Raw genomic sequence first — 141,471 nt, forward strand, 5'->3', positions numbered from 1 at the left:
GAGAATAAAAGAGTGTGGATTTGGATTGGTAGGGAAGTGGGGAGAATGCTTGAGGAGCTGGAGGGGAAGAAATGGGAAACCACAATCAGAATATTAAAAAATATTTTTTTCAAAAGAAAGAAAAGCAAGACTGAGGGTATAGTTCAATGGTAGAACACTGGCCTAGCATGCTCAAGGACCTGACTTTCATTCCAAGTACAGAAAACAATAAACAAACAAAGGGAAAAAGAATAATTGAACAATGAAATATCATTTCTGCCTTACCAACAACCACAACCACAAACATAACCATGAGAAAACTCTAGAAAATCTAAAATTTAAGGTTATTAAGACAATCACTGAATGCAATCTTTGGAAATTTTCATGTGATGAAAAAAAAAGAAACAAACAAAACACACACACACAAAAAAAAACCTTTTCCAGACTGAGAGAGATTGACAAGAGAAGAAAATTGTAAATGCAAAGCTTGATTCTGAATAATTCTGAATTTGACTCCTCTGTGATTAAGATTCAGATGATCACTCTCTGCAAAACCTTGGTTGGGAGATGATGTTTATATGTGTTCATTACAGGAATTACAGTGTGCATTCCTTGGTTTGGGAGAGTACTTTGTGTTCACAGAGAAGAATGTATTTGCTTCTATGGAAAACTGAAATATTTGAGAGTCCTGTATTTGCAACTTACTCCTGAGTGGTTAGAAAAGGCCACTGTACTTTAGCTTTCCCGTAAGTCCGAGAAAACACAAAATGAGAGGAAGAATAAGGTACAATTTTGCCAGGGAAGATAGATGAGCTATGATCAAGAGAAAAGTAAGAGTGATTATTTGGGTCATGGAGAAAATAAGAGAGGAACATTGCAGGGTTTCTAAAGGGATGGATGTTCATATTGGGCAATCGGTCACTCCCTGGAAGCTGGCTGCTTTAGAACAATGATCTTGATCAGGTGGGAGAATGGGAGATAATGAGTTAAGGGAAGAAAAGTCTCTTCTGACTCTGGTGTTCTTTCTTCTCTGAAAAGACACAGTAACAAGGTCACCAGAAAAAGAGAAGAAGTGAGGTTCTTTTCAGAGTGGAGCTGTGACATGTGTGACAGGAAGGGGACCAGGAACAGAACAGGTTCTCAATACCAGCCTGTTACAAAAGAGACCCCCTCCCCACACCTCACAAAACCCACAGTTCTATCTGGCAGAATCATGGGACATCAGAATAGTAAGGTCAACATAATTAGCTGCAACCTGATGTCACAGACCCAGCCTCGTTTTCATGGTACTGACATATCTGCCCATGAATGGAATGCATACAGAATGGCTCATCCCAATGAATGAAGTCTTCTTCAGCATGAAGACTCCTGTAGCCCACGGTCATATGTCCCATTTGATTTTCTTTATCGCTGTGCCTGCTTCACTCCGTACAGTGTACTAAATAAACTTGTCTTCCTTTTGGAATAAAGAGGTCTAAAGGGTCAGTTCTTCCACCGATCTACCAAAATCCTCTGCTAGAAACATGGAACACTGAGCACAACATCCTATTCTGTTTTCTGGCAGTGATTAAGATGAGACAATGGCCTTAACATATTTAAATTTTGATTATATTATGTAAGATAATTTCTTTTCCCTTAGGAAGCAGACACTGATATATTTAGGAATGAGGAACACAATGTCTTTTACTCTAATATGATTTAGATGTCAGCTGCTGAGGCAAATGGAGCAAAATGTAAACAACTTGTGGATCTGGGAAAAGGCTGTGCTGGGGTCTCTTGTGTTACACCTGCAACATTTCCATATGGTTGAAATTTTGTTTAAACATGCAAGCAAATATTGAATGAAACCTCACAAGAATGTGGAGAAAGGACATCCTTACACATTGTTGGGGGCGGGGAGTAAAGTGATGTATGTAATCATAAATCAGTGTGAAGTTTCCTCAAACAATAAAAACAAACCCATATGACTCAGTTTCATCATCTGGGTATATCTCGGAAAGAATATAAGTCAACATACTCCAGAAATAGTTGCAAGTCTGCTGCAGTCCTCACAATAACCAAGATATAGAATCAGTCTGGAAATCCATCTACAGTAGAATGAAAAAAATATGATACTTAATGCCATGGAATTTCACTTATGTATTAACAATGAGGTTATGACATTTGTATGAAAATGGGTGGAGCTGGAGATTATTATGCTAAGTGAAATAAAGCATATCCAGGAAGAGAAATAGAATGTTGTTTCTCATACATGAAATTATTAGTTTTAAAGTTGTGTATTGTGTATCTCATATACAAAACCAGTTTTAATGTGTGTGTGTGTGTGTGTGTGTGTGTGTGTATGTATGTGCAGGCCATGAAAGTAGAAACGAGACAATAAGAGGGGATAAAGGTATCTAATATACACAGAGAGGATGAAGACAAAGAAGAAAGGGAGGTAGATAGAAAAGGGATATGGAAGGGATTTGTAATACCCCCAAAGACAAATAGTGGATTTTTTCTCTCTTATATGTGGTTGTTAGCTTTTAAGCTTTTGGTATGAGTGATACAATCTAAACAATTGCAGAGCTTAGGTACCTAGTAAGAGACAGATGGGAGGAAAGAATCTACTAAGGAATGGAGAATAGAACATAGTGTTACTAAGAGATAAGCGGGGAGGAACTAGAAATGGAAGATTAAATTAGGAAGGGGACAGGAGAACAGGGTAAAGGAATGAATATTGGGAGGGACAGCTAGCATTAAAGATGTTTGGAAAAAGCATATTGAAATCTACAACTACGGAAGTTCCCTAAAATATACGTATATGAAAGGAATTTAAGTGGGGTCAGAAAAACAACTTGGGAGACAGTGTCCCAACTAGACAGCTTATGCTACTAAGAAAAGCCAGTAATTGGCTATGTCTTACTGAGTCATTGAATCCCCATGGACCCTCCAAACATCACAGACTTTTGCCAAGGCTAGTGGTTGCTGTCCATAGCCTGCTGCCACCACCCTGTTGTGAAGACAACACTTATGTCATCAAACATAGAGAAGTCAAGCTGGTGCCCAACTAGAAGCTTCACTTCTATTGACTGGGGTTGTAGAAGAGGCTCTGCACATTGCCAGGGGAAACAGGTAAGCATCAATATCATTCAGCTACAAAACCTGCAACCCACAGTTACACATACCTGCAAGATCTACTGTTGTAATGTGGCATAGATGTTATGGGAATAACCAAGCATGTTTTAAATTGAACTTATGGCCCACTTCATTAGATGGAACCCATATGATGTGGGACAATGGTCTGTATTCTGTCAATTATATTTTAAATAAACCCTGATTAGGCAGTAGCCAAGCAGGAAGTATAGGGGGACCAACCAGAAAGAAGTAGAGGTGGGTCAATGAGGACAGGAGAATTCTGGGAAGAGGAAAGCTTGGTCTGCGGTCCGTGACCCAGCCACAGAAGAAGCAAGATGTAACTGCCCTGCAGAATAAGGTACTGAGCCACGTGGCTAACACAGATAAGAATAATGGACTAATATAAGTTATAAGAGTTAATAAGGGGCTGGAGAGATGGTTCAGCGGTTAAGAGCATTGTCTGCTCTTCCAAAGGTCCTGAGTTCAATTCCCAGCAACCACATGGTGGCTCACAACCATCTGTAATAAGGTCTGGTGCCTCTTCTGGCCTGCAGGTACACACACAGACAGAACATTGTATACATAATAAATAAATATTTTTTTTAAAAAAGAGTTAATAAGAAGCCTGAGCTAATGGGTCAGTCAGTTTATAACTAATATAGACCTCTGTGTGATTTCTTTGGGACTTAACGACTACAAGAACCAGGAAAGACAAAAAACTCAGTCAACAGCCATACCTGAAACTGATAAAGAGACTAAAAAGCTGAGGCCTAGATCCTAGGAGAAAACCTTCTAGTATTATCGTGCTAAAGTAACACATCAATAAAATGACTTCTAGTGATATGCTGGTATACTCATAGATTGGTGCCTTGCTCAGCCCTCATCAAGGAATCTTCTTTTTGTAGTAGATGGTATTAACACAGAAACCTACAACTGAACAACATGCAGAGAATGAGTGATTTTGAAGCACTCAACTCAAACTTCATTAACCTCTACTGAACAAGGTTATGGAAGATACTCTGCACGTCATCAGGGAGACAAGTAATCAACAACATTTAACTCAGCTATAAAGCCTGCAACCTATAACAGCACATACCTGCAAGACTTACTGGTGCAATGCAGCACAGATGGGATGTCCTAAATGGAATGTCTTTATCAAACCCCTTCCCTCAAAGTTTAGGGATCCATGCAGAAGAGGAGGTGGAAAGATTGTAAGAGACAGAGGAGATAGGTGACTCCAAGGAAACAATGTCTTCCAGACCCAACAGGGCTGATGCACATATGAGCTCACAAATACTGTGGTATTAGGAAATAGGGTCCTAGAATAGAGAGGGGGAAGTGGACACTGGCTCTTACCACTAAGAAGCTCTCTGCAATTGATATTGACTGGCAAAAGGAAAATCAGTTTTCTCTAATGGAATGTCTCTTGTCACTGGGTATATCAACAACACTTTAAAGTAGGGCCCATGACTAGAGGTAGTTAGACAACACAAAGCAAACTTCATGTTTTTTTGTTCATTGTGTCTTTTGTTGTTGTTGTTATTATCTTGAGATTTTTTTGAGCAAGGTATATAGAGATATAGATAGATAGATAGATAGATAGATAGATAGATAGATAGATAGATAGATAGATGATAGATGATAGATAGCAGGTAGAGAAAGAATGCAAAGTTGTTTGGGTGGAGAGATGGAAGGATTTAGGAAGAGTTGGCAAATGAGAAACGTTATCAAAATATAATGAACAAAAATTTCAATTGACAAAGAACAATGTTAATGCTTTATGTATAAAAATGTCACCTTTTCCCTATGGTGGGATGCCTTGCTCAGCCTTGATGCAGGGGGGAGGGGCTTGGTCCTGACTTAACTTAATGTGCCAGGCTTTATTGACTCTTTATGGAAGGCCTTGCCCTCTCAGGGAAGTGGATTGTTTGGGGGTAGGTCAGAGAGAGGTGGAAAGGGAAGAATAGGATGAAGAGGAAGATGGGAAACTGGTTGGTATATAAAATGAAAAACAAAATTTATAAAGTCACAATAAACCTTTTTATGCTACCTAAGAGTTAATTAAAAAAGAAAAATATGTTGGAGGAGCTCTATCTAATGCTGACATTGTCTCTGTCACATGCCAAGAGCTGATACAAATATGTAAAAGGAGAAAGGCATAGATCTTGGAGATAAATGAAAATGAACTTAAGAAGTTATGTATTTGCTTCACATAACTTTTAAAGTATTAAGGGCTAAACAAAGTGTCAAGGGCAGTATGAACTGAAGATAAAATTGAATTGAGAGGTTATTGGATTGAAAACAAAATGTAAAACAGGATTTAGATAAAACTCAGAAATTCCTTATTTTGACTTCCATTGGGATGTTGTGGAGATTTAAGAACATTTAATTGTACTGGATGGAAACCGATGCCATAGTTGAGGTGACTGTTTATTATGATCTCTCTGTGTGTGTACTAAATATGAGCCATTCTAGCATTATGAAAGTTATAAAAAATTAAATTTATATCAAGATAACTCTGAGATGGTTTAATGTTTAAAAGTATGCACTGCACATCCAGAGGACCTGAGTGTTTGGATGGAACTTTCCATACCAGGTCCTTCCCATGGGAGTTGCCTCAGCCCAGACTCCACCTCCAAGAAAGCCCACCAAACAATTACCCCCTCCTCAGAGATGCTCAAGATCTCTCCCACAGGTTGTTTAAACTGCCCCCCAGGGAACAAACACATGGTCTTTCCAGTCTTCCTTTTCTCTCTCCATGGTTTTCCCTTCCTTTCCCTTCTCTGTGGTTATCTGGTCTTCCTTTCTGTCTCCATCTCTGGGGAACCTGAAAGGCCACCGGGGAGTGCTGGCATCCATTAAACCTGGGCTTTTTCTAATTTGATTTGATTTGGTCTGATTCTGATTATTGAATTGCGAAGAGGTTTGTTGGGCTGTAAAAACTTTACATCTGGGGGTTCCACTGAGATGGAGCTGTTTTTTACCCACTGGCTCAGAGCTACATGTTGGAAAATGCCCTTCTCACCTGCACCTGCTCTCTGCTAGGCTAAGATTGGCTTCGTCTGGGTAAGTTCCTCTTTTCCAAGTCATTGCCCCTAAGGCCCAAAGCCTCATACATTTGTCGGGAAGTTACCGGTTTGTGCCAGGTGCCCTACCCTACTAGGAGGGGCAAGACAGCCCTTGCCCCTGTGGGGCTCCTTCGGGTAGGAGATGTCCTTCTAAGGAGTTCTCCACACCTCTCTGTTTTCGACTCAAAAGTCTATCACGGTGGATGCATTGTGCTAGGCTTTGAGTCCTAAGTCTCAGCATAGACTTGGAAGATGGGCACCTGCAATTTGAAGATGGATCCTCAAATACCCTTGGGCTGCTTCATACAAAAAATGCTTTTAAATTGGGGCTATTTAACACCGTACATCCTTTAATGCCTAACATAAAACAAATAAGCCCCCATATCCCATGGTTTCTGGATGCTATGCTCCCTTTCTCCCTCCCCAATATCTGTTCCCACTGGTCTCACTGTTTTGCTATACAATGGGTCCATTTCTCCTGTCCTTCCACTCTAAAACTGTATGGGTGTCCTGTCCTTATGTTTCTGTTCTCCCTTACAGCATCTGCTAATCTGGTCCTTAATGGAACCACCTGTGTGCTTCCCTTGCTTCTGCTGCCTACACCAGGATTTTAAGTTGGTCAGTTGACACAAGTTCTTAAAAAAAGTTTTGTTTGCCTGTCTGTTAAAATAATGTGGCCACACTGTTCTTGTTTTATGTGTGTGTATTGTGTATGTGTGTTTATTTCCATAGTATGCTTGTTTTTTTATGTTTTACATGTATGTGCACATGTTTTAAGATCTTTAAAACTTGTAACTCCAAATTACAACAGCTCAAAAAAATACAAAGATCTGAGTAGTCATCATTTTGACCTCAGCACAGTCTTTGGTAAGGGTACCCATGTGTGGTGGACCCGCCAAGGATATATTCCATCTACAGTATTCTTTGACTTATTAAAATATTCTTTTTAATCTTCTTGCCTCTACTAGCATTGGTAAGCTGTAACTGATTGGGTAAACTATATGTATAAATGTAATTTATGTATAATTTAAATATACCTAACAGGTAATGATACCCTGATTCTCAAGTGCCTTTACAGATCTGAGAGTATGGCATTTAACGAAAGAGCTTCTAACACAGAGATACACTAGCTCCTGCAGCATCCTATAGCTCCTCCAAAAAATACATGGTCACAGAAGACCTTCCACCTTGAGACTTGCCTTTGGGTATGACAAAGCAAAAAGTGGCCTTCCACCTCATCAGCTTCCTGGACATTACACTGGGGGATGGTTTTATCCTGCTAAGACAGACTTAATCCTCTCCCCACAGGAACAAAAGCCTCTTGGACTCAGCAGCTAAGTGCAAGCACTGCTACTTAGACTGGTGTTTGCCAAAGACTACTATGGAGAGATTTGGGATTGCCTGTGTAGCAAAAAAAAAAAAAAAAAGCTGTCTCATTTCTGCTCATTTATCCCTCTCAGATCCATCTAATGGCATTTATTGACTTAAGGTACTGGTAACTCATTACTTCATTTGTTAAGTTTCCTGCTAAAAATACAGACAGGTGTGCCTCTTTCACAGGCTTAACACTTTTCAGGTCTTCAGAGATCCAGAGTTCCCAACTCCCTTTAATTGTCTTGTAAAATGTTCCTGTTCCGGCTGTCTTACAGACACCTGCAGGTTCCTGAAAAAGTTCTGCTGTTTTATCAAGAATCTTGTCTGGTAAAAACCAACAGTCTCCAGAACCTATTTTAACCCCACCCATTTTCAAGCATATTTTACAGATCACTCCTGCTATCTGGGCCAAGACCAACTTACAAAGGGCCCTCCAGTTAATGCCAGCACCTACACCAACTCCTGGGGCTTCACCATTGGGCACCATCTCTCCTGTACAATCAGGGAAGTTCTCTGTCCCATTCTTTCTAGAAGTTAATGACTCTTCCCATGGCTAGCCCCATTCATAGGGCCAGTAATAACAATATACTAGCCACCTGCCTTCTCATCTCCCTCAAGGAACAGATGCCTGAGGTCTCCTGGATGGCAGTAAACCAGATGCCTTTCCAGTCACACCTCCTGCTGAGCGTGAATCCAGGGACTCCCAACTCTTCCCTCTCCCACATTGCCCCATTCATGCAGGAAGTAGCCAGACTTAAGCTGGTGCCCCCTATATCCAAAGAGTCTGGCATGTTTGGTTGGAAGTGTCACCCCAGCACCCTGGCACCTCTATATTCAAGGAGTCTGGAATGTTTGGATGGAACTTTCCATCTCAGGCCCCTCCCCTGAAAGTTGCCTCAGTCTAGACTCCCCTTCTGAGAAAACCTGCCAAATGGTGACCCCACCACAGAGATGCTCAAGAACACTCCCACAGGCTGTTTAAACTGCTTCCCAGAGAAAAAACACATAGTGTTTCTCGTCTTCCTTTCCCCTCACTGTGGTTTCCTGGTCTTCCTTCCTATCTCCATCCCTGGGGGGCCTGGAAGGCCACCTGGGATTCCTGGCATCCATTAAACCTAGGCTTTTTCTAATTCAGTTTGATTTGGTCTGATTTGGATTTTTGCATCAGCAGAGAGGTTTGTTGGGCTGTAAACACTTTACTGAGTTCAGTTTTCAATACACACAATGGGAGCACACATTATCAGAAGGTCCAGTTCCAGAAGATCCTGTGCCTTTGACCTCTGTAGGCACACACACTCATGTTCACATATCCATACGCAGACATTTATGTGATTAAAAAATAAAAACCAAATTTTAAAAAATAAACATACATCAAATCTTTCTATTACTTCTTGCGTGAAAGAACAATGAACATAGCTTGAAAGGAAACATTAAAACATCACTCTTGGAAGGATCTTGTGGGATCTATTTTTGTACTAATTAGGGTTGTCTAGACTAACCGAACTTATAGAATGGATCTCTATCTATATATAGAAAGAGGATTTATTAGAATGACTTACAGGCTGCAGTCCAGCTAGTCCAACAATGGCTGACTGTGAACAGGAAGTCCAGGAATCCAGTAGTTACTCAGTACAGAAGGTCAGATTTCTCAGCTGATCTTCAGTGTACATTGGAATCCAGAAGAAGTAGGCTCTAATTCCAGTGGAGGAATGGACTTGCTAGCAAGCTGAGGGCAAGCAGACAAAGTCAAAGCTTCTCTTGTCCATGTCCTTATATAGGTTTACAGCAGAAGGTGTGGTCCCAGTTAGAGGCATATGTCATCCCCCCTCAAGATCAAGATGAAAAGCCTGTGTCTTCCTACCTCAAATTATGGGTTAGAACTGTATCTTCCTACTTCACATCAAACAAAAACCCCTCACAGATGCTCCCTCCAGTTTTAGATTTTACTTAATTCCAGATGAAGTTCAGTTGATAACCAAGAACAGCCATGACAATTGTGCAGAGGAACTTGCATCAGCCAAAGAGAGTTGGCATTGTGAGAGCATGGAGAACTTTAGGTGCCAGGAATTTGATTAACACATTTAAAGTCTCTTGGGAGACTAAAAATTAGGATTCAGAATATGATTTTCTAAGAAAAATCAATCCAGCTGAGATCGAACTAATTTCATAAGTGTCTTCTTCTTTGGAAATAACATGTCAATGAGTGCACTGTCTTCTGAAGAGAAAATCCATGGACCAATATACCTGACATCTTCAGCCAAGTTCTGAATGAAGGGAAGAGAGTGCGCCTGGGAAGCAAGCTCTGGGGATCCCAAAGCATCAACACCCAAGGCAACTAAAAATCCTCCTTTTTAATAAAATCCCCTGACATCTATTTGGAATCTCACTCTTCTGGTTCTCTGGTTCTCTGGAGATGTTTAGGGAAATGTGAAGAAAGGAGACCCAGGAGGGCAGGAGAGACAACAGGCTTCCTCCTGAGATTTCCTTCCTGATCTCTGAACTCATAGACTCTTTCCCTTCTGTTAGCACTGCTTTCAGAGCCTGGGAACAATCGAGCATGTTGTGTTATACACTACTCTTTCTGGAAGTTGAGCTACTATCTGGATCTTGAGAGAGGTGAGCAACCGTAAGGTTTATCCTTAAGGAGGTCTGAAGAATTTTTTATTTCATTGTTTTTGTTGTTTTTGCAGATGTGGTTGGAAAAGATCTAACATGTGTTGAGAATGCCATATAGTCTTCTTAGTATGTTCTAGTCCAAGTTGATTCTGTGCTCATTCTTGGTCAAGACCTGAAATGAGACATCGCAGAAATGTTTGCTTGGCTCAATCCCTAACATCACAGCTTTACAGATTAGTCCCTACGTTCATCTCCTATCCTGCATTCTCCATCCTTAGATTACTTAGACAGATATAATAATCACAGATTTTTAAAGAAGTTGCTTAATGCTTCCCTAGTATTTTAGAATTGTATTTCCAGTACTCAGGAGGAGCAGTTTTAGAGTTTTCTTCAGGGAGTGGATTCAAGTTGTAGATTCAGAAAGAATTCCCATTGTATCACAGGTTTACTGAGATTTATAAAATAGATACAATTTCTAATATACACCAATACTTTTTATAATAAATTCTTTCCACTTTTAAATGTTTCTATTTCCTATATTATTGGACACATAATCTTCATAACCAAAATATTGGCTGCATAAACTTTTCATTAGTCTTTTTCAGTGTTATTTTCTTGGTAGGTTAATCCATTCAAACCTTCCCCCTTTTCTTCTTCTCAACTTTCATCATTTTCTACTGTCATATTAGTTTGTTTTTTCATTGATCTTCTAGAAATTCCTGAATGTCTTCTCTTTGCTACAAACCCACACTGAAGATAATTTTAAGATATCAATTACTGAACAGGTACTGTGCTGTCCTAAGTGCTTCAATAGATTAGCTCATTTAATCCTTACAATATTTCTTTGACAGTAGTCCCACTGTTACAAAACTGATGTGTGGGACTAAAAGTTGGAAAGAGTAAACATGTTTCTCAGAGTTACAAAGTTACTTGGGTGTTATATTTGGGGATTGACATAGGTAATTGATTGAAGAGCTGATGATTTTGGACTCTAGGCAACAAGAAAATACAGAGATTTCAGGAGTGATAGCTATACAGAAGCACACATGACTTGCTAATACCTTGCCTACCTCTAAGCTTTGACAGTAGATGCATTGAACACAGAGCAGAAGCAAAGGCTGGAACATCCTGCTAATGAAAACCTAACTACCTCTTGATGGAGGTGGGTCGTGTATCTTATCTGTTGCTTTTATTGGTTAACTAAAAAAAAAAAAAACTGCTTGGCCTCATAGGACAGAAAATTAGGTGGGCAGAGTAGACAGAACAGAATGCTGGGAGAAAGAAGCCGAGTCAGGCAGTCGCCATGATTCTCCCACCCTACACATCTGCAGGTTAAGATCTTCTCTGGTAAGCCACCTCATGGGCTATACAGATTATTAAAAATGGGTTAGATCAATATGTAATAGCTAGCCAATAAGAGGCTAGAACTAATGGGCCAAGCAGTATTTAAAAGAATACAGTTTCCATGTAATTATTTAGGGTAAAGCTAGCCATGCAGGCGGCCAGGTGGCGGGAAGCAGCCCACCGCTCCTCACAACAACCTCTGATCACCCCTGGCATCCCGGCCACTGCCGTTTGCCATCCCCACTGTTTCCTCAGTGGAAATTCTGAGTTGACTCTCCTCTTGTTCTTGAACCACTCTTCTCCCTTCCCAAAGATGTTCTCCTCTTGCAGTCTCATTTGGTTCCTGCAGGAAGATGTGAAGGATGATAGAGAAACTAAAGGCTTTTCACTCCAGGACACTGCATGAAGACGTCTCTCATTTTAGGTCCCACTATTTTTATGGGTAGCCCCTCTGTCCCTTTGCCAAACAGCTAAATTACATTGTACTGAGAATTATTGATTATTCAGCCAGGGAGTATTTATTGAATGCTTCCTTGAGTCTGATGTAGAAATCTTAGCATATATTTAGAAAGTTTACACTCTGACTTGGAGTGGGACTACCACAGAGGAGACAACAGTCAACATTGCCCCAAATAGCAGGAATTAAACTACAATAAGTGGTGAGCAGTAAATATTAACAACCAACTCTCAGGAAATAAGCAAGTCTTGATTTTAATATTTGTTAGTTCCTGAGATAAAAATATTTCTCCATAGATTTAAATCTAGCAAACATGAATATTCTTAATATGGAGCTGGGAAATGATGTGTGCAGCCTGCTGTGGTGAGGTGATGCAAACAGGCTCCAGCACTCCAGTGGGTGCAATCTTTATGAAAGGGATGGGGATGGGGAAATGAGTTGTTATGACAGGACTTCATGGATGTGGTGGGCAATGAGCCGAGTCCTAAAATGCTTTTATGAAACAGTTCTAAAAATTAAAAGTAGATGTATTCTAGCTTGATAGGTCTGGAATTCTCCAGTTTTAAATCCAAGAATGAGAATATAATTTTACATATGATCTAGATGTGTACTGGGAAGGGTTGGGGTATTTTTCCAAGTACTAAGGACCTAGTATCTAAAAGGGCTGCAAGAAATAAAGGACATCCCAACTAAGATTTAAAGATATGAATATAGGCACAGGTTTGGTAATGGATGTTGGACTGTCCCTATGCACTGGGGAAGATTATCTTCCTGTAGCAGAGGAGATGGTATAAAGGCACACTGACTTTCAGAGAATGATGTGGTAACCCTTTTCAATCCAGCAGAAAGGTCTTTCTCAGGTCACAAAAGCAGCACATGACTGGTATATTAGAACTCAGACACTCTGTCTCCAACGCCAGCTCTTTGTCTGAAGTCACATTGTACAAAAACACAAAGAGCTGCCCTAACCTCATGTTTTGACATCCACGAGTTTTCAAATCCAGATCCAGATTTTCCAAGTGCTATCTAATTCCAATGTTTTTTATACTACAGTGTTCCTCTCCAGTCTTACTCACTGAGAATTAATCTTGTTCAGTCAAATGAGGATATTTTTAAGTACCAAACTCTTGGGAAGTATACTGTAAAATAGTACACTATGATATGATGCAAGGGGATTGGAGTATAGTTCAGTGGTGGAGTATTTGCTTAGCATGCACAGAATCCTAAAGAGGAACAACATGCCATTTTACAATGTTGCATGACCCAACACGATGACATACAATGTAATACAACAAAGTCTAATACAGAAGACAATATATAGTTCACCAACTTTTATATTTTGATAAATTTTCAGATTTATAGGTCCTGGGACTGAACTCAGGTCCTCTGCACAAGAAACAATTGCTTTCATCTGCCAAGTCGATCTGCAGACCCTCTTGCCACTTTTATTTATATTGCTGAGAATATTTCTTTACATAGCTACATTATAATTTAGACATTTGCATTGTTTGCAGCTTTAGACTTTTAGGAAAATGACTCTTAAAACATCTAAATATAAATAACTCTTTGTGGACACATTTTTTTTTGTTTCTCTTGTGTAAATGTTCAGAAAAAAATTACTGAGTCATGGATGTTGTATAGGTTTAACTTAAGAAAAATAGCCACATTGTTCTCCAAATAGGCTACAGCACTTCACATTCCAACCATCAACATTTAAGACTTCCAGTTCTTTCACTTGGTTACCACATTGGGTGTTGTTAGGCATTTTAATTTTAGCCACTTGAGTAGGTGTGTATCTCACTGTGGTTTTATTTTGCATCTCTCCAATGGCTAATGTGGCTCAGAATCCTTTCATATAATTATTAGGACTCTTATGTAATCTTTTGTGAAATGTTTAAATATTTTGCCTATTTAAAATGTGTCTTATTATTGACTTGCAAAGTTCTTTATATATTCTGGATATAATTTCAGAGTTTTATATTGTAAATGCTTTCTACTAGGGTATGGTTTATCTCTTTGTTTTTCTAACAATGGTGAAGCTTAAGCTGTAATTTGTTCTGTTTTGATTTAAGCCTTTTGTTACTTCACTAAGAACCTTTTCCTTATTTGAGGGTCGCAAATTTTCATCTCTTATTTTTGCCTAAAATTTCTTAAAACTTTATCTTTTATACATGCCTATGATTCATTTAGAATAACTTCTGCATATGTCATGGGGTAAAATTTCAGGTTTGTTTTCCCCTCATGAGCATTTTCTTGTTCCAGGAGCAATGGAACAAGCAATTTGTTGAAAATGTATCATTGGGACACCTTAGCCCTTTAGAAAAAAATAGTTAACCATATAAATGGTCCAGTTTTGAATTCTGCATTACATTGTTCTATGTTTTCATGGGGCAGTGGACAAAAGTGTTAAATGAAGCAGGGAAAAATGAAAACAAGATGGAAAAAAAGCAAAGGGCAGCAGCACTAGCGATGGAGACGTTTTCAGAGGCATTTGAATGAACAGATTTATAAGGATAAACTTAGTCGATCCAACTTGCTAGGAATTCCAAAGTGTGATAGAAGTCTGTGTCTTAGCAGTTTTGAAAATGAATAGGGACCAATGAAGCAGTAGCCATAGAAAACGACAGATTTGGTGATTTATTGAGTCCTACTTGTCTGTATTTCTGTTTATCTCATACCAGGTGGATCCGTTTAGTAACTGATGTAGTAACTGATGGCTCCTGAAGTTTATAGCTTATTTTAAAAATTATTTGTCATTCCATAGACATATGATCTTCAGACTGAGAGTATGTTTTGTTTTCTTTGCTAGAGGATTAGGTACCTTCATCATTGCTGTTGCTTTGCAGCAGGATCTTTCAGAGCAGCTGAGGTTAGTTGTGAACGTATAATTCTTCAGCCTCTGTTATAAAGTGCTGAGATTATAGACACGATTCATGATAGGTAGTCGAATGTCTTAACATTAGGCAGGTCACTATGGATCTAGAAACTTGGGCATAATGAGGTGTAGTTTAAGCAAAGTCTACTGAATTTTATGCATAGTAGGTGTAGCTTCAGGATGCCAGCATTTGCACAGAATGATGTCATGAGATCACTGAAGAAGATACAGAAGTGGAGAATGGATGATATAAAATTTGTTCAAAATTACATAAAGTTTGTTATGATTTAATGACATACAAAAGTCAAGAGAGAAGATGAATATTTAGAAAAGTATTGTGGATAGAAATAGATATTTGAAAGAAATCAACATGGGAATAACAGAGAAAATTGAAATTGAAAGAACAGATAGAAAAAGCAAGGGCAAAGGTTGGGCCAGAAAGCAGGGATATAGTCATGGTATAGGCAGAATGAACAGATTCATGAACAGTAACTAAATAAGCACTGAGATGACAGAAACATAGGATGGTGTCATGGAAACCAAGGCTAGAGAGTGTTTCCATGCGGCAGGATCAGATGTGTCAAACCAAAAGACAAGGAAAGGAAGAAAAACAAAATCTGATTTCTTTAGCAATGGAACCTTCTCCAGTGACATCCGAACAAATGGTTTCATAAGCATTGAACACGTGATACCAACAGGCAAAGAGTTAGAGAATGAGAGAAAGGAAGTTTATTCAGCAGCTTCACGTCTTTGAGAGTGATATATCTGGCATATATTTTCTTGATGAAATCAAGCCTTTATACTCAGAATTCAGCTGTAACATTATGTGGAAAGGGTCTTGGTGGCTTTGCCACCAAACCTAGCAATCATTTTCTTCAAAGTCTGTCTTCCTCAAATGCCTCATACGGCTGACTGGTTTTGTCTATAAACATGCATCTGTATCATTTTCTCGGTATGTCCTTTATTGGTGTTAATTCTTTTTAAGAGTGCTGCCCCCTTTCACTTCCTAATATCACTATATTTTGTGAGGTGAGCATGTACTCGTAAGTCTTCTTGATAATGTTTATACACATAAAAGCCAAAGAGGCACGCAAATGTTTCTTACTTCACAGACAGATACTCTAGACGTGAACTTGATGGTCACAGAAGGGACAAGTAGGTTCACTCTCTCAGGTCAGCTATCATTATCCCTTAATTTAAGTTCAATTGCTCATGAAAGTTTCCCTTGGATGATCCTTCTTATTGCTTTTAGACACCAACAGAGCAGAATGCAGAGAAAGAACTTCACTGAAGTGACAGAATTCATCTTCCTGGGATTCTCTAGCTTTGGAAGGCATCAAATAACCCTCTTTGTGGTTTTCCTAACCATTTATATTTTAACTCTGACTGGTAATGTCATCATCGTGACGATCACACTCATGGACCATCACCTCCACACTCCCATGTACTTTTTCCTCAGCATGTTGGCAAGTTCAGAGACTGTGTACACACTAGTCATTGTCCCAAGAATGCTCTTCAGCCTGATTTTTCACAATCTTTCCATATCCTTGGCAGGTTGTGCAACCCAAATGTTCTTTTTTGTCACCTTGGCCACGAACAACTGCTTTCTGCTCACAGCCATGGGTTATGACCGTTATGTGGCCATTTGTGATCCCCTGAGATACATGGTCGTCATGAGCAAAGGAATGTGTGCCTCGTTGGTTTGTGCATCTTTGGGCACGGGTCTGGTTATGGCAGTTCTCCATGTGCCAGCCATGTTCAGTTTCCCCTTCTGTGGCACAGTGGTGGAACACTTTTTCTGTGACATATATCCAGTAATGAAACTTTCTTGTGTTGATACCACTCTCAATGAGATCATCAATTATGGTGTAAGTTCATTTGTGATTCTTGTGCCTATAGGCCTGATATTTATCTCCTATGTCCTCATCATCTCTTCCATCCTTAAAATCGCCTCCGCTGAAGGCTAGAAGAAAGCCTTTGCCACCTGTGCCTCTCATCTCACTGTGGTCATTGTTCATTATGGCTGTGCCTCCATTGCCTATCTCAAACCCAAGTCAGAAAGTTCAGTAGAAAAAGATCTTCTTCTCTCCGTGACATACACCATCATCACTCCCCTGCTTAACCCTGTTGTCTACAGCCTCAGGAACAAAGAGGTCAAGGATGCTCTATGCAGAGCTGTGGGCAGAAAAACTTCTTAATAGATTTGAAATTTTTGTCAGGACATCTTCAGCCCAATATGTCTGTTCACCAATAAGCCATGATCCATATGCTCATCAAATGTAGTGTCTATAGATAACAATGCCAGAGAGTAGAGATGCCTTTATTTTAGTGTCTCAGTGGCAGAAAACAAAATTTTGGCTCCAATATTTGGATCTTAGGTCCAAGAATCATCTTCTGTTGGATTAAGCCCACTTGTTTAAGTTCTAGATAGCTTTGGTTTGGAAACCTCTTTTGCTTTCCACTTTTCATGGACTCTCAAGCAGTCAAGACGTCTGTCTGATGTGGATGTAGAGAAGAGACAAGTGTAACATGGTAGAAAGGGGTCTAAAGAGAGTAAACTACAGGACCAACAGCTTTCATTTCGTCTTTCATGCTCAAGAAAGAAGGCCTTCATTCATATGAGTTACAATGTAGCCATTTTATAAAGGGTTTGCTTGATTCTTACTCACTGAGAGGTAAAGGTCTTTGCATAAAAAGGTCCATATTTAATTATTTAGCTATATTAACACCTTAAATATTTTCCATTTCTATGTCTATTTCTATTTTCCTATATGATCAAAGCAAAAATGCCTTATTTTCATAGGCTATGCAGTAAAGAAAACAACCTAAGGAAGCTTCTCTGTAGCGATATTTTTATTATATTTTTCATAATAACTCTTTTCAACCTATGGAAATGTTTGTTTTTAGTTTTTACCTAAGAGCTGAAATGAAACTGAAATTGATTTCTTAGATATGGGTTGTTCTGATTCCAGAGTTCAAGTTAAATGCTATTAAGTTTCATTCTTGAAGCAGACTGTGCAAACTTCATATTTCTCCAGGTATTTATATTAAAATTACCAGGATCATAATATATTATTTTTAATTCTCAATAGGGAGGACTTGGGGAATATTTTGTGTTGTAGATATTCCCACCTGAATTTGTTTATATCTACTCAGAAAAGAGCTAGAAAAATTTCCAAGAGACAAAGATGTGAAAACAACTACATTTTTCCAACTTTGTGATGCCCATGGTTACTATGTACCCAAATCAATTCCTAGTCCTTATTTTCTATTCTGACTCACAGAAATTGGGCTGAGTATCTCATAGCTGGTCTGTGGCTTTTTTTGTTCTCTAGATTGCTACATAAGAAGGTCCAGGCTGGATGTAGAGGGTCCTCTATATCATCTGTGTCAAGCCATGCCAGTACAATGGCATACTATCTGATGTCAGAGTTATTGATTAAAACCTTCTGATAGCCTCTTAGGAGTCTCAACCTGAGTTCTAAAATTACTTCAGGGTGCTTGGAGTATCAGAATGTTTTTGAGCTCTCTTAAACAATTCACTAAATTTTCTGTATAAATATGGATGTGTTTATCTGCTATATTAATCAAAAATATGTTTTAAATAATTTTCTGAGAATTTCATATGGTGTACTCCAAATTTCTCCTAGTTCCACCCCAACTCCCTATACCCCTAACTTTTCATTTATCTTTTGTTTTATTTAATGACCCATCAATTATAATTTGTGCTGTCCATATACTTCTACATGGGGACAGGCAACAGACAGAGTATAGCTAATCTGCCAGGAGTCATGTCCTTTAAGAAAATTGATTCTCTCTCTACCAAAAGCCACCAATGGTCCGTAGAGCCTCAGTTAGGGATGTCAGCTCATGGACCCTTTCCTACTTTATGCAAAAATGTTGACTTGCTATATTTTCCTGCAGGAATCCATTGCTACTGTAAGTTCATGAGTACATTGTTTTGCTCCAATCCTCCCTAACCTCTGGTTTTTACAGTCTCCCAGCCTGCTCTTTTGTGATGGTCCCTGAGCCTTATAAAGGGTGTGCGATTAGCTATCCCATTTGTTGGATAAGCGTCCCCAGACACTCATTCTCTACACTTAGATCTGTTGGAAATTTCTATGTTAATCATTATACACTGAACAAAGAAACTTCTCTGATGAGGTCCAAGGGCTACCAAAACAAGCTGTTGCCATTACTTTTGGCTGCCCATTAGACCTTGGTGGTAAGATCCTATTACGAAAAACAGCATACACATAAGTCACAGGACATGGAGCAATCAAGTAGGTACTGACCAAGAAGCTTCCTTTCTGTTGGTTAGCTCTCATACTAATGGAAGGTCCTATACAGTCTGCTGGAGGAAAAGTTATTGGCAGTTTTACCCAGTTTGGAGTGCCATTATATTTTGAAAGACATTGTAGAAATTTCCTTGGGCAAATAGGAAACAGATTTGAATTTCCTCCTTTAGAGATCATTTGTTTCCATGTGTCCTTTTGCTATTCTCAGGATGCATCCTTTGATTCATTTACTTTGCTCACAGGGTTATCACATTTTTTTTTTTTTTTGGCTAAGATGGGAGATTTCTTGGGATCAGGGGTAAACACAATCTTTATTGAGGAATTACCAATTCTTATCCTTATTCCTTAAGTGTTTGACACCACTCCTATCCTGTCCAACACTTACCAATAAGTGAACAACCAAGCAGGGTAGTTGTTCTACATGCTTTACAGACTTTAGACTCAGTACAGGAGACAGCTGGAGTGCAGCAAATGAGTGGGCAAGCCCAAGCAGCCCCAGAACCTCCCAGTTGGATGAGTCATGGACAATGAGTCATTTGGTTCTGGCTCCTATAATTTATCCACAATACCTGTATTGCTTGCTAATGTGGGGGCTATTTTCACGTCTTCATTGTTTTTTTCCTAATAATCATCCCCCCAATATCTTGGCATACTAATGTTCCTTTATCTTATTTTTCTACCCTTGTGCATTACAAATATCTCTATTCATTTAGTACCATTTTTGTTCAGTTCTTTTGTTCATCAGAAAATGCCTATAATGTTATTTATATACTCTATGTACATTTCTCAAGCACTATGTGCCAAGTAATTATCTGGTTCTGGGGCTACAATAATGAGTAATGCAGGAACCATTTTTCATGTTATTCTTAGTTCAATGGGGGAAGTCAGGCAAAGTGACAAGAAGTACAAAAACAACAACAAAACCCTGCAAAAGGCCCATGTAAGGCATTATTGTTTGGGTCAAGGGTATTCTTAAAAATAGAAGAGCAAAATGGACAAATTTATTTAGGAAGCCAGAAAAGAATTCACAAAGTAGAACTATTTCACTAACTTTGTTTGGCGTTGAGTCAGCTGATGTGTAAAGGGATGCTGAAGGGTGACCAAGAGATATGATGTGTTTAAACAGTGGCACACCAACCTGAAAAAGTCCGAGGTATTGGGAAGTCAGGTGCTTCATTCTTATCTGTTGATCCACCGTCATGCTGACTATTAGCAGAGTAAAAGCAGGTGCTTAATACATCTTCAGAAAGTTAATGATGTGAACACATTTTTAGTGTGAGGTTGTGTTCAATGATTGCCATGCGAATAGATAAGACCTATCACCTTCCTGTCCATCTTTTAGGCTTCTCTCATATAAAGTTAGCTAGAAAAAAAATGAGCAGAGTAGAGGTAACAAGCATGGAAACACACTTAAAATTGCTTTTCCCTGTTGAAGAATTGTTTACCTTATTTATCACGTGCTCACATATTTACAACATTGAATTCCTTAAAACCAGAAAAAGAATCATTATTCTGTGGGAACTGGGACTAACATTTGATCAATATGCTTGAACCCTAATCAGGAAAATATCTTTGACAAACTTACAAGCAAATATTCTTTAGCCTGCGATATAAAATCAAGGGTTGAGATACTACAAAAATGTATCTTTTAGGAAACAAAAGTTATAAAAAGATTATCATGGATCTCAAAATTTCTCTGCTATGATCTCCGCAGCAGTGATTTTGCAGCTACTCTAGAGAAAAGTTTTGCTTGTTTTTTTTTTTTTTTCATTCTCTGAAACATTAGAGGAGAAAATGACTTTAGCACACCTGACAATAAGAGGAACAAAACATTATATCGATGAGTACAGATTTCTTGGTACAAGAAAGAGAAAAGAGGGGGCAGGAAAGATGAAATTAATAAAAGACATAGAATCAGTGGGCACATGCTAAGCTTTGCTTCGAAAAAGAATTTAAAATGTGTAAAAATAACGTCAGCTTTGTTGCTGTTGCTGAGTGACAGAATGTGTGTGTTAGATCATTTGTGTGAGAGTTTAGATATTAAGGGCATTGTTGGAAGGTGTGATTTATTTGCGTTATCTCATTTAACACTGTTAGGATAGGAAGTGTCCCTTCAAAAGTCTCATGTACTGAAGCCTTGCTTTCCAGCTAGTGCTGCCGTTTGGGAAGATTATAGAAACTTTATGATGTTGGACCCAACAGGAAGAACTGTGTCACTGAGGCATCCCCTTGGGGACTGCATCTTGTCATGCCCACCCCCTTCTCACTGGCCACCATGAGATGACCAGCTTTGCTCTTCTGTGTCTTCCCTGTCACCACGTGGTGCCTCACGATATCCCACAAATGGGATAGCTAATTAATGTCACAGCAGAAAGTGGTGCCAAAGTATATTCTTCCTCCTTTAAACTGTCACTGTCAGGTGTTGGTCACAGCCGTGAAGGTCTACCACGAATATCATCTCTACTGTTTCTACGGCTCCCTTCAGTTCAAAAAGTCCCTCTATATTCATGAATTAATTTGATCCCCATAGCACTCCTGTAAGGTAATATAAACGTTCCTGCTCTGTTTCAATGTTTGGTCTGCTAAATCCACACCTGGGGATAGTTGTTTAAAGTTTCCCAATATAACACAGGCCATTAGAGGGAAGAGTAAGACTAAAACAGAAGGGAGTCTTAGTTACAGATTGGCCTATCATATACCCCATTCTTCATATTATTTTATTTATCTCTATATATGAGTGTACATAATTCAACAATTCTAATCAGAGAACAAACTATGCTTAATATATAAACTTTACTTTTCACATGTCAAAACGTCACTTCAATCAATATTGATCCTTTCTTTCTGAAACGTTGTTCCTTTCTTTGTAACAAAGTCTATTATGATCACATGGTTGAGTATTTATTATGGGCACTTGATATATTTAGTTGGAATTGAACTGAGTTTGTATCAGAGTCTTTGCTTCAATAAATGGCCCATATATTTTGCAGAATTTTATGAACTATGATTTGCAATTAAACGGATTCTGAGATTTTAATTATTTCACTTGTTATTTTCAAAAATATAACAAGTACCCTTAGGTTAAGTGTCAGGCACTAGGCTAGGTACTAAGGATGCATAGATAAATAATATTAGTGCGCTGCTTTGAGTGGCTTGCCATCTGCTTGCAACTCATTTTAATACAGGGTCATTAGCACTGCACATAGAAAGTCTAGAACTAGAAGAGAGAATGATGTGATTGTCAGCAAATTTTGTTTCTGCATATATTGGTGGGAGAAAGTTAAAGTGAATGATTTGCCCGATGCAAGCATTGTGTTAAACCCAGAAGTCCTCAAATCAAACCTACTTATAACACAAGTGCATTAGGGTAATAAACCTAGAAACACTACCATTTATAGGCAAATTTTAGTATTTAATTAGAAAATGCTCATTATGAGAACGAACAAAAAATAGTGACATACAGGAGAGAGGAAGCCATCTGTATAGAAGAACCTTTATATGATGTATGTTAGCATTTAGGAACATTAAAACATTAAGCATATATAGATAGAAGAACTTACAGGAATATCTGCCTACAGTGAGTCATAGAATTTCAGTCAAGAAATCTAGACTTGAAAATTAAATTATGTGAAATGAAAAATTTGCTAATCTACTTAACCACTTGGTAACATTGTAGAATAGAGTCAAGAAACTTGAATATAAATAAAAATACTGAATCTGAAGAACAGAAATAATGGATGAAAAAAGGAGCAGTTTTAGTGGTTTGGGCAACAAGAAAAAAAAATCTAACACCCATACACTCAGACTCTCAGGGAGAAAGGGTAGAATGTGCCATAAAAACATTCAACGATATGTTGGTTTAAAATTTACTCAAGCTAGTTAAAAATATAAATTTTAAACCCAAGAATCTCAGTGAATCCTAAGCAAGAAAAATAAAAACAATATCAAATTAATGTTTCACACACACATACACCCCAGCACTCACAATTAATAAATGAGAAGAATATAATTTAAAACCAAAGATGAAGAACCTTAAGACTTGCAAAGACTTAAATGGCACATTATATATCATGCAATGAGAGTAAATTAACTAATGATAAATAATGAAACACAGAAAACAACTGAATGATAATTTGAGCTAGACTATACATTTGTATTCAGCAAATAATATCACCAACAAAGAAAGCTAAGTAAATACACTTTCATAGCAGGGAAAAGAAAAAAAGCATATGCTTTACTAGAAACAGTAAAGAAAGTTTCTCAGGCCAAAAAAAAATGACACCAGATTCAAACTTTAGATTTACAGAGAGAAATGAAGATGGCTAGAAGTGATAACTACATGCGTAAATATGAAAAGATACATTTTAATTATATCAACTGTTTGAAAACACAACACCATAACACATTATAGCATGCTACCGCAAGCTTTATAATACAAGTAGATACGTTGTGAGAGGCTTTGTTTATCAAGAAGCAATGAAATCTTAACACCAAAGAGGACTTTTAGGAGCTGTGAAGACATATGTTAATCCATGGAGCAGCAGCAAGATGCAAGAATCTGGCTTCTCTAGGGCAGAGATGCAGTAATCATTGTAGATAGCCTTAGATCCTTTGTGGGAACTTAGGTGAAGATTTACAGTGTGTGCTTGAATCAGTGAGGTTGAATACTCCCTCAAGGACACTTGGCCTTCCTTTTGCTACAGAGGATTAGAGTCTGTGAATTACTTTAAATCTTGAAACCAACTGGGGAGCTGCAATACCCTGCTGAGTTGACTTACATCAGATAATATATAGGCATCACTTAAGGTATGATATATTCTTTGCTAACTGATTCAAGGACCCACTCTGTGGCTATTTTTTCTAGTTCCTCCTCATATAATGAGGACATATGTACCCAGTAGCTAGAAGGATAGTCAAGGTCAGTCTTGATCCTGAAGAGGTAGACCAACGACCAGAAGCATTGATGGAAAATCTCCGTACATTATATGGTAAAAAAAAAAAAAAAAAAAAATGGAAATTTGTTACTCTAAAAGAACTTGGTGGAAGCCTGTCCTTGGCACCTTGCCAGAAAGCTATTTGGGATAAGGTATGTTCTGGAGGCAGTCTGCTACAGGAAGAGATGCTGAGAAAGGTGCTTATTTACTGCTGTATGCTCTGGAGCGCTACTGAAGCTGCTAACACTGTAGGAACCTGCTGCCAAAGATGCCAGTCCATGCTAGAAAACCTGCAGATCACTCTGCAACTAAGAAGGGAAGCTCCTTTCTCATGCAGTGTCTCTGTTATGCTCAGTGATGACACGCACCACTGATGGAAAGCACAGCTCCATTTTTTCCCCCAGAGTAAGTGATGAAAAGAAATTTGAATCTGAAGCATAATGAAATGATAATTTCCAAAGAAAGGTGTAACGTCAAGAAAGTCAATTATGCATTCTTGCTCTCGGTCAAGGAAGCAGCGCTATGACTTCCTCCTTTCAAAACAGATTTTGTAATGGGAAAATATATGAATCAACTCTTATCAGATTTTGGACAATAGGCGGTAAAAATTGTGCAAGCTAGAAAGCAAAGTATGTGGCAGGGGTAAAAGAAGCTGCACAAAATAAGAGCCATAAAAAAAAAAAAACAGAAGCATTTCCCTCTCTGGTTTTTCAGAGAATGCTGAAGTGTGTATAGAGCAGGGAAGAGGATCCAAAGCTGTCAGAGAACAATTACAAGGAAATGTAAAGTCAGATAGAAATTCTCCAATGTGAACTTGGCTGAAGAATAGAGAAGGTGAACTGAACACCACAAACATCTAACTGAGATATTAGGAAGATCATACTTTGTGGGTGTGGTGACTTCAATCCTAAAAATCAAGTCTAGTGATATACCATATACAATTTAAGAAGAAAGTACAAGGGCCAGTGGTACCCACAATTACCCCACATTTATACTAGAACAAAGCTCAATTCTTTCTTTTTTAAGATGTATATAAACCTAAGCCATTCACACAGATGTGAGGTAAAACATCTCCAGTTGTCACTAAAATGAAAGGCAAAAAAAAAATGTTAAGAATGAACATGAGCATCAAGAGAAACATTATTCAAAATAGAAGAGATAAGAGATGACAGAGTTATCAGGCAAGAATGTTAAAATAATTACACTATTTTAAATATGTATACAGATTAGAAGAAGATAGGGATGGGATGAGAAGATAAAGGCAATATATGAAGGAACCAAATATAAAACAATTTAGACATCTGCACTGGAAAATTTACTGGATAAGATTAACATCAGGCTACAAGCTGCAGATGGAAAGGTCACCGAGCTTCAAGACATAATAGAAATTACCCCAAAAGGAGGAAATGGAAATAAGCTATTGAAAATAATACATAGGAGCTGAGGATATAGTTCCGTTGGTAGAGTGATTGCTTAGCATACATGAAGGCCTGGGTTCAACTCCTAGTGCTGCATCCATTGAGTGTGGTGTGCACATGTGGAATCCAAGGAGTAGGGAGGAGGAAGCAAGACAATTAGAAGTTCAAAGTCATTCTTGGCTACATGTAAGTCCCTGCCTGGAAAAATAAAACAAAACAAAAAAACAAGCATCCAAATACCTAAGACAATGAACTGGACTACTAATGGAAAAAAAAAAATCAAGCATCATGATCTCAATAATCTCCGTGAAAGAGAACAAGAGGGGTCAATTACAGTTGTAATGTTTCAGTATTAGAAGTCATAATTAAAATATGATATGCCAGTCTGTTTATTGTTATTGAAGCAAAAAGTACCTGAAACTAGGTAGGTTTTAAACAAAAGAGTTTCCCTTTACTCACAGTTCTAAAAGTCAAAGTGTATGGGGGCAATATCTGTTTGGTTTTGGCTAAGACTTTATGACAGATGACATCACAGCATGGTTCTTGGAATGAGAGAAAACATGAGGAAGAGTGAAATTACATGTTAAACAAGTTTCGAGAGACTGAGAAACTTTTTGTTTTCTGTTTTTGTTTTAAATAGAAACCCATCCTTGTGGGAACCAATTCAGATGTATGAGATTGTCACTAATTCCTTCTAAGGTTGGTACTCTATCATCTAATTACTTTCTGCTAGGTCTCACTTCTTAAAAGTTGTCCCTTTAGCTGTCATCCTCCACCATGGAGAAACAAATTTCCTGCACATGAACCCCCAAGGGGACCCTCCAGTGATATCCAAACTGTAGCACCCCAAGATGAAGTTCAGTGAAACACAAGCAAGAGAAGAACACAGTTTCACTCCTATATTCCTACACCCCAAGCCATACAAGGGATTATCAAAATGATATTGAAAAAGCCAACAACGAAAAGAAAAAAAAAATGTTTTAAAAGCTTCCAGAGGAAAAACGTAAGTTGCTCATGTTCTGGTTAGTTTTAACTGTCATTTGACAAACCTTATGCTTATCCAGGCACATCATCTCAACTGAGGAACTGCCTAGAGAAAAATTTTTGGGGAGCACGTCTAGAGGGTTTTCATAGTTATTAACTGATATAGGAAGGACCAGTCCTCTATGGTCAGCACCAATCCCTAGGCAGCTGGTCCTAAACTGTATAAGAAAAGTAGCTAGCCATGAGCCAGCCAGCCAGCATCCTCCTGCTCAATAGTTTCTCCTAACCTTTTTTTTTTTTTCCCTGTGAGTTCTCTGTTTTGGGTTAATGTGCAGCGTAGCAAGCAGGCCTGTTGTTATATAACAAACTTTTCTGTGTGACACAACACATATCCCTACTCACTCCAGACAGATCCCATGGCAGACCAAAGTATGGATACCACCAAAGTCCAACTTGATGAACCAATATGTTTTGTTGGGGTTACTTACAGAAATATGGATGACGGGTTACTTGTAGAAGCAGAAAAGACTCCAAGAGAGCTGGATTACCAAAGCCCACCAGAGCATGGGTGATAGATCCCAAAGATGGTAATCTCTGGAACACTGCACAGCTGGCAGGCATCTCAACAGGCTGAAGAATGTCCTTATCAATGGACTCACCTGCTCTAAAACCTCTTCCACGAGCTTGGTTGGTTTCGTTTTCTTCCAGGCAGCTGGTTTGATCTCATGAGTCTTCTTTGCAGCTTGGCTTGTCTGAGCCTTCATTGTGGCTTCATTCAGTTAGCCAGAGAGGGACTCCGAGTTTCCCTTGCTTGCTCTCAGGGGAGGGCCCAGTGGATTTGGTTGTTTTCAGGGACTTCCTGAAGCAATTTTGAGCTGTTTACCTTCCTGCTTAATGAGCTTCTCTGCAAGATGGAATGCTGCAATTGTAGAGGAAACTGGTACACAATACTTGCTTTCACATTCCTGCCTTAAGTTGCTGCCTTCACTTCTCTCAGTGATGGGCTGTGACCTGGAATTGTAAGCCAAACAAACCCATTTTCTCTCAAAGTTGCTTCTGGTCAAGGTATCTGTCACAGCAACAAAAACTAAACCCTAACAGTTTTTATATATTTATAAAAAGCAGTTAGACCTCCTGTTGAAGATAGTGACAAACAGAAGCAATTAGAGTATTTTTAAAGTACTAAGTGATAATGTCTGCACGCTTAGATTCTATATGCAGAAGAATATGACTCATTTATGATTTTAAGTCCAGACTGAAAATTTATTGTCTACATACCTGTATTACAATAAATATTAAAAGTCCTTCAAATGGGAGAAAAGAAATACCACACTGAAATGAGGATATACACTCAAAATATGAGTCACAGTGAAGAAAATCAGAAATTATGAATATCTAAGTTAATATCAAATACATTTGAAAATAATTTTAAAGGTCCGCCAGGATGGCTCAGCAAGTAAAGGCACTTGCAATCCAAGCAGTGCCAGCCTGAGGACATGGTTTAATCTGTAGAGTTCATGCAAAGATGGATGAAGTGGGGGCTGTAGAGATGGATCAGTGATTAAGAGCATTGCTTCCCTTCTAGAGGACTTGGGTTTGATTTCCAGCACCCATATGGCAGCTCATAGTGATTTGTAACTCCAGTCTCAAAGGATCTTATGGCTTCTTCTGACCTCTGTGGACACTGCACATACATAGTATATAGATTCCAAAGCATACAAAACGCCCATACATAAAAAATATAAATACATTAGTCTTTAAATCTGTGAAAAAAAGTGAGCTGACTCCACAGTGTTGTTATTTTATGTTCACACATATGCTATAGAATGTTTAGTCACACAGATCTCTTTTTCTCTCTCAAACACAACATATTAATAAATGAAAAGTCATTTTAAATCATCTTTAGAAACTGTGTATTGGAATTTAAGCCATGCAGAATGAAGTGTAGGAGAAGAGTGATAATATGAATAGGAATGGGGATTGGACCTCCATTGTTATAATCTGATGCTGCCTTTGAGGTGCTATAATGCTTTCTAAAGGTATGCTATGACACATTAAGAATGAGTATTATAAACCCCCGAGCATCCACTTAAAAGTAGAACAAAGAAGTACAGCTAATAAGACAATGTTGGCTGTGAGATAGAATCTTAAAACATAATTAATCCAAGACAGGAAAAGGGAAAAAATGGAACAAAGAAAAGGTGCGTAATACAACTGAATAGCAAAGTGATAGATTAGGCGCAACTGTACTAATAATTATGTTACATCTAGTTAAAATAGTGATATTGTCAGAATGAAACAAGACTATTATATACCTTTTTATAAGAACAATACTTTGAATGTATGGAAAACATAGCTTAAATGTAAGACAGAATATTATATATTGTGCTAATAATATTTTCAAGAATACTATAGATAATACACCAATATCAGATTTGTTATATTTAACTAAAGGAATATTTTCTTTTAGTTAAGTCAGACATAGGGGATATTTCACAGTGATGAAGGAGACACTCCATATCAGGAAGATAGCATTCTAAAGCAGAACACTTCTAATAACAGATCCTGAAATCTAAAATGAAGATACAGAAATATATTAATGTTGATGATCTCAGTAGTTTTCTCAAATATTTGTAAGAAGTAGAGAGAAAAAGTAAAGATAGGAAAAGCCTGAAGCACACTTTCTACAAACTTGGGGAAGATAGGGATGTATAGGAGGAGGATTTGTTTAAAACACCTTAATAAGCATGTTTGAAATTCTTCCGCAGGGAAGAGCACACCAACTGATTATTCAATACTAAGTGGTCAATCCCAAAAAGATACATATAAGTGACACTATACACTGAACAGGTTGTACTTATGTAATGATGAATTCATGAAATATATGTATATAACAATAGTTAATGAAAAAAGAGACCTTAAATTTTAAATAGAGCATAGAGATGTATGTGAGAGTTTGAAGGGAAAATAAATGAAAAAAAAATGATGTAATTATATTAATGATAATGGCACTGGGTTTTGATTCTACTACATGTACTGGCTTTTGGGGAGCCTAGTCTGTTTGGATGCACACCTTCCTAGACCTGGATGGATGGGGGAGGGCCTTGGACTTCCCACAGGGCAGGGTACACTGACTTCTCTTAGGACTGGAGAGGGAGGGGGAGTGGGGGGAATGGGAAGGAAATGGGAGGAGGGGAGGAGGTGGAATTTTTTTTTTTTTTTTTTGGTTTTTCGAGACAGAGTTTCTCTGTGGTTTTGGAGCCTGTCCTGGAACTAGCCCTTGTAGACCAGGCTGGTCTCAAACTCACAGAGATCCGCCTGCCTCTGCCTCCCAAGTGCTGGGATTAAAGACGTGCGCAACCATCGCCTGGCAAGGTGGAAATTTTTAATAAATAAAAAAATAAAAAAACTTTGATAAAGACAACTTGGTTTCAGTATGCTTATAGCTCACTCTAAGTATATTCATGACCTTTTTTGAATTACATGTGTTTATAATATCTTCTTTTTTCTGTTTTATATTATCATGTTTTCATTAATTATTTGTAACTATCATATATAAATACAATAAAATTTGATCATATTTCACCCCCCAAAAAGTCAAAGAAATAAATAGCTAATAGAAAATAACTTTAAAACAAATACACTTAAAAGTAGTTGTAGGCACAGTGTTTTCTAACATTGTATAGTATTAAGTTAGAAATCAACAACAAATAAACAGAAAAATCCCACAATGTTTACAAATTTAACAATACTTTTAAACAATTTATGGGTCAATGGCAAGTCAAAAGAATGATTGGAACGTGGCTTGGCAGAGAGGTTCATCAGACAAATGTACCTGCTACAACATCTCAGTATCTGGGTTTGGCCCTTGGGACGCACATGGTGTAAGGGGAGAAGAGACTCCTGTAAGTTTTCTTTGGACTCCACAGCTATGTGATGGCATGTACGTGCCTACATACAACACATATGTGCATACAAAATAAATACAAGGCAATAAAATGTTTTAAAAATAACATTTTGCCCCTAAAATATTTAAATAAAATATTATTTAAAAATAATATTTGAGCCAAATGGAAGTGAAAACATAAAAACTTCTGTGGTAGTTAATATATTTTTAGATGTAATTTTAGTGCTTCAAAGATTTACATTATTAAAGAATGGCCAATATTCACTTTTTTGGGATTTCATTTCAATTAAATTAAAGCCAAATTAAATAGAAGAAAATAAACATTATATGTTTGAACTGAAGTCAGTGGATAGAAATCAAATAATGTCATTCTTCTGTTCCTGCTAGGATGTCATGTCCAACTTCGATATAATAATTTTTGTTTTATCTTGTTGTATTTTCTATTGTCATGTTTGATTGTTATCACTTAGAAGAAGCATGTTCTATTCAAATGAGAGACAGAAAGGGAATGAATCTGGAGGGAAAAGGAGGTCGGGGAGGATATAGTAGGAATAGAGAGAGGGGAAATTATAGTGGGGATATACTGTATGAGAAAATAATCCATTTTCAATAAAAGAAAAATGAAGAAAAGAAAAAAATCCAAATAATGTCAGTGTAACCAAGTTATTCATTTAATGTCTCCATGTAGCTTTGGCTGACATAGAAGTTGCCATTCTCTTGCCTTAGTTTTCTCGGTAGTGGATTATAGGCATTGTGCCCCACATCTTACTTAATCAAAATCTTTTCTAAGTGTAGTAAAGTTGATAAGTTTCTAGCTAGTTGCACTAGGAAGGAAAGGAAAGAATCACTAAAGAAAGACTTGGAATGTAGATCCTGTCCATGTAAAATGATTAAGAATATTATGAAAATTATGGTCAATAAAATTAGGTACATATGAGATAGGTAAACTCTTTGAAATCATATGTGATAAAATTTAACTCAAGAAGAAACAGGAAATCTGAATTACCATGTGTTATTAAATAAATCAAATCAAATTAAAGTTATTCAAAGGAAGGCAAAGTCTTCATATACAATTTTATAGTGAATATTAAAGAGTTCCTATACGCATATATGCAAAAGCTAGTAATAAAAATCAATATGGGAGCTGCTGAGTTGGCTCTAAGGATTATGAGTGCTTGCTGTGAAACAAAAAGGGCTTGAGTTCAAACCCCCTGTATCCAACATGAAAATCAGGCAGAGCTACATGTACCTGTAACTCAAGTTGAGAGGAGGACACAGGAAGATCCTGACAGCTAGCTGACCAGTTAGAAATGATGAGCTTCATGTATAGAGAGACTCTTTAAAGATTGAGAGTGACAGAGGAAGACATCGGTCATCCTTCTCTAGCCTCTGCATACATGCACATGTGCATGTACGTACCCTCCTCCAACATACCACCACCGCTGCCACATACAAAACCAAACCAAACCATAGCAACAAAAGCACCCAACACCATATAAAACTGGTCATGTGCCACAAACTAGAAAGCTTTTTCAAATAAATAAATAGATAGATGGATATATAAATCAGTTAATGAATTCATCATGTAATAAGTAATGAAGAAAAGAAGTCAGATTATTATCTTGAAATTGATGTAGAAAAACAAGCAAAATTGAACCCTTATTCAGGAAAATCTCCTGGTCCCTAACTACAGCAGGCACCTTTTCTCAACTACCATTATAACTAAAGTGGAAGGCAATGGTTTCTCTCTCAGAACAAGAATCAGACAAATGTGTCCTTTTTACCACTTATATTTAATATTATCCTGCTTTTAACCAGTGCCATAAGGCAAGAGATATAAATTCAAGACATCAAAATTAAAACAGAGTAAACAAATAGTATTCATATAAAATCAGTTGTGTACACAACAAAGCCAAAAATGTACTAGAATTGGTACACAAATTCAGGAAGTTTATAGAATACAAGACTAATAAATATAATCAACTGTATTTCTAAATATGAACAACAAATAGCCTGAAATTAAGACAACTTAACATATTATTAAATTTCATTGTAATTATAATGATAATTTTACAAAGATTTGAAAATATCTGAATATATTATAAAATGTTGCCAAGAAAAATGAATGGGAATATGAAGAAATGAATATATATGCTATGTGTATGGTTAGAAGACTTATTCAAATATTTGGCCTTAGGAGATAATGAAAGGGCTTTATTGGTAAAGACATGTGCCAATCCTGCTGCCCCAGTTCAACTCCTGGGGTCCATGTGATGGGAGGGGAGAACCCACTGTGATAAGTTGTCCTCCAACCTCAACATGTGCACTCACACAAAACAAATAAATGTTGAAAATACTGTTATGAAGAAATAAGTCTTTTCTCTAGGTTAGTATACAAAGTCAGTCTCAATTTAAATAGCACAAACTTTTAAAAACACAAATTGAAAATCCTATTTAAAATGTACCTGGAAATACCTGGTACAACTAAGACTTTGGAATAGAAAAATGTAGGATAACCAGGCTTATTATAAATCTACACTGATCTGGACTATACGGCTGGGAAATATTAGCATACATATAAATCACTGTGATGGAATGGGGAACACAGAAGTAAATCCATGTAAATACAGTAAAGCATTTCCAAGCAACAAGGGCAGGCATTTTAATGTGAAAACTGCACTTTAAAAATTTTATATTGGCTCCCACCAAGCCGGAACATGAAGTAGGATCAAAACCCCGTGCCATTGTCTTTGGCTTCTCATCAGACCTCATTGTTCGCCATGATCATAGAGTCCGGTTTTATCCCATGCTTTTTCAGTCACAGTCCAGCTGGCCTTGGTGAGCTCCCAATAGATCAGCCCCACTGCTTGGTGGGAGCCTAGCCAGTTTGGACATTCACCTTCCTAGACGTGGACGGAGGGGGGAGGACCTTGGACTTTCCACAGGGCAGGGAACCCTGACTGCTCTTTGGGAGGGGGAGAGGAGTGGGGGGAGGGGAAGAAGGGTGGGAGGAGGGGGAGGGAAATGGGAGGCTGGGAGGAGGCAGAAACTTTTTGTTTTCCTTTTCTCAATAAAAAAATTTATATTGGGTATTTGATTTTTTTTTTACTGTAAAGTTGTCATAGTTCTTTCTGGACATCAGGTACATTAGAGACACACAAATATTTTTTTTCCTGACAGATGAGTCTTATCCCTTTTTCCATAGTGACTTTTGAGGCATAAAAGTTCTATTTATTTCTTCATTAGTCTTAAGTGTCGTATCTAAGGAATGATTGGCCTAACTGATGTCATGTGGACTTGAGTCCTCCCTAGACGGTAAGCAGACTAGTCTCCCCTCACTGAATCATGGCAGCCCTTCTGACAACAGTTCAGAAAAGAATTTTGTCTCCACACTGCCGGTTCTGCCTCATTGGTCTACACCCTACTCCTATAGTACAGCGTTTTAGTTCCTTTTACTTCCAACCTTGCTATTTACGTGTATATGTGGATTGGTGTGCATGAATTCCACTTGAGTGCAGGTGCATGGGGAGGCTGGAATTGGGATTGGGATTCTTTGGAGCATGTGTTGTAGAGGTCGTGGTGCCATCAGATATAGGTGCTGGGAACTGAACCCGGGTCTTCGGGAAGAGCATGGAATGTCCCTGGGCTATCTCTTCAGCCCAATATATAGTGCAACCCTGGTGGCTGTAGTCTTTCTTTGATTTGTAGAAAATTGTTTAAATTGGGAAAAGTCAGTCCTCCGACTTTGTTCTTTTTCACATCTTAATTGCGTTAGCTTTCTTTAAACAAAATATCACTGGCTGTGTGAACTTAACAAACAAAAAGGATAAACCTCAATTCATTCAGAAAGTTCACACACAATGCTGGGCTTTCAAAACCAACGCAGTAAACTAATACAACTGAGAAGAGACAAATCTGCAAAATGTGCTCTACTGGATGTTTCAATGATTCTGCCTCAATAATCGATGGAACAATAGGCATACATTGTTATAAATGTAGCAGAGAGTGAAAATGAAATACTAAAAGAAGCTACAGGGCTATTTTTTTGCAAGGCATCTCATTTCAAATTGGCAGAATAAATGTTAAACATTCCTTCAAATGTTCATGGAGATAAGCTGAGATAGGATGTTTTCTAATATTTAAGCAAAACTTAAACTCTTTTTATTATGATTAAAATGTCACAAAGTAAATTCTCTTATCATGGCAGAATTCAGTTACAAATCAGTAAGAGAAAGATATGCAGGAAGCATCCTAGTGTTTCAAAACCAGGTACCATACATCTAAGTAACTTTAGGGTCAAAGGAAAAAACATCAAGGAAAATTTAGTTTGAATTAAAAAAGAATGAAATATATCAAACCTTTTTGTGTTACTGTAGCAGGGCTTAAACAAACACAGTAAACTGAGTTTTTATATGAGATGAACAGGATAAGACAAGACTAGTGCTCCCTATTTTTAATCTTTAAAAGCTAGACGATGAAATAAAGTCAATGTAGGTAGACTCACACAAATTGTATGCATCAAAAGTTCGTTCCTTTTTCTTGCCAAGTAATACTGGACAGAACAGAGCTATTTCATATTTTCCAATTGGATTGTTTTTCTTTTGGTTATATTTTGAGATTATTAAAGATTTTCCCTAAGAATCTAATATAGTAACTCTTTGAATTTTCACTCAAATTACAGATCCATGTGACAATGGAAGGAACTCCAGCGTAGGAGGAGGAGGAATAAGAGAAGAAGGAGGAGGAATAGGAGGAGGAGGTAATTTCTCTGTAGCATCGCCATGACTTCAGTCACAGTTTTAAGAATGGTGGTATATTTTATTTTTAGATGTTGAAATTTTATTAGAAAAGAAGCAGAGTGTGGCAGCATGCAGGAAATATCCATTTATTGAAGTTTTTGAGCACTTTCCACGTGCTCTGGTGCTGGTACTGATAGGCCTTTATTGGTTTATTAATACTGAGATTTTTTTTAACTTGTTGATTAAATTTGAAGTATTAAAGTAAAGATTGTCCGAACTATTTCCAGAGGCAACAGCGAACGGAGTGCGTTTTCCTGGACAGGATTCCAACGGTACAGCTTATTTTATGAAACAGCAGTTCCAGCTGCTTCACATTTCATCCTGTGAAGCAGAAATTATTCGCCCTGTTGTTTTTCCTCAGCTCCCGGTTTGGGGGCAGCAGGAGATGACACTTTCCCAGAGAAGACTAGACTGGGAAAGGAGGGGTGAGCTACTGTGCTCTGGGCCCAAGCTCTGAGGTTTCACAGATCTCTATGAAAGTGGAAGATCCTGAGTAACTTTGGATTTGAACAAAGAGTCTCGGAAGCCCTGTGATGATACAGCGGGATGTGTGTGCAAACAAGGAGCTGGAGAGTCAGGTCCAGATAGTGAAGAGAAGGGTGTTCAAGTCTCTTTTGGGATGAATGACGTTGGGTAGAAAGGTCTATTTCCATGTCCACAGTCTGCATCCAGTAAACATTTAACACGCAGAGAAGAAATAGTATGGTAGTGGATGTCACTATAAGTGAGTACGAGGGAAGGGGGTTTTGGACAGCGTGTTATGGCTCTTTGGAAAAGAAAGAGAGGTTCTTACATGGCTATAATGACTCTAATGAAAGGATGGCTTGAAGGCCATGGAAGAACTGGTCATTGACAGACAGTGCGGAGATAATACGCTCTTGAAGTAGAGGTCAGGCTGTGCGTTTCTTTATATCCACCTTCATGCCCAGCAGTCCTGAAATACCTATTGAGTAGTCAACAAGCACTGGGAAGAAAGGATGAGAGAGTGGGGGCCTGAGAGGAGGGGGAGGGGTGAAGAACCTGTTGGGGAAACACTGCTCTAAGCAAGATGAAAGAGGTATGCACACAGGCCCTCAGTATCCCTTCTTATATCTGCCCAAGGCAAGAGCTCAGGGGTTCCCTCCTATGATTGAGGAGAACACGGCAGTGACAGGGAGAAGTCAAGACCTACCCCTTAGTTAAGAAACAAAGACCTCCATTTCTAGGATGAGGTAAGTATATAGCTATATCCCTCTATATTCTGGCTGTTTTCTGATATGACTGCTTTCAAATGATTCTGGATCTTCTCATTACTGGAACGTAGGCCCCTGAAGGTTGGCATGCAGGCAGTAATGGTTCCTTTTAATAATTAACTACCATTGATTTGTCAGCCAAAGGTCATCCCTTCCTATATTTGAGAACCTCAAACCCTTGGCACCTGATAATAGAAGTGAAAAATCGTTCACAAATTATTGATACGCTACAAGCCCTTGCGTGTCTCACCCTGTGTATGTAGATGCTGCAATATCTGAGCTTACTGATATATGTTCCCACTCACTGCTAAGACCCTTAGCACCTTTTCCATGTTGCTATGCTGTCCGCAGGGTGTCTTGGAGTTTGCAGAGTGGGCTACCTTGGAGAGTGTGTGATAAAAAGTGAAAAGAAACTGTTAAAAAATGATTCTGTGTTTTTCTTCCTTGACATTTTGCTGGGTAAATATTTTTTCTGCCTTTATCTTTTTTAGACACAGTTAAGAAGAGGTTCTGTTCCCTAGGGAATACTCTGATGGTTAGATGAAGTTGGTTCTACAGCTGGAGAAACCTCTGCAGAAATTTAAGTTGTTGAATTGTACCTGACTTCTTGCTCATTTGAGAGCTCCTTTTTTGGTCCTAGTGCAAGGACATGGAATTGACCTCTTTAGGTTCAGAATTGAGGATGCCTTTGAATAATGGGGTTGAAACACTGGTTCCCAAACCACTGAAGTTTTGCCTACCTAGGTGCTTGTTGGTGTTTCCTTTTGAAGCCTTCCATAGGACTTGCTTGACTCTAAGTTCATGGAGAGGTCTGGTAAGGAACCTGTACAGCAGGCATGGCTTGTGGTGGCCCATCTTAGCCTGTCCTGGGGAAGGAGTGGGGGGCACCCATGGAAACGCGTTCCATAATAATGCTTTTTTTTCTGTTTTTAACTGAAAAATTTTCGGTTAGAGTACACAATAACAGGATTCATTATAACAATGTCACACGTGTATTTCATTGTCTTTGCTCATACCCATCCCCTAAATCTTTCTTTAACCCCCTCATGTTTCCCAGTGGTCCCTTTTGTCCTCAAAATTTGTTCCTCTTTATTTTTATAAAGCCAGCTATTTGTGTAAGTAATTAACTATCTGCAATTCTGGGTCTTGAGTGTACCTAAGAAAAATCTCCAGACCTGGTATTTTTAAATCAGTACAATAGAGTTTACCTCTGAACTCTAGAGTGAAGTATTTTAATGTCACCAAGCCTTGTCCAAGTACCGAGAAACAAATGTGACTGGCATTTGAATTGCATCATTATCAGGATCTTGTCCTTTTATTTCTGAAGCTCCTTTTGTGTTGCTTGGGTTTCAAGTTGCCTGTTACATTCAGTTAATTTTTAAATGCCTTGTTGAGCCTGTGAAATGACTGCCCCCCCACCCCACAGAGGGCTTTTGTGTACAGTTATTAAGCTCTCCATTAATCAGCTCTTTATTACCCCAAGGAGCAGAGAATTAGGGAATAAACCAAAATAAATTTTGTGCATGGAAAATGATACCGCAAAATAAATCTATGCTCTACAATGCATTGCGGTGTTCTCTTCTGGGGTTGGGATGATATGTGTTTCATCATTATGAACGGATGCTGGATTTCTGTATCTGTTGAGATGATGAGACAGTTTTCCTTTCATTTCTGTAATTGTGGTGAATTAAATTGATTGATTTTAAAGTGTTAACCCCGATTTTTTTTTATTCTTGGAATAAATGCAACGTAATTGTGATGCATCACCCAGCTTCCATATTGCTGTGGTCCTTGTCAGTAGCTGCTGGGAGGTGATGCTTTGAGGAAATAAACCTGGAGGATGTCCTTCATTTTTATTCTCTGAAGAAGTTTTAAAGAGTAGTGTTTTAATGTCGAATATCTGGTCAGATGTTTCCTTTGTAGAAAGATTTTTAACAGGTAATACTTTCCCTGTTACCTATATGATGTATATTAAAGACTGGGGGGCGGGCAGCTGAAACCATAATAGTTCCCATGTCTGTCTTTTACGTACTGCACTGTTTAACTTATAAATTAGGTGCAGCAAGAGACTAACAAGGATAACTGATTATAATATAGTACAATTATAATATACTATAATAATAGTCATGTGAATGTAGTCTTCCTATCAAAATGCTATATTGTATTACAATTTCAGTTAAAAGAAAGTACCATCTGGATTCTTTGGGGGTACATCTGCATTCTTGGCATTATTAATCCTCTTGTTTTGGAACAATTATTAACTATGATAAGAGAAACATGGGCATAAGCATGGGTATACCCCAGCAGTTCATGGCTACTATGTGACTGCTAAGGGGATAACATACACAGTGTAGATATACCTTACAAAGGATGGGTGGGATTGGGTAGGGGAGTGTGGGATTCCAGCATCTACTCAGAAAGGGGCTCATTCTGAAACATGTGAATTGTTTCTTACTGGCAATTCTCGGCCAATGGTTTTGATCACAGGAAGTGAGAAAGTCCGGGGTGTGGGGAGATCACTGAAAACATTTGCTGTCGTTAGTATAAGATTATTCAGATTTGGGGGGTTTTGCTTGGTTTTGTGAGTTCTGTGTTTTAGGTTTAAATTTTAAAGTATTACTGCAAAGTTACCCGAGTACCTTAGGATTTTTCAGCTCTATAAGGGTCCAGTGCTGAAAAGATAATACAGCAGGCCAAGGTGTTTGCTGTGCAAGCACGGAGTCCTGAGTTTGATCCCTGAAGCTTATACAAGGTGGAAGGGAAGAAGCAGCCCCACATAGTAGTCCTTTGACCTCCACACGTGTTTCCTGGCCCACGAGCCTTTCCCCGTACATGCATGCACAATCCTCCTTATTGTGCACGATCTCCCCTATCACTCCTGCACATATAAACATCTCTGTCATGCATGCACATGGAAGCACACATATACATTAAAAAATAAAGATTCAGAAGTCAGGCAGTGGTGGTGCATGCCTTTAACCTCAGCACTTGGGAGGCAGAGGCAGGCAGATCTCTGTGAATTTGAGACAAGCCTAGTCTACAAGAGCTAGTCCAAGGACAGGTTCCAAAGTTATGGAGAAACCATGCCTCAAAAAAAATAATAAATAAAGATTCAGATGTGTTTCTTGTGTTGTGTATTTATTTTATTATTTCTTTAGGTTTCTGTTGCTATTTTCTCTTTGTCAATTTATAGGTAACTTATAGGATCCAATTTCTTTTTTGTTTTATTTTTTAAAAGAAAAAACTGTATTTTTATTTTACATACCAATCCCAGTTCCCACTCCCTCTCCTCCTTTCATTCCCTCCATCAACCCCCCACTCCACCTCGCATCCACTCCTCAGAAAGGGTAAGGCACATTGCTTTGGGGAAGGTCCAAGGCCCTCTTACTATATCTAGATTGAGCAAGGTATCCATCCAAAGAGAATAGGTTCCAAAAAAGCCAGTACAAGCAGTGGGGCTAAATCCTGGTGCCACTGCCAGTGCCCTCCCCCTCCCCCCAGCCAGTTTACTCCAGCCATATAACTGTCACCCACATTCAGAGGGACTAGTTTGGACCTATGCTGGTTCCTTCCCTGTCCAGCTGGAGTTGGTGAGCTCCCATCAGCTCAGGCAAACTGTTTCCGTGGGTGTACGCATCAAGGTCTTGACGTCTTTGCTCATATTCTCACTTCTCCCACTCTTTATAAATCCACATTAGCTGATTTTAGTTTGTTTTCATAACATTTATCTAAGGCTTTAAATTTTCTTATAATCCTAGCTGAACTACATATGATGACTTTTATATGCCCTGTGTTTATGGTCATTCAAATAAGTAAATTTCCATTTTCCATTGAGATAATACATTTCTAGAGGCTGGAGAGGAGTCTCAGCAGTTATGAGCACTTACTCTCTTGCAGAAGACCTGAGTTTGTTTCCCAGAACTTACACTTGGTGGTTCCCAAACAACTGTATCTCCAACAGCAAGGCATCTGACACCTCTTCTAGTCTCCATAGGCATGGTACTCAAAAGTGCATACTACATACAGTTGCACACACACACACACACACATACACTTAACAATAAAGAAAAAAATCTAAAAATAAGGTTTGAGTTATTTAGACCAATAGCCAATGAAAATGTCTCCTTCAAGCCCAGAATGACCACATCAGCTTTTTTTCCCTCCTGATTTTCATTGATAATCAAATGAACTCCTCTTGTTGCCCCCATTGCAGTAGTTGGAATAAAGAAAGGCACTCAGTTTCTATTAGTAGGAGGAAAAGACTATTAAAAGGTCAATATGGTAAATTTAAAACATAATGCTAAATTCCTTTGAATGAAACTTTAAAGGAATATCTTCAAATTATCCTTTAGCAGCTTTATAGTATAATATATTTTTAATGTACTAAATCAGTAATGAGAATAGTTTTCATTAAAATACATTTATTAGTTGTTACTGTTACAAGGAACAGTATGGAAGGTTTTGGAGAGAGGAAAGGGAAATGAGAGGTAATGCAATTACATTATAATTTCAAAAAAATAAGAGAAATATTTTTCATGATAAATACATTTAATTGACAAAATAAAAAAATGTTGCATTGCCTACCTTTATCATTTTTATTACAAATGCATGGCCAGAAGCAACTAAAGAAAGGCCTGCTTATTTTGACTCACATTTCAAGGGTCTATCATGGTAGTGGAGGACAGATGGCAGGAACCAGAGGCATGTGGTTGCATCATGTTCACAGTCAGGAAGCAGAGAAAGATGGACACTTGTGTCTGCTTGCTTTTTTCTTTATGTCCGGCCTGGGACCCCGGCCCATGGGATGGTGCTACCCACATTTAAGATATGTCTTCTCACCACAGTTAAGCCAGTCTAAAAACTCCTTCACACATATGCTCAGAAGTTTGTTTCCTATGTGATTCTAGATCCTTCCAAGCATACAACAAAGATCATGGCAAATGGGATTTTTTTTCTACTCATTAAAAAAGAAGCTATATTTCACTACTCTAGGGAGCCTCTTCCAGGAATGAAGAAGGCCTCCCTTAAAGAGTTTTGTAGGTAGTGGTTGATTTGTTCTTCTCTCCCTTTCTTTCTTTCTTTCTTTCTTTCTTTCTTTCTTTCTTTCTTTCTTTCTTTCTTCCTTCCTTCCTTCCTTCCTTCCTCCCTCCCTCCCTCCCTCCCTCCCTCCCTCCCTTCTTCCCTCCCTCCTTCCCTTCATCCCTCCCTCCCTATTTTCCTACCTTCCTCCCTCTTTTCCTCCTTCCCTTTTTCCTCCCTCCCTCCATCTCCTCAATTATCTTCCTTTCTCCCATCCCTCCCTTATTTCTATTTTATTTTTTTTCTGCTTTTTGAAGACAAAGTTGCATTCTGTAATCTAGACTGTTCTGGAGTTCACTATGTATCCTCTTAGACCCAACTTGCTGAAAACCTCCTACCTCAGCCTTCCCAGCTCTGGGACTGATGTATCATAACACCCAGCCATCTTGCCCCTCTTCTAATCCTTATTTCAGTGGTTCTTGGAAGGAAGCATTGAATACACTGTCCATGGAGAAAAGTCTTCCCTGGGAATAGGGAATATAAATAAGGAAAGACTGTATATCAGAACTCCAATCATGAAAAGGACTTGGAATATCAGGACAACACCATTCTGTCCAAGGAAACACTGGTGTAAACAATGATTTCTCCTTCAGTTCAGCCAATTCTGCCTAGTTGGGAGGAAAAATGTGTCTCATATTTGATTTCATTCTTATCCTTTTTTTAATAGAACCAACTGTCAGTAATTTTTATTACTTTTAATATAATTTGACAACAGGGAGAAGCTGGACCTCAGCTGTTCTCAGAGGATAATGAAACAGAATCAGCAATCCACACTCACATTTGTTTTTTGGTTTTACCACTACAAGCTCCTCCGTTTAAGAACCAAAGTGACTGGACAGAGAGGCCAAGAAGCCAAGTGACCTAAATTTCTAAGAAATAAGGAGAACCAAAGCCCTGCTGTGGCAAGTGATGATGTCTTTGAGACACTGGATGAAATCATAGTTGAGAGGTGGCTGCGTGCAGAGGAGGACAAGAGGCTAGGGAACAGTGCAATGGTTTGGGTTTAATTAAAAAAAAAAACGAAACTCATTCAAGTATGTGTTGTGCCCCTCCACTTCTTATCAGTCTCCTTTGTTCTGGTAGACAGTTTTTTCTTTCATGTCATATATACCTCATAATTCTTTGTATCTATATAAAATAGGAATCACAAATAAGCAAAAACATCTGTTATCTATCTGTTTGAAACTCTCTTGATTCACTTAATGTGGTCATCTTCAATTGCAATAAAATTTTGCAAATGACAGCTTAATTGTTCTTTATGACTAAATCTCTCTCTCTCTCTCTTTCTCTCCACCCCCCTCTCTCTCTCTCTCACACACACACACACACACACACACACAGAGAGAGAGAGAGACAGAGAGAGACAGAGAGAGAGAGAGAAACACAGAAATTCTACTTATGCATTTTTTTTTGTTTGTTGGATTCCTAGGTCGGTTCCATAGCTTAGCTATTATAAATACGGCTACAATAAACATTGATGTGAAATTAGCTCTGTTATTTTTAACAAGGAGACCCTCAAGTCAATATCCTTGAATGATGTAGTAAGATCATATGATACATTTATGTTTAATTTTCTTCTTTTCTTCTTTTGAGAGACCTCCATTCTGATTTCTATAGTATTTAGTTTACATTTTCAACTGCCGTGTATAAAGATTCCACCTTGTTCACATCTGATGGAGGAAGGTAATTGGTTAATTATAATAAACCAACTGCTTGGCCTCATAGCTTAGAACATAGGTGGGTGGAATAAACAGAATAGGATGCTGGGCGGAAGAGGAAGTGAGGTCAGACTCTGCTCTGCTCCCGGAGAGACGCCATGCTCAGCTCTGCCGGAGAGACACGATAGCTCTGCGCTCTGAGGCAGACACATGAAGCTCCCCAGGATGGACGTAGGTTAGAATCTTCCCGGTAAGCGCACCTTGGGGTGCTTACACACATCATTAGAAATGGGCTAGTCCAGGTGCGAGAATTAGCCTGTAAGGGTTAGAGTTCATGGGCCAAGCAGTTCTTAAATGAATCAGTTTGTGTGTTGTTATTTCGGGCATGAGCTAGCCAAGCGGCCGGGGTGTTGGGGACGCAGCCCAGCCGCTCCTATTTCAACACACATCCCTGCCAATATTTGTAGTGCTTATACTGTTTTATATTTTTAATTTTAATCATTTATTAATTTTATTTCTTCATATTATTATATTTCTTCAGTTGTAGGTCCTTTCTGACATTTGTCTGATCTGGAGGCAAGGACTATCATGCCTCATATTGCAGTTTACAGTATTTGCTTTGGTGAACGTTGATTGTAGGCTGAACTGACAAGGGAAAGATGAAGGTTTTATTTTTATTATGAAAAAGAACATTGTAGAAAGTGTCAGGGATTTCAGCTTCTTACATAGACTGTAAATGACAGGTAGCCCTTAGTTTTCTTTAGCACAGGGAGCTCTGGACAAAGCAGGTGCAGAGAAGTTTCCAGGACTGAAAGTTTGATGTTTTGCATGGCTGGAAAATCTCACTGCCTTAGATAAGGAAGATGAAGGACTCGTATTTGTTTAAGCTTTAGAATCCTGGGCACTTGAAGCAAGGAGAAAACCTATGGTCCTAGTGGAAAGAATAGTTAAAAAATCTCTGTCAATTTAATTTGATATTAGCTGTTGGCTTGCTATATATTGCTTTTATTATCTTTAGGTATGAACCTTGTATCCCCAATCTCTCCAAAACCTTTATCATAAAAGGGTGTTGAATTTTGTCAAATGCTTTTTCCGCATCTAATGAAATGATCATATGGTTTTTTCTTTCAGTTTATTTATATGATGGATTACATTGATAAATTTTCGTATGTTGAACCAGCCCTGCATCTCTGGGATGAAGCCTACTTGATCATAATGGATAATTTTTATAATGTGTTCTTGGATTCAGTTTGCCAGAATTTTATTGAGAATTTTTGCATCGATGTTCATGAGTGAGATTGGTCTGTAATTCTCTTTCTTGGTTGGGTCTTTGTGTGGTTTTGGAATCAGGGTGACTGTAGCTTCATAAAAAGAGTTTGGCAATGACTCTTCTGATTCTATTATGTAAAACACATTAAGGAGTATAGGTATCAGCTCTTCTTGGAAGTTCTGATAAAATTCTGCATTAAAACCATCAGGTCCTGGGCTTTTTTATTACAAAAAAAAAAAAAAGTCCGCAAAGTTTCTGAAAGTTTCTTGAGATTGTTCTTATGATATTTTGGTGAAGTAAGTGCTGCCTTTTGCCCTTGCCTAAAGAGTTTGCCTGAGGCTAAACTGAAGAGTTTTGGATTAATTCTGAAAAGGGTATGGGAGATTGAATGTAATTGACCCCCATAATCTCATAGAGAGTGGCACTATTAGGAGATATGGCCTTGTTGAAGTGGGTGTGGCCTTATTAGAGGGAGTGCAACACTGTGGGGGCAGACTCTGAGGTTTCCTGTGCTCAGGCTACTGCCCTGTGTCTCAGTGGTCTTCCTAGTGCCTGCAAGATGTAGGACTCTCAGCTACTCCTCCAGTAGCAAGTCTTGCTGCATGCCTCTATGCTCAGCGCCATGGTGATAATGGACTGAATTTCTGAAACTGTATGTGAGCCTACTCAGTTGAATGTTTTTCTTATAAAAGTTGCTGTGGCCATGGTATCTTTTCACATAAATAGAGACCTTAACTAAGACAGAAGCTGGTACCAGGGACTGGGATATTGCTGTGATAGGCCTGACCATGTTTTCATTTGGAGGAATTTGCAATTTGATACATTGGGTTTGGAAAATGGTGGGCTGCTTTCAGCACTGCTTAATGGGCCATACTAGTCGAAGCATGGAAGATAGTAGTGCTAAGTGTTATTTGAACTGCGTAGGACTCACTCAAGAGGTTTCCGAGGAGAAGAATTTTAGTATTTTGCCTTGAGATTGTTCTTATGATATTTTGGTGAAGTAAGTGCTGCCTTTTGCCCTTGCCTAAAGAGTTTGCCTGAGGCTAAACTGAAGAGTTTTGGATTAATTCTGTTGGCAGAGGAAATCTCAAAATAGCCTGGTATAGACTCTGTTTTGTGGTTACTAGTGTTAACTCTAATGAAGATTTATAATGAAAAGGAGCAAGCTGAGCAGGATAAATTACAAAATGTAAATTTTGAGGAGCAAAAGGGCAACAGGAAATAGTGGTAAGCCTTCCCGTGGTCGTGATGTCTCTTCACAGCAATGAAAGCCCTGACTGAGCCAGAGGGGAAGCTCTGAAAGCATCAAGTTTCACAGAAACATCTTCTGCTCCTGGAAAGGCTCTGGAGGATGCAGAGAGCAGCATTCCTGATGATCTCTGGGAGAAGGATGCTCTATTCTGGCTCTCTTGACAGAAAAGTGAGAATGTTCCCAGAAGGGTTGCTGCAGATGTAGCTGACAGTGCAGCCAAGATCTGATCCTCAAAAAGTCTTCATGGGAAAGTGCGTTATGAATATTTACTTTAGAACCTAGTCTTTTTATGTTTTAAAATTCTTTGAAAATTTCATACACATATATAATAAACTTTGACTTTTTTATCACTCATTACTCTTTCTTATCGCTATTCCCTGTCCTCCTTAAACCCCTCTTCTTCCCAGCAAGGTTCCCCCTTGCTTTGATGTCCTTTTGTGTGTATGTGATGCACTGAGTTTAATTATGGCTGCACATATGAGCATGGGTGGGGGATTATCTACTAGAGCATGGGCAAGTTGGCATGTGACTACAGCACTAAAGAAAATGACTCTTCTTCCCCAGTACCCATTAACTGTCCACAGTTTCCTGGACAGTGGGCCTTCGTAATATGGTGGTCATTCATCTATGTTGAAGTGTTGCAAGGTCCAATCTTGTGAATTTCATCTGTACATAACCATAGCTACAATGACTGCATGAGTGTGGTAGGCTTGTCACATCCAGAAGGCACTCTTGAAGGATTTGCCTCCCATCTTCTGGCTCTCACATTCTTCCTACACTCTCTTCTGTGATGTTTCTTGAGTCTTGGTGGATGACATGGGGTCAAGGAAGTGATGGGGAATGTTCTGTTTTGGGCTGAGAATTAACCAGCAACTTATTCTCAGCCTTTTGACCATCTGTAAGTGCCACCATCTGTAATTGCCACATATGGCAGAAAAGCTTTTCTCATGAAGGTTGAGAGCTGAAACAGTAGGTTTAAGTATAAGACAGGATGATAACATGTTATTTTAGGCAAACTACAGTAGTAGGTTCTCATCTAAGACTAATGACCTCCCTAGTTGTCTTAGTCAGTGTTCTATTGTTGTGAGGAGATACCGTGACCATGGCAACTCTTATATCAGAAAATGTTTAATTGGAGATTTCTTATAGTTTCTGAGGCTTAGTACACTGTCATTATGGTGGGGGACTATGTTATCATGTAAGGATTCATGAGGCTAGAGAATTAGCTGAAAGCTCTAAATCTGGATCCACAGTCAGCAGGAAGAAAGAGAGTCACTGGGCCTATCTTAAACTTCTAAAACCTCAAAACTCACCCCTAGTGACACACTTCCTCCAACTAGGCCACACCTATTCCAGCAAAACCACACCTCCTAATCCTTTTCAAACAGTGCCACTCCTTAGATACTAAGCATTCAAATATATGAGCCTATGGGGGCCATTCCTATTTAAACTACCACTCTAGCCATGGACTCTTGACCATATTAATGGTACAAGGCATAAATTCCCTTTTGTGGAGTAGGCTTCAAATACAATCAAAATGGTTGGTTTTGGTTGGTTGTCCCCATAATAATCATGCCATTGTTGTACCAGTGGGCAAGTCGATGACCACTGATAAGTTTTCTCTCCCATCAGCAGGTATAGCACCTTCTAGCACTATGAAAAGGTAGGCATCAGGGAGAAAATTTCAGCTCAGCTATAGTTCGATTTCTTGGTATTCCGCAACCAAGCATGTAATGTAATGTACTTAGCAATAGAGTCTTCCCATCTAGCCCTGATGGGCAGCAAAGAGAAATGGCAATAACCTATATTCTTTTGGGACCCTGGGGGCTTTCTGACCAAACAAGTCATAGGAAAGTATTCCATACTTGTCACTGGGATTTTCATTTAATAGCCTATGGCTCCTACGGGAATCATTATTAACCCATACAGGGTGTCCCTAGATCCGCAGTTTAAAAATTAAATTTTAATAGACTTACAAAGTAGTAGTTTTTATAGATCTTTTTTTCATACATTCTTAGTTTTGCGTAACCTTTCCTTCTCCCTCCTCCTGTTCTCTATTCCCTGACTCTCAGTTCTGCTTAAACCTTTCCACCCACATCTTCCTTCCATGTACCTTCACAATGTTCATGCCCTACCACACCCTCCCCCTTAGTAAGGCCTCTTCCCTCCCTTCTGATAGCGCGTTACTACATCCCTGGCTCCTTTAGGCCCTACAAGCTAAACTCATTAGTTTTAGAATTCGAAATTGGTATTTGTATATTCTGAAGTAGTGATGAATGGGTGGGGTGGGGCTCAGCACATTGTGGCCAGCACCATCCATGTACAGATAGTCCTGAGGTATATAAGAAAGGAAACTGAGCAAGCCAGTAGACAGCATTCTTTCATGACTTCTGCTTCAGTTCCTGCCTCCAAGTTCCTGCACTGACTCCCTGGAGTAAGATTTGGGTCTGAAATAAACCCCCTTTCTCCTTGCTGCTCTTGTTCGCGGTGTTTTAGAAGCAATAAAAATGTAAACAAGACTGCTACTCTTTGATCGCTTAGTTAGCGTCACATAGCCCAGTCACTCTCTACATAGTCTACGTTGCTCATTATTACCTCATTAAAAATGCTTAGAACCTCATGACTTGAACATGTTCTGGACACTTCTGCCCCATCATTATTCTGTTACACAGTACTCTTGGAATAGCCCTTAAAGCACTGACATTTCATCCAGCACACATGAGACATGAATACTAGACTTTAAAAAATATTCTCCTTTAATTGTAGTGTAGTGTTTTCTTTACATTTTTTCATTTTTGTTTTTTTAATGTAATGGGAAGCTACCAAATACAAAGGTGCCTCACTGTAGTTCCTGAGTGCTTAACACCAAACTCACTTTTTTCTTTGCTCCTCTTCTTTCTTCTCTGAACTTGTCAGATGGCGTGATAAGAACTGACTCTCTGGATGAGCTGTCATTTAACGGACAGCAGCTTGACATTTAAGTATGGGAGGAAGGTGATCAATGCTGCTTCCTGCCTCTCCGGTGAAAGGAAACTGGAGTTGGTGACACTTGGCATATCAGACCTTGGAGCTAGGGCAGTTCACAGCAGTAAGAAGTCTCACTGCTCTGTGCCGAGCATATTCGGTAGAAAATCCTTGTTAGCTTTCATATTCCACGCTGAGGGAGGTCCCTGTCATTAGGTCATAGAAAGCTAATCTGTTAGGTCATTTTATGGAAGGGCTCTGTATGTCATTCAAAGCACCCTTGAAACATAAAAGTTCTTTGTGTTTTTCTACTAATGACTTGGCATGGATTTTTATGTGAGCCAATAGATTCCTTTGACTTATCCACTAGAGTGGCATTGCTGAAACCATGCTAGGTGTGGCCAGCTCCATAGTGGTCACTCAGAGATGTTTGTCTTAGAAGGCACAGGTGATTCTGAATTGAGACAATTTCAACTTGTTTGTATAGCAGAGAAGTGTTGGGAAAACAGTCCACAGTAAATGCATGGGCAGATGGTGGCATTGACTCATGACAAAGATGCTACAGTCGTAGCTAGGGAGATAGCACAGTAAAACGCCTGCCATGGAGACCTGAGATAGACTTCCAAAACCTATGTAAAAAAATATCCATGAGTAGTAGTATATGCCTATAATCCCAGTTCTAAGGAGGCAGAGACAGGCAGATGCCTGAGGCTTTCTGGCCAGACAGATTCGTTTACTTACTTGGCTTAGCCAGTGAGTATACATGGAGCCAGGATTTCTTTTCTCATATCATCCCTGATGTATCCCTGCCATTAAGGTGAGAACAGAGATGGGTGAGGATTACCTGAGAAACTAAGCATTTTTATATGAATTAGAACCTGCTTCCCAAATGAAACTGTTCAAATTATTGCTGCATAGGCTGAACCCTAAGCCATGGAGTGCATTCATTCACTCTAAGCATTGAGTAGGAAGTTTCTTTAATGTAGGCAAAACAATTATGAATTTATAGTGTGAGCACCCCTCTGTACAAGATAAATGAAGAGCTCTAACTTTTTTCCCTGAAAAAAAGAATGATCAGATTTTGACATTTGACAGCATGTAATACGGACAGGTCTCTCATCTTGTTGCTGTCAAAGATTATCAGTCCAGGGTTCCACTGTGGCCGTTGGGAGCCATCTCCATCACATCATCCTTCTGTTTCAGGAATTCTCTCACTTACTCTCGAAAGGCTGTGTGGAAGGTTTAGATCTATTTAAAAAATACCCGCAATGGTCACAGAGGAGAGAAGGATAAATAGGCGTGACAGCAATGATGTTTGAGAGCAGTGAAATAATGTTGCACGATGCTGTGATAGATGCGGGTTATAAAATGGTCAAAACTTATTAACAACACAAAGCAGAATACTAGTGGACAGACCAGGAGATGCTGATATTCATGTGTCAGCGTTGGCTCACAGATTGTAAAAAGTGTGCCATATTGATGATGGTTGGGCTGACAAAGAGGAGGCTACATGCTGGGGAAGAATGGACTATGTGGCAACTTCAGACTTTCTCCTCAACTTTGCTGTTAAACTAAAACTACTCTCAATAACAAGGTTAATTAATTCAACTAAAAATAGACAATTCAAAGCAAACTAAAATATTGACACTGTTTTGTTGTGCCCTTCATCAAACTTTGTGAAGAACAAAGAATAACAATTTTCTAAAATATATGTAAAGTGCTCAACATAGCTAATAGGAACATATAAACCAAAGCTGTATTGGAATGCTGTCTTCACAGAGTCTGAAAGGTTAGAATTCTCCAACCACACTGAGAACATGGAGAAATGGGAATCCTTACTAGTATTTCTTTTTGTGTTGCATACCCTATAAGTTTTTATAAATTTATATATCATATTGTTCTCTGGTGGTATAACTATGAAAAGTTATAGATATTTTCAATTTATACAAAATATAATTGTAAATTTAAAAAGTTACCTATTGCCTCATCTGTTGGTCTGTCTAATTATGTGTCTATCTCTCTGTTTCTATCTATGTATCTATGTATCTATGTATCTATCTATCATCTATCTATCTATCTATCTATCTATCTATCTATCTATCTATCTATCATCTATCTATCCATCCATCCATCTATCTATCATCTGTCTTTCTATCATCTATCACTTTCTAGCTCAGAACCCCGTGCATGATAAGCAAGTGATTTATTGTTAAGGAAATATTCCTCCTGACCCTGAGCTATGTGTACGATCATAAATTCTGGAAATTGCAAGAGAATGGTTATTGTCTACCCACACTACAGAATATCACACAACTATATAAAGCAATGAATTTTATCTATTTTTATTAATCTAAAGTGACAACTGTAATATGTTTTAAGTGGAAAAGATACATATTGCAAAGTAATTCACATTGGATAGTCTGGGTTAAAAAACAAATGTGGCCAATTCATAGAGAAAAGGTAGCAGGATGTAGAATAAACCGTTATCATTGATTACCTGGGGAATGAAGGAAAAGGGGACATTGCTGGCTTTTTTTATTTGCTTGCAATGGTTTGTTTTTTATTGTTACAATAAGTAGGCTCTGATTTCGTAGCTTGAAAGGAAAATTCAATAAATTTTAGTAGAGATGAAACAAAACAACAAAAGGGAAGCTGGATGACATGGCCTCAGGGTCAAACATCTATAGACAATCAGACCTTTTATGTTGCCAAGAGTGACTGCCTCTTAGCAAAGCTTTTGTGCATTACTACACCAAGAAATGTTTGTTTTTCCATGCTTTGGGGATTGCTATAAAAAATAAGCTTTCAGCTTCCTGAGGTTGGTACATGGCTTGCAGCGGGATAAGATGTCTGTTAGTCAAGGCTCAGGAAATGGGGGAAAGGGGATACTATTTCATCTCCATCCTGTTCCTAAGTGGGTTTGTGCTCAACTGTGGAACAGTGTACAGGGTAATGGATCAAGCCCCATAAAAGGAGTTAAGGAACTCATTATTTTTTTCCATTAAAATGTGAATATGGACAAATAGCAAAACTTGAACATAATGTATTTATCATCTAGTTCTTACACTTCAAATTTAGAGGCACCTGTGCTCCTGGTGCTTTGTCCCTTCTGGAACTGACACTCTTTCAGCCTCCTATTCTGTGGGGTTCCCTGAGTTTGTGGGAGGGATTTGATGGAGGCATCTCACTTAGAGCTCTGCATTCCAAGCTCTCTCTCTCTCTCTCTCTCTCTCTCTCTCTCTCTCTCTCTCTCTCTCTCTTTCTCTCTTCTGGCTATAGGTTTCTGCATCTGTTCTCATCTGTTGTGGTAGAAAGCTTCTTTGATGACGCCTGATTAAAATACTGATTGATTCGTAATATCATTATTGGCATTTTAGTGTGACATTTTTGAGATTAATATTGCTTGGCTTTACTTTAGGTCTCTGGAATATCTGGTCTCCGGTTCTTGGTCACCCAAGCAGTGATGTATATGTGCTCCATTTCATGAAGTGGGCCTTCAGTCAAATCAGATGTGAGTAACTATTTGGGGTGATTCTGGCATATAATTTTTTCATAAGCAGTTTAAAAGTTTTAGTTAAAGGGCAACAACATCACTCCCCCTTTCCATTTTCATTGTCTAACTTTCCCCATGTTGTCTCCCTCTGACCTCTACCATGTAATCCATCACTTCTTAAATGATAGCCTCTTTTTCTTTCATACTTATTGTAACATATATAAATGCATAAATATATAAACACAGCCTGATGAGTCTGTCTGATTTCAAAGCTGACTATTTTTTATGGGATAAGCAATTGAGGGTAGGGGTGTCTCATTTTGGGGAATGACTGAAATTTCCCCTTTCAGCAGTGATCCTTGGAAACATTGGCTGTTACTGGGGGATATTCTTATGAAGTGGTCCATTTGTATGGTAGTGAGTATGAGCTGGCCATTGGAAACAAACCTCTTAATGGGGCTGCTTAGTGTGCTCCTGACATGAAAGTGGACTCTCTAAGAGGTAGAGGCATAAGAAAGAGCAAGCAGAAAGGCAAATATCTTTTATTAGCCAAGTTTACTAGTTACATGCTCTCACTTTTTTAAATTTATTTATTTATTAATTAAAGATTTCTGTCTCTTCCCCACCACCGCCTCCCCTTTCCCTCCCCCTCCCCCAATCAAGTCCCCCTCCCTCATCAGCCTAAAGAGTAATCAGGGTTCCCTGCCCTGTGGGAAGTCCAAGGACCACCCACCTCCATCCAGGTCTAGTAAGGTGAGCATCCAAACTGCCTAGGCTCTCACAAAACCAATAGGTGCAGTAGGATCAAAAACCCATTGCCATTGTTCTTGGGGCCTCAGTAGTCCTCATTGTCCTCTATGTTCAGCAAGACCGGTTTTAACCCAGGCTTTTTCAGACCCAGGCCAGCTGGCCTTTGTGAGTTCCTGATAGAACATCCCCATTGTCTCAGTGTGTGGGTGCCACCCCTCGCGGTCCTGAGTTCCTTGCTTGTGCTCTCTCTCCTTGTGCTCCTGATTTGGACCTTGAGATTTCAGACCGGTGCTCCAATGTGGGTCTCTGTCTCTGTCTCCTTTCATCGCCTGATGAAGGTTAATATTCAGGAGGATGCCTATATGTTTTTCTTTGGGTTCTCCTTCTTATTTAGCTTCTCTAAGAACCCGAATTATAGGCTCAATGTCCTTTATTTATGGCTAGAAACCAAATATGAGTGAGAAAGGAACGTCTGGAGGCATTACCATCCCTGACTACAAACTCTATTACAGAGCTACAGTATTGAAAACAGCTTGGTATTGGCATAAAAACAGAGAAGTCAACCAATGGAATCGAATAGAAGACCCTGACTTTAACCCACAAACCTATGAGCACCTGATTTTCAATAAAGGAGCTAAAAGTATACAATGGAAAAAAGAGAGCATCTTCAACAAATTGTGCTGGCAAAACTGGATGTCAATCTGTAGAAGAATGAAAATAGATCCATATCTATCACCATGCACAAAACTCAAGTTCAAGTGGATTAAAGACCTCAATATCAGTCTGAACACACTGAACCTGATAGAAGAGAAAGTGGGAAGTACTCTACAACACGTGGGCACATGCTCTCACTTTTTATTTATTGTTTTTTATTGGTTTATTTTAAACTTTATTATAAACAACTTACAAATTAAAAAGTCACAGACCAAAATTAAACAGACTCACAGGCTACACAACACAATGAACTTCTATAAAATTAGAGTAGTCACATTCTAAAATATTTTACTTTATTGTGTATGTGCCCTCATGCCATAACATATGTGTGCCATGACACACATATGAAGGTCAGAGGACAACTTGCAAGAGTTCATTCTCCTTCTACCATGTGATTAAACTAATGACAATATTCTCAGCTAGAAGTGTCTTTACATACTGAACCATATCATTGATCCATATGCCATCACGTTTATAGATGGCATTCCATTAAAAACAAGTCACTAATTGCAGGCTATACTCAAGAGAAGCCAGGTAAATCCCAACTTTTGAAGTAGCAAACAACAGACAGGTTTGGTATAAAGTTACAACGGCCACATAGTATTTGCTGCAACTCTGCTGCCTTCTGGCTCTCATGAACTGCTGGAAATTTCAAGTCTACTAATTTTTCCCCTGCTGATTTTCACTGTTTTTTTTTTCAAGATTTTCTTTAACTTCTCAGGATTTTGGTGATCCAAGTTCTTCATTCTGTTTTCTACTCTTTGTACTGCTCTTTTGCCAGAATTTTACATGCACTGAAGTCCATATATTTTCTAGACCTTGAAAATAGTCTTGCTTGGCTGGGCATGGTGGTGCATGCCTTTAATCCACTCGGGAGGCAGAGGCAGGAGGATTTCTGTTAGTTCAAAACTGACATGATGTACAAAGTGAATTTCAGGACAGCCAAAGAAACTCTGTCTCAAAAAAAAAAAGTCTTACTTGGATGATGAGAAGACAAGACAAGAGAAAATGGAGGTGCTAACATTTTAATCTGCAATTTAGTGACCAGAAGGACACCACCAAGATACCCAACTTTTACTCAACTTCAAGGCCTAGACTAGCAGCAGAACACATAAGCAGAGAGTGACCAGTGCTTGCTGTTGTAGCACACAGAAACAAGAGCTTCTCTGGTGAGCTGCTAGAGAGAACTTTTGGGAGAGTTGGGAGGGGCCGTAGTTGCAAGGGAGTCTGCTCAATTTATCACAATGGTTTTAGCACTGGTGGGGCTCTAATTCATGAGCTAGTGTCTGAGAAAGGGCACATTCTAAATGTCCTTTTAGAAGATCTACACACGAACAAAGAATTTATAGATGACTAGTATATCACTTTTATTAAAATATGACTGAATAATCAAGAATTTTACTTGTTTTGTTTTCCATTAAGTACAATGGAAAATCATTAAAAAAGATTAAAAATAAGTCTTTTGTAGCTATTATTCAACTTTTTTGAAATTATTCTGATATTTTGGGTGATCAACGTAAGGTCCCTTAAAAACATTGGTTCTCCACATGTAATACTAAATTTTGAATTGATTTGCCCATCTCCGGGGACAGTAGATGTTGTATTTCTCTAAGTCAAATTAACTTCTTTAATCAATTTCTCACCCATGAAAGGGTCAGCTTCCTTTCCTCTATTGGACTCGGTAGGGGTACTGAGCTTATGCTCCCCTGTAAGAATGTAGGGAGGAAAGTTTTGGACAGTGATAAAGCTGTTTCATGTCTAGGTCTTTCTTGGGAATGACCTGAAGTTTCTCCATGTCTGTGGCTGTTCTGTGGGTACCTTTGATGAGTAGAATTTGAAGAACTTTTATAGGGTAGGCAGTGAAAAGCACAAGATGTTAACAGAACAGGACATTTGAATGTATGAAGGCTCTGCTCCTGTTTGGTAAGGAGAAGCAAGAGGATAATGAGATCTTCACAGGCTTTTCCTTGGTTTTTTAGAATGTGCTCCTCTGGGGCAGTCTCTCTCCAAATACTGTATTACTCATTCATCCTGAGATGTTGCCACCAAAGAACAATCAAGCATACTTTGTTCATGTTATCCATACAGAAAACTGAATTTTCATCAAAATAGCAATGGAATCAACTAACTGTTAGTTTAGTTAGTCTGAAAATGATATAGGCTCTTTTGGAGAGAAAGAAGTAGGTAGAAAAAGCTCATGTTCTCGTGGTCTACTTATCCAACTATAAATAATGGATGCACTCACATATTCTAATTTCAGAATGGTCTAAACTGGTCCGTTTTACAGAATTTATTCTACATGGGTATTCATACATTTTTAAAGGCTTTTTTTCTTTTTCTTTCTTTTTGCTTATGAAGTGCTGTAGTACTTTGGGTGTGCAACCCTCTGTGATGAGAGTTTCTGTCAATCTGCTTCACCTTCTCCAGGGGATTAAAGAGCCTAGAACTGTGTCAGTCACTTGTTCCCTTGAAACAATTGTCTCCAGCCTTTCCGATGGAGGTCTTCATAATTCTGCAACATTTGAAGAAGTCACTTAGAATCTCTTTGCTTTAGTCGAAGATGTTCCTGAGTAAGAATCCACATGCTGCTTCATTGATAACAGTTCAGGGGAGGCCCATGGAGGATAATGTTGAGGCTGATGATGGAGGGGGAAGAAAGATGCTTTGTGTCTTTCCTGATGAGGCCATGACAGGAAAAAGAAACAAATTTTCACTAAATCTTTAGCAATTGAATAAAAACAGTATCCTAAAAAATATTAATTACTTTCCAGCAGTTGGGTTAGAAACAGCTCAACTAATCCTTATTTACCACAAACTTCTTAGGGTCAATGCTTAGCTCTAGTTTTTGCATCCTCAGTTGGCATTTCTCTCTTGAACTTCAGTAGATGCTATGTAAACACCAAATAAATTCTTAATTTTAGTTTTCCTATGTGTACAATCGCAACCCCAACTATCATTAAGTTCTCTGTCTCTGATATTTTCATTCTCTTCATGGCAATTTATATTTTAACATATTATTAGTTTCTTATGAATGTTATGATCCATCACTACAAATGGATAATTTTGAGCAGCAAAAATGGATTCTTCCGTTGTTCTGGAGACCAGAATCCCAACATATAGATAGTCAGCTGTCTGCTGCCACCAAATCATTGTTGCAGGTTGGCATGTAAATACATTGATCTTGTTTTCATGTGGACTCTCAGCATGTCTATCTCGTGTTCTCATAAAAAATCTTGTCACTAATCTAAGTTGATAAATTGAGGTCCCAATTGTATTTCAAAAACTCTTTTACAAAATAATAGGTCTGTGAGAATATACTGCTGAGTGTTTACCACTAAACCTACTGGAATCATCTTGTCTATTTAACTTGAGAGCTGGGTTCTTTTTTCTGATTTTGGTGCATAAACCTCTGGGTCCTTACTGCCTGTATCTGATCAGACATTTCTGGGATTGCAATAATCCATCATAATATAAGTTAGGGGACCCGAGCTATGGTTTTAATTTTTCAGTTTTCACTATCAGAAAATGTGATCTTGGATAAATTTAATCACTTTGAGTCTTACTTTTCATGTTGGCTGCAAATATAGAAACCAATTAGGCTTAGCTCAAGGAAAAGGGGAAAAATCATTGTAATGTACAGTATCTTTCCATGAAGCTCAAGTACAAGAATATAGACCGTTCCTGGAAGCAATTACATCATAGAGTTGAGAAGTTTAAGACTCAAAATTTGTGTGTGTTTTTCCTCCATGAAGTCTATGTAATTTTTCCATGCCCCATTCAGATAGGTATTTTTTCTGACAAAAGCTCTAAAATTAACTGTTTTGTCTGTGTGGATAACATCTTTGCATTTTCAGCTACCATTTCTGGCAACTTCTCTCTCACCTCCTGCTCTCCATCCACCTACATCTATCTATCTATCTATCTATCTATCTATCTATCTATCTATCTATCTATCTTCTATCTATCTATCTATCTATCTATCTATCTATCTATCTATCTATCTATCTATCTATCTCTGTCTTCCAAAATCTTTATTTCTGTGTCAGTCTCTGTATTTTTCAATGAGGGAACCAGAGTGATCCCACTGAGATCACATTTGTTTTCCGTAGTCTCTGAACAGAGATGCCATATTACACAAAAGGGGCTTTGAGACACAAAGAAGGTAGATTGGAGTAAAGGGAATTGCAGTGAATACAAAGTTTGGACTTTGTTAGAGTCCCAAAATATGTATCATAATTCTCTTATGGATAATGGAATGGTAGCTCCTGACTTACTTACTTCACAATGTATTTTTCTATTTCTTGATGATCATAGCAGACATCGTGCCTAAAAATATATATCAAATTGTGTCTTATTATGCACTTGAAAGCACTATTTTAAAGTTTACATTGCAAAATTTAAGTTTTGAACAAGTAGCAGACTTGATCTTGATGGGAGAAAGAGGGTAATTCATTCAATTGTGAAGTGGATAATGATTTTTTAAGGGAGCTCCTAAAGTTTTTTTTTTAAATCATATCTGCAATGACAGGAGATCACAATTTCTGAAATAGGCGTGAAGTAGTGTGCATAAGGAAGAAATCAGAGAAGCAAGCCATGAGTGGGTCTTGTGTGGGGAGACAGCCCTTTGCTGTTTACGCTGATAATATAAGAGCATTGATAGATTTTTTTGAACATAGAACACACTAGATTTAAATGTGATGATTTCTCAATTATTTACTGTATGTTGTTATTTATGAATAGGCCATGAAAATCAGGATAAATATTTAGCAGTAGAAACTTTCTGTTTAAAGACAGCTTACCTCAGCTAATGGGAGCTCTCCGATACTGACCTGGCAGTGGGGGAACCAGCATAGGACCAAATTAGGCCCTCTGAATGTGGTAACTGTGGTATGGCTTGGGCAGACTGTGGGGTCACTGGCTGTGAGACCAGAATTTATCCCTACTGCTTGTACTGGCTTTTTGGAACCCATTCTCTTTGAAGAGGTAACTTGCTCAGCCTAGATATAGTGGGGAGAGCCTTGGCCCTGCCTCAAAGCAATGTGCTAGACTTTGGTGACATTTTATGGAAAACCTTACCCTCTCTGAGGAGTGGATGGGGATGCAGCAGGGGATGGGGAGGTGAAAGGAAGTGCAAGGAGGGGAGAGAGTAGGAATTCGGATTGATATGTAAAATGAGAAAAAATAGTTTTTGTTAAAAAATAAATTTAAAAGATAATAAAAGGATTTAGTCAATTTCTTGGGAAGTTCTGATTTTCAGTCAGGAGAAGATAAGAAGAGAGAGAAGTGGATACATCCCACATATATTTTTTGAGGGAAGCCATTAAATTGTTGCTATTTTCTCTCATGTTTCCAAGGTTATGGCAATACTAATAACACTCTCCCATCTTCAGAACTTTCTCTACCAGAGAAGACTATCAAGATCAGGAAGGCTACCTATTAGAGGGAAAACTCCCATAGTGATCTCCTTGGATCTACACATTCTGGACCTGAGGGAAATATAAATTCTGTATTTATGATCATTTTTTAACGTTCTTCTTACTATTTCAAAAGACAAATGCTCCATCTGGTCATATTCCTGGAGTAGACATGCTAAAATGCCAAAAGGGTTGACCTAAGTCTTTAATCTATTGGAGTTTATGGAAAACATCTTAGGGAACACACATGAGTCTGCCATGGTCATTGAAGTAAAACACTACTATATTTGGGGACAGTTGTATGCAATTTCTCAGAATGTCTTCTGTGTAGAAAATTCCTCATTAAGAATCTATAGCAGGAGACATCTCCCTGAAAATTTGGGGTCCTGGATGTCTTTCTGTTATTACTGCTAACATCAGACACAAGCAGGTGTTCACTAAATGATGGATTAAGGAACACTCTACTGATCATGGCCTTTGCCAATATGGCACCGAGATTTATCTGTCTTATTTTTATGAAGCATCAGCAATTTCTGATTCATATGTTGAAAATGGCAGTGTTCCTTGGAGGCAGAAGCGCATAATTTTCTCATGGCAGTTGAGAAAACCACTACTCTTCTTGTCTTCAGTTACAAACGAAAGATTAGTGTTGGCCATGAGAACAGACTCCCTTCCAAAGACAGGGTGTTAGGCAGTAAAACTAAGGAAAGGGATTTGAAAAAAGATCCTTCTACCAAATAATCTGATGTCTTACTATTCCTCTTATGTAGGATATGAGGTAATTAGTCTTTTTAATTATTTCTTTTAATTTTGAGATTATAATTACATCATTTATTCTTTTCTCTTTCTAAATCCTCCAATATACCCTTTCTTGCTCTCTTTAAAATACATGGTAGATATCTTTTTTCATTAATTGTTGTTATATGCACATACATATGTTTGCACAGATGTATTCTTAAATATAACCTCCTCTCAATATTACTTGTATGTATGTTTTCAGTACTGACCATTTGACATTTGATAACCACTTGTTGTTCTCTTGATGTGGGATTCCCCTTAGTATGCTATGAATATGTTTTATTATCACTGGTTAATAAAGAAGATGCTTTGGTCTATAGCAGGGCAGAATAAATCCAGGTGGGAAATCTGAACACAGATATATAGAGAAGTAGGTGGAGTCAGAGAGATGCCATGTAGCTGTCAAAGGAGAAGGGAAGAAAGACACCGAAACCTTACTGGTAGGTCACAGCCTTGTTGAGATACACAGATTAATAGAAATGGGTTAATTTTTTTTTGAGACAGGGTTTTAATGTAGCTTTGGAGCCTGCCCTGGAACTAGCTCTTGTGGTCCAGGCTGGCCTCGAACTCACAGATCTACCTGCCTCTGCTTCCCAAGTGCTGGGATTAAAGGTGTGTGCCACCACTGCCTGGCAGAAATGGGTTAATTTAAGATGTAAGAGTTAGTTAATAAGAAGCCTGAGCTAATAGGACAAACAGTATTGTAATTAATATAGTTTCTGTGTGATTATTCGGCTCTGGGTGGCAGAGAAATGAACAAGCAGTCTCTGCCTACACTCTTCCCTAGAGATGACTATTTCTCCTACTCCCAACATTCCTTGGTTGCCTGTAGTTATCTTTGTGGTGTTAACTCTCATGGTCTTTCCTCTATCAACTTTGACATGTGTGTTTTTGCTGTCCATTGTTAATAAACAGAATAAATGAAGCCAATGTTGGTGGTGTGGAGCAGCTACTCTTGTAATTGTGAGAGGAGATGAGTTATCTTCCTTAATCTCTTCAAACATTTGTTTGCGCATCTCATGTATTGTTTTTTTGTCTGAGTATACTCATATTGCTACTCTCCTTAAGAAGATTTATAAATCCAATCCACCAAGAAAGACACATCTGTCACGTATTATTCCCCTGCCCTTTGTTATTTCATTAGAAATAATGTTTTAATGTGTCTTTTATGGTCTTTCATCATAAAATACATGAAAAATAAATTACTTTTCACTTGTTTTACTTGTGTCCTTAAGGAACAGAATCTAAGTTGGATCTAAGAGTCAAAGAAGTGCAAAAATATTTATTTCAACTATTAGTGGAAATGGGGAAAATGAAATTAAATAGATCACTGGGTCTCACACAAATTCCTTTATAATGCTATTGTCTAAAAACCATCCTATGACTTCCTGTTAAGCAATGTTAATCAGTCTGATCAACAGAATGGATCTTGGTCTCACTTGCAAGCCCATGAGCACAAGTAGTCTAAAGCATCAAAGTGACAGTCTAGGTTGAACTCAATCCCACCCTCAATGTGCTCTCTGCCTGGTGTATGCCTTTTGGGGACCAGGATGTTCAATGATGTCCAAAATAAGCAGAGAGTAATCACAAATCCCTCCTAGGGGCAATGGAAAAGATGGTGAGTGGGTTACTACTGTATTCACGCCCTGATTATTTTCCTTCAGTGAACAAAACACTGTACAGAAGTCTCCCATCCAGCCCCAACACTGCATTATGGTAGGGAAATATCTTGTTCTGAGAAAGGATTGACATTATCCTCAGTATATTTATTTTAGAAGGCCATTTAAATACTCTATCTAGAAGGCTGCTTCTGAATTTTATAGTATTTGATTTCACCAGTGGAGCCCATTGTTATGGACCCATTTCTGCACAACATATTGCTGCAAAGAGGACCTGGCTTCCTTTCCCAGAAATGCTAATGATAGAGATGGTCAGCACAGAACACATCAAAGGAGCTCCTGCTTCTTTTGTAATGAAGATGCAGACTGATCTATGATATATATCACTGCAGTTGTCACCAAGAATCCAGAGTTCAAAAGACTGTATAATTAGAAAGACATTCTCACTACTATATTTGTCCCCATGCTCAAATTGCCTTTGTCTCCGATCTACAACACAGACACTATCTTAGTCAATGTTCTGTTGCTGTGAACAGACACTATGACCATGGCAACTTTTATAAGGAAAGGTTTAATAGTGGCTTGCTTACAGTTCAGAGATTTAGTCCATTATCACCACGGCAGCGGTCATGGTAGCCCGCAGGCAGACTAGTGCTTGAGAGCAGCTGACATTTCTATGCCTGGATACATAAGCAGTAAGGGAGAGAGAGAGAGAGAGAGAGAGGGGAAGGGAGAGAGAGAGAGAGAGAGAGAGAGAGAGAGAGAGAGAGAGAGAGAGAGAGAGAGAGAGAGGAGGGAGGGAGAGAAAAAGGAAGGGAGGGAGAAAAGGAAGGATGTTCTGGCTTGAGCTTTTGAAACACCAAGCCCATCCCCAGTGACACACTTCCTCCAACAAGGCCACACCTACTCCGCAAAGGCCATCCTTCCTAATCCTTGTCAACTACCCTGCTTGTAACATGTTTAGGTGGAGACCAGGTGTTTACTGCTATTATTTAAAATCTGCCCCTGTGCTTGCTGAGTAGATATGACAACATGGCAGAGACACAGCCTTTGTTTCACTTCCACTCTCAACGATCTCACCTACATGTGTCTGATTGGCTGATCCTAGCTCACACAAAGAGCTTTTCTTTTGAAGGGAATCCGGGAAATACAGATTTTCAGCTTTCCAGTCTCTACCCTTCAGAAAGACAAACTGGACAGATGAAGTGGATGTTGGGCACAGTTCCATGTGTTCCATTTCAACAGTGATCCTTCCTCTAATTAAAGAAAGGTGTTTTCAAAATGATTAAGTGCCTGATGACTATGGACATAAATTTCTATAGCCATGTGTACTTAATGCTCAACACCTCTTTGGTCTTCCTTCTTAAACTCTTCATAATCTAAGAGAACTACATTTGCAAATGTAAATGTACAATTGAAATTTTAAGCAAGCATTGGTAATCACCTTTCCAAGAGTCCAATTAAAAACAACCTTTACTTTTCTGTGAAATAACCGCTTAAAGGGTGGATCCCTTAAATACATACTTTCTAGTGTGATTGAGAACTTAAAATGTGGTCACTGTGAATTGAGTTGTGCTGAAAACGGTTTTAAAGGGAGTTTTAAAAAATATAAAATTTCTCATTGGTAATAATATTCTAATGCACAATGATATGATGATACATTAAAAATATTGGCCTAAATAAAGAATATTATTAAAGTCAAATTTTACTTCCCGATGCTAATGTATTGAAAATTCCATTGCCACATGAACGGTTACATATGTGATTTTTATTATATTTCTTTTGAATAACACTATCTTTAATTTTAAAAAGCATAACATTCACCAATGACTAAGTTGTCTAGATTTTGGAGGGGGAATATTGTTGGGAAGGCTGCAGAACAATTTCCTAAATGCTGCCTTCTAAGTTTCTGTCTCCCCCTTGTAAGCACTTCTATTGCATTGTGGATTTTCTTATCTCCCTGGTCTTAATTTTCCATATTATAGTACAGATGAGACACTTTTAAAGCTTCATTAAAAACATTATGAGAAGTTCTAAAGAAATATGGCTCTCTGACTTGGATAGCTTTTCTGCTCTGCTGTCTGAGTTATGAGTCTGTGCAATATTCTCTTTTATCCTTGTATTCACCTCAACACAGAACTCAACGTCTCACCTGGTCTTCAGAATAATCCATACAAACACAAGTGAGCAACACAGATACATCTTCAAATCTCTCAGGGAAGAAAGGTGACAAATGGTTTCCCTCTGCACAAAGCAATCACGTGAACTCCAATTAGGCATTTCAATCTTTTCCTCCACCATTCTGTTACTAAGCCAATAGGCGTTCCATGTCCTTCTTACTTCTCCCCTCCACTCCCCCAATATCTTCCTGCCTCACTGGCCCCCTTTTTTCCCCTCTCTAAGATTCTCTCTTGTTAAAATTCCTTATTCCTTCATTAGGCAGAACAATTTAATTGCTGTATTGTGTTACTTGAGCATTTCCTTAGGGTCTCATACTCCAAAAAAAGTAATTCTTTTGAATAAATATAAAGTCTCCCTGAGAGGAATTTGGGGAAATATGATTTTATTCATTTCATTACACAGAATAAATTGGATAAGTTTGGAAAGTAACGATTTTCAGTACTAAGAAATTTGGTAAATATATATAAAAAAGAAGAGATTTACCACACCCCAAGTCTTTTTAGCATGAGACAGACACCTCATTGTCATGTTGGTTGATATAGCCTGTCTGGAACTTGTACATTCCATTCAAAATCTTGTTTCTGAGAAGGCAGATCTCATTGTGATTTACAGTGCTAAGAGCCCTTTACTAGCTCGAAGGGATAGGGCCACTCATATTTTTCTTCTCTACCCTGTTGCATAAAGATCATTAATAATGAGATCCTTAATAATAGTCCCCCTTGAGAACAAGCTTTTTTGATAGGTCATAGTTCATGTTGGGAATCTGTGCTAATTTTGGGTACATGAGCTCATATGTTGGCTCACACTATCAACTCTCCTCTGTCCTCCCAGTTCCCTGAAATTTATCTCTTGTATGTCCCATTTCCTAGTATAATAGCTTCATAAAAATATAACCAATGTAACAGTGTCTTACTTCCATAAATATATCGAAACTACAGCACATTATAAGTATTTTCCATCTATTAGCAAGGTACAGCTCTAAGTACTTTACATGCAATTAGTGCATTGTAATTCTTAGTTACAGGAAAGATGGGCATTATTATTTTTAAACCATAAACTAAGGCTCAAAATATTGAGGAATTGTCCACAAAGGACATGAGGCACAAATTCCATCTATGAGATCTCAGTTTCCTATATTCCATATGCTGGCTACCCGAAAGTCATAATAAAGCATGGGGGTCCTTATTATTAGTGATGATCTAATCCTACATCCCAGTTTATAGCTCTACAAATTGATTGCAGATGTCTGAACTAATTAGAGCTAGTCTGACCCCAAGCAAGAATTGTTTAATAGTACATTACATATTCAGGGAGAACCAAGAACTATTGTTAATAATTAGGCTTACCAAGGACTTTAAGTACCTTATTCTTTAATGGCAATCTAAAGGGAACCAATAGACTTTTGGGGCACACTTTCTCAGGGATGGGCAGCACATGAACCAACTTACTCCCAGTTCTTTACTTAAATGATCAGCGTTTGACATAAACTTTTAGTGGCAGAAGAAAGTATGTATGAAATAAAACTTAAGATTAATAAGATATAAAAGGATAAGTTTTTGGGAGCGTCAGCCTTGTCATGGAAAAAGGCAAGCAGCGCAGGTCCACACAACTTGAGCAACCTGAAGAGTTCCACTAGACTTTTAGCGACCTTGACACAGGCCAAATTAAGACTTGTGGCTTCAACACAGAAAAGATTTCAGAAAATATGGTGTTTTGGATGAGAATGCCTCTGATAAGGTCAGATGTTTGAATACTTGGTCCCTAGTTGGTAGCACTGCTTGTGTAGGTTTAGGGTATGGCCTTGCTGGTGGAGTATGCTACCAGTGATAGGCTTAGAGGTTTCAAAGACATGGGTCACTCCCAGCTTATTCTCCCTGCTTATGCTTTTTCTTCAAGCTGTGTGCTTTCAGTTTCTCCCTCTGCCACCATGAACTTATCCTTCTGGGACTGTTCAAGACCAAAAACCCTTTTCTTCTCTAAGTTGCTTTGGCCACAGTGTTTTATCGCAGCAGTAAAAAAGTGCCTAACAGACTGGCAGTGAGTAGCAGAGCTGGGATTTAAGGAAGGTATTGCATGGATCACAGAAGCGGCTCACTGGACAGAAGAATTTGCTCTGCAAGCACGAGGACCTGAGGTCAGACCTCTCATCACTCATGTGCAAAGCTGGCATGGCTGCACTTGTGACTAAAGTCTAGAGATGGGAGGAAAGTCTGTAGAGGCAGGAGGATCATTGGGACTTCCTGGCTGCTAGCCTAGGTTCACACACAGGTACTTGAATATAGGGCTTAAGCACGAGGGTTTGAACAGTGGAAGACATTCATGGAGAAAGACAGACATAAGACACCTGCAAGCACGGATTTGGGTTTCCCTAAATGAGAGTTACACCTTATGCATTTTTCTCCATACCAACCATATACAGGATTTTGGTGGGATTTAAAGAGACTAATATTCAAAGGGCTATTAAGAAACCTAGATGGGATCAAGTGGTTCCTGTGAGGCCCCAGACAGGATTCAAATTGATAAGATAAAATCTGGGACACAGGAAGGTAAGATATTCCTATTATAAAGAAATAAATAAAATTCAATGGGTCTTGCTTCTTTATTATTTTTGAGGTTATTCTAGTCATTTTGTCTCCACTTTCTTCTCTCCTAACCTTCTCATATGCCTCCTTGCTCTCTTTCAAATTCATAGTCTTTCTTTTACTTGTTGCTACATGCGTATATGCATATGTATATACACATATGTTCCTAAACATAACTCACTAATTCTAAATAATGTCATTTGCATGCACATCCTCGCGGTGATATTGGACAGCCAGGTGGTCATCTCTGAAGACTATTTCTCACACACTCAGCATTTCTTTCTTTTTTTTGCAATTTTTTTGTATAGGGTTGAGACTTGTGGGCTTTTCCCTGTCAACTTTGGCATCTCTATTGTTAGATTTGTTCAGCTCATCTTTAGAAAGTTTGAGATGCTTCGGTAAGGTTTTAGGGGGAAGGAATGAGTTCTTACCCAGTACATATGCATTCAGGTCTTAAGCACGGTTAATTGTAATTTTAATATGAAATATTTCTTGTAGTTGGATTTTCATTTGGGCCACCAGTTCACAAATAATGGCACGGGGATTTATTATTAAATATAAAAGCTTGACCTTAGCTTAAGTTTTTCTCAACTAGCACTTAAAACTTAATTAATCTGTTTCTATTAATCTATGTTTTGTCATGTGGCTCAATTACCTCCCTTCTGTATCATATGTTTGGCTTGTTCTGCATCTTGCTGGTGTCCCTGCCTCTCTTCTTCTTAGAGTTCTCTCTGTCCCGGGAAGTCCCTCCTTGTCTCTTCTGCCTAGCTATTTGACGATTTAGCTGTTTATTAAACCAATCAGAAGACACCTAGTGCAGAGATATACCTTTACAGTGCAAACAAATATTTCAAAGCAATCTCTCTCTCACTTATCTATTCTCTCTCTCTACCTATCATCCATCCATCTATCTATCTATCTATCTATCTATCTATCTATCTATCTATCTATCTATCATCTATTTGTAATATTCATATTATATATTATATATACTGTTTTGTGTTGTCAAATGTTCTTGATTGTGCTGGAATTTATTTTTATTTTTGGTTGATAAGAGGCTTCAAGCAGACTTCAGGGTGAGAGATTCCTTTCTCCATGTCCCCACAAGTTCTCTGTCTTTCAACCCTTCTTCATGAGGATCTCAGACAATTTATCTTGTCTATAAGATTTTGCATTAGTCCCTTTAAGATGCTGTAATAAAATACATGAGCCTGAGAAATTCATAGCTCACAGTCTTGAAAGTTAGAAGTTCAAAATCAAGGCAGTAGCAGGTAGGATGTCTGATGAGGGTTTATTCTCAAAGATGGTCCTGTGTCCTTATATGGCAGAGGGGACAAAAGAGATTATTAAAATATTTTTATAAAAGCCTCATTCATGAAAGTAGATTCTTCTTTACACAATCATCTTCCACAGAGCCTATTTATTAATATTATCAGATTGGGTATAATGGTATAACCTGTGAAATTTTAGAGGACACCAACTCTAAAACTGTACAACAAAGACTGTACAGCTACACAACTGTGATGGAATTATCTTGTGAGTAACAAGGCAGAAGCAGCCAGGCTCTGATCTGGGGGAACTTTGTTGGGTATAACAACTTTTTCTCCCTGTGGCAGTCCACTTAGTAAGTATGTAAACCTTATCATTCTGTGTGTTCCCAGTCTGCACCATTCAGCTCTGAAACTATTGCGAGAAAGAGCTAGAGACAGTATGCAATGGAATTTGGGCAGCCATGTGCTATAAAGCCCAGTGTACACAGCCATGTAGAGGTGATGGATCAGACTTGATTTATAGGTTGCCATTGCCTGTTCTGGGTTTGGAGGAAGCTTGACAGGCAGACAGTGTGGTAAGCTGAAAAGTCAAACCTGGGTTTAGATTTTGAATTATTGCAACCGAGAAAGAGAGTGTGGCTTGAGGGTCTGAATCATGATCGTGACAGGAGAAGAGGCTGGAGTCAGAGGGAAGAACCATGTCAGGCATCCTATTGCTTGTGAAATTGACTGAAGGTTTTAACCTGAGGCATGTGTGCAACATTCAGAGCTTTACAAAAATATGCCAAAATATAGTCCATGTAAATACACAGGGCAAAGAGATGTATGAGGACAAGGTCATGCAAATATTCAGAATGGAGCCTGGTAAAATAGCTCACACAGATCAGGGTACTGAGGCAGGATGATTATCATGAGCCCAGTGTATATAATGAGTTCTAAACCCACCTAAGATAAGAGTGAGATCATGTTTAAAAAGTGTTCAAAATAACAGAAATGCTGTTAGCAAAGTGTATCGGGTAAAACAGGTTTCGATACCCTATTTCCATCCCTTACTGGTGACATCACTCTGGCTGAATTACAGTGGATGGATTAGGAGTGTGGCTTCTGCTCTTGCTTTTGCCCTCTCTTCATTATGTCTTTGTTTTGTGATTTCAAAACAACTTTAAAATTAAACCCTAAAATTATACCAGCTTTTTCCCACTGAATGATTTATTCTCATTTCTTCCACAATTTTAGCTAATGTAATTACCGGTGGGAGCTGTATTTTTGAAAACATACTTGCATCAGATTAATCACCGACAGGTTAGCTACAGAGTGTCAATCATGTACCTTTCAAACCGGTTAGACCGAGTGACTCATATGTACTGTAAGGTCTTTGCAGTAGTTCATCCCCATGTCTCACGTCCACTGATTCACAGCAGGGCCCAACTGAAGAGCAGTATCAGAATTGCGAGGCGGAAAGACAAGGAGGCAGAAGCTGAACTCTGGTGACGCAGAAGACAAGAAGCAAAGAGTGGTGCTTATAGAGAAAATCTACAGATTCCTTTGCAAACCAATAAAGGCAGGAAAAACAATACCTTTATTTTCTTTAAAATGCCTTAGTTTAAAGGAATGTTCTAATTATTAGAAAGTAAATTTTTATCATATAATCATGACTGTCTGCTTTGGTTCTGCATATCCCTGTTCCTGAGTGCACATTTTATTAAAAGTACATCCTAAGGGAAAACATCAGAAAAGCCTTGATGTAACTAACACCTTATAACAAGCAGCTCAAATACCTGAATCTCATAACATCTCTTGCTCTTCTCTCCTGGCTACATGATCTATCAGTAAATAACCAAAGCCAGTGAGCTTCATAGTTAAAAAAAAAATGACTGAAAGTAATTGGGGTGATCCAAAAGGGGGAAAAGAACACGGTTATTTAAAGAGGGATTTGGGACAAAAGTAGAAGGATTAACCACAGATTCATGTTCATCACCCAGATGCAGACTTGTTGAACCACTTTTGTACAGGATGGGAACTTTGCAGGCAGAGCTTATGTGTGCAAATGATGAGGTTAATAGTAAATCAGTTTCACATGGGAGCGAATAAAAATGATTCTCTTAAAAACTGGAAGACACGATTTTCTATGACTCTTTTTTTTTGCTAAAAAATTCAGATAAGCCATATATTAAAAATCTGCGAGTGACTAAGTAAATATAGATACACTCATGAAGGAATATTTGCATATGCTAACTATGTTATGAATCTGTAGTACTGTTAAAAATATTTGGGTATGTTAACAAATTGTAACCTTTCTAGGCCATCTCAGTTCTAGTAGAAGAAAAAAATATCATATAAACATATTTAGTGAAGCTCATATATATTTTAATAATTCATGAATGATTTCTAGCATGGTTTATTTTATGCTAAATTTTCTAATGTAAAACTTTATTGTTTTATTTTCTCAAACCCTGGAGAATAGAAAAGATTTTTCTCCTTTATTCCAAAGATAAAGTAACGCGAGGTCAATAGGTGCTGTGAGCAGAGAATACAAGAACAACTGCAAACCAAGTGTAACCATTAACAAAACCTCACTACATTCAATCAATTTAATACTTGCAGCCGAAGAAAGCTCTTGGCTTCTATCAGTTAGCTCTTTCCTGTTTGCCCTACATACTTCTCTCTTGCTCTTTACTCAGACACTTGATGCCTGCTTATCAATTCCGAGACCCAGTCCTCAGTCCTTTGCTTTTGACTCACAGAACTACCACTCAGGATCCATGTTTCCTCTATGTTGTCTTGCCCATGTTTCTAATTTTCTATGGAGTATTTCCACTTAAAGTTTTAATCATCCCAAACTCAAGTTCATAACACAGCCTACTCTTGTTTCATAGGTAGATGAATCATTTGTGCTTTTTGCCCTCCAGATGGTGAGTGATCCATCATTTCTCCTGCTTCCTTCTATGCCATTTTTAATGCCAGCAGAGCTCTGACTTAACTTTTATTATAGCCTTTACTAGAGCTCCCTCTTATTCCAAGGGTTAGCTCTGCATCCCAAACCTCATGCCATCCCATGAAGCTCTGTTCAAACTATTATTTTTTTTTTTTTTTACATTTCTCACTCACTGACTTGCACGCTTGCTCATGGCTGTGTGTATATGTGTGCATGTGCACCACATGTGCGCATGCATGAACACACACAAACACAAAATCACAAACACCACATGAGCTGATGTCTTTTCTATATTAACTATGCATTTGTTATTTTTCCGAGACTGCACGTTTTCACTCCAAGGTGCAATAGTAACACCAGCATGAATTTCTTTCCTTATTCACCATTTCACAGTTAGAAGATTCATTCTTACTGCAGATCTTAGCAACTTCAGCTTGCATGTTTTTCCTTCCTCATTTAGAAACTTCCATCTCTATACTTAATTGAAACGCTTTATGGTGTCTCTGTGTCATATCTGAATGGGTAGCATAGAATATTTGTGTGTGTGTGTATGTGTGTGTGTGTTTGAAACCTATATGAAGAAAATAAAGGTTACTTAGGCATGAAAACTGCAGTACATCCACAGTGGATCTGAGAATGGAGATAACAACAAAGTGAATAATAAAAAGACTAGGGACAAAGCATGGATACACTAGACAAAGAGGTGACTCAAGTCCTAGACAGGATAAGTGAGAATAAGTGAGAATGGCACAAAGTATCATCAAGTCACCCAAAATAAATGGGGCTGCTGTGCTTCCATATCCACAGATTTGTTAGGTTCAGGGGACCCCAGGAGCCATTTATGTGAGAACACTTCAGGGAAGAATTTATATAGGAAAGAAAGGCTAAAGAATGGAGGTGGAGAAGCAAAGCTTGTTTTTTTTTCTTTCCAATTGTAATGTCTAGAAGATAGCTGCAGGATAACTAGGCATCCTGAGGGCTCTGTCACAATAAGCACATACATCTCTGCTCCTGTGGAGTGGAGAGTAACTAGCCTCGGGGATGGTGCATCTTTTTTTTTTTTTTTTTTTTTTTTTTTTTTTTTTTTTTTTTTTGAGAAGACTGTAAAGACAAGAGAAGCCAGGAATGAAATGGCTTGTTGCTAAAATTCCTAGAAATAAGTGAATAAGAGAAAGATAAATGTGCAGGGACCAACACTAGTCAATACAGAGGCACAAAGGAAAGGGACTTTTAGGAGAAATGCCATATTCCTGAACAAAATCACTCCATTGTACAAAAATATGCATTGCTGATTTTTTTTTTTTTGAAACAGGGTTTCTCTGTGTAACAGTCCTAGACTTGGATATCAGGCTGGCCTTGAATTCATAGAGATCTATCTGCCTTTCCCTCCCAAGTGCTATGACTAAAGGTGCACCACCACCACCTGTCTGCATTGCTGATTTTGATGAAACTGCATAGACAATTCAGTTGAGAAGATTATAAAGTTGGAAACAGAGGCTACTTGTTTGTTTCCTGGCCACCCAGTCGCAAACAATCACACAGAAACTATATTAATTCTGACACTGTTTGGCCTATTAGCTCAGGCTTCTTATTAACTAATTCATATCGTAAAATAACTCATTTCTATTAATCTGTGTATCACTGCAAGGCTGTGGCTTACCAGAAAGGTCCCTGGAAGCAGTGTCTTTCTCCTTCAGCAGCTAAATGGTATCTCTCTTTGACTCCACTTACTCTGTCTCTCTGTCTCATGCAGCCTGGCTATATTCTAGCATGTCATAAGCTGAAGCAGCTTCTTTATTAACCAATGGTAATAAAACATATTCATAACATACAGAGGGGAATCCCACAGAAGTAAGTCATTTAAAAAATAAAGACTATAAAGAAACGGAGTACAGACAGTCATAAATTAAAAAGAGTAAAGAAAAGTAAGCCATATAAAGATAGGAAATTCACAGAGAGTCTGGATTATGCATACTATTGTGTTTTCTTTGAATTTTTTGACTGTGAATGAGCTAAGTACAGAGACACATTTCATTGTACAGACTGTTAAATTAAACCAGAATATATACTCTAAAGGTACCTTGACTTCAAAATTTGGGTGTAAGGATTTGTTGCTTTGGAAAAGAGGTTCTTTTGTTTCTACAGATGATGAGGACTTGTGGAATCCTTCCAGACTAATGTGGTTTGATGTACCAAGATCCCCAAAAGGTTCCCGTGAACCACCCCAGAAATCACTTTGCCCAATAAACAGCAGGAAGCAGTTTAGCGAGAACTACAGCCCAAATCCCTAAATGATTGTTTATAAATGTTTGTTTACATTTAAAGGGGATATGCTATAGATATTTCTATTGGCATGGATATTGCTTGATTGATACAAATTTAAAGTCAGTTTTGTTATATGTATATGTCTGCTCTTGATTAAGATATTCTGTTTGTGCAGTTCATTTAGAAATGTAATATATAATTAAGAAATATCGGTTAATAGACAATTATCTATAATAGTCAAGCTTGTAGTCATGTTAGTTAGGTTTTCTAAATATATAGAGATATATTTCAGTAAGGTAGGTGTTCTTCAAATCTTTCAAAGACCTTCAGAATATGGCATTTGAGATGTCTAAGAAGTTAGAACTTTTCATGACAGTGAGACACACATCTGCTCCTGGTAGCACCAATCTGCTTCGAGAGGAAGATGGACATCGAAGAGGCTTGTTATGGAGTTGGCTAGTTATTTGGGCAAGAAACTGCTCTTTCCTGAACTGCTTGATGTTATGCTGTATGAACTGGACATGCAGGAGATGACTGCAGAACTTGCCTAAAAGTGAGACAGTCCTTTAGGATTTCTGCTTCATAAAAGAACCTGCCAGACCATTCTGCAGGGCACAAAAGAAACTGACTGTCAAACTGCCGATATAGGCGGAATTGTCTTTGAAATTTTCTGCTTCATGGAAAAGTATGCCAAATAATATAGGCCTATAGGCTGAAGATGGATGCCCCAATGTTACAGAAGAACTTTGAGTGACTGTCCAGGTAACAAGATGTCTCTATCAATTCCAGAGTTTTGAAAATTGCTTATAATGCACTTCCTGTTTATTTAGGTAATATTTTATCCTTCTGGACACTGTGATGTAGTTGAATCTGTAATTATAGTTACAGTTTTCCTTAGTTATGACATAAGATAAAGTAGATATAAATATTATAGCTGTAATTTTTGCTTGATAGCTTTTTGTGTTATATGTTATTTTACTATGTTAAACTTAAAACCTTTCTTTTTCCTTTTTATTTAAACATAAAAGGGGAGATGATATGGGATTCTTCTCTGTATGCTATGATTACCATTAATGAATAAAGAACTGCTGGGCCTATAGCAGGGCAAAGTAAAACTAGGTGGGGGAAACTGAGCTGAATGCTGGGAGAAAGGAGGCAGAGTCAAGGAGAAGCCATATAGCCCTACCAGATACAGAAACCAGAACTTTACCTGATAAGCCACAGCCTTGTGGTGATATACAGATTAATGGAGATGAGTTAAATTAATATGTAGGAGCTAGCCAATAAGAAGCTAGAGCTAATAGGTCAAGCAGTGATATAATTAAATCAGTTTCTCTATGGTTATTTTTCGTCTGGGTGGCCAAAATGAGCAAGCAGCTTTCTACTACACCACATCATAAAGTTTCAATAAGAATTCTTTGATGAGTAGATACCTGTATGTTGACAATAAACTGTATTTAAAATTAATATTAAATTATCATCTATGTATTGTTTACTATAAAATTTTCCTAAACTAGAATTTAGAATTATTTTGGAAATAACAACAAAAGCATAACCAGAAAGGGAAAATTGATCCTCCATCAAAACGGAAATTTTTATTTTGTGAAAACAATTATAAGGAGAATATAAATCTATCATTAGACTAGAATAAAAATATTTTCAAATTACATATTTGACAATAAGCTTGTATAGCAAATGGGTAAAGGATTCTCAAAATTTGAAAGTAGAAAAACAATCCAGTTAAAGATAATAAATATTTGGACAGATATTCCACCTTAGAAACACAAGAATAGCAAATAAACACATGAAAATCCTTTCACTTATTACCCTTTAGAGAAAGATTAAGCTAAATTTCTGTAGATAACTACATACACACCCAAAAAGCTAAATTAAAAAAATATATGAGGGCAGCTGGGTGGTGGCGGCACATGCCTTTAATTCTAGCACTCTGTGAATTCATGGCCAGCCTAGTCTATAAAACCTCCAGGACAGCCAAGGATATACAAATAAACCCTGTCTCAAAAAAAAAAAAAAAACTTAAAAAGAAATAATTAAAAGAAATGGTGCAGAGAAACTAGAATTCTCATTTTTTTACATAGAAAAATAGTACACTCAATCTAGAAAACAGTTGATAGCTTCCTGTGAAATTAAATCTATGATCAACATTTGACTTAGCCACATTGTTTCTTGCTATTTATTTAACCAAATGGATTAAAACTGATGTTTAATGAATCTCTGGTAGATTGCTTATTGCAGCTCTATTTCTATCTGCCCTCCCCCAAATAAAGACAATGCATAGCTCTTTGGGTGGATTAAAAGACAAACAAAAGAATTTCATTCATATAAAGAGTGCCAATGGATATTTAAAATGGAGAAATGATTGATGTTCTCAGCAGATTGCATGTGTATCTCTATTCTTAAACTGAGTGTAAGAAGTGAGCTTCCAAGAAAACGTGCTCTGTGATTTCACTTTTGATATTTCTGAGAAGACTATGAATAGGGTAGCTACAACAGGCCACAGTCTTTTAGTGTCCTTAGAAGTCTACTGTGATTAGCAACAAGGCACATTTCCCACCCCCCAGGTAGTCTAAGGAGGAGTGCGTTTCCAATCCTCACTTGGCAGTAAATAGGACACCTGGATCTCTGCCTACCGGAACCAAGGAGGCATATTCTGTGCCTTATAGCATAAGAAAGAAAAGCTACATAAGCAGAACACATAAACCTGACTCCAAATCTCACAGCCTGACACGAACTATCCTTGTTTTAATGAGACTTAATGTGTTTGATTTAGAACCAGGATGCTTTCAAAGTGCATGAGGAGAGCCCGAAAGGGTGCCAATTCTAAGAAGGCACATATGTGAGAACCGGCCCATAGAGGGTTTAAAGCAGCCACAAGCTGGAAGGTCATGAGCAGCACTGAGCAAGCACGCTTTTCATGTCCTAAGGAAGAAGAGGGTCGGGAGAAAAGGGGAAGGTAGATGGCAGATCCAGATGGACAGTCTAGAGCTGGGTAATCTTCACTCTATGGATGCAACATAGACAGGGAAGGCAGCTAAAAATAAGTGAATGGAAGAAAGGAGCTTGGAAAATAAATAGAAGAAGCAGAATGACGAGCTGAAAAATATATATAAGTGTGTCCCATTTCTTTTTGGCAAAACCTAAGAAGCTACTCAGTGGGAAAAAAAAAAGGATAATCCATTTTAACAAATAGTCCTGGGATACTAGAGATTTGCTGGCAACAGAAATAAGTTTCACTTCTTAAGTAAAATGAGTCATAATGAAACACTGATGCAAATACAAGATGCACAGCTACAAACTTTTAGAAAAAAATATGAGAGAAAAATCTTAGGCTCTTATTCTAGAAACAATTCTTTGAATGACAGTAAAAATATGGCTCATGCAGGGGAGACGATAAATTTGAATCTAGCAAAATAAAGACTTGACTTTATGGAAAACACTGTAAAGTGGATGAAAAGGGAATATTTAGACTGAGAAAATGCATACCGTAGCTTTGAGGACCAGCATCTAAACAGTATACATTATTCTTAAGAGACTGGCCTTATGGAGTACACTTGTAATCACAGATAGTAAGACACAGAAGCAGGAGGATCAGGAATTCAAGGCCAGTGGTGGCTACATTAGAAGATGTATCAAAAAATGATGTATGTGTGTGGGTTCTAAAACTTAAAAATAAATTTGAATTCGCATTAAATTTGGTGACCTAATTAAATACTTTGATAAAGAGTATATTCATATGGCAGATAGGTACAAGAAAGGATATTGGACTTTGACTGTAATAGAAGAAAGAATAAAATTATGATATCATTATGTATCTATCACGATAGGAACCTGTGCAACACCAAGTGCGGATGAGGAGTTGGTCAAGTTGGGCTTATATACACTGGTGAAGGCAATGTAAAATTTCTAAGCTGCCTTGATAGAAGAACTTTTCATGTTTTACTAAAAACTAAAAACACAACTATGCTATGACCTAGCACTTTAACTTCTGTTGCATTTATAGCAGAGAATTGAAAACATTTCATTTTAAAATCTGTATATTAATTTATGCAATTGCTTTGCCCATAATGACTTAAAACTAGGATCAATTTATACATTCTTTAATGAGTGAAAGGTTAAACTAACTGTTGCATAAGTATGACATAGAATACTATTTAGCAAGTAAAAGGAACACACTATTGATTTATATAACGAACTACATTAATCTTTACAGAATTATACTAAAAATGGCTAAAGGGTTTACATTTTATATTTTGTTTACGCAACATTCTAGAAATGATAGAATTATAGATAGTGGGAAGAGACTAATATTTTTCATGGGCTAAAAGGGTATGGATGGGGATGAATCTGAGTGTGGCTTAAAATGTTGAACTTAAAGGATCCTTCTGGTGCTAGGTATGTGTTTCAGCTGACTACCGAAATAAATGTCAGTATTCTGGTTGAGATACCACACAACAATTTTCTAGATGCTCCTACATGTGTGTGGCAAGGCAAAGCTCTCACAGGATTCCTCTGTATTTTCAGAATTACTTCTTAGAAGGGCTTATGACGCTGTGATTATCTCAACAAAAAGATTAACTCTAAGAAAGGTGCAAGCCAAAGAAAAACATACCGTCATCCTCCTGGATATTAACCTTCATTAGGCAATGAAAGGAGACAAAGACAGAGACCCACATTGGAGCACCAGACCGAAATCCCGAGGTTCAAATCAGGAGCAAAAGGAGAGAGAGCAGGAGCAAGGAACTCAGGACCGCGAGGGGTGCACCCACATACTGAGACAATGGGGATGATCTATCGGGAACTCACCAAGGCCAGATGGACTGGGTCTGAAAAAGCATGGGATAAAACCGGACTCGATGAACATAGTGGACAATGAGGACTACTGAGAACTCAAGATCAATGGCAATGGGTTTCTGATCCTACTGCATGTACTGGCTTTGTGGGAGCCTAGGCAGTTTGGATGCTCACCTTACTAGACCTGGAAGGAGGTGGGAGGTCCTTGGATTTCCCACAGGGCAGGGAACCCTCACTGCACTTTGGGCGGATGAGGGAGGGGGACTTGACTGGGGGAGGGTGAGGGAAATGGGAGGCGGTGGCGGGGAGGAGGCAGAAATCTTTAATAATTAATTAATTAATTAAAAAAGAAAGGTGTGAGCTTACTGTTTTCTAACCTCCAATTCCGACATAAAGTTTTCTTAGAAAAAAAAGTGAGGTCAATGAAATGTAATTTTATGAAAAGTGAAACTTTCAATTAAGCTAATAATTAGCCATAAGGTTAGTACTATTCTGACAACACAAAGACTGATGTTTTTGCAACTATTGAGAAAAAGAAAGAATTTCTTTGTTTTATTTTACCTTAATTGTTTGATATGAAACATAATAATTTAGGGAAAGCCCAAAGAGACATTTAACTTTATACAGAAATACTACCAATTAAAATGTAACATATAAAGACATAAGGCTTATTTTTTGTCTATTACATTTGTCAAATTAGTAGACAGCTTAAATATTAAAAAGATAGTTTCTGTAATAACATAGACTACTTTGGCTATGTTCATTCAAAAACTCAGATGTACTGCTTTTAAAGTAAAAGGTTGATGTCTTTATTTATTTCTTTGTCCCACTGTTTGATACATACAGAAAATATTTATGCCTAGCACTGTGAAGCAGAGTTTATGAAAAATGTCATGTATATTTTGTTAAAATATTTATTAATTCTATGAATCATCACCAGTTTACAAAACCATTTTAAATATTAAAAGGCAATGAATGGTCTGATCTCATGTTCTTTGCCAATGCTCCTGGTTAATCAATGGAAGGGTTTTTTAATCACTATATTTAGCTCATATTGTTAGATTTTTAATTTTTATTGCTTTTGTGGGTATGACTAGATTTCACTGTATTTTTAATTAGCTATTTTCCCAAGCATTTATTTCTAAACTGTCTCTTGCCCATTAATATTTCTACTGTAATACATTTTCTTTTATGATTCATTTTTCCTAAATCTGATTTTTATAAATTCTTTATGCAATCTTGTTGTCAATAAGTTACTGTTTGTAAGTGTTACAGCACTCTCAGCCTCATTTGTGGCTTGCCAAGATTTTAAGAAGTGTCTTTGGATTTTATAGACATTTAGAATTCAAACCAAACAAAAGTCATGAGTCTTCTCATAAAAATATTTTTCCTGCCAAGTAGTCAGTATTGAATACTCAAACACCTAATTACTGTGCAATTTGCTTTGATTTCTTAATAATGAGTTTTTAAGGCAAAAGACGGAGAGCACCCGTCATTCTGTTAAGTCAACTTGGATTTTTTCTCAGCTACACGTACTGATTTTTATAGCAACATGCATTCATTTATTTGTTGTTCAAAACATGTTCTCGTTAGGTAGACTAGGCTGGTATAAATGTCAATGTTAATGTAACCTATGTATCAGTGTTTTCTATGAAAGAATTCATCCTAAACATTTTGAATTTCTATTTTATTATTTTTATATTTTTGCAATTTTTAAAATTCAACTTCTACTTTCTTATTGTTAGTATTTCAGAAGCATCTGGCTTTATGTTTTGGTCTTATATTTTGTGCTCTCCCTATTCTTGAATGCTGGTTTTAGAAATTCCTTGTGGGCATGCTAAGTAAACAGTCATATCAATCAGGAACAAAGCTATGGCCTGACCCTATTCCTGCTTTTCTCCTTGTCTTACTTCACCATCCAGGCCTTTCAGGAACATGCTACTTCCTTGCTCATGATCGTAGAAGGGACATGATCTTTTTCTTAGCACTAAATATGATGCCAGGTGAAGGCTTTACACTTTTTAAAAAACAAAGTTGAGAAAGTTCTTTCTATTCTAATGTGGTGAAAAATTGAATAATGACGTTGGTTTAGTTAAGAGATTCTCCTGCATTAGTTGATAAGATCATGACTTCTTTTTTTTTTTCCATGTTTCTCTTTGTTTACTGTGAGAGGATCTTGTGCAGCCTAGGCTGCCCTTCAACTAGTACAGCAGAGGCTGATCTTGAACACCTGATCCTCCTACCTCCTCCTTCCAAGTGTTGCTAATGCAGGGCCACGCTTCTGCCCTTAGGTTGCATTTTTACTTTTAAAGGGGCTTGTAACTGTGTGGATCTGATTGGTCTGGGACTTCATGTTCTCCTCTTGCTGATTGCTGAGTGCTGAGATTAGAGATTATGACTGCTAGGCTTGGCTGAAGTTTCTTCTTTAGGTAATGATTTCATGGAGTATATTGGTTAATTTTCAAATCATTAACTTACCTTGAATGCCCAGAATAAATGCTTGTGGCCTATATTTTAATATATATGTAAATATGACTATAGAGATATGTGTGTGTGTGATATGCTTAAATTATATTGAATGTTTTGGTTACTATCTCTGACAGGTCTTGGTCTTTCATTTAACAAGTCTGTTTCAGCTTAGTGAATAGCACAGTAATGATCTCCGTGTTTCTTAGAAAGCATTTTCGCTGCTCTTCCCTTCTGTGAGAGACCATAAAGTGTTGCTGCTGTTTTCCTTGACAGTTTAGTAGACTTTATCTGTGGAAGTATCTGGGACTGGTAACAAGATTTCCTCTTTCTTCCTTTAGATTTATGTTCATTGAAGTCGGGAGTGTTTTGCCTGCATGTGCATGTGAATACCGTGTGCATGTTTAGTGCTCATGGATGTCACAAGAAGTTGAATCCTTTAGAACTTGAGTAACAGGTGATTGTGAGCTTCCATGCGGGTGCTGGGGGTTAGAACGTGTTCTTTGTAAGAACAAAAAGAGCTCTTAACCACTGAGTCATCCAGGCCTTCTAATACCATAATTTCTTCAAGTTCAAATATCATTCACTCACTTTGGGTATGCAAAAGGCTCTTTGAATTATGTATTTCTTCTAAAATGAGTTATGACATTTTGAATCTTCTAAAAAATTGACCTGTTTCGGCTAAGTTACCAAATTTCTAGGCACAGAATTCTTCATATCCCATCTGCATCTAGTGGTGGTCATGGAAGTGTCAGTATTTTGACCCTTCTTTCATTCATGGAATTGCTAATTTCCTTCTTTTTTATTTCCTTCTTCTTGGTTAGGCTGCCCAGATGTTTATCAATTTTATTGATATTCTCAGAGAATCAGCCTTAGGCTTTGTTGATTTTCATTATTGTTTTCCTTACTTTAATTTTGTTGATTTATACTCTAATATTTCTTTTTCTTCTGTTTAATTAAAGCTTAATTTGCTCATATTTCCTAAGACAAGGATTAGGTCATTGATGCCAGATATTTCTTCTTTCCATATTATGAATTTAAGGCTCTCAATTTCACCTCTGGAACCACTTTCTTTATGCCTACCTACTTCTGATAAATTGTATTTTCATTGTTATTCAGTTCCGAATAAATTTTTTAAAAAATGTCCTTGGCTGGATGTGGTGATGTACTCCTGTAACCCCAGCGTGTGTTCTTATTGGTAGAAAGTCTGAAAATTTGAAGACGACTTGGGATAAATAGTGAGGCATTGTCTCAAAACAACATTTTCCCCCAGATATCTTCTTTGACCCAAGATGCCTTAGAAACTTTCAGTCATCCTCCTTTACTTATTTCTGATTAAATTTCATAATTTCACTGCAATCTTGAAATTTACAGGTAGTTTTTAGTCTTTTAGTTTTCTACTGTGTGGCTTCTGGCTCGGAATGCTCATCCTGATGAATTTCAGTTGGACTTGAGGAGGATGCTTACTTCACCCTTGATGGGTGGATTAGCCTGTAAATGTCAATTAGGTAAAGTGATGGATAGCTCTGTTCACTTCTTCTCCATTTCCACTGACATTTTGTCTATTAAATCTCTGAATAACTGACAGAGGGTATCGCAGGGCTCCACTCTGATCGATGTGTCTTTGTCTGTTCAGTTCAGTTTTGCCTCGTCTGTTTTGATGTTTTTTTTTTTTTTTGTTAAAAATACAGACATTTACATTTTCTTACAGAAATAACATGTTTTTCTCAACATAGAATTGTATATTCACACCTCATCATTATATAATAGTCTTCTTTATCTCCTATATTTTTCTGGTTATGAACATGGCTATCTGAAATTTATGTGGTTGGAGCTGCTTCTTCTGAACTCAAGTTATCACAGAACATCTTTTTCCGTTTCTGTGTCTAAGCTGTCTGAGTAAAGTCCTTTTCAGATGGAGCCTGTAAAGGACCTGTAAAGTCTTTTAAAACAAGGTCTCGCGATCTTGTCTGCTTTCAATTTCCAGGAGGATCTAGGCAAAAGTTGGAAGTATGAGGGTGGGGATGGGATGGGGGGAAGGGGAGAGGGGAAGAGAGAAGAGAGAAGGGGAGAGTTGGGGAGAGCTTGGGGGAGTGGGGTGGTTGAGATGGAGGAAGGACACATATGGGAGTAGTGAATAAGATATCTTAATTAAGGGAGGCATTGTGGGGTTAGCAAGAGGCTTGACTCTAGTAGGGTTCCCAGATGTCCACAGGGATGTCCCCTGCTAGGATCCTGGGCAGTGGAGGAGAGGGTGCCTGAACTGGCCTTGTTCCATAGTCAGACTGATGACTATCTTAAATATCACCATAGAACCTTCGTCTGGAGACAGATGGAGATAGAGACAGAGACCCACATGGGAGTACTGGACTGAGCTCCCAAGGTCCAGTTGAAGAGCAGAAGGAGGAAGAATATGACCAAGGAAGTCAGGACCACGAGAGGTTGATCCACCCACTGAGACAGTGTGCCTGAACTAATGGGAGCTCACCAAAGCCAGCTGGACTGGGACTGAATGAGCATGGGATCAATCTGGACTCTCTGAATGTGGCTGACAATTGGGGCCGAATGCAAAGCCAATGATATTGGCACTGGGACATGTCTCTACTGCATGTACTGGCTTTTGGGGATCCTAGTCTATTTGGATGCACAACTTCCTAGACTTGGATGGAGGGGACAGGGCCTTGGACTTCCCGTAGGTCAGGGTACCCTGCCCTCTCTTAGGACTGGAGGGGGAGGAGGGAGGGTGAGTGGGGGAGGAGAAGGGAAGTGGGAGGAGGGGAGGAAGTGAAAATTTTGATTCCTATTATTTATAAAGTAACAAAAAATTATCAGAGAAAAATAAAACTACTCCTAAGTTTAAAAAAAAATAAATAAATAAAACAGGGTCTCACTATGTAGCCCTGGCTAGCCTGAAGTTTGTTGTGTAAACTAGGTTGGCCTAGGCCTTACAGAGGTCTCCCTGCCTCAGCCTCCTGAATGCTAGGATTAAAGAAGTATGCCACCATGCCCATGTTCTGTCCTATTTTTTTCTAACCCATACTACCAATATGTCTTTTAATTGGTGGGATATTTGGGTTAGATATAATATTTATAATTGTTTCCTGTTCATTATATTTACTTTTACTCATTTTGAGGTTTTGTGGTTGTGAATATCTTATATCCTGAAAATGTTTCAGTTTTCTTACCATACCAATTTTCTTTAAAAATCTTGTTACCATGGAATTTACAATGTGTGTTTTAAATTAATTTCAGTCCATTTTCAAGACACACCATGCTTTTAGATCTCAGAATAGTTCTTCTTTCTATTCCTTTTGATATTGCTGTCATTCAATTCACTAGCCTAGCACATTGATACTATTATTGTTTGGAGAAACACATATTTTAGGTTGATTATAAATAAGAAAATAAAAAAGAAATTTGATTTGTGTCCATTTCTTCCTTCCCTATTTTATGTTTTTCTTTTTGTTTACACAGATTTCTGACCTGTGTTATTTCCCTCTTCATGAATAATAAGCTACGTTAACATTTCTTGAATGGCAGGTCTATTGGCAATGAATTCCTTTAGGGGTTTTGTTCATTCGTTTGGCTTTGTTTTTGTCTGAGAAAATATTTTCTTTTCACATTTGAAGAATAACTTTGCTCTTTACAGAATTCTATGTGGGTAGATTTTTCTTTAAGAACTTCAAATATCTCCACATATGTTATTCTGTCTTTCCCCTTCCTGCTTATGTGGTGTCTGACAAGAAGTCAAAGTTAATGTTTCCTTTGTTCTCCATCAGGAAAGCAATTTGCTCCCTATGGTTACATTAAAGATTTCCCCTTGGTTGTTTATTCTGGGTACTCTGGTCATAGTGTATGTAGGAGGATTTCCAACTGTTTGTTTTTGCTTTTGTGATGGTGACAGTTACACTACTTGGTGTTCTCTGAGAGCCCAAGATTGGTAGCTTGATGTTCGTTGTTTCCATTCTGTTGCTTGTCTCTTCCTTTTCCTCTGTCTATGCCTTCTACTATTGTCTCTAGTTCTTTGATATATATTCTTTTTTTTTTATATTTCATCTTGGGAAGTCCCTATAGGCAAATGTGACACTCACTGCCTCCTTCCTTGTCTCTGCTGGTTCTGACAATGAGCCCAAGGAAGGCATTTTTCATTTTCTTCATTTTTCCTTTCATAAGCTTTTGGTCTGTCTAATTACCCACCAGTATTTGTATGTCATAATTTATTCCTTTAGATCCTTTGAAACACAATTTTAATTTCTATGGTGACTAGAATGACTAGGTTAGCAATTCCAATATCTGGGTTAACTGGATCCAGCCTGGTGATTTTTTAAAAATCTTTTTCTTATTTTCACCATGCCTTGTGAATTCTAGTCAACAGCCATACATTCTGTTTTAGATGACATGGAGTAGTGGAAATAGGCCTTTGACATGAAGATTTAGGTTATTCTGACTGGGATCTGACAGAGGCTTCATGCTGCCCTGGTGTTCCTATTACTCCTCCCCTCTTGACTTGGGTTCCCTAAGGTTTTTCCTCAGTGTCTGTATCCTATGGCTCTCTATGCTGAGATCTGCAGTGATAATCCACAAGCCTGCTTGCATGTAAAGAATGGATGGAGATCTTTATACACGCTACTTATTGATCCCCTGTTGACTGTATACTTGGCAAAAAGATCCCCTCCATTCTGTGGGCTGTCCCTTCACTCTGCTGAGCTTGTTAATTTAACTTGTCAATTCTTGCTGTTATTTTTATGGGATAATGGACATCCTTTTCTTAAATCCTTGCCTCTGCTTTTATCATTATAGTGGTTTCTCAGTTTTCTTCTAGTACTTTCAAAGTTTCAGGTCTTACATTAAGGTGCCTGTGGCCCATGTTAAAACCAAAGGCTTTGTGGATGTCCATGGTTCGTGATGCTGCTGGGGGGCGTGTTGATGTGTGTGACTTCTTCTAATGCCTGAGGCCATGTTGGTCTTCGTGGTTCTGCTACAGCCAGGCCCCTTGTGGATATCTGTGATCTGTGTTGCTACTTGAAGCCATTTTGATGTCCATGTTACCACCAAAGGCTATGTTGACTCCCATGGTCTGTACCATGCTACCAGAGACCATATTGAGGTTTATGGTCCCTGTTGGTGCTGGATGTCCACAGTCTGTGCTCGTGCAGGAGGCCACATTGATGTTCATGGTTCCTGTTACCAGTGAAGGCCATGTAGATCTCCGTGGTCTGTGTTACTGCCTGAAGTTATGTTGGTGTCAGTGGCCTGTGCTGCCACTGAGAGCCATGATGGTGTCTGTAGTCTGTGTTGAAGGCAAGGGATGAACTGATGTCTGTGGTATGTACTGCCACCAAAAATCATGTGGAAGTCCATGATCTGTGTTGCTGGTGCCTGTAAAGGGCAAATGAATTTCTTTGCAGTGGTATTGATGACTGCAGACTCAATGTTGAGAATGACAGGCATGGAAGGCTTGTGGACAATCCACCCCACCCCGCTTCTGCAACAGAGAAACAGTCTAGACAGGAAGTCATTGAGGAGAACTCTTAAAAATTGTAGTAGGGATCCTGAAGTGTAGCTCTTCACAGTTGATACTTTCTGGCAGGGGTGGGGATAGGGAGGGACTCAATTGGCTTTAAGGGGCTGCACAGTGAGCATATGGGTAGCACAAATTGGACTTGGTGTTTTTTCCTCCTTTTTTTTTGAGGAGGTCACAAGGGAAGGTAGGGGTGAAACAGGGAAGACTGGGAAGTAAATGTAATGAGGGTACATTATGTGAAACTCCTAAATCAATAAAAAAGTATTATGTTGTAAAAACAAATAAAATAGACCTTCAATCCATTTTGAATTTATATATATACATATATATGTATATATATATATTTGTATATTCTGTATATATTATACAAATACGTATGTAGAATGTGGGGTATAAGAGTCTACTTTCATTCTGCTTGTGGATGTCCAGTTTCTTAGCATCATTTGTTGAGGAAGCTGTCTGTTCTCTGTTGTATGTCTTTGGCATATTTGTCAAAACTCAGGTGACTGTAGCAGTGTGAGTTTATCTTTTCAGTATCCTATTTGATTTCCTTTCCCTACATATCTGTTAGTGTCAGCATGACACTGTTTCGAAATTATGCCATTTTCAGGAAACTGGATGGAGCTTGAAATCATCATGGTGAGTGAAATAAGCCATATACAGAAGGCAAAAAGTATCATACTGTTCCCATTATATATGGAATGATAGAAGAGGGTCTATCTGGTGAAAGGAAGGAAACCAGGAAAGGGTAACAGGAGAGGTAATGATGAATGATTATGGTCAACGTATAAGGTATAATTGAAAAAGTATCTTTATGAAATCTACTACTTTCTACAATGGCTAAATACTAATAAGGTCTTAAAAAGTGAATTGGCAGTGTTAGTGAGGAGATGGCTCATTTAGTAAAGTACTTGTTGAGTGATCACGAAGATGAGTTTGATTCTCCAGAAATCACATAAAGCATTAGATGTAGCAGTGCACACCTATAATTCCTGTATTGACAAGGTAGAGGCAGGCGAATCCCTGGTACTCACTGAACAGCCAATCTGCTCAAATTGTTCAAGGCCAGATTCAGTGGGAGACCCCCTGTCTCAAAACAATAAAATGGGGGGAGTAGCTGAGAAAGAAACTTGGCATCAACACCTGGCTCCAAACGCTTGTGTGCAGGAGAGCATGTACATCCACAGGCACAAATGCAAAGACATGAATACATATATGCATACATACTGTGCGTGCACAAACACACAGGGCAGGGAGGGGAGAAGGGAGAGGGAGAGAAGGAGAGAGATATTAACTGAGTGACGTATGTTTTATTATCTTTTTGTTAGATTTTTAGATTGTGGTCTTTAGTTGGCCCATGTCTTGGGTCTGTGACTGTCATACATGTTTCTCCAGAAGTAGGATTATTTTCTTCTTTTTATCATGCCCACAAAATCCCTCATTAGTTCATTTGAAGTCCTGACCTTTGCTGACTATCCCTCCTGCTTTGTGCAGATGGGGAGGATTCAAGTGACTGGGTAGAGGAGAATTTCCTTTCTCTGAGCTGGGTGGGATAAGGCTCTGGCAATGTTGCTTTCTGTGAAATAAAATGCAGGCCTTTGCTATGAAGAACAAGCTGCTATATTTCAAAATGATTAATCCTTTCTCCTGCCAGAATAAAGATGGTTCCTGAATCTTTATCATGAAAATCTTGTGGGGTTTCTGTATGCAAAGCCTCAAAAAAAGCATGTCAGCTCTTGCTACATCATAACCCCCAGGGTTTTCTCACTTCCAAGTTAGTCTGTGCTCTGCCTGCAGCAATTCATCAACATTACACTTAACTATTCCCATTTATGGCTCCAGTGTCTGTTGCTCTAGGTAAGATTAGCTGTATTTCTCTGGATAAAACCATCTCACCAAATGTTTAGGTCAGAATTTGGCCTGCAACCTCACTTCTATGATGAGACCAAGAAAATTTGTTTACTGACAATCTGACTTTTTTTCTTGTTATATGATGGAATGACAACTTCTTTTTGTGTCAAATTCTTTTTTCTTGATTTTTATTGAGCTCTACATTTTTCTCTGCTCCCCTTCCTGCTTTTGCCCTCCCCTTCAACCCTCTCCCAAGGTCCCCATGCTCCCAATATACTCGGGAGATCTTGTCTTTTTCTACTTCCCATGCAGATTAGATATATGTATGGGAATGAATGACAACTTCTTAAGCTTAAGACCCCTGATTTTTATGATCAAACCATGAAAAAGATTTCTATAGAATGAACACTGTCTGTGGCATTCATTTATTTCTGTCTGATTATAAATAAATAATTTAGCAATAATTACTCAGTACGAAACAGTCTTATAGCTCAGTTGTTCTGTGATGTAGACACATAAATCAGGAAATTATAAAACAAGAGGAAAGGTAGAGATATAAATCAGAAAAAATCAATATTCTTTCTCCCCCGCACCAACTACATTGGATATTTCACTTTCATCCTAAAAGCTTTGATTCCCCCACCTTCCACCTCTGGACCATCAAGTCAAGCTTCACTCACTCAACTCCTCCAACTCTTTTGAATATGTTGGAATTATTAGAAAACAGAGATACAAAAGTGGAAAATCTTGACTTTTAAGTTGCCAAAGGTCTAAGAAAGACCTGCATTCATGTTTCCTAATGCCTCAAACTAGATACATATCTTTAGGCTCATTAAGGTTCTAGAGGAACTTTCTGGAATGAGTTAGTAGTGCAGAATTTAGCAGCCTCGCCCAAGCAGTATAGCAAGCCTCCTGAGAGTCTGCAGCCACGAAGACAGGGATCCTTTCCAAAGCATTTAGGGAGATTTTAAACACAAGCCCTGAGCCTGCTAAGGTGGATGATCAATTTTCTTGCAAAATCACTGGAGTGGAGAATTCCTCCAAAGATCAAAGGCAACCATATTGCTTCCAAAATAGAAGGGGCCACAGAAGAAGAAAAACAATTGCAGGTAACTTAGAGGTAAATGGAAAGATAATGTTGTATTTGGCATGCTACAACACCCACACACATTCATCTTGAGAACTCTTTGCTTAATGCCTGTCAGTCGTGGAGCAACAGAGCCTGGCTCAGGTAGACCTCTCTGTCATCTCCAAGGAAAGCAATAAACAAACCCGCAAGTCTGAGATTCTGAGAAAGGAGATAGTCTGGAGATCAAACTAGTTTGGAAATTGGAAATGAAGTACAAGAGAGTGGATCTGGGACAAGTAAGTGGGTTTAAATTGAAGCTGTGACAGCCACCAGCATTTGACTTGGATTTCTTATAGGAAGCCACCAACTGCCTCCAAGCCTCTCTGAGGTGTAGTGCGGTAATGTTGTATGCCTGTGGTAAGGATCAAATGAAAATGCACTGTAACTGTTTTGAAGCTGCTTATATGCTACGTTAAGGACCTGGGCACTCTCAGGGGTAGAGAAAGATAATTTACAGGACCAGAAAGAGGAGATGTTGATGCCAGGGTCCTAGAACTGAAAAGAAAAACAGGGGGAACTGGAGATGGTGAATGACTGGGGAAGAAAGCTTAGACTTTTCTGAGAGCCTGATCTATCAGGGACCTTGATGACCTGGAGAATCTTTACTGATTTACTGAGATCTCTAGAAATTGCATTTTCTACCTTATAGTTGGATAAGAAAGGCAGTATTATCACCAAAGAAAGGGAAATGATCTTTTTTTCTATTTTCCCATCCTTACTAAGCCTGTCTTTATGTTGTCAAATCACAGTAGACTCTGGTTAGGAGCCCATTTTATCACTGATGCCTTGCAACCACCATATGAAGAATGGAGACATCATGGGTCAGTAGGTCAGTAGGTCACCTACGACACATCAGTTCATGGTTTTCTTAACTGTCTGTTTTCAAGGTCTTGAAGATGCTCATCAACCATCACTCTAATTCAGAGATTTTTGGATTATTGTTAATATCTTACACCAAAAGTATAGGCTTCCTTTAGGCCTACATGTGTCTCAGAGATATGTGTCTCTGAATTGCATAACAAGGAGATGGAGTTCAACAAGGGTGTATAAAGGTACTTCATATTTCCAGGACTCAGCTGACTGGGCAGAGAGTGACTGAGGAACTCATGCTGTCTACAGGTTCACGTGAATCTTGCAGAAAGAGGCCATCATAACTTGAGTTGTAAGAGGTTGTTTTCTGCAGAGGAATAACAGGCTGTCCTAAAGACACAGATCTCCATTTCATAACCTCTGTGCTGCTAATGAACATTGATGTGGGAACAGGGGTACCTGACTGAGAGCATTGATTTGTTTTCCATTATTCATGATCTAAAAATCATGAAATGAAATGAAATCTCCCTTCTACATTCCTGTCACTGGCTCAGAAACACTAGTTCAACACTTACTAGTTTGCCAAAATTAGCAAAACACAAATCTAACTCTCTCCCTGTCCCCAGAACTGGGAATGAACATAATTTACCACTATATTCTCAGTACCCAGTACTAGACCTAACACAACCCATTGTCTATTAAATTCTAAAATCAATACAAGGACCAGAGTTGCTTATAGAGCTTTAAAATCTTCTGTATAATTAGTTGTCATATGGGAGAAGGTGAATACACTCGTGGTCGTGAAGCTGAAGCTGGCTCTTCACAAATAGGCATTTATAGCCTGCCCAGTGATGAAGATAGTCTTTTTGTAACCCCATGGACAAAAGTCAGAAGTCCAGGGCTCCTCTAAAATACGATCCATTGTTTTGAAAATGACTCTAGATGACAGTTTGCTTTGTCTAGAAAATTTGAGACCTTGGAAATTTTAATATTTATTCTTCAGAGTATTAACTATAGTCAGTGTAAATCACCACTGGGAGCTGGTGTATCCCAAGCAAACAGAAAAATGCCAGGCAACTGGTGTGGGCTCAGGTTCTGCCTTCACTCTTTTCCTTTCTTGCTTTCCCTATTATAGAAACGCTTGTCTCTCTTTTCATCTATGTTGTTTTGAGAAACCACTGAGATGATGGTTGAGAAGGTATCTTGGGCAAGGAACCACAGTATAAAAAGATCTTTACATCCACAAAGTAAACCTAAACATGAGTAGAGATCAAAATAAACCCATGTAAGGAAAAAGAGTTCCTCATGTGGTGTTTGAGCCAGACACATCATGCATGAGAGGCCAGGACTGTTTGGAAAGTGAGAAAAAAAAATTGATAGATCCTTGCTTGGGCAAGAAGGGATGTTAAAGATATGTGATTCCGTAATGTGCAACTGCAAAGTTATTCTGTTCAAACAAGGTTTCTGGAAAACCTGAGTGATAAATGCCCTTAGAGTCTGTAGTGATAAATGTTCTGTGTGACTCCTATCAGGAGCTGTATAGCCCTCAGCTCTGGGAGACAGCCCTTCACACAGAGCAAGAATGCCTAGAGAAGTCCAGGGAACAGGCATTTATTTCACTGAACACTAGCATGAAGGTCCATTCTCAGCTTGATGAGATTTTGCTCTATATAGATCAGGAAAAAATATCCCAAGGCTTGCATCATTGTCATTAAATATTAAGCATGCTTTGTTGATTTCTCTATCACAATGCCATATGGTGAGATCTGCATAAGCCTGTCTCCCTTGTAAAATGGGGAACAACTGTTTTCAGGGTACAGAGCACAGGCCATGTCTAAGATAGCATAATTTATGAGGTACAAATTCCATTAAGATTTAATGTGTGACTGTCAAAATCTTTGCCTGTAATGCTTTGCTTTTGATTATGCACTTTTCTTTCCTAGTTAACAAACTCTCTTGGATAGTTTTAGCAACCTCTCTTTTTCTCAAATAACTTAAATATAGCTTGATTTTTTTTGTCATTGTTTCTGTTAGTTCCAAAGAGGACTGAAGTGTGCTGTCATCTGATATGACATGGGTCATCTGATATGATATGGGTCTTTGTATCTTCTTTGATAACTTTTCTAGCTTATGGGCCCATTCTTCTTTCTAGTGGACAGTATATCTTATAAATTTACAAGGTCTGACCAAAAAGTGGAAAGATCTCCCAAGCTCTTGGGTAAGTAGAATTAACACAGTAAAAATGGCAATCTTACCAAAAATAATCTATAGATTCAATGCAATGCCCATCAAAATCCCAGCAAAATTCTTCACAGACCTCAAAAGAGTGGTACTCAACTTCATATGGAAAAGCCAAAAACCCAGGATAGCCAAAATAATCACGTATAATAAAGGAACTTCTGGAGGCATCACAATCCCTGACTTCAAACTACTATAGAGCTACAGTACTGAAAACAGCCCAGTATTGGCATAAAAATAGACAGGAGACCCAATGGAACTGAATCAAAAACCTGGATATTAATCCACATTCCTTTGAACACCAGATTTTTGAAAAAGAAGCAAAAATATCAAATAAAAAAACGAAAGCATATTAAACAAATGGTGCAGGCATAACTGGATATCAACATGTAGAAGAATGAAAATAGATCCGTATCTATCACCATGCACAAAACTAAAGTCCAAATGGATCAAAGACCTCAACAGAAAACCAGCCTTATAGAAAAGAAAGTGGGAAGTACACTTGAACGCATTGACACAGGAGACCACGTCCTAAATATAATCTTAGTAGTACAGACACTGAGAGAAACAATTAATAAATGGGACCTCCTGAAGCTGAAAAGGTTCTGTAAAGCAAAGACATGGTCAACAAGACAAAATGATAGCCTACAGAATGGAAAAAGATCTTCACTAACCCCACATCAGACAGAAGTCTGATCTCCAAAATATATGAAAAATTCAAGAATTGGACATCAAAAGTACAAATAATCCAATAAAAAAGGAATACAGATCTAAACAGAGAACTTTCAACAGAGGAATCTAAAATGGCTGAAAGACACTTAAGAAAATGCTCAACATTATTAGTCATCAGAAAAATGCAAATCAAAACAACTCTGAGATTTCATCTTACACCTGTAAGAATGGCCAAGATCAAGTACACTCATGACAACTTATGCTGGAGAGGTTTTGGGGTAAAGGGAACACTCCTGCATTGTTTGTGGGAATGAAACCTGGTACAGCCCCTTTGGATATCATTATGGCGATTTCTCAGAAAATTAGAAAACAACCTTTCTCAAGACCCAGCAATAACACTTTGGGGTATATATCCAAAGGATGCTCAGCCTTGCCACAAGGAACATGTGCTCAAGTATGTTCATTGCAGCTTTGTTTGCCATAGCCAGAACCTGGAAACAACCTAAATGTCCCTCAATTGAAGAATGGATAAGGAAAATGTGGTACATTTACACAATGGAGTACTACACAACAGAAAGAAAATGATGACATCTTTAATTTTGCAGGCAAATGGATGGAGCTAGAAAAAATCATTTTGAGTGAGGTAACCAGACCCAGAAAGACAATTATCACATGTACTCACTCACAAGTGGTTTTTAAATGTAAAGAAAAGAAAACCAGCCCACAAATCACAATCCCAGAGAACCTAGACAACAATGAGGACCCTAAGAGAGACATACATAGATCTAATCTACATGGGAAGTAGAAAAAGGAAGATCTCCTGAGTAATTTCGGAGCATGGGGACCTTGGGAGAGGGTTGAAGGGGAGGGGAAAAGCAGAGAGGGGAGCAAAGAAAATTGTAGAGGTCAATAAAAATCAATAAAATTTTTTACAAGGTCTAAGGTCTAGACCATCCAATAACACATCATCAAGCCCTTCTCTTTTGAGCATTCACCTGAATTTCATTCCAAATCCCAACGATATTCACTGTCATTATCTCCCATCTCACCAACTGTAGATTCATCTTTGATTTGAGTATATATGTTCAGAATATTCTCCCCAAACCTGAGTCACCTTCTCCTATTTCTCATAATAATCTTAACTCTCTAACGCTACAACATACAGTGACATGAGTTTACAGAAAAGCTTCATAATCCAGATTCTAGGCAATTCCCACTGGCTAAAGTTTGAAGATTCTCTATTTTATCATGGCACACTTACCCTGCACAATCTCACACTACTTAACCTTCTGGTCTTCTTTTGCTTAGACTTCAAGTAGTAGAGTCAACACAGTGGATAATTTTTCATCTATGTGTCATTTCTTGCTTTAATACTGAAGTTGTGTTGTTTCTTCCCTACAAATTATTTTTTCTCAACTCATCCATCCAACAGTTTCTTATCTGTGTTTTTAAAAGATCATAGATTGTTTTGTAGACTTCCTTGGTATTTCTAATGTTAGATTCTCTGTCTTTTTGTCTCTTTCTCTTCCTTTCTGTCCTCTCTCTCTGCCTGTCTTCCACCCTTTCCCCTCACTTAGTTTATTTATTCTTTCATATATACCATTTATCAACAAGGTATTGAAAGCATACTATAAATTTACATTTCTCTGATAGACTTTTGGCTTTTTGGGTACAGAGAGTAAGTCTTTTCTGTCTTTATTGCACAGGATTCTGAATGCAGCCCAGCTCCTAACTCCAACTAAATAATATGTTGTCTGAATTGATGTATTATTTTAACTGACCCAGGACTATCCTGAGATGTGATCCTGGGATTTTAGGCTGGGTATGGTGGCATTTTCTTGTAATTCTAGCACTCTGGATGATAAGATAGGAGTATCATGAGTTGTCAGTCATCTCTGGCTACATAATGATATCCTATCTAAAATGATATTCTATCCAAAAAAAAAAACCAGCAAAGGGAAAGAGTTTGCTGTTATAAATGACAAGAAATGCATCAACTACAATTGCTAGTTAAATTGTTCTTGGTCAATGTCTCTAATAATTTTACTAGAACCTGCGAGAAATTGAGGCAACCAACATAAGGAATCCATTCCCTCACGGTCCTGCACCCTCTGTTCTGCACTAATGCACTTTGTCTTTTCTTCCTGGGATGGGACTTTTATAGGATATGTCATATATGAACAAATGCAAAATGAATTCCAGTTTAAGAAACTCTTGTGATTTTTAAAATAAGAAATAATGAGGTTCAGGAGAAATTTTAACTTGTGCACTGCATTGTTTTTTTAATTGTCATCATTAGATGGAGATTCATAAGGAAACTAAAGAGTAAATTAAAAATTCTCGAATTGCTGTTTCCTAACATCTTCTGTAGGTAGATTTTTATCTGTAGATGGAATTTTCTTTGAGTCTCCAATCAGCTCCCAAATAAAGACATGGAGACTTATTATTTTTATTTATATTATTATTAATTACAAAATCTCAGCCTTAGCTTAGGCTTATCCCACTAGCTCTTTGTAGCCTGTTTCTGTTCATCTATGTTTTGCTTTGGGGACTTTTACCTTCCTTGTATTCTGCATGTTCTACTGTCCTGCTCCCTCTGTGTCTGTCTTACTGGCCCTGATGTCTCCCTGGTGTCTCTTTTTCTTTCTTTCCCTGAGCTTAAATTCCTTCTCTTACTTACTCTCCCTCCATACTATACTCCTCCATTACTATGGGCCATTCAGCTTTTTATTAGACCAATCAGGTGCTTTAGGCAGGCAAGTCAAAATAGCAACATATCTTTACATAGTTAAATGAATGCAACACATCTTTGCATCGTTAAACAAATATTCCATAATATTTATCTTTCTTTGTCTGTTTAATCACAAAAACAAACCATTGTCTCACTCACCATTTTTATGTCAAGCTTTTAAACTTTCATTCATCTGTTGCTCTTTCTTGCTTCATACTTAACGATCAAGAGTCTAAAATTGAAGAGCATGAGACGTGTATCCTCATGTTTCTGCCTAATATTGATGTTAAGAAGAACAAAAGAATTCTGTAAATTGTCAGAAAAGTTTCAGGCCCACGTTTCTTTATAAAGCATCCTTGATTTCTTTGTTCATTAGGATGTTTACCACATGGTTTATGTTGAGTGGTGATGATAGTGTGGACCATAGATATCAGCTAGGATTTGAAGTAAACAATGGAAGAACCGCTATAGAAGAAAATGACAGCTCTGAGGTGTGAGGCGCAGAAGGTAAACTGTAGGGACAACGGAGATGATGAGAACATAAAGGATGCAAACTAGACCCATAGACAAATGAACACTCACAGGCTGGTGATCAGTATTAATGTCCCACTGGCAGTAATTTTGACTGACGATAGCTTCATCAAAGTTTGAAAACGTTGTAGAAGTGACATGTTGGAGACACAGAAAGGTAACCAGAACATAGGCGCCACGTGTATCATTGCCACAACTAGACCAATGCTGCAAACCTCTCACACTAACTGACAACATAGCCTCTTTTTCATAACAACTGTCATCTGAGGGAGTTACAGGCAGCCACATAGTGGTCTTATCTCATTGTTGTGAGCAGGAATCAAGGAGTTCTAGCTTAAATAAAAGAAAAGAGTATCTGTGTTGGTGCAAGCTACCAATGATGTGAACAATCTCAGACCATATTGAAGAACAATGAGTAAAGGACACATGGTACTTAGGAAGAAGTACAGGGGTGTATAAAGGCGGTCATCTTCTCGAATGATGGCTACAGTGATGACAACGCCTGCTGGATTTATAATGCAGAGTTTAATGAATGGAAGTAAAAGGATGAATTGTACTCAGAGTTCAGAAAAACCCTTGGGAAAGAACTCCAGTGACAAGGATAATTCTGACTCTTCATTGAGTGGTTATCAAATCAGAAATATAAACAAATAATAGCAATATGGTTTCAGTTTAGTCTGAAATTGTTAAATTTCGTGATCAGCTATGAATTTGGGGACATATTTTGTAGTTAATCGCTTGGTTTACTTAACTTTAGGACCAACAGTTGTAACAGCCTGTGTGTCCCAGGCTCATCTAGTCTGCTTCATCTGACTGCACAGCTGCTAAGTGTTTCTAATGCCCTGCCACTCTTCCTCCTGCACAGAGATCAGTACAAATGTTCAGTCCTCTACAACAGTCATGCTACCCTCGTGTTCTCTGGTTTAGCGGATTACTTTATACCCCATTATTTTTGTTTCTTCATATAAAAAAAACCCTCAGATACATTTCATATTTTACTACTTTGGAGTTAAATACAAATTAGATGCTCGGAGACTATTTGTTTAGGAATGGACTGGAGGGGCCTTGATTTTTAGGACCATGAATCATCATTCTTTTATGTCCTCTAAACAGTAGAGCTAGAGAAAGGTTCATCTTGTTTTTTCTGAAAGTAAAAGGCGAAACTTAAGCAACCACCAATCGTTTCCCTCTGCTGTCAGAATGATGGAAGTCTGCTGACAGTTCCCAGGACTGATTCACATATGTTGTAAACCATTCTACATTTTTTTCTTTCCCTAAACTAGAAGAGAAATTTACAGCCAATAGGACTTTAAGGATAGGCATCCACCTACCCTGCAGAGGTAAACAATTGTATCAGGAAAGATGCAGCAAATTCAAGGGTCCCTCACCCAAGGAAAGGAAGACTCTGAATATAAAAAGCTGAGTTACCGAGAGGATATATCATTTTGCTGAAGAATGAGGATCAGTCCGATTTACGTAATATTTCACATTTTTTTTGTCTCTTAAACATTAAGCTCCTGTAGGGTATTTAAATTATATTCTGATTTGCTTATGCATATTCAGAAAGTGACTTTTTACATAAAGTAAATCACATCCGTAATGAAAACATGGAGACTTTCTTCGGGTTTATAAAAATCCATTTAACAGAAGTTGATGACCAGCTGTTAATCATTTGCACTAAGAATGCTAAAAGACTAAAGCTGCAGTAGAGAATATCTCCCAATAGAGAAAATAATCTAGTTATTAAAATATATGGCATTTATCTCTGTGAGCCTCTGAACAAAAAACACACAGGCAGTACCAGCCAAGGGGACTTCTTCAGAGAGGCAAGAAATTCTTATTAGAGACTAATGATGAGAGATCTGATCTGGCTGAAGTCCATTTGTCTTGAGGAAGAAGAATGGTTCTGAAATTTTAGTGAGCATCCCTACCCCTAAAACCGTATGATCCTTCAAAGGAAACTAGTGGAAGAAATACACTCTTATGAAGAATCTCAATCCAGGCTAAAAAGCCCCCTTACCTAAAGAGCTCTGACGTGGTTTTGTCCAGCCAGTAGGAATAGCAGGATGTGCCTGGAAGAGGCCAAGGGGGAGAGATTGAAATGGTGAGCTCTGTAGGTCCCATTGTTCAGGGGCAGGAAAGAACAAGCGACTAAGAGGGATATGACAGGGCTGAGACCCAGGAGAGAAAGGAGAAACATTCTTTCAGGAATATAGTTGGATTTATAAGCTGGGTACACCTGTCAGTCCTCTATGTGGAAAGGTATTGAAAGCTAGAGAATATGTCCTCCCATGACTGGCCTGAGGTACTTCTTGGGGCCATGCCCCAAAGACATCCTGTGTGCCTTTGGAGCTAAGTGGAGACCGCTGAGGGACCTGAAGATTGCAGTATGTGTGGATCTTATTTGCCCAAACCCCAGATGAGTGTTAAGGAAGTCCTGGAAAAGGTTTTTTTTTTTTTTTTTTTTTTTTTTTTTAGCAGAAAACAGTATAGAAGGTTGGGTTAGGAAGCTCAAGCTTAGCTCTTAGAAAGTTTAGGCTCTACTACTTTCAGGCATAGATTCTATGCAGAATAAAAATCTAGAATTTATTTTGGAATAAAAGAGGTCAGATATGAGCTGCCTAGGTTGCACTGGATTCAGTTCCCAGTAGCACCCCAGCCCCCACACTGACATGCACACACACATGCATACACATCAAGATATCCCTGGTTGCACAGGCATCCCATTACCCCTATGTTTGTCAGGGCACTGAGGGTTGGAAGTGAATAATCTTTAGACTCTTGGTGTCTAGGAGGCAGTGGCAAGCTTTTCAGTGCTCTCCTTTCTATGCAGGGTTTTCTTCCCTTCTCTATCTGGCAAGCTTCTACTACCCAGTTGCAAGTTTGATCTTCTATGGATTCTTTAACAATTTATTATTATAAGATGCAGAGTTGAACTGTTTTCATTCATTTTTCAGGTACTTATTGTATGCCAGCCCTTGGTAAGTCTCTGGAACTACACTCATGATGGAGATGGTGCTCAGACGTTTAAAGAGTTTATAGTTTAGTTGTAGGTGAGAGATGACAATTAAGTAAAGTGAGTGTATCATCTTGACTGAGGCAAGAAGGAGATGGGGCTTGATTAGAGGGAGGTTGAATGTAGAAAAGCTGCCTTGTGTGGCTGAACTGAGGCCAGGTGAGGCAAGTTTGACATCATTTAGATTTTTATCACTTATAAGGACATCTTATGTGGCTTTAAATTATTCTCCCAGTTCACAGACTTAGCAACTGGTCACTTAAGAAAATGACTTTGTTTTAAAACATCTATCTACCTTACCCTCTCTCTTACGTCCATCCGCCTTCCTTGCTGCAAAAAGACATCCCCGACACTGACCGACCTGCCACTAGAGTGATTTGATGGATTTGAGGCAGGAGAGAAGAGGCAGAGAAACCAGTTAAGCTTCTAATATAACAGAGATAATTGGGATTTATCTTCAGGTTGGGGATAGTCACAGTGAAGGGATCGATGTGAGTGAGAAAAGTCAATAGGGCTGTGCCTGAATCAATGTGTAGTAGATCATGGAAGGGGAAAGCCAATCATTTAGTAAACCTTTCCATCAAGTTCATTCATTCAGATCGAAACTATTTCCATATCAATTGCTTATCATTAGATATGATTAGTAGCCCTGGGGTCACAACAGGCAGGGGGTCAGGTTGGAGGCTGTTCTGGGATAATTAAGAGGATTTTCAAAATGAGGAACAGGGGCGATGCTATAAAAATATGGTACATGGTGAAAAGAGAGATGTTTAGTTTCAGTCCAACTAATATTTGACAGACATGTTTACAGATTTCTGTCTCATTTAATCTTCCAGAAGACCTGGTGAAGTCAGTAGTATTAATTCAAATTATAGGTGAAAGCTCTATGAGGAGCCCAGGCTGCTACCTTAGAGTAAACAAGCTGGGATTTGGGACGGGCAAGGATAGAACGTATACAGCCTGGCTCTACAAACAAAGCTTGCAAAAAAGAGGAATGAACTTGCTGTGGACAACTCTACTTCTGTATGTCACTTTTTTTTGGAACTAGGTTCTGATAGTTCTTGGAGGTGAATCATGATAATCAATTTAGTTTAGGATTTCAGGTCTAGACCTCAGTAGGAGGCTTTCAGGGTCTGGAGGAGGACACAAAACAGATTTCCCTGAGGTTCTTGCAGGATGTCTACTCCTGCATCTTCTCCTACAATATTCCAGTTACTTTGAGTGGGGGTATTGATGCCCCCCCTGACACCATGTTCAACAGGTATGTGCATCTATATGCATGTGGCTACCTGTGCACATGTATGCAGGTGGCTGTGGAAGCCAGGGATTGATAAATCAGTTGTCTTTCTTAATCATGCTTGTTGTTTGGAGAAAGGTCTGTCACTGAATCTGGAGCTCACTGACTATGCTGGATTGCCAAGCCATTGAGCTCCAGGCATCCAGCTGTGCCTGCTTCCCAGGACTGAGATTACAACACCTGGCTTTTAGGTGGTGAGCACGTTGTCAACTGAGTCTAGCTCTCAAGTTTTTTTTTTAATGTTTTTAAGTTGAAAATAATTTTTCATACAATATATTCTGAAAACAATTTATCTTTCCCCAACTCCTCCCAGACCTTCCCTACTTCCCCACCCACCCAAACCCACACCCCCATCTTTCTCTTTAGTGGCATTAAAAACAAAATAAAATAGGAAAAAAAAACCAAACAAATGAGAATAGGACCAAACAGAGTTTTAAAAAAGAGCCAAAGAAAAAGGACAAAAAACACATATAGATTCAGAGACACACGCATTTGTGCACACAGAAAATCCATAAAAACAATATTCAAAACCATAATAAATAAACAAAAATTTTGTAAGGAAAAATGCACAGACAAAACATTGTGAGAAAAAAAAACCTTCAAGAATATCACTGAGTTTCTGTTAGCCATCGATTTGCTGGGCATCAAGGCAGCCTTTAAGTATTGTTTGTATTCTCAGTGAGGATCTATTGGAAAAAAAATAATTTTTCCTTTGCAAGGGTTTATCTATTGGAGATAGCTTCTGAGTTAGCGGTGGGGGCGTGTGCTCACTAACTCTTTCAAACCTGGGACCCCATCTACCTTAGAGCTGTGCAGGCTCTTTGCCTGTTGCCACAGCCTCTGCGAGCTCATATGTATGTCAGTCCTGTTGTGTGTAGAAGGCATGTTTCCTTGGTGTCTTCCATCCCCACTGCCTCCTATAATCTTTCTGCCTCTTCTTTTTTAGAGTTCCTTGAGCTCTGAAAGGAGGAATTAGATGAATGCATCCCATTTTGTATTGATTGTTCCAAGGTCTCTCACTTTCTGAACACTGTGTAACTGTGGATCTCTGTATTTGTTCCTATCGACGGCAGGAGGTAGCTTCTCTGTTGATGGACGAGCAAGACACTGGTCTATGGAGTATAGCTGAATGTCATTAGGAGAAATTTAAAAGCTACATTCCTTTAGCAAAACAGTAGCATTTGCTTTCTGCTTTCTCCCTTAGACCCATGGTCTATTTCATCTCAGACTGTTTGCCACCCAAGCAGTGTTGGGTATGGGTTCCATCTCATGGAGTGGGCCTTAATTCCAATCAGATAGTGGTTGGGTACTCCTACAACTTTTCTGCCTCTGTTGTACCAGAGTATTGTACAAGCAGGTTGCCATCGTAAATGGAAGGGTTTGTAGATGGGTTGGTGCTAATCTTTCTCCTCTGGTAGAATGCAGAGTACCTTCTAGTAACATGGACACTAGCTGGTGTGGGGAAGGCTCTAGGTAAGCACCAGTTTGACTTGTCTATGTTCAGTGAGATGTAGGTATTGTTTTCAGTCATAGGGACCTACCATCAGTTTTTGGAGAGAAACTAGTAGCCTGAGATGTCAGAAATTTCTATGGGGCTCCTTGGCCAAGAGCTCTATTAGATGTTACCTATTTCAAAATGTTTGTAAATTCTTAAAATTTACAAGTATATATTTGTGTGTGTGTGTATGTTTGTGTATGTGTGTGTGTGTATGTTTGTGTATGTGTGTGTGTGTAATAGATGTGTATATACACCACAGTTTGAAGGTGAAAGTCAGAGGAAAACTTGGGAGTTTGTTCTTTTCTTCCACCATGTCAGTCCTAGTAATTGAACGAAGGTAGTCAGGCTTGGTAGCAAGTACCTTTACTCACTGAGATAGCTTGCTGGCCCAATTTCAAAACATGAAAATTTGACTTGATTACTATTGGATAATAATAATTGCACTATTTATATCTAATCATATAAAACTTAAGCCTGAAAGAAGAACTATGAATTTAATAAATGGTATATATCAAATGAATATTACAATAAAATAGCTGTGCGTGATTTTCTAAGGGTTTCTTCATGCTGAATGTGAGAATTCATGCGCACAAGAATTCTGGGCTTCCTCATACTGACTGTGCAAGGCAAGAGAATGAATGCTGTGGGATATATTTGACATGCCAGTAAATTAGCATGGTATAAGAAAGGGTGATCTTGAGGAGCAATCCAGAAAGGTAACTGAGTGATTTCTTAACATGAGTTAGTTGTGTTCAATAATTCTTGGAAGCAGCTAGGAAAATAACTACTTTTTACTGGAACACAGATCAGGGATTATAGGAGACTCTCATTTATAATGTCAAGACCTTTTGGGAGAAAGAACTCAATCACTTTGTTGTTAAAACAGAAAATCTTCATTAAGACCATACAAGGTGATTAATGTTGACCTCAAAGTGACTCAGAACAATGTGGTCAGGACATCACTGTGAGGAGGTGCTAATAGCTATCACTGTTTCCTATGTGCCAGGAAATGTTATTCCATTGAGCTAATGAGCCCAGTCAGTAACTCTGAGAGGTGGAGGTTGAGGTACTATCAACTCCACTATAGGCACAGGAAACAAAAATCAGGGGGATTAAATGACTGTTCCTATGATTCATGTGCATAATGGTGAACTAATATTTGAGGCATGTATTGCTCTGGACCCAGAGTCTGCACTCTGCATACAATATTACCTTGTCGAGGTAGCTCTCATTAAGCATCATTGGTCTTCAGAAAGAAGTCATGGCAGACAGGAGCTGTGGGAAAGAGGACATGTGCATGGGTTTGGCAGTCTAGCAGAAACTGAAGTCTCTGCGTTTTAGTATATACCAGCTTAGTTTCCTTTCAACCTATGGCAAGCCCTCATCTACCTTCCTCAGACTTCTTCCGTGAATTGATCGAGTCGAGAAAAGATGCATTAAAATATTTGAGAAATTAAAGTGAACTGCAACACAGTTGCTAAACATCTAAACCTGTTTCTAGGCATCTCTAATATCATTCAAGATATGCATAAATCCATACTTGGGAGAATTTTCTTTTCTAGACAAATGGAGTGGTACAGTTGAGTTATTATAAAGGAAGAAGTTGGTTAAAATAATCACTGGAGCTTAAAATGCAGCTACAGGCTGTGGGACTGAATTGTTTGTGTTTAAATGCAGACTATGCCACAAATGAGCCATACTGCCTCGGGAAATTTACTTAATCATTTCCGGTCTCAATGTTTTTCCATCTCCAAAGCAAGAATTATAAAACATCTACTTGTTAAGGTTTACAGTGAGGATTGAAGGAATAAAGTATTTAAACATGCTTAATACCTGGAATATCTTTAATAACGAATCAAAAATGGTGTTTCATGAATGACAGCAAGTATTAAAATAATAAAAAAAGAAAGAGAGAGAGAGAATCGGGGACTTCTTGCTGATGCCAGTTGTATTTTTGATACCCACAGCTGTCTATCATTCTTGTTTTCTATAAATAACCATGAAGGCTCTACTGTATTTCAGTTTTTGATGTATGTGCAACAGATGCAAAAAGAACACTCACAATGAAGACTAGTTATTTCCCAGTACATACAGATACCTCCTGTCTTAGAGTTTCTATTGCTGTGAAGAGACATGATGACCATGGCAACTGTTATAAAGGAAAGTATTCAATTAATGGACTTGCTTAGAGTTCAGAGGTTCAGTCCGTTATCACCATGGTGGGACATGGCAGTGTACAGGCAGACACAGTGCTAGAGAATTAGCTGAGAGTCCTACATCTTGCAGGCAACAAGAATTGGTCTCTGACACTGCAAGTAGCTGGAGAATAGGAGAATTCAAAACCAACTTCCAGAGTGACACACTTCCTCCAACAAGGCCACACCACCCCAACAAAGCCACATCTCCTAATAATGCTGCTCCTCACATTCTTTTAGAGCCCAATTATATTCAACTTACCATATCCCCTTTTCTTAGATCAGTTTCTCTGTAAGTAGAACTCAAAACAAGGACCCAAATCCAAGTGATTGTTTCAGGGAATAGAATCATAGAAAAGAATGACAGAGTAGAATGTGGCAAAGAGGGTTCAGCAAGAATGTAGTCTCAGCGGGAGTTTAACTGGATCCTAGTCCAACAGAGGATTATATCCTAGAATTGCATTCCACAGTTGCTTCTATCTTGAGGCAAAGAAAGTGAAACTTTTTAGATGATGAATGAGCTACACTTACCTGTGGGTATAGGGAGAAATATTTAATATGTAGTTAGGAATTATGCTGGTCTAGTACAGTGACAGTTGTAAAATCTCCTCTAAGATCTATGACCTCACCAGTCCAGGGTAGTTGTTTAGGTTTCCAATACCAGACATGATTCCCCTCATGTTGAGCATGTCTTAAGCCCATTAGGGAGCTGCTGGTGACTGCCCCAATATGAGAGTCACTATTTCTCCTTAAGGAACACCTTAGCATGCTGATTGTTGTATGGTTCATAGAGATCATATTGAACTTTTTTTTTTCTTTTGGCAACTTTCATGGCATCTTCTGGTACTATAAAAGGTAGTTTTCATGGAGGAGGTTTTCAGATCAGGTCCCATCCAAATCCCAAGTCCAAAAAAAAAAAAAAAAACTGTGATGTCTTCAGTAATAGTACAGTGTCATACATATAGAATGGAGACTGCCGTTTTAGTGCTTTGATTTTCATGCCGAGGCCAGGTTCTAACTCACCAATGTGATTACGTCATTTCCACTCAGTACCCCAGGATCCATCACCAGCTGCATCCATGCCTTTTCGCCCATGAGTGATTATGAAAGTGAATTTCAGATGGCCACATGGTAGTCGTACCCACGGCTATGAGCAGGAACAGCTATTGACACCTAAGTGGCACAGCCTGGGATTGAGGTTTCTTGTTGGTCGTGGAGATGGAAAGGCATTTGGTTCATGATGGACACATTAAAATGGTTTTCCAAAGTGGGAAGCACCATCAGGAAGAAGCATATATGTTTATGAAGTTGATGGTTGAGTTTGAAAGCTGATAGCTGTCACACAATATCATTGCTGGAAAAGTCAGTAGGGTATAAGACTAGAAAGACCATAAAATAGATGAATCTGTGGTTCTACCAAAACCTTCAAAGGGAAAACTCTGGCCTAGCTCTGAAATTGGGACTTGGCTATGGGAAAAAAATGAAGTAGACTGGAGGCAACAGGGTTATCCAAGGTTTTCAGCAGGGCCTCAGGAATGATACATCATGGGTTGGCAGATTCTAGCCAAGCACTCTAAGACTTCCTGGGGTTAACAGGATATAGGAGTTGGAGAGAAACATGATGTATATATGAGGGAAGAATAAGACAAAAAAAGTGCTAGAAACCACATGTAGCTTGGCTAGTAATATATATATATATATGTGTGTGTGAGTGTGTGTATACGTGTACATATGTATACAGTATATATAAATATATCAGAAAAGGCACTGAGACCAAATTTATAGTTTGAACTGGCCTTAGGTGGTCATGTGACAGGGTCACACCATGAAGAAGCATACCTAGAGAGAATTGTTTCAGGCCTGGCTAGAAGATACATGAAGTACACGTCTTGGAGTTAAGAAGCCAGCTCAGCTCTATCGCTGTCCCTGAGGAATTTCCATTTGGTAAATCTAGGCACAAAACATTGCCCCTTACCAGTCAAATCAAAATATCTGAGGTCGGTACCATGACAGTGAAGAGGGATGTTGCATTTGCATGTCAAGGTGGACGCTGTATGAACCCAGAGCATTTCATGATTCTTGTTCACTTTTGCTTTCTTTCTCGTCTTCCAGAAATCACTCAATTTAATATCTCAGTTCCCTTCTTATGAAGACTGTATTTTAGCTTCTACTTTCTCATCCCTAATTAAGCACAGTAAAAGCTGTAGCACTTTGAAATATTAGTAGCTATAAGACAACAGTGATAAAAGCAACAAAATATTTAAGTTTATAGAAATCCCTGGCTTTAACCCCAGTGTAAATGGAGAGGCATCTGATTTTCATTGCTCGTTTCATTTGTCTCCATTTGCTTACCTATAAAATAGAAGAATAATACCTACTTACTCCTAGTGTTGCTATGGAGATTATATGAATTACTGTATGTGAATTGCCAAGCTCATATCTTAGTACATAACAGGAAAACAACACATTGAATTTCTGCTGCCTCCATTCCTTTCCTTCCCATTTCCATTCCCTACAACTCTGGGATCCAGTTCTGTGTGTTTAGATCACCTACAGCCCATACCCCACACTTTCTTTCTTTTATGAGGTCATGGATAATTGTTACCAATTTCATCAATCTATAAATTTGAAAGTCTCACCTTTCATACCCATTCTAGATGCTGAAGTGTGTGGTGATAGGAGTAGGGGGGTCTGGAATCAAATCAACCCCAGGAGCCCTATTTCCCATGTGACCATGAAATGTTTCTCATCTATTTAGGCCTCAATTTTTTTACTTTATTTTTTTTAAATATAAAATAGATTATTCTCTCATACAATAGATTCCAAACACAGTTTCCCCTCTCTCTCCTCCTCCCAGTCCTCTTCCACCTTCTAATTTCCCAATATCTATCCCCCACTTGTTTCCTCTTCAGAAAAGAGCAGGCCTCCAAGAGACAACAGCAAAACAGGACAAAACAAGATACAATAAGACAAGGCAAAAGTCCTAATATTGAGGCTGGAATAAAGCAATCCAGTAGGAGGAAAAGAGTCCCAAGAGCTGGTGAAAGAGTCAGAGACACACCTGTTCCCACTGTTATGAGTTCCACAAAACACCAATCTAACAACCATAATGTATATGCAGAAAACCTGGTGCAGACCAATGCAGGAAGTGTTCTTGCTCCTTTAACTTCTGTGAGTCTATATGAAATTTATTATTTAATTTGGTGGGCCATGTACTCCTGGTGTCTTTTATCCTTTCTGACTCCTACAACCTTTCACCCCCCTCTTCCACAGGGTTGCCTGATCTCTGAGGGGTGGGACCCAATGGATACCTCCAATTTAGACTCTTCTCTCACATAATGTCTGGCTGGGGGTGAGCCTTTGTAATCACCCACATTTGCTGCTGAAGAAAGCCTCTCTGATAATGACTGGACAAGGCACCAATCTATGTGGGGGAATGGAGCCTGTCTAGAAGTCACACTGCTGAGGTGCTTGGGGAACAAATCCCATTTCAAAGGGAAGAATCATGGCTTTACAGGGTCTTTACAGATGTGACAGAGACATTTTCAAAATACAAGTGTTATCGCAGCTCTGCAAAACTGGTTGCTCCATGTGGAAGTGGACATATACACTTCCCGTGGATCTGCCTATTGGTCTGTCAGCTGTGCATTTACTGTATAGTCTTGTGGGCTCCAAGAGTCCCCCTCTCTTGACATGGGCCTCAAGTTAAACCAAACACTGGTTGTCAAGTCCCACAAGGTCTATGCTGCCCCTGTCCCAGCACATCTTGAAGGCACGACTGATTATAGGTAGGAGGTTTTGTGGCTGGCATGGTGTCTAGGTTTCTCTTTCAGTAGCCAGAAGAGTAACTTCTCCTGCCAAAGTGAACAGAATATAGAGGTGAAAACTTCATGCAGGCACCAACTCTACCTCTCTACATTCAATGAGAGGTGTGGCCATCATCTTTGGCAATGGGGTCCCACTGATTTCAGAGAGTGATCTTCCATCCTAAAATCAGCTGGGTTGTTTAGGAATCGCCAATGGAGGAGCCCCACAGCCAATAGCAAAACTGAATGCAACCTAGTCCCACCACTGGAAGCCTTTCCTGGCTACAAAAGATGGCCAGTTCTGACTCCAAATCCTTGGGTCACCCTCATAGATTCTATGAAGATTCAACTGCATTAAATTTCCACACATTCCCAATGTCCCTTGATTCTACCTGTGTCTTCCCACATTTTTTCCCTCTATTCCACCCCAGTTAAATCTCCACCCATCTCCAGTCCACCTGTAAATTCTATTTCACTTCCCCTCCACAGGGAAATCCATGTGTCTCCTCTAGGGCTATCCTCTTTCTTTACCTAACAACTCTGGGTCTCTGGACTGTAGCTTGATTATCATATACTTAACAGTTAATATCTACTTATAATTGAATACATACAATATATTTGTCTTTCTGGGTGTGGATTACCTTACTCATGATGATTTTTTTTCTAGTTGCATCCATTTGCCTACAACGTTCATGATGTCATTTTTCTTAACAGTTAAGTAATACTCCATTATGTAAATGTACCATATTTTCTTTATCCATTCTTTGGTTGACGGACATCTAAGTTGTTTTCAGTTTCTGGCTTTTATGAATACAAGGAAGGCACTGCATACCTAATCCACATAAGACAGATGTGAAGAGGTCCTGAGAATATGCTGAGAAGACATTTTGTAGAATCTGGTAGGGTACATGTCAGTAAGTGGTACCCAGTGATCAATGTGGTCACATATTTTAAATCACAAACACTTTATGTCCATTAACAATTCAGGTTGTTTTCTAACACTTCCTCTCTCCCAGGCTTGGTTTCAACTTGTATGGCAGCTTCCTTTTTAAATTGTGCTGTTCACCCTGAGACATGGCAGGCAGACAGCATCCAGAGCAAGACAGCATTCAAGCAGGGAAGAAGAATGACCTCAAGGATGGGTGGAATATCTGGATGTTAATTGGCACGATTGAGCAATCCCAGGGCTCTGGAAGTCCTAAAGAAATTCATTTGGAATCCCTTCATAGAGGAGTGCAGCATCTCTCACTGTGCAAAGCCCCACTTATGACCTGCACTAATGCAGCATTGATCCATGAGCTAGTTAGTCATAAACTCACACCCTTATGACACATAGTTGAACTCTGTGACACAAAATGAGGAAATAATGCATTCTTGGGAATACCCTTTTCAAGACAAGGAGGTAAAATTCGGTTCATTTGACCAGAGTAAGATTTCCCCTACTTGCTTGCAGGTACCAAGTCCTAACAGTGTGATAGAATACAGAGGAAACAGAACAGGTTGTCCCTAGTTTCCTGATGTAACTCAGCTGACACCAAGAAGATATTGGTTTAGGGTAAATTGACCAATAAACCCTTTGAAATCTTTGTCTGATATTCTCTAAGACTAGTGACAATTTTTCCCGTTATTTATGCTTTTTGATTTCTAAATTTTGTGGCAAAATTGGACATGCAGTTTCTTTTCTACTTGTCAATATTTCAAGGAAAAATTAATATCTCATGAGACAAGAACCATAAGGCCACCTTAAGTCACAGAAAATAAACCTTTGCTTCATCATGTTACAGAACCGAACTTGTACCAGCCCCTTTGGATGTCAGTGTGGCGATTTCTCAGAAAATTAGGAAGCAACCTTCCTTGAGACCCAGCAATACTAGTTTTGGGTATATATCCAAAGGATGCCCAATTGTGCCACAAGGACATGTGTTCAACTATGTTCATAGCAGCATTGTTTGTCATAGCCAGAACCTGGAAACAACCTAAATGCCCCTTGACCAAAGAATGGATAAGAAAAATGTGGTACATTTACACAATGGAATACTACACAGCAGAAAAAAGAATGACATCTTGAAATTTGCAGGCAAATGGATAGAGTTAGAAAACATCATTTTGAGTGAGGTAACCCAGACCCAGAAAGACAATTATCATATGTACTCAATCATAAGTGGTTTTTAAACATAAAACAAAGAAAACCAGCTTACAAATCACAATCCCAGAGAACCTAGACAACAATGAGGACTCTAAGAGAGATACATGGATCTAATCTTCATGGGAAGTAGAAAAAGACAAGATCTTCTGAGTAAATTGGGAGCATGGCAACTTTGGGAGAGGGTTGAAGGGGAGGGGAGTGACAGGGAGGGAAGCAGAGAAAAATGTAGAGCTCAATTAAAGTCAATAAAAACATTTCTTTTCAAACTTGAAAAAAAAAAAGAACAGGACGTGAATCTTACAGGCCAGAGCTGGGCTCCTTCCTGATCCAGTAGATAAAAACTTGAACCATTGTTTCTGGTCCTCCCATTATGCTGCAGCAGGCACACTGCACAACTACTATATCACAGAGACAGACTAACCTGGTTAGTCAGATCTAGAAAAAACAAATACACAGGAAGTATCATTCAGCACTCATGTGCCTTCCCACAGCACCACTTTTTCATTCTCTAAAATTTATTTTTATTGTATGTGTCTGAGTGTTTTGCCTGCACATATGTTATATGCTCTGTATTCATGTCCAGTATTTGCAGAGGACAGAAGAGACCTCTGAATCTTCTCGAACTGAAGCTATGGATTGTTGTGGGTTGCCTTGTCCTAGATCATCTTCATGAGCAGTAAATTCCCTTGAGCCACACACATGATGATCCAACACCATGATAACTGGAGATTCCGTAACAAAAAGATTTCCAAACCTATTACATACATACACAAACATGGCTTTTCCACAGGGACTTGGAATGAGGACATAATCTTGCCTTGCCAAGGGGATGACCAGAAACAATTGTCTCTGAATGACTGCTATAAACAGAGTCAAAGGTCCCAAAGACTTTTTTTAAGGCTGTAGTTCTGTAGGCAGGTCATTTATATCCTGGGGTCTGCCAGTCCTAAACACTGAAACAGCTATCTTTGAGAGGCCTTCAATCTGAGTGTTGGAGTAACTGTGATCCAATCATTTATTGACCTCTTTCAAAACTACTGGTTGATCATCTCTCATATGCCAGGGACATGGAGCACTGCATCTGCTGAGGATATTGAACCTTTGCAAATGCCTGTTTCTGCTGGCTTTGCAATGCATTAGCATCACCGTGTTTCACCTGGGACAAGCCGAGGACCTTCTCGGTATGGAAGATTAGAAGGATTTCATCTGAATCATTCCTAAATTCGTGTTCTCTAGAATTGCTAGTTTCTCTTAAATGTTCAAAGCGTAAGAAAGGCTTTCTGTTCTATATTCCATTATACCAAGAAATGAATATTTGAACGCCAGATAGTTTATTGTGGTATCTTTGACAAGCCAATTAAACCCAGAGAGAATGACAAGCATGCAGCTGTAGCCAGGGATTCAGTTCATTCTGCATAATCTCTTTCAAGGTCCTCAAACATTTACCCAGGAGAAATTGGAAGTACTCAGGCTCATAAGACTTTATGAGCCAGCACACCACAGCCAAGAGATAAATACGTAGTGTATTTACCACTGATCGAGACCAGCCCATGAGTAGCCTCAGTAAGACCATTTGAAATTCTGCAGGGAGCAACCATAGACAAGTGTGAAGTGGACAGTGGATCTTAGGCAGATTTTGAAGCATTCAGCTAATTTGGGGTCTTACTTGTCAAAACCCCCTTTCAAAGTTATCCTGGGTACTCTTATTCAGTGTATATCTTTTTGATATTTGAGAGAGAACTGAGCAGAAACCCAGGAGAAATGAAACTGTGATATTAAAATAATGAGCTGGAAAAATGACTGAATATTTAAAATTGTGATTCCAACTGTACATTCATTTGAAATAAGATGGAAAAAATCTGGAATAAAGGAAACTTTTCTGAAAAGGAAGAAGAAGCATTTATAATTAAATTATATTCACATTTTAGCAGTTGGGTTCTCCATTCTGACTTTTATATCTTGTGCTTATTTTGATACGTTGCTTTGGGTTTAATATGAAACTAACTTCTAGGAGTAATAGAGACATTTTAGTCTTTTCTAGATTTTTATTTCAGTGTGCTTCATGATTTAATCACTCTTTTTGACTTGTTTTGTTTTACTTTTCAAGACCAGGTTTCTCTGTAGCTTTGGATCCTGTCCTGGAACTAACTCTTGTAGACCAGGCTGATTTAGTTACTCTTAACCACAATACTTATTACAGAACCCAGGCAGATGCCCAGTGGAAGAGAAAGGGAGTTCTTGTTTACAAGTTTATCATGAATGAATTTTAAAGATTTCAGCACATTCTTTTTCATTATCTATTGATATAACTACATGCCTTTTTTCTTTCATTGATAAGTGGTGAATTACATTATTTTTTTGAATGTGGGTACATTCCTATGTTTTAAGACAGACCCTAGTTGCTCATTTATACATAGTTGAACTCAATTTGTTACTTTTCTCTATACTCATTATTGGCTGATTTTTTTGTTATTTATTTATTTATTAAAGATTTCTGCCTCCTCCCCGCCACCGCCTCCCATTTCCCTCCCTCTCCCCCAGTCAAGTCCCCCTCCCTCATCAGCCCAAAGAGCAATTAGGGTTCCCTGCCCTGTGGGAAGTCCAAGGACCACCCACCTCCATCCAGGTCTAGTAAGGTGAGCATCCAAACTGCCTAGGCTCCCACAAAGCCAGTACGTGCAGTAGGATCAAAACCCATTGCCATTGTTCTTGAGGTCTCAGTAGTCCTCATTATTCGCCATGTTCAGAGAGTCTGGTTTTATCCCATGCTTTTTCAGACCCAGGCCAGCTGGCCTTTGTGAGTTCCTGATAGAACATCCCCATTGTCTCAGTGTGTGGGTGCCCCCCTCGCGGTCCTGAGTTCCTTGCTTGTGCTCTCTCTCCTTCTGCTCCTGATTTGGACCTTGAGATTTCAGTCCGGTGCTCCAATGTGGGTCTCTGTCTCTGTCTCCTTTCATCGCCTGATGAAGGTTAATATTCAGGAGGATGTATTGGCTGATAATTATGTCTTCCTGTTTTATCTATTTTTGGTAGCCAATGTTTGCAATTAGCAGCTTTTTTTAAGTATTGGGGAAATTTCACAACCTTTTAAATTTTGAACTTGATATCTTTTTCACTATTATCACTCCCATTGGAGGGATAATTGCAGTACATTTTCTGTGTATTATTGGTTTCATTATGATTCTATACATAGATATGTATTATATATGTGAATGTATTAATATATAGGTATAGACATACTAAAAAGTATATGAATGTATTTCTTAACATGTAATTATATGTACAAAGCCATAAATAAAAATATTGTTATATATATATACACATGCACACACATTTTGACTATGCCATTCCATCTTTTTTTTTCAAATTTGATTCAATATCAAGTTGCTCAAGAGATAATTTTATAAGTACATGGCTTATCTGTATCATTCTCTGTACCCACTTCTCCTACCTTCCTTATTTTGTCATTCTAATTTTTCTAGTTAATATTGTTTAAGCTTTCATATTAAAACTCATTTTTTTCAGAGATTCAAACTTCAAAAGCAAAAACCTAAAACCACAAAAACCTTTGTTGTTTAAGACTTATTTTATTTTTAAAGCTAATTTTCATTTCACCCTTTGGCTTCTACTTTCTCTTGGTTTACTATTCTTCTAAATTTTTCTTTTGATTCTTACAATTAACCCACATATTTTTGCAAGCATTTGGTGTGTCACATTAGTTTTAATATAGAGGACTTTAAGGTCTAGGCTTATCTGTTTTTAGTTCTCAGTCCTTGTTTTACTAACAATTTATTTATGTTGAGAGAAAAAGCCTACCAAGAAATCAAGAGCTCAGGGTCAGAGAGGCATGACTCAGCAGGTGAAGTTTTAGCTAACAAGCTTCATCACCTGAGTCTTATCTCTGGGGCCCATGTTGTAGAAGAAGACAATTGGTTCTCACGGGGTATCCTCTGGCTTCCACTCCTACCCTCACCTCTAAAGAAATGCAAGGAAAGCTATCAAAAGTTCAGAGTCTGAATTTATGATCCCCAGGCTTGTGTTCTGCTCTGCCTCTAGCTGTATAACTTTGAAGAAGTTATCTAATTTCCCTGTGTCTTAATTTCATTATTTATAAAATGTGAGGGAAAACAGTACATACTTCAAGCAATTACAATAAAGACTGTAAATGCATATACTGAGAGTACTGAGAGCAACCTATACTATCAGTAAGTGTGACAGAAGTGTCTGTTAGACAAAGTCTACCCAAGTGGAAAGGTTACAGGGGTGGGCTTGGCTGTGTTTTCCCCTTGTCTCATTTCCCATTTTATTGCATTGCAGTCTGGGAATATACAGTATCAGTGTTGAAGCAATATTGGGGCCTTCAAGCATTGTAAATAAGGCTTATTAGTTGTCACTGAAATCCTTTAAATCCTGTGAACCCACTGACAATTTGGTCATTCAATTTCTGAAGAGATGTAGTGTTGTCTTCTGCTGTGATTGGCTGATTGCCAGTTTCTCCTGATAGTTTTCTCATTTTCTATCATATTATACTTTAAAGCTATGCTATTAGGACATTATAAAGTCATGAATGGAATATGTTCCAGTGAGTCACTTAGTTTATCAATATTATAAGTCCCTTAGTGATTTTCCATTTGAATAATATCTTGCTTGCTACTGAAGATATGGCATTATCTTTCATTTTTTCTGCATTTGCCTGAATACCATTTCATTTTTTTTTATTTTGAAACTTTCTGTGGTGCATTATTTTAACATATATTAAAATAATGGAGTGTCAGATTATCAAAATTCACTTTGTGATATTCTTTGCTTCAGTGGGCTAGCTGAATCCGCTAATGCTTATTAGAATTAGATAAATGGTTGAAATATCCTGCTTTTCTATTTCCATTTACTAAGGTTTTCTAGTTTCTATTTGTTTCTAAGAAAGCCTTTTCTGATTGATTAATTTTGTATTAGTGTCCACTTTCTGTTTAGAAACCATGCACCTACTTTTTCTGTTTTTCCTCCAGTAATACTTAGTTGTTAACAATTTAATTATCTGAATAAAAATTGAAAATGTAACATAGTGCTACACTATTTAGAAATTAGTCTTCTGTCCACTTTTGAGTCTTGTTTTCTAGAGGCAGCTGCTTTGACTCTTTCTCCTGCTTTTCAATGTGTGGGCCTCCGCAAGACGGGCAGAGTGCAGAGAGGATGCACATATTGATGCCTCTTGATTTCTAAACGTTAGACTTTGTCTCCTGATTTCTTAGCTCATTTGTAATCTCATCTGCCTGAACATGAACCTAAACACACCCACATGCTTCCCCTCCTGCCATCCTCCCTGTAAAAATGAAGTCTATTTTCAGATCATGCATTATTATGATATGCAAATATGATTCACAGCTAAGCCATGCAGCTTACTATAAGTGCACATCTCCTGCATTTTTTTATGGAACCTTGAGTTTATTTGTTTAACTTATAATTATCTATAATTAATTAGCATTCAAGCTTAGTATCAGAGCCGTGAATCTTTCCATGTAGTAAAATAGTCAAGCATGTCAGGTAATTTTCTACAGAATTTATTTATTTATACTCCTATTTATTTAATTTTCTTTTGTCTTAAGGAGTTTTTCCATTCTCCTTTTTTTTTAAAGCTGAATTGGGTTCCTGTCTGTTACTGCTGCAACACTATAATCTTAGTTTTTCTTCATTAATATTCTGTAATTCCATTTTCTCTCCATTAGTTTCTCTATTTCCTGGGTCCCTTGCTTTGATAGGATACTCCTTTATTCCCAAGAAAATATAATGTGGAATGTTACGTCACTGCAAATGTGTCTTTGCCGTAGCTACTTAGGTTCTGAATGTATATATTTAGCTTAGACATGATTTCTCCTGATTAAGATGGACTCTTTTTCTACCTTCTGGTGTAATTGCTTATAAGTCTAATTTAATTTGCAATCTCGGTCTCCTAACTATGACTAATTTCTCGTTTTCACTCTCATCTCTAGAGTTGTTTTTTTTTAGTATCATATGATAATGCCTTTGAATGCGTGTTCTTTTCTTATTTTTGCTAAGAATGCTAATTACTTAGTCTGGAAATGCATGGATTTCTTCTGTTTCCTCTAGTTGCTTGTTCTGAAGCGTGCAGTTGTTGGACACAAACCTCTTCTGTCTATATAATGCATTATCTTCCACTTTTCAGTTTTCTCATGGCTTTCAGTGCTTCAGTATAGCCTACCTTCATTAAAATGACCTTGACTGTCCACTAATTTCTAAGGAAGAAGCCTGTCAAAAGTTGAGGGACTATGCCTGTATGTACAGGACAGCCAGTGAAAAAGCAGGTTTGCACTGAGAGATTCTTCATTTCCCCAGAGAACATCTCTCTAAGGACTTTCTGGTGGCTGCAAACTTTCTTGCTAGGATTCTGGGAATTGATGGAAAAGAGGACTGGTGGCCTCAGGTGGGCTTGGGGAGTCCTTTGGCCTTGAATGTGGCACTTTACTTTTTTATTGAAAATAAATTTTTAATACGTTATAATCTGCTTACAATTTCCCCTCCCCCAGCTCCCCTCACACCCACATCTATACCATTTATCTCTCTCTCTCTCTTGCTCCTTGAAAAATAAACAGACATCTTTAAAAAAAGATAAAATACAAACAAGCCAAAATAGGAAAAACAAAACAAAACAAAACAAATATAAAAATAGCCCAAGAAAAAAACACAAGAAAATATATAGATGCAGAGACATGCACATATATTTACATATACAGAAAACCCATAGAAACAAATTTGGCAATTATAATATTTAAGTAAAATACCTGTGATATAGGGAAAATTCCAAGACAAAGCATTATGAGACAAAAAGTCTCATAAACCTACTATTGAATTTGGTTTGAGTTGGCAGTCTACTGCTGGGCATGAGGCCTGCCCTTAAGTGTGATTTATATCACCAGCGATACTCTATTTGAAACAACCAATTTTTCCTTTGCAAGTGGTTTCATCAATTGAAGATAGCTTCTGGGTTAGGGTTGGGGTCCTATTGCATCGAGGGCTTGATCCTCTTCCATCCCCACTGGCTCTTACAGTCTTTCCTGTCTTTTCGTCATCAGAGTTCTCTGAGACCCAAGGGAAGGGACTTGATGGGGACATCCTGTTTAAGATCAGTGTTTCAAAGTCTCTTCCTCTCTGCACACTGTCCAGCCATGGCTCTCTCTATTTGTTTCCATCTACTGCAGGAGGAAGCGTTTCTGCTGATGGCCGAGCAATACTCCCATCTGAATATAGCAGAATGCCATTAGGAGTTGTTTTAAAGCTACATTCCTTGAATATAACAGTGACATTTTACTTTCACCTAGGTCCACAACCTATCTAGTCTTCTGCCACTATTGTCCCAGTACATCTTGCAGGTAAGTCATCATTGTCGACCAAAGGGTATTGTAACTGGGTTGATGTTTACTTTTCTTTTCTTTTTTTTCTTTTTTCTTTCTTTCTTTCTTTCTTTTTTTTTTTTTTTGTAGCATGCAGAGTACCTTCCAGTACAATGAACAGTAGTCAGTAGAGATGAAGCTCGACTTCTCTGTGTTTATTGAGTTATGTAGGTATTTTCTTATATAGGTGTTATCTTAAGCAATGGGTCTGAAGACAGATTATGAGAACATCTAAGAGTCTTGGAAACCACCTGGGCTGTTTGGAGCTTTTCATGGCCTCCTTTGGTGAACAACTTGATTAGATGTAACTATTTTCACTACTGGAGGTTTTGTTTGTGGCTAGAAATGTTTAGTTGAAGCTTTGCCTTTCCTGTTATTTGGTGGATCCCTTAAGATTTCTTTAATATGTGCATGTATTTTTTAAAAAGTTTCTATTGTATGAAGTTTCCATATAACCCGCAAATGACCCTTAATTTTAGCCGTCCCTCCCCATATTTTCTTTCTTACCCTCCCACTTACCGCCCTCTCCCCATTTGATCCTCCCATTCCAGCTTCTTCCCCCATCTGTAACTATCTACCAGGAAGGGGAAAAGGAATTATCTACACAGCATTTCTTCTGCTCGTGAGTCTCTGTGGAAAATGTAAAGCTCCAGTATTGTATTTAAATGCAGGCAGTGTATTTGTGTTGTGGCAAATTGTATTGGAAAAGTGAAAGTTAGGGCTTTTGGAACTGAAGTCAGCTATAATGTGCTGTGAGCCTGCTGGCCATGTACTCCGGAGGGAGATGCTTCTTTATCTTCCAAGGCTGTTTACGATACAAACATTTTTGAAATAATCGTTTGGAACAAAGGCAGTCAAGGCTTTGTTTGTAAGATGTGCAGAAATGGAGAAAACCCAGGTAGAATCATCACAGTAAATTCTAATATGTGTAACAAAAACAAAATGGGGAGGAGGGCTCATTGTATGTGGAACATGGTGGGGGTAAATGCTGGATTCTATAATACAAAATACAAAAAAAAAAGCATTGAGCATCACCTATGGGAGAAAATATGTGCAGTATTTTTAAAGATGTGTATTCAATGAAAGGCCATTTAACCTCTTGCTGTGTAAAAGAAAATGTAGTGTGTTGGTGCTTTCTAAACCTTGGAAAGCTGTCTCCAACATTTGAGCCATCAAACAAGAGCTTTTGTTCTTGTGTAGACTATAGATACATGCTAAATGTAAAAATAAATGGTTGTTTACCTTCATAGAACTGTATAGTCTCCTCGAAGCTTGTAAAGTACAGTTAATGGAAATAAGTGCTAAGAGTCCCTTTGCACCTTGCAGGAAGAAGCAGGTAACTTTCCTGAGGCATTCTGATACAAGACAATGCATCATAAACAGAGGGCACAGACATGACCTAAAGCACTAAGTTCTGTGAGTTATGAAAGAAAAAGAAGGTGAGATTTGAAGCCATGACAACCTGTTTCTAAGTATGCATCGGCCAAGAGATGTTTAAGGTGATGGAGTTTACGAGGGAGTAGCAAAAACAGAAGCACAAACCCTCATGGAATTCCCGTGTCCCCTTCATGCAGGGCAGATGAGGTCCTCACTGCTGCTGGAGGATGTTTAGAGGCAGCTGAGAAAATGCCCATGTGTGCTGGGAAAGGCTGCTGTGTGCAAAGTTCCTGATAAGCAAAGACTGCGATGTCTTGTAGTGGCAGAAGAGAAGCAACGTGATTCATTTCAGAATAATTTTGTATGGTTTTTAACAAAGCTATTACAGGCTCATTCAATTCACAACTCACAAAGATGGGAAGTACACCATAGCATACCCAATTCAGTTAAATCCCATGTTTGATTTTGGAGAGCCCCCACACATCGAGGCACTTCCTGCAACTATGTTTCTCTTCTTTAAAACAGATTCCATGGATTTTGCCTCTTAAGACTACTATGGGTCATGCAGCTCTCGACTAATTCGGAACCTCACCTTATCCCCCAAACAGGACACTATTCTCATTAATAAAGATAATAATGATCACAGCCAACATTTTTGAGATGTTACTATGCCAGTTATTTGGCATATTTACCTCTTAAGGTAAATACTAAAATCCATTTTATAGATGGTTAAAGTTTATTCTAGAGAGATCAGACTTTGTCTGAGGTGAAATAAAAATCAGTCGTGCACCCTCTGGGTTTAGGGTTTTCATATTAAATCCGTGAGCTGTAATCTCTCTTCTTTGGTACCTTGTAAGTTCTGCTCCCTCTACCTTTATGTGCTCAAGGTACACACATCATTCCCTTGCTCTCACTCTCTTAGATGGTGCCTCCTGCAGAGTGTTCTCCAGCCCTTGGCTTGACTAGACACTCCTCCTTATACCTTCACAGTATTCTGTACCAGCCCCATCAGAACACTCTTTCTCTTAACTGTCATTTCTACATATTCTTCCCTCTTAGTCACACAGTGAAGCATTCAACACCAAAAATTGTCTACCTAAATATTTATCCAATAAATATTTATTGAGCAACTGTTGTGTACTAGGAGCTGAATGCACAGACCTAACACTTAGTAAGAAAACAGGAAATATTTGATGGATGAAAAAAAAAGTGAGATAAAACTCTCCCTTGGGGTTGCTCTCCCCTTTAGGTGGGTTGTTTTTAATTGCTGATCTCACAGAATAATGCAGTGATTAACTGTCCAATCACTTTGAATAAATTATAAATTTATATTTATGCAAACTTTATGCCATTATTTCACAAATTGACCCTTATTGTTATCTTCTAGATCTCTTTCTAAATGATCATTGAAGACTTGGGGGTGGTTATGCACTCTACATTAACCGTCTCTGCAGATGGATGTCTCAAATTTTAAACACTTAGGAGCTTTCCTTTTCTTCTATATATAATATTCCTTTCAGAACCTTCTGTGGTGCTGACTAGTGTTTCTCATGAACTGACTTAGTTCATTCTTGTCACCAAATGCTCTTATTTCTCTGTCAGCTCTGAAAGATAGCTTTGCTTTATAAGTCAATCTTGTGTGACAGTTATTTACTTTCAGGGCTTGAAATAGCACTCCATACTTTCCTGGTATTGAGAATGGCTGATGGGAAATCTGGTGTTATTATGATATTTCTGCCTTTGTAGGTGAGTTGGCATTTATCTTACAGTTTTTTTCTGTCTTTTTGCTTTGTACTTTGGACATTTTGAATATAATTTGTCACAGAGAAATTCTTCTCTGGTTATGTCTATTTAGGTTCTGAAAACCTCTTTTGCTGGAATCTTTTTCTTTCTCTAGATTTGATACATTCTTTATTGAATGAATCACTGTAACTTTAGCATTTATCTCAGCTCCTGTGTCTCGTAGCTTCTCGGGGTTCATCTCTTGATTGTATCCCTGAGTGTTTGGATACTGTCCATGCTTACTTAATTTTATTTTCCTTATTTACATTTGAATGCAGTGATTCTTCAATATTGTTCTCTTTCTTTTCCTTACTCAAGTCTATAGGCTGTGCTTTCCACAGTATTTGCCTTTGATTCATTGGGTTTTTCATTTTAAGTTTTACAGTTATTTATTCAAAAATCTCAGTTTCTGTGATTTTTTTTTCACTTGCTGACCATTTCCTCTGTTTCTGACATTCCTCTCCATGTCTGTATTGAATTCACCTGTCTGTTTTCTTTCAGAATAATCACTTTTATCCAAAAACTTTTGAGATCTTTATCTGCCATTGCTGCCCATCTTCAATATGCTTTAGTTCTGTTGTTTAGGAGTCATGTTTCTGGCATTTCTGGGTTTATTTTCACATATGTTTTTTGGCTCTCTTTCTATCTGTGTGTGTGTGCACATGTATTTATGCACATGAATGAAAGAGATATTCTTATGATAACCCTACTCTTGAATATGTAATCCCCAATATCACCCAGTGAATAGAAAACAAACTGCTTTGGGAAGCAGCAACTATCCCCCTTTAGTCCCTGACAGGGAACTGCACACCTGATGTGTATCTGGCTTACTTCTCTGTATCTGCCACCCTTTTCATATTCATCCTCCCGACTCTTGACAGATCCTTCCCTTTTCCTTCCCATACAACTTTACGCCTTTTATTTTAACGTTCCAGGCCAATTTGTGCTATCCAAAGTACTTCAGTAAGTAGTCAACTTACTAGTAACTACACCCTTAGAGAAAATGGACTTTCCCAGTAGCTACCAGTTGTCAATAACTTCATGGATAGGGGGAGGATTGTGTTCTCAGCTCACCTCTCCATACCAGGATTTGATCTTATTTGTGCTGACCAAGGTTTTGTGCATATTGTCAGACCACTGCCAGTTCAGATGTGCAGATACTCCATCTGCTGTGTCTAGAAGAGTTTTCCTTGTCATCCAAAACCTCTTATACTCTTTCTGCTCCCTTGTCCACAATGAGCACTGGGAAGGGGTTGTGTGGTATATGTGTTCTCTTTAGAGCTGAGCATTCTGCAGTCTCTTATTCTCTGTGCTTTGGTCAATTGTTGGTCTGTGTTAGTCAGCATGTACTGCAAGCAGAAACCTACCTGTTGAGAGTTTAAAGATATTTTTATCCATGGGTATAATTATTTCCTCGCTTCACCTACTAATGTAATAGAGCTAGTCTATGAGTGCACACTTAATTTTTCCAAAATAGGGCATTCAACCGCCTAGATGTGTGTCTTTCCCTTGAAGTGCTGAGGTGCGCAGTGGAACATTCTTCAGTGTCCTGACTCTGAGCTGGAAGCTGTTGAAAGGGTGACTGATGTTCTCCTACCTCTTCTTCCTCATCTTGCATCAACACGGAGTTTCAGTTCTACTTCAGCTTTGCAGATCTTTGTAGACAACCAACTTCCAGTAATCTCTCAGGTGATACATGGTAAGTATTTCTAAGCAACTCTAGTTTGTTAGACTAACGACACACTCTGATGTTCAGAGATACCATTTCTCCTGTACAGGGTGTTAAATTGGCAGTGTTCTGTTCTTTGTTCCAAGCTTAGATCAATATTCTCTTTAGTGTGAAATTGCATTGGATTCAATAATAACTGATTGAAATACTTTTAAAATTACTAAAATTTTTTGTTTTCATCTGATGTTATTTTCTATGAACATTTTATTGAAATGACTACTTTTCCTTCTTATCTCAAATTTAGTAGAGCTTTTTTGGGAGAAAAGGAAATAATGAGGATGTATTATCTCTATTTAATCTAAATTCCATCTTCCACACAATTCCTAAAGTTTATACTTGTTTTAAAATAGTGACTTCTATTAACAAAGATGTATAGATTTCACTGAATGAGACTTTAGGTCAATTATTCTATATAAGTGCCTTTATTGAAACTTACATATTAATGATTTTTTAGCTCAACACTTCTTTCCTGCAGTTGCTGTCTCCTTCATTTATGTCCTTCTCTTCCCCTGGATCTTTATTCCCTGGATCTTTATTTTTGATAGTCCCTGAACCCCTACCATGACTCACTCTCTAGGTGTTGTTCTTGTCTTAAAAACACCAACATGGTTCTGACTTCTTAGAAAAAAAATGTGAAGAGGAAAGCTTCCTCTGGGGGGTTTGTATCTCCTATGGATTTGAATCCTTCTGTAGTCTAATTGTTCATGCTCCTCCCTACCTCAGCATATGAAGTTACTTTTATATTGATCCTTAGTCTGGAATTGGACTTGCCATTTAATCCACACAGAGCTCTGAAATACCTTATTCTATTGATTTGACTGCATTTACTTTTCAAAATTTACTATATGTATATATGTGTACATATGTATGTATGTGTATATATAGTTGTTTGTATGTGTTCTAATTGTATAACATGGTAAAGATTTCTAAGCAACTCTAGTCTGTCGGACTAATGACACACTCTGCTGTTCAGAGATAACATTTATCCCATATAGGGTTTTAAATTGGCATTTTGTTGTGTTCTTTGTTCCAAACTTAGATCAACATTCTCTTTGTGTGTACATGTAGAGACCAAATGTTGATGCTGGGTGTCTTCTTCAATTGTTCTCCACTTTATTTCTTGATACAAGGTCTGTGAGATTATAAAACAAAGATGGTATCTAAATATCAACACCCAAGGTTGTCATTTGGCTTGCCTGCGTATACATATACCTCCATATATATGAACACACACACATCCACACACAATTTTTTGGTAATTTTTAAACAAGTTTTAAAATTCTGGCTTAGTTAATTTTCAGTTTCTTAATTCCAATTAAGTTATGAGTCTTCACAATGTTGGTGACAGGGTTTACAGCACGATTTTAATTAAGCTTCTAAATAATAGAGGACAGTGTCCATGGTATATTATTTCAACAAACAACTATTGTGTAATATATAAACAGAACGCTAATAATGTGGAATTTCTCTGAAGACGTTTTGTTGTTTCACCTATCTCAGTTGACCAGTAAAAACGTTTGCCTCCCCCTCATGCTGTGAACATATGCTTTAATGACTTATAGAAAAACTTAGAGGCTGGCAGTGGCGACTAAGTGTTCCTTATGCAAAATAAAATGTGTCTAGGCATGATTGCTAAATGTTTGAAAATAAAATTCAGATTGTTTAAAAATAAGATTTTAATTTTATTTCAGTATTCTGTAAATATAATCTTCTGACAATGAACTTTGTTTGGCACTGACATCAGCTGAAAATCAACCTGCTATCCATTCTGAGTATTTAGTCAAAACATGCGGTAGATATGGATATACTCATGAGTTTTACTGAAATAAGATACAATAGAGGAGAATAAATACACTTAGAGGGGAAACACAAGGCCTGACCTGCACAACAGAAGGCTAAGTACACTCTGTGGATGTGTCTGTATTTGTACATATGTCTATGTACACACTCACAGAGGTTGTGCACTTAGGAGAAGGCCAGGATGTAATATGTAGTTCATATTAGGGTTATTAGAAACAGTTTTGGAATTTAGTGAACTAGGTTGAGGAAAACTGATACGTAGCGAGAAGACAGACACAAACTGCTGAAATTGCTATCAAACAACAGAAATAGAAGGTGTGAGAAATATTTTTCATAAGGGGCCAAGATACGTGATTTATAGACTTAGTGAAAGTTTTAATAATATTAATAACTAGGACTTAAGAGTGTGAGAAAGGAATCTGGGAATACACAGTTAAGCAGAAACATTTGAAGAGGTAGGAATATGTGGATGATGTTCCCTAATAACAGTTACAATTATGTTAATGGTACATGGTATTTTTTACTATTTCCTGTGGTCTTCACATCAATTCCTACTGTGTTTATTTTGCTGCAGTTGATTCAAACCATACTCCATGGTAAAACAGAGCACAGATTAGCAACCTGTTCTGCAAATAAAGAGTGATGCAGTTTATGGGGAGTACAGCTGTGTTTCCCACTCACAGTAATAGAAAATAGATAAACTTTATCATTACCCTTTCATGTGTTTGACAAGAACTTTTGGATATAATTTTTATAGATGAGGACTAGAGAAATTGAAAATTTCATTCACATGTTATATATGACTAAATATATACATATACACATATAATATGCATATGTAATCATAAAAATATAGGTTCATGTTCTTGTGACTTAATTCTGCTGATTTCTAAAGACGGCTGCCTTGTATTTTAAGTGATTAATAAAATTTACAGTATAGATTATCTATGACTGATAATGTTGAAGGGACAAATCAGGATGTAAATTTAATTAGTTTTTATTTATTAAGTAAATGAAAAGTCTTCAGTTAGTAGATACAGAATAAACTCATTTTGGGTTCTTTTGGATTTCATTTCAAATCCCCCAAAAGTACTGCTCTAAGGCTGAGCTTTAGTGAGTTATTTGAGGAATTAAAATATTTGAATAAAGCTCTAGCTTTTTAAATTAAAGAACATATATTGTCTTTGAGAAACACACCACCTAGTAGAAATGAAATGTTAACCACTGTGTTGAACATCCCTCCAGCTATAACTGTGTGTAGATAAAAAACATTACTTGCCACACATTTTACATTAAAGTCCATAAGGCAGCGTAAGAAATGTTCAAGCTGGTCATATGGTCATGTAGGAATGTCTGGGTTTAGACTGGAGGGCACACGGGAGTGGTATCTTTAGGGGTATTATTAAATAGTTCTAAAGGGAGAGCTGCTTTTGTGTTGGTATTTCAAAATTAGTAGAGGAATGCCTTGGCTGAGTAGGTGCTGATAATAACATGAAGGATTTCCATTAATTGATAAAAAGCTAAAGAAGGCCATAAACATGTAGTCTGAAAACCAAGTCACTAGGCATTGGTTATCTGTAGCCTGTTGTGAAGGTGAGAGTGAAATACGTCTTATCAGTTAAGAGCTCAGGGAACCTTAATATATAGGGTTGATAGTTCGGGCAGCATTTTTCTTTTACTGAGTCACTATGTTACCAATAGCTACATCCTCTTTACCCATTTAAATCTCCCCAGTTGTTGCACTTCCCTAATTTCTGCCCTAGATTCCTTCCTTTATTCATGTTAGTTAGCAGTTCTCATTCATTCTGTGAGCTGTTCCAAAAGTAATTCTAATCTGTGTATTCCAGGTTCATGTGCTCATATATAATCTCAACAACATAGGTGAAAGTAAATATATTTTCACAAGGCAAGGGCTTATGTGAGTACTCTTGTCACTTCTTAAATTATATCACCAATGGTTTTTAATGACTTTCCAAAGATAGTTCTCTCCTATGACCCCAAAAACATAAACTACCAAATTTTATAACCTGGAGCTTCCATGGAAAAGATCCACAAGTTCATGGGCTGCTAACTTTTCAATATTCTCAACTCTGGTATCCCTTTTATATGGGGTGTCTAAGAAGCAAAAGGCTGTAAATTGTTTATAAAGGACAGTTATGTGCTACACTTATTTGTTCTACATGGATAAAGGGAAACCTATGTCTCCTCCCATGAGTATTACAGAATATACTAAAAACCCTTTATCCCTGCCTTATAGCAGCCTCTCCTCATTAATTCTGTCTGCTCTCCTGATTTCATTCTGTATCAGGCTTTCCAGATGGCTAATGTACTTCTCAATATTAGTGTTTTATTGCTGTTCATCTGTGAGACTTGTGCCTGCTTGTGTCTCCCTTCCTCAAGTGGTTGAATTTGTGGACCCTTTGTTCTCACCTCCTTTTACCCAATCACTGCTTAATGGCATCATGACTGCTAACTTCGTGGAAATGTCTCCATGTCTTCCTGGAGAATTCCTGGAGAATCTTCAGTGATCCTGTTTGAAATGGGTACAAACTGTCATAGAAGTTTCTTGCCCATGGCCCTATACAAAGCCTCCTTAACTTCTTTGTTCCTTAAGGTGTATACCACAGGGTTCAGGAGGGGTGTGATGACAGTGTAGGTCACAGAAATCAGTTGGTCCTCGTCCCTCGTGTTCTCTGATTTGGGTTTGAGGTAGGCAATGGAGGCACAGCCATAATGGATAACAACCACTGTGATATGAGAGGCGCAGGTGGCAAAGGCTTTCTTCCTGCCCTCAGCAGAGGCAATCTTGAGGATGGTGGAGATGATGAGGATGTAGGAGATAAAAACCAAGCTCATAGGGATCAAGATCACCAACACACTTATGATTAAAGTCAGGATCTCATTGGCAGTGGTGTCGATGCAGGAGAGTTTCATCACAGGTCGGATGTCACAGAAGAAGTGAGCCACCTTGGTGGTACAGAAGGGCAGCCTAAACACAGCGGACACTTGTATCATGGCTACAATTAAACCAATGCTACAGGCTCCCCACACCAGCTGGAGGCACACCCTCTTGTTCATGATGATTGAATACCTCAAAGGGTTGCAAATGGCCACGTAGCGGTCATATCCCATGGCCGTGAGCAAGAAACAGTTGTTGATAGCCAACGTGATGAAGAAAAACATCTGAGTGGCGCAACCTGCCAAGGAAATGGGCTGACTCAGGCCAATAAGGTTGAAGAGCATTTTTGGTATAATGACAAGTGTGTACACCGTCTCTGAAGCTGACAGCATGCTGAGGAAGAAGTACATGGGAGTGTGAAGGTGACGATCAAGACTGATGATGGTCACAATGATGACGTTACCTGCCAGGGTTAATATGTACAGTGCCAGGAACACAACGAAGAGTGTGAGCTGGTGTTCATGGAAGTTAGAGAAACCCTGGAAAGTGAACTCACTCACCAAAGTGTGGTTCTGTTTCTTCATTATGTCAGATATGATATCTAAGAAGGAAAAAATATTAATGATACCAAAGGGGTGATATTGGGAGACTGGGAAATTTTTTTGTGGTTGATCTACTGCATGTTCCTTTTTATTTATATTCACATCCCCTATCAATTTCTTTGAGGAGTAGAACCTGGGGGAGTGCTCCAGTGTTTTCAGTGTGAAGAAATTGCTTGGCTTTTGGAGTTGAATGCTGTAAATCATTTACTTCTTCTGTCATGTGTTGTTCTATCCTGGAGGAGGGCTTAACATCCTTAAGACAAGTTTCCACATCGCTTATAGGGATGTAGTGATAATAACATCATAGCGCCGTTAGCATACAAAAAATTATGCTACTAACTATAACATAAATTAGAACTTTAGAAACATTGAATATGCTGTCAAATAGGGTCCTGAGTGCTGTAGCTACCTACTCAGTCCTGAGCATGTAAGGCTATGTGGAGTGCTGGCTACTGCACTTACAGACTGATTTTTTCATTCCACTCCTTTGACTCTGATGTGCCGATTGAAGCTGCTCTATATTTCTCTTCCCTAGATGACACTCATTTTCCAAAACTAAGCAAGCCATATTCTCTATAAAATTGCTTTCCTCCCTCGTCCCACCTATATGTACTTGCATATGTGGGTAGCAAAGAGTGTTTTGCTATTTCTATTTATGTATTTCTAGCATCTTATTGTGCCTTTGAAATCACAAAAGATTCCACATATATTCTTTAGTTTCATCCCCGTCTTGTGAAGTATGAGGACAAGACTGGTAGTTTTTTTTTTTTTTTTTTTTTTTTTTTTTTTTTTTTTTTTTTTTTTTTTTTTTTTTTTTNTTTTTTTTTGATGAGGAGCTTGAGACCACCATCTCTGTTTTATTTAGGGAATTGTCCAAGTATACATAGACATTAAAGGATTAACCTAAGACTCAAACTCATGTCTTCTAACTACTTTTGATTGTTCCTTCAACCTCATAAAACTGCAGCATGCAACTGCCCCCTTCCCAGCTAGACAGAGACCATGCATTCTCACTCTTTGTAACCACCATACAGCCAGAGCAATGCAGGACGTGCATGTCTCCTTGAAGAATCTTAACAAATCATTGTTCCAACACAGAAATTGCCCAATAGGAATCAGAGAGTCAGAGTGCTACAGTGACCTTTTATTTAGGCAACAGAAGGCATGGAGTTTTAACCTCTGGCTCATTTTCCCTCGTGTCTATGCCCTGGCAGCAACAAGCAAATAAATAATTGGGTTGTATTTTAATATTGAAGTTATGTCATTAGAACACTGGCCAGAAGCACCTCATTATCAACATATAATTAGTAGTATACTGGTAGTGCACCTTTTCTGGCAGCCTTTACCATCTCTATTGCTAACCAACATATAATTATGAAAGGTTAATTCTAAAATAATTAATTTAGCAATAGAAGGATAGATTTTTTTCCAAAAGTATGTTTTGCTGTAATCAAAGACTATGGGCCACACTACAAAATGATTTACTATTGGGTACATTTCAAAGTTAATATTCTTTAGTGCTTTTAAAATGTTCAATTTATTCATTTTTCACAAATAAGCCACTTTTCATAAAGGAAAACTGCAAACAGATTAAAAATAAGAAATCAATGTATAGTTGGATTCAGCTCCTGCAAGCACAGAAGAAAGTCAGATAAGGTTGCAAACAAAATAAATTTTAAGTTAGATGCCACATACCATTTCTTGATAGGAAAGTTCTTTGACCCTGATGTGTGTAGCGTGACAAGTCACTGTAAACATGATTTATATAGCTTTATAAACCACGTCTTTCTAGAATATGAATTGTTGAAATTCAAGGAGCATAGCAGAGTCACATTGTTTTTTAACTAAGATTAATTCTTAATCCTGGGAAGCCCTGATGTATTGCAATTAATGGAATGAAAGATCTTTTAAAGTAACACGCAAAAAAAAGTAAAGAAGAAAAAACAAATATTCCCAGGTACCACTACCCAACTCTGCCAAGTACATGAACCTTTTACCAAGAGACCCATGTGTGTATTTCACTCCTCACAGGGCATCGTCTTAACCACTGATGCCATTCCTCAGATTTCACTTACTTCTCTCCCCGTGAGTCTGTGTTGCAATAGAATAATAGAGGTAGAGGCTGGAGATGTGGCCATGGATCATAAACATTCACAGATCCGAGTCATGAAAGAGGTGTCTTGAATGCGGTTGGTCCCCACAGAGTGGGTCCCAGGATGGAGGCCAAATTAAAGGCACAGGGGTGGGGCTCTTTGGGTCTGAGATGCTTCTCCCATCTGGAGGAGGAGATTTTGATGCCAAAAAAAGGTTCTCCAAGGAGCAACTCCCAGGGATTTGGGGTGCTCTTCCCTGAGCACCCCAAGAGTCACCTTGGGACAGGGGAGCATCAGATACCAGGGGACCTCGTTATGTGGAGGGTGTCTTCGCCAGATGCTGTAGCACTTTGTTTCGTGAACTTTGAGGCAGCTTTCATTGCAAGTAGACATAAATGTGGCTTATTTGTCAGGCTTAATTTATTTAAATAATATTCTATTTTTACACAGTTGAGCCTTGGAAAACCATGGCTACAAAACCCCTGCGAGCTGAGTTTAGATTCCAGGAAACTGCGGTTCTCACATAGACAAGAAACTTGCTCCATGCTGGACACGTTTTCTTTGTGTTTTTGCTGTTTAAAAGAAAATAGTCAATCTTGACTATGTTCCCTCCTCCCTCCTTCTTTCTTCTCTCTCTCTCTCTCTCTCTCTCTCTCTCTCTCTCTCTCTTTCTTTCTTCCTTCTTTCCTTCCTTCCTTCCTTTTTTATCCCACAGAAATCAAAATTAGATATAAAGATGATAACACAATATTCTGTGGAAGTCCATAAGAACAGAGCATTAAAACAATTTCAACCAGACATCACCCCAGGACCAACAGATACCTGGATAAACACGTTGAACCTTATGAGCACAGTACGGGGTCAACATCAGCATGACTTCCCTGGCCCAAGTCCAAGTCCTGTATGTCCCTAAAGAGATTTTTTTTCTTTAAATTTTCTCTAGAATATGTCTCCTTATTGAACCATACTGTTTTCTTTTTAGTTAGCCCCTTTACATCTCACAGAAATCTAAATCTCAAGGTCCAAATCAGGAGCAGAAGGAGAGAGACCACGAGCATGGAACTCAGGACCGCGAGGGGTGCACCCACACACTGAGACAATGTGGGATGTTCTATCGGGAACTCACCAAGGCCAACTGGCCTGGGTCTGAAAAAGCCTAGGATAAAACCAGACTCGCTGAACATAGCGAACAATGAGGACTACTGAGAACTCAAGAACAATGGCAATGGGTTTTTGATCCTACTGCACGTACTGGCTTTGTGGGAGCCTAGGCAGTTTGGATGCTCACCTTACTAGACCTGGATGGAGGTGGGTGGTCCTTGGACTTCCCACAGGGCAGGGAACCCTGATAGCTCTTTGGGCTGACAAGGGAGGGGGACTTGATTGGGGGAGGGGGAGGGAAATGGGAGGCGGTGGTGGGGAAGAGACAGAAATCTTTAATAAATAAATAAATGGAAAAAAATAAAAATAAATAAATAATAAATGTCTTAATTCATAGTAAGCCTGAAAAATGCTCCTGTGTGCAATATTTTTTCTTTTGTCTTTCATAGTCTTCTTTATTCATAGAATTTGTGATAACCTTTAAAAGTAGGGGATTATAAAATTAAAATATATAACAAATACAAAAATGTTACTAGAATTTGCTTTTATTGCAATATACTTAGAGATAAATGAAAATGAGATATTAGGGGCTGGACAGACTGCAGAGTAGCTAAGATTATGGAGTTTTCTTCCAGAGAACCTGAGTTCAGTTTCGAGCACTCATATCTGTAACTCTGGCTGCAGGAGGATCCAGTATCTCTGGTCTCTGTGGACACACACGAGAGAGAGAGAGAGAGAGAGAGAGAGAGAGAGAGAGAGAGAGAGAGAGAGAGAGACAGAAAGGAGAGACAGAGGCAGAAGCACACACATACACACACATAGACACAGAAAAATGAATTTATTGTACAGTTAATGGCACTTTAAAAGGCAAATAAAAGTTCATAAATAATTTTCAAAATGAACAAAACTTTGGTTCAGTGGGCAAGAAGACACCAGCAGTGATTTGTGTGTAGGTGCACATGTACACTAGTAGGCTTGGCTTCTGTGCTTGGTATTTCTTTTGTTTGTTTGTTTAGTTTAGAAACACCATTTATAATATTAACATAACCATGGTACTTACAGTGCACTGCATTGAGAATAGGTAAGAAGAAAATCCTGGCAAGAAAACAAGCATCTGGAGACCTGTCACTCAGTTTAACTAGAAAGCTGCACATAGATATTTTTTTCTGTCTTTCCACCTCCTTGTTCCAGAGCCCCTTGCTGCTCCAGGGGTTCCTACTGTGTGCATCATGTTAATTTGATTGTATGCATTTAATGTCATTGTTACATATGTATGAATCCTTTTTTTGGAGTTTTTATTCTTTTTTTATTACTTTATAAATAATACCAATCAAAGTTTCCACTTCCTCCCTCATCCCACTTCCCTCCTGGTCCCCCACACACCCTTTCCCCCTACTCCTGTCCAGTCTTAAGAGAGGGCAAAGTACCCTGCCCTGTAGAAAGTCCAAGGCCCTCCCCCCTCCATCCAGGCTAAGGAAGGTATACATCCAAAGAGAATAGAATCCCCAAAAGCCAGTACATGCAATAGAGACAAATCCCAGTGCCATTATCATTGGCCTTTTAGTCTGCCCCAATGTCAGCCATATTCAAAGGGTCCAATTTGATCCTATGCTGGACTCCAGTCCAGCTGGAGTTGGTGAGCTCTCATTAGCTCAGGCACACTGTCTTAGTGGGTGGACCAACCCCGCGATCCTGACTTCCTTGGTCATATTCTCCCTCCTTTCACTCTTCAACTGGACCTTGGGAGCTCAGTCCAGTGCTCACATGTGGGTCTCTGTCTCTATCTCCATCTGTCTCTGGACAAAGGTTCTATGGTGATATTCAAGATAGTCATCAGTCTGACTATGGGACAAAGCCAGTTCAGGCACCCTCTCTTCCACTGCCCATTTTCCTAGCTGGGATTATACCTGTGGACTCCTGGAAACCCCCCAAGAGCCAAACCTCTTGCCAACCCCCAAATGATCCCTCAATTGAAGATATCTCCTTCTGTTGAAATTAGGAGCGGCAGGGCTGCGTCCCTGGCACCCGGCTGCCCGCATGGCTCGGTTATGCCCCGAAATAATTACATGGAAACTGTATTTTTTAAACACTGCCTGGCCCGTTATCTGTAGCCTCTTATTGGCTAGCTCTTACATATTGTTCTAACCCATTTCTAATATTCTGTGTAGCCCACGAGGTGGCTTACCAGAGAGGATCTTAATCTGCATCTGTCTGGAGTGGGAGAATCATGGCGACTCACTGACTCAGCTTCTTTCTCCCAGAATTCGGTTCTGTTTACTCCACCCACCTAAGGGTTGGCCTATCAAATGGGCCTAGGCAGTTTCTTTATTAATAAGAAATCACTCCCACATCATCCTTCCCTGCTCCATCCATTGCTGGTGGGAATGCAAACTTGTGCAACCATTTTGGAAATCAGTTCAGCCATTTCTCAGAAAATTGGGAATCATCCTATTTCAGGATCCAGCAATACCACTCTTGGGAATATACCCAGGAGATGCCCAATCATACTATAAAAGCATTTGTTCAACTGTGTTCATAGCAGCATTATTTGTAATAGCCAGAATCTGGAAACAATTTAGATGCCCTTCAATGGAAGAATGGATAAAGAAAGTGTGGAATATATACGCAATAGAGTACTACTCAGTGTTAAAAAGAAATGACATCTTGAATTTTGCATGTAAATGGATGGAAATAGAAAACACTATCCTGAGTGAGATAACCCAGACACCAAAAAATGAATATGGTATGTACTCACTCATTAGTGGATTCTAGCCATAAACAAAGGACATTGAGCCTATAGTTCGTGATTCTAGAGAAGCTAAGTAATAAGGTGAACACAAAGAATAACATATATAGATCCTCATGGAAATTGGAAGCAGACAAGATCGCCAGGCAAAAGTTGGGAGCATGGGGGTGGGGAAGGAGAGAATGGGAGGGTTGGGGAGAGCTTGAGGGAGTGGAATGGTTGAGATGGAGGAAGGACATTTATGGGAGCAGGGAAGGAGATACCATATGTATGAATCCTTAAATAATAGGTTATTGTTCACCACATGTGTTTTTTATAAAATAGTCAAAATATATTGTATATTGTTCACTAAGACCTGAGTCTTTTAAAAATTCAATGTTATATTTTAATTTCTGGGATGGGGTTATAGCTTATAAGTTTAAATGCCTTTTAAAAATGCCAGTACTAGGATTACTTGTAGAAAATTTAATATTTTAAGTATTTTAATTACTATCCTCATTATTTATCCCAAGTATTTCTTCCCACTTTTTGCCTTCTTTTCTTTAAATTTTTTAAAATAAAATTTATTAATTTATTTGAGATCTCCACCACGGTTTCCCCTCCACTCCCCCTCCCCCCACTTTTTAATTTTTCTTTATGGTGCACTTTATTGAACAGTCACTAATTTAGTGTGGCCAAATATATTGTTGTGTGTTACATTTTGCAGTTTATTGTCTATGAAAAAATAGTCTTCTTCAATACCAGAATAATCCGTTTTAGTTTATGATGAAGCATCATATTATATATTCTCATGAATAAGTGTATCCAGAGTTAATTGCTATAGATGATACATAATGGAGATTCAAATTCATTTTAAACGCGTGGTTAATTAACCTGGTCCCTTTTCCTGAAGCACGCCCCCTTCCCCAGTGCTCTATATTTCCACTTCTCAAATAGAGCTAAAAAAAAAAAATCTATGGAAGCCAGGGTCAGTTCAAGCACTTTTTATTGTTACATTAGTTAATTTCACCCTTTACCAAAATTCCATAGTCTTAACAGCTGTAATTTTATAATAACCTCTATCAAGGAGATTATCTTAATTTATTCTTCCTGACTGAACTGCGGCTTTTAATAGAAATTTTAGAATTAGACTTTTGAAGTTGCACTAAATAAAGGAACACTTTTGGATATGTTGGTACAGGTTCTCCACTTGTTTAAATGTTTTGTCTGGGTTCTGCTTTATTAGTTTTCCTATCTATCTATCTATCTATCTATCTATCTATCTATCTATCTACCTACCTATCCTGTTTGTGAGGGTGCTGGGGATATGCCATAGCATGTGTGTTCTTTAGCCTTGGCATCAGACTTTATTTTTATCCACTAGACTATCTAGCCAATTCATTGACTGGGGTTTTAGGAGCACACTCAAGCTAGATGACAGAAATCTGGACATTCCTGTTTATGGCTGATAGTGAAACAAGGATACAGTGCATGAGCTGGTTTTTTAGACCCTGTTCCCTATGGTGGGATGCCTGGTTCAACCTTGATGCAGGGAAAGTAGCTTGGTCCTGCCTCAACTTAATGTGCTGGGCTTTGTTGCCTTCCCATGGGAGGCCTTACCTTTTCAGAGGAGTAGATGGGGGATGGGTTGGGGGAGGTAGGGAGAGGAGGAAGGGGGGAGGAAGGAGGAAATGAGGTTGGTTTGTAAAATAAATAATTCTTTTTAAAAGGACAGAGAATTAAATCAGTTAAAAGTGGTTCACAGGCAGTCTAGGAGAAGCTTGACATGAGCTTCCAGGTGACCTTTCCAGCAGCTTCACACAGCATGCTTGCTCTTACTAACCATGCACACAACACCTACAAAATGTGCTAACCTGGGAGCCATGAACTTTGGTGTCAGGGGTCCTGTCACTGGTTGACAACATTTCGATGGCACACCAGAGGGAAAACAGTTTTGTCATAAAGCACAAAGTTAGCAGGAACCAGCTGATCAGACAGATATCATGTGCTTCCATGATTCTAGCATCCAATAACATACATAAAATAAAACAAACAAACAAAAAATTCCAATGGCTCACTGCTAACTTTTTAGGAAGAATCCCAAGTCTGAGGATAAACTTCTACTGGGAATGCTCGCGGTTTGGGCAACACATCCTTACTGATCTAGCCCTTTCCTGTGCAAATATATATTTATATATTTTTTGAAATTTTGGGTACAGAAAATATCTTACTTACAATTTGAAATTTTGCAGAGGAGTCTAGATAGACTAGGACAAAACCACTTAAATAATCTACCTAGCTATCTTAATTATTTGAAGTGTTTTGGATTTGTTGTATTGTCATCCTTATTCTATCTTCATCATTGTCATCATAATCATCTAGAATATATATGTATTTTTCAATTCATTTAAGAGTATATAGAAACCACTGAGTCACATACTCCTGAATTCCTTAGTGGGTATTTCTTAATAAGGTGAACATTCTATTGTCCAACCATTACATAAGTTCATAGTATTGAGTTCATGTATTAAATCATAGTATATGGCATTTTTAAAATTCAGTTAATAATTTTCCTGTTTCTAATTTATAGTGTGGTGTGTTGGAATTATATTCTATTTCCTATTCATTTTTCATCCCAGTGTTTTGTTTCCTTGGTGACTTCAAGTCCACTAATTCTTTCCTGGGTTTGCATGTGAGACACTGCCATGCTAGCTGTATTAAGCAACATTAGATGTTACTAATATTTATTCACATTGCTGTTCAAATCACTGCAGAATTATCCAGTGAGAATGACCTCAGCTTGTCTTAGATTTTCTCTGGATCTGTCCTCGTTTTCTTTGAGTGCTTGTTTATGTTTCATACCAAGACAAGGTTTAGCCCCTTTATGTACATTCCCTGCTCTGGCCCCGTACTAAGTCATTCCTACAAGGAAACATAGCATCATTTTGCATCATATTCAGAAACCAAGATCTAGATACCTGGTGCCCTCATTCCTACTATTATATAGACACTTTTAGGTGCTTTCCATGAAAAATAAAATGAAACAAAGTAACAACAAAAGAACAATCTAAATTTTGGACTATGTCTTAATATATTTATCTTAAGATCTGTTTATTTAAACTGATTGGAACACCAGGATCCAGAAGCTAGATAGCCCAGAGACCTAGCATAGAACCAAACATGACTAGGAAAATTAAAAAAGTCAATGAATGATGCCTAGTGATATTCTTCTATACTCATAGATTGGCCTTGCCCAAATGTCATTAGAGAAGCTTCATCAACCAAGTGATGGAAACAGATGTAGAGACCCACAAACAAGCATTAGGCAGAGCTCATGGAATCCTACAGAAGAAGGAGAGGAATTATTGTAGAAGCCAGAGGGTTCAAGGACACCACAAGTAAATCCACAGAAACAACTAACCTGCACTCATAGAGGCTCACAGAGACTGAACTGCCAAACAGGGAGCCTGCATGAGACTGACCTGGGCCCTCTGTAATACATGTTACAGTTGTGTAGCTTAGTCTTCTTGTGAGAGTCCTGACAGTGGAAGCAGTGACTGTCTCTGACTCTTTCGCCAACTTTTGGGACCTTATTCTTCATACTGGGTTGCTTTGTCCAACCATAGTAAAAGGGGAGGTGCCTAGTCTTACTGCAACTTGGTATTCCATGTTTGTTTAATATACATGGGATGCCTGCCATTTTCTGAATAGCAAAGAGGAGAAGAAGTAGATGAAGAAGCGAGGGGAGGTAGGTGGGAAGGTCTGGGAGGAGAGGAGAGATGGGAAACTGTGGTCAGGATGATGATGATGATGATGATGATGATGAAGAGTTCACATGCACAAAAAGGTATGCGTGTTTAAATTAGGTTACCTGTAGACGTCAAGCAATTGGAAAATGGCTATATGGTGGTAAGTTTCCAAGGGAGGTGGAATAGTGGAATGTAGGTGTTACCACGCAGGGAACTAAAATAATGGGCCAGGAAGAGTTAAGTAGTGAAGAGGCTGAGAGGGCAGGGTAAAGTAGGGTGTGGGGGAACATGGCCCATGAATGAAGCAGTGTGAGACTTCTGAGGCCTTGTGAGACAACTCCAAGTACATAAGACAAGAGTCTTATAACTTCTTTTCCTCCATGACATGGGTTGTCCTCGGAATTCACTTTCGTGCTCCTCCCAGGAGTAGTGGATAGGAGTGTTACTTCAGCTATTGTTATTCCTGTGTCTCCATGGAAAACCATGTTTTTGTCAAATGTGGTTTATCCTTGTGACTGAACACCATGCTTGTGTGATTGATTATTCCTAACCTTCTGAGTATAAATTGTCAGATACTCTGTATGAAGTTGGTTACTGCATGAGATTTTAGTTCACCTCATTTTTAGACCCTACTCTCCCATGTTCATGCCACCAATTAGAGTTGTAAACAAGGGTACAAAGATTGGTAACTAATATTAAAAATTTTGATGATTCAATATTCTAGAAGCTTCCTAAAATACATACATGAAAGTTGCATGCAGTTACCTATTTGTGGTAATTATGTTTCTCCCAGATGCCATCGGCTATCAAACCAAGAGCCCATTACAGAGTGTAGGTTATCTCTTTTCAATTGGTTAAATAATGGGGTCTCATAGACCAAATTTATACAGGACATTGAAATTGTTCTTGGTTCCTTTTCAGGAGCTGATAGTAAGTCCCCTTTGCTAAGGATAACACAAATTGGAATCATAGTAAGTGGCGAAATCGAGCTTGTAGTGACCTGGAAGCATCATTCCTGTTGACCAGATTTTCACAGTGCCTTGCTATACATAACACTGATGGGGAAAAAAGTAATGAATGCTCTTACCCAGCTATAATCCTTCAAGGTACAGTAAGGACCAGTTTGGCAGGCGATGTAATTGCTGCAATAGCAATGTGAATATTATGAGAATAACTCACTGTGTTTTGATTTCTGAATTCCACAACTTGGAACTCATTCCTGACACTGTTCACTGGGCAAAGTGATGGTGGCTGAATAGGTCATAGACCATAAGGAAGAGCTACTACTATTATTCTGCAAAACAGACGTAATATTGAGCTGTGCCCTAAATACTTGTCTTTAAAATATTAATTTATTTTACACACACACACCACACACACACAGACACATATATATATATACAACTATATTCCCGTATGATATTTTCTGAACCATGAGGATATAGAAGCCCAAGGAGATCAGAAGGCAGTCCCTAGGAGGCCAGTAAAAAGCATTGGTCATCTAGAAACTAGAACAACAAGCCATTATGAGAGGTCACGTGAATTTTGGGAGTTGAACCTAAGTTCATGAAAGGAGTATCAAGGGTTTTTGACCTCTAAGACATCTCTCCAGCCCTTTAAATAGCTATCTTTAGTGATATATACTATATCTTTAGTATAGATAGATTAGTGAAGCTCTCTACCCTCACCAGAAAAGCTTCTTAGTGATTAATACTGAAATTCATAATAGGTCAATTTGCAGAGAATAAGAGATTAAAGTGATCTGCCCTAAATGGGATACATATGGACATCTACATACATACAAGTGTGTATACACACACATATACATACATATACACATACATACATATAGTGTACTTTCCCCCTGTAGGCTAGAGGGTCATTGCAGAAGGTGGGGCAGATAGATTGGAGCATCTGGAGTTAGTAGTGGACTACTGTGAAATGGTGTGTTCTGAACATTGCAGGGCAGAAGTATACATGAGCTCATAACAGGTGTTAGCTGCATGTGTACGGCCTGTACAGAATCAAGCCATGCAAAATTCCAGCATGGATCGGGGAGGAGATCATGAAGTCCCACCCTCAGCCAAGGAGCTATTGGCAGAGTATAGCTACTTGGGGGAAAGAAAGTCAGTTTTCTTCAGGAAAAGGCTGCCCATGCTGGAGTGGCATCACTACACCCATGCACATACTGGTCACATTAAGAGGACTCAGTGTTGCTTTTTAAAAAAAAATATTACATGTAGTTGGGGGATATAGAAGGAGTGAGAGAGGAAAGAATAAATGGTGAGTTTGTTAAAGAAAGCATGTAAGGATGAAATTCCAAAAAATGTTTTAAACATCCTGATTTCATGTACTAGAAGTGCTAACTTCAAAATAATTTCTCGGAGTGTATCATAAGGCTCTCCCTTTCCATATTGTCAATTCATTTCTGATCCTAGTCCCTGTCACATGGAAAGCAAATGTTACTGAGTATAATTTGGAAATGTTCTGTGTTTATAGTGTATGTGTGAACATGTGTCTCTGTGTGACCTTTCTTTGTCGTTCAGATACACTGTATTTTTATCTATTTTACCCACTGTTGTGTTACTTGGATTTTTCATAAAGCAATGCACTCTTGATGTCTTTACAAATCAGTACAAATGGTTTGTTGTGCTAATTGGAACAATTTCATATCATAGCTTCTAACAATATCACGCTTGACCTGGCTTACCCTAACTGTGAAGATCCTAAGAACGAATCATTGCTTGTATGGAACTATCCATTTCTTGGAGTGCCTATAAGACACACTGCTGAAATTAAAAGTACATGGTCAGTGATTCATCCATTAAAAACAATGCATAGCAAACAGAAGCCAGAACAGCATGTACTTACTCACACATTTGGCATCACTGAGGAAGTTTCTTATGCACTTTTCCATCAGTCTTGTACACCTCCTTGTCTTTAAAATTTTGGCAAACTGATAAGCAAAGTTGGTACATTTCTTATTTGAATTTTGATTTCTTTGCGAATGTACTCAGTATCGTTTTATGTGCTTATTCGCTTCTGTGCTTCATTTGTTGCAAATGTCCATTTACATAGCTTGCTCATTTTTCATACTATGTGCATTTGTCCTTTTCTTAGAAGAGTTCTATGATAAGAAAATATGCCCTTTATTATACACGTTGCAAATATTTTTCTCCCATTTGTCGTCTTTACTGGGTTTATGGATTTGAAAATGTGTCAGTATTGTATTTATGTATTTATCTCTTGACATCAGACTTTATTGCTTTTGCATTTTGATTAGTGCTTAGCAGGGCCCTCCTCACTCCAGGATTAGTTTTTACAGCCACATGTGCTGCCTTCTCCACTTCTTATTCTTTAATACTTGATTCATCTAAAATTTAATTGGTTGCAAGCAACAATGTTTAGTGAACTTCTTAAAACTAATTTGGATATAATTTTATTTTTGGTTTTCAGCATCGTATATGGAAAAGTAAATATTTCTCAGACTTTTACTACCTCATGTTTCAGTAGATTAGATGTTCTTCACATCATTCTTCTTTAGAAATTCTTTTTATTAGTTTCCTATTGTATTTGCAGGAATTTAAAGAGACTCGTCATCTCAAATGGTTAAAAAATGAAGTTTACTTGCAAAGCAAGATTTAAAAGTGCTTATCTACTAATATAAGCCTGAGTAGAGTTTGAAGAATTTTTATGCAGAAAATAAATATTTTTATTCTTAAGGGATTTTGGTTTTGCTGGTTCAGTTTTTATGAGATGAGGTCTCATTCACTCTGTATTCAAGGCTGGCCTTGAACTTGCAGCAATCCTTCTGCCTCTGCCTTTTGAAGCCGAGACTACAGATCTAAGCTGCCATGCCTGGCTAGTCCCATATATTGATCTATTATATCATGTCTTCTCTTTCCTGCTCATTCCCCGTGGCATCCTAACCTATATGATAGCTCACCTTCCAATATCCTTCATTCCATATCTGTGTCTGTTTTTTGTTTAGAATCTCTTCTGCCCTGACATTTTCTCCTTCCTTGTTTAAATCCAATAGACCACCATTTTAATTGCCGCCTTGCATTTACCTTTGATTTCTGTGCCTGTTTACCAACCACAGTGCCAACCTTGGTTAAATCAAATTTTATCCTTGCATAGATCACCCATGTAGCTGAACTTAACTGGCAAGAAAATAAACTTAGATAATAACTGGTCTTAATTAAAATTCATGACATTTAACTTAAATGATTTGTCCATGTTGCTGGGCAATCCTGCTGTATTTCTCGCCTTTCATCCTTTTGCCTTCTTCAGTAGACAACTTTTTTTGATTTTGTTAAGAATTCAAAGCAATTAAAAGATATCTGTGTATTTTCATCATCATACCTATCTCCAGTACATGTGAATCTCTGCTCCAAAATTAAACCTTCTGTACTTAACCCTATGAGTGAGCCCTCTGTACTTTGCTAGTGAAGCCATCTACTGCATTGTCACCTATCACAATCCTTCAGTCATCCTCCCGTGTGTCTTTGTGTTAGATCATGTTCATTTACATTTTGGTTAGTTTTTTTTAAAATATAATTTTTTATTGAAAAAAAAAAAGATTTCCGCCTCCTCCCCGCCTCCCATTTCCTTCCCCGTCTCCCTTTTCCCCCCTCCTCCCTCTCCTCTCCCCCTCCCCCCACTCCTCTCCCCCTCCCTCTCCAGTCTGAGGGGCAGTCAGGGTTCCCTGCCCTGTGGAAAGTCCAAAGTCCTCCCCGCTCCATCCTGGTCTAGGAAGGTGGACATCCAAACTGGCTAGGCTCCCACAAAGCCAGAACATGAAGTAGGATCAAAACCCAGTGGCATTGTCCTTGGCTT

The 141,471-nt window shown here is 38.4% G+C and overlaps 2 protein-coding genes and 1 long non-coding RNA gene across 3 annotated transcripts; 2 read left to right on the plus strand and 1 right to left on the minus strand.

Annotated features, from left to right (window-relative positions):
• Nucleotides 1–16,098: 16,098 nt before the first annotated feature.
• Or10j5 (olfactory receptor family 10 subfamily J member 5) lies at nt 16,099–17,028 on the plus strand. The gene is given in 1 exon segment (XM_050143016.1): nt 16,099–17,028. A coding segment is annotated over 1 exon segment (930 nt).
• A 26,131-nt stretch (nt 17,029–43,159) lies between these two features.
• Nucleotides 43,160–116,755, plus strand: LOC126502182 (uncharacterized). The gene is made up of 3 exons (XR_007591856.1): nt 43,160–43,389; nt 52,044–52,136; nt 116,704–116,755. It is a non-coding gene; the product is annotated as an uncharacterized lncRNA (long non-coding RNA).
• Nucleotides 116,756–126,016: 9,261 nt separating this feature from the next.
• LOC126502034 (olfactory receptor 10J1-like) lies at nt 126,017–126,946 on the minus strand. Its single transcript, XM_050142794.1, has one exon. The coding sequence runs from the start codon at nt 126,944–126,946 to the stop codon at nt 126,017–126,019; it is 930 nt and encodes a 309-aa protein (XP_049998751.1).
• Between the last annotated feature and the right edge of the window lie 14,525 nt (nt 126,947–141,471).

The sequence above is a fragment of the Alexandromys fortis genome, unplaced genomic scaffold, assembly GCF_014885135.2.
Source record: "Alexandromys fortis isolate MF-2015 unplaced genomic scaffold, M_Fortis_MF-2015_v1.1 scaffold_51, whole genome shotgun sequence".
NCBI classification, from domain to species: Eukaryota; Metazoa; Chordata; class Mammalia; order Rodentia; family Cricetidae; genus Alexandromys; species Alexandromys fortis.

What these genes read in the sequence shown, in the direction of transcription:
- LOC126502034 (XM_050142794.1), bottom strand. Translation starts at nt 126,946, where the DNA reads ATGAAGAAACAGAACCACACTTTGGTGAGTGAGTTCACTTTCCAGGGT.